Source organism: Erythrolamprus reginae, chromosome 5, assembly GCF_031021105.1.
Source record: "Erythrolamprus reginae isolate rEryReg1 chromosome 5, rEryReg1.hap1, whole genome shotgun sequence".
NCBI lineage: Eukaryota > Metazoa > Chordata > Lepidosauria > Squamata > Dipsadidae > Erythrolamprus > Erythrolamprus reginae.
The window spans coordinates 70,823,473-70,967,651 of record NC_091954.1 but is presented as its reverse complement, the minus strand read 5'-3'; the positions used below and the strand labels follow the sequence as shown (position 1 = coordinate 70,967,651).

At 38.0% G+C, this 144,179-nt stretch overlaps 3 protein-coding genes and 1 non-coding gene across 10 annotated transcripts in view; all 4 read left to right on the top strand.

Annotated features, from left to right (window-relative positions):
* ATG16L1 (autophagy related 16 like 1) overlaps window positions 1-27,673 on the top strand; it is a 29,551-nt gene extending 1,878 nt beyond the window's left edge. For 2 of the 4 annotated variants that reach the window (XM_070753033.1, XM_070753032.1), the window contains exons 2-19: window positions 631-855; window positions 2,307-2,400; window positions 4,833-4,938; window positions 5,880-5,953; window positions 6,044-6,295; window positions 7,648-7,713; window positions 8,161-8,247; window positions 9,546-9,602; window positions 10,533-10,635; window positions 13,238-13,343; window positions 13,866-13,936; window positions 17,380-17,451; window positions 20,255-20,375; window positions 23,490-23,595; window positions 24,771-24,920; window positions 25,195-25,242; window positions 25,664-25,765; window positions 26,296-27,673. In XM_070753033.1, coding sequence (XP_070609134.1) covers window positions 741-855; window positions 2,307-2,400; window positions 4,833-4,938; window positions 5,880-5,953; window positions 6,044-6,295; window positions 7,648-7,713; window positions 8,161-8,247; window positions 9,546-9,602; window positions 10,533-10,635; window positions 13,238-13,343; window positions 13,866-13,936; window positions 17,380-17,451; window positions 20,255-20,375; window positions 23,490-23,595; window positions 24,771-24,920; window positions 25,195-25,242; window positions 25,664-25,765; window positions 26,296-26,389 — 1,824 coding nt within the window. In that variant the 5' untranslated portion in view covers window positions 631-740 and the 3' untranslated portion in view covers window positions 26,390-27,673. The remainder of the gene's footprint in view (window positions 1-630; window positions 856-2,306; window positions 2,401-4,832; window positions 4,939-5,879; window positions 5,954-6,043; window positions 6,296-7,647; window positions 7,714-8,160; window positions 8,248-9,545; window positions 9,603-10,532; window positions 10,636-13,237; window positions 13,344-13,865; window positions 13,937-17,379; window positions 17,452-20,254; window positions 20,376-23,489; window positions 23,596-24,770; window positions 24,921-25,194; window positions 25,243-25,663; window positions 25,766-26,295) is intronic. The other 2 variants (XM_070753035.1, XM_070753034.1) reach the window with 1 other exon arrangement.
* On the top strand, window positions 16,799-17,066 carry LOC139168656 (small Cajal body-specific RNA 6). Its single transcript, XR_011559327.1, has one exon. It is a non-coding gene; the product is annotated as a small Cajal body-specific RNA 6 (non-coding RNA).
* A 6,485-nt stretch (window positions 27,674-34,158) lies between the features above and the next one.
* On the top strand, window positions 34,159-59,745 carry SAG (S-antigen visual arrestin). Its single transcript, XM_070753031.1, has 14 exons — window positions 34,159-34,351; window positions 39,675-39,735; window positions 39,814-39,858; window positions 43,010-43,203; window positions 45,397-45,456; window positions 46,667-46,734; window positions 48,533-48,668; window positions 48,820-48,904; window positions 49,832-49,904; window positions 51,647-51,784; window positions 53,033-53,110; window positions 55,080-55,144; window positions 57,751-57,760; window positions 59,188-59,745. The coding sequence occupies exons 1-14, from the start codon at window positions 34,241-34,243 to the stop codon at window positions 59,285-59,287; spliced, it is 1,224 nt and encodes a 407-aa protein (XP_070609132.1). The 5' UTR covers window positions 34,159-34,240; the 3' UTR covers window positions 59,288-59,745.
* Window positions 59,746-62,502: 2,757 nt separating this feature from the next.
* Window positions 62,503-142,334, top strand: DGKD (diacylglycerol kinase delta). 4 transcript variants are annotated; one of them, XM_070753036.1, is made up of 30 exons: window positions 62,503-62,799; window positions 81,425-81,535; window positions 84,083-84,163; window positions 110,316-110,420; window positions 110,659-110,791; window positions 111,201-111,307; window positions 112,342-112,467; window positions 113,808-113,910; window positions 114,515-114,677; window positions 115,371-115,479; window positions 117,033-117,172; window positions 117,442-117,526; window positions 118,143-118,237; window positions 118,326-118,425; window positions 118,528-118,801; window positions 120,350-120,511; window positions 122,104-122,232; window positions 122,837-122,933; window positions 124,413-124,523; window positions 124,670-124,766; window positions 126,226-126,333; window positions 126,726-126,839; window positions 128,137-128,271; window positions 129,577-129,728; window positions 129,835-129,946; window positions 130,040-130,132; window positions 134,203-134,322; window positions 135,135-135,249; window positions 137,407-137,537; window positions 138,773-142,334. In XM_070753036.1, the coding sequence occupies exons 1-30, from the start codon at window positions 62,617-62,619 to the stop codon at window positions 138,860-138,862; spliced, it is 3,681 nt and encodes a 1,226-aa protein (XP_070609137.1). In that variant the 5' UTR covers window positions 62,503-62,616; the 3' UTR covers window positions 138,863-142,334. The 4 variants fall into 4 exon arrangements, with proteins under 4 accessions (XP_070609137.1, XP_070609139.1, XP_070609138.1 ...); XM_070753037.1 differs by having other exon boundaries at window positions 62,600-62,799; window positions 118,149-118,237; XM_070753039.1 differs by lacking the exon at window positions 62,503-62,799 and adding an exon at window positions 77,081-77,174.
* The last annotated feature ends 1,845 nt before the right edge of the window (window positions 142,335-144,179 follow it).

The following is a 144,179-nucleotide window of genomic DNA, read 5'->3' as shown; positions in this document are numbered from 1 at the left end:
GCCTCCAGAGAGCTTCGGGGGGGGGGCGGGGAAAGCTGTTTACGCCCTCCCCAGGCATTGAATTATGGGTGTGGGCACTCGCACATGTGTGATAGTACGTGCACATGTTCTTTTGGCACCTGAGGGAAAAAAAGGTTCACCATCACTGCCCTATAGCATCTCAGACAAATGGCAGTTCAATCTCCCCTTCAAAGTCCCAAATGTTAGAGGGCTCACAACCTCTGCAGGAAACTTTTGCTCCACTCTTTGACTGCTGTCACGGTCAGAAAGTTCCTCCTTATTTCCAGGCTGAATCTCCTCGGTCAGCTTCCATCTGTTGTCTGGCCTTCTGGTGCCTTGGAAAACAGTGTGACACCACCACCACCCTTTCTCTGTGGCAGCCTCTCAAGTTTTGGAAGACTGCTATCATGTCTCCCCTGGTCCTTCTCTTCGCTAGACTAGTCATTCCCAGTTCTTGCAATCTTTCTTTCTATGTTTTAGTTTCCAGTCCCCTTATCATCCTGGTTGCTCTCTTCTGCACTTTCTCTAGAGTTTCAATGTCTTTTTTATAGATGTGACCCTTTCCTCTTGCTTTCCCAACCCTAGTCGGACTGCCTCCAACTGCCTTGTTATCGTTATCATATTCTTTAGAATCCTGGATCCAGCTCTCCTACACCCACTCTATATCGTAAGGGAAGCCCCAGCCAAATGACTTAAGTTTTTTGGGGCAGGGTATAAAACGTCCCCGAATCTCCGGCAACATGTCTGTTGGGCTTAAGTCGTCGAGCTTCCCTGCCTGGAAGCGGCATATCCTGGAGGAACTGAAGCGTCGAGACCGATTACAAAGGCAAGCCTTTGAAGAGATCATCTTGCAATGTAAGAGCTTTCGGAAGAATCAGCTGAAAATGTACTTTTATACTGCTTTTTACTTTTGTTGTGATTGTAATTTATATTTTTATATTGTTTTATTATTGTTAGCCACCCAGAGTCCATTTGGAATTTGAAACTATTACTAATAAATAAATAAATCTCCACTTAATTTAACTAGCAGACCAGGATTGCCAGTGAATTCAATTATAAATATTATGATTGCTCAACTAGAAAAAGGGTTTGTTTGTTTGCTGTTGTAGTTTAAATTAGTTGGGTTGATGAGTTTTGGGGGCCATTTCAGTAAACTTCAGTAATTTCAGGAAACTTAACAGAATTTCCCAATTGTTTTATAGTGCAACTGAATTGAATACAATTTTTGTTCAATAGATTCCAGAAAATAAATCTCAAAGAGAAAAGCAGGGATGATATGTTGTATGAAAAAAGGAGTGTGTTACTAATTTTGTCTTCATCTATAACTTCTATAACATAAATTTATAAACACATTATTATTTCTAAGACCATATTCACATTAGGTTAACATTTATTCACTGGTTTGTGATTCTCTGCAGATAGTCATTTGGGTTTCTTTGTGGCACTTTTATGTTAATTGACACCCAGACAATTGATGAATTCAGTTAATTCTGGATTAATGTATTATATAAACAAAGTTTTAGAATGTATTTACTCCAATGAGGCAAAATGCTATTTGCATATTATATTTGATGTCTGTGTGTGTGTGTGTGTGTGTGTATTTGTGTTTGAACCAAGAGTTTGGAAAGGGTTTCAGAAATGGGTTGTCATTGCCTCATTCCAAGGACTCAGAGTTACTTGGCTGACTTCATGGTAAAACACAACTAGAACTCTTGGTCTCCTGGAGTCTAACCTGGGTGCTTTAAGCACTACACCAAACTGGCCTGTTTTTTGTGGAGTTGGGTTTGTAATAAAATATAGATTCCCAACCCTAAACTTTAAATACTTCTTGTTTACATTCTACTTAGGGACAAGGAACCTTTTCACTGATTCAGTAGCATAAGGAGAATTACATGATTGCTTGAGATATTTGTTCACAGGCCAGTACCCATTTGGTGAAAGAGACGTTTTGCAATCTGGAATAATCTTTTGTGATTACAACAGAGAAACCCCTTCCAGATTCTGTTGTTCAAAGTACCAGGTTATAAAGTTGAGCAATGTCTTATTAAATGACTCATTCATTTACATAAACCTAGTTGTTCAGGTCAGAATTCGTCATCCTATTGTGTACTGTGAGAGAATGTCTTCTTGGTTAGGCATATTTTCACTGCAATACAATAGCATGTCTGAAATAGGTATAATTTCTCTGTAAATGTTTACATCCAAAGAGTATAATGGCATAGAAAACATATTAATTAACTGCATAACTAATAATGTTATTTTCCCATTTTTAAAAATTAAATATTTTAAATATCTTGGACTGTTAGATAACAAGCTCTTGGAGAGGTCAGATTTCCATTCAGTGCTGGCTGACAAGCTACAAGTGGAAAAGTATGATTTGCCAAGCCGGCATGAGATCAGGTACTTGTTGAATCAATTCTAGTAAGAGTTGTTGTGGCTTCTTTAAAATCAACGGGGCATTTTGCTCTCCTGTGAAAGATTCATTACATTTTTTTTTTACTATTAATTGGTACTGCAAAACTTTTGTGTTTGGTGCTGTGCATGCTGTACATGTTTTATTATGTTAATGTACCATATTTTTTGGACTATAAGATGCTCCAAGATTTTGAAGAGGTAAACAAGAAAAAAAAAAGATTTTGCCGTCCCCAGCGCATAGGAGTACTCTGCAGGCCTCCCAAACCTTCTGCATGTCCTATTTTTTTCCTGCAAAACCGGGATGCGCAGAGGGTTTGGGAGGCCTGCAGAGTTGTTCCTGGGGGCTGGGGAGGGCATAAACATCTCGGGTAGGAGTTTGGGAGGTGAAAAATGGGCCCGTTTTTTGCCTCCCAAATCCCCCACCTGTCACGTTTTTGGCCTCCCAAACCCTCTGTGCTCTGTTTTTGTGAAAAACGGGCCTGTTTTAGGTGAAAATGGGACATGCGGGGCAGGATTTTGGGCAGCCAAAAATGGCTGCATTTGATGTATAAGATGCACCATCATTTCTACTTTCTTTGTGGAGAGGAATGTGTTTTATACTCCGAAAAGTACAGTAATCTTAATTTTATAACATATGTACTATTTATATAAGTAATCCTCAACTGCAACCATTCAATTTGTGACTATTTGAAATTACAACGGCACTGAAATAAATTAATAATCATCAGTGTTCAAATTGCCACAGTATTCCCCATGATCAAGCAATCAGAATTCTGGTTCTTGGCAACCAGTATGTATTTACGCTCATTGCAGCATCCTGATGTCATGTGGTTGTCATTTGCAACCTTCCTGGCAGGCTTCCAGCAAGCAAAGCCAATGGGGGAAGCTGGATTCACTTAATGACCACACAATACACTTAATAAGTACAGTGACTCACTTAACAGTTGCCTCCCTTAACAGTGGAAATTCTGGTCCCAGTTGTGATCATAGAGAAAGAACTGCTTAGTAATAAGTTATGCAACTGATGCAGATTACATCAAATTGTGTAATGTCATGTGAATATATAGATTCATTCAAAGTACAGTATTATATTATTAAAATGTTCATAGTATACTGAATGATTTCATACACGAGGATCGCCCAGGAAGTAATGCACCACATTTTTTTTTCTTTAACAATTATTTATTGAACACAATGAAACTTATATCCAAGAAAGAATGATGTTTCTTTTACACTGCCTATTTTCCCCCGTAATCTCCGTCCCATTCTATGGCTTTCCTCCAGCGAGATACAAGGGCATGTATGCCCTATCAGTACCGCTCCTTGTTCTGATCTCGAAGCCATTTTTGCACTGTAATGGCCTCACCCTCTGTGCCCAGCAACTAACTGTACTTCTGTCAAATGCAGAATCTCCATAAACTATACACAAACGTTTGTGAATATGTATTCCCAACAGTTGTTTTCTCCGCAGTGAGAAATTCAATGACAACACGCTGCTTGCAACATACATCACTTACAGATGCCATTTCAAAACACTGCTGCAGCTACGCTGTCTGAAGAAACCCAAAATTTACAGATGCACTCCTGACAATTCAAATAATGTATATCTAAAGTTTCACATTCGTACCATTACTGTAGGTTGAGGGGGAAAATGTGGTGCATTACTTTCTGGGCAACCCTCGTATTTTGGGGACATTTGGAATGATAGATAAGCCCTCCTCTCACCAGACATCCAAATGGCCCTTAAATGGAAACTTCATTCTTTTAAATATAGATCAGTAACATATTGTATCAAGATGACTGGGAATTGCTTATTGTAATCTCAATGAAATGTCAGTGGAAAATCAATACTACATATGGAGATACGTTTTTTTAACGTTATATTTACGTTTATATTACGTTGTAAATATAGCGTCCCTACTTCGTGGATTTTCATTTATCGCAGGTGGTCCTGGAACATAACACCTACAATAAATGAGGGATCACTGTATTAGTTCTTGTTCAGTATATAAACTTGCTCAATTATCATTCTGCTACTGTTCAAAGTTACACTGGCAATTAACAGATGGTACTTATAACCTGTCCTGAGAATTCCAGCCATTGCAGTATCCCTGTTGTCATGTCCCTGTTGAGTGCAATTTCCAGTATTTGCTGCTGGCTTTCCACAAGTAAAGTCAATGGAAAAGCCAGCACTAAGTCAAAAGTCACTGTCCTGAGAGGTCTGCGTATAATAACAGCAACAAGGACTTCAGAATTGCTTGGCTAATTCTTTGTTCATGGCTTCACACTTTATAATCTGAAAACTTAGTGATGGAAATTCTGGTCCCAATTGCCATTTTAACTTATGTATAGGTTGAATGTGTGTATGATTAAATAAATTTGTTTAAACTTACCTACTGTTTGTTTGGAAAATTCAGCCCAGGAAATGATGGTACAAGAAATGATGCTCACCTTCAAGAAGTAGCTCAATTAAGGATTAAACATCAAGAGGAATTGACAGAGCTGCACAAGAAACGGGGCGAGGTTAGGAAAAAAATGTACTTACTTGCAGCAGTACAATGTACACTGTTATGTATTTTTGTCTATCCCATAAGTTTCAGAACAATAAAAATATATGTCTAAATAACTTTAGAGTAAGTCAATCTTTCAGTTTTTCTGTTGCATTCATTGGAGTAAAAAATCAATACTTATTATTGTAGAAAGTGCAGCATATATTCCAGATACTTTGCTTTTGTGATGCCTTTCTTCACCTGTCACTAGAAACCTGGAAGATGATTTATGATGCTTATTTCTTTTAAGATTCTGTGTTTGGAAATTTAGAAAGGTACAATTTATGATACCTTTCAGCTACAATATGATTTTCTTTTCATCGTTGTACATATTGCTTAAGTTTGTTCCATATGGGTTTATGAATCTGCCAAATGAATACAGAAAATTTTGCTTTTGATTGACAGACAAAATATACATTCTTAATATTTAAGTGCATGTACTAAAAGAGACACAAAAAACATTGTCTATACAGTATTCATGATGGCGAACCTGTGCCAGGTGTGCCACAGGTGACATGCAGAGCTATATCTGAGGGCATGCAAGGTGTTCTTCCATGTCAGCTTCAGTGCCCGCTGGCCAGCTGATTTTGGTCCTTCTGGAGGTGGGGGGGAAAGGCAGTTTTTCACTCTCCGCAGGCTTCAGAAAAACCTCCTAAAGCCTAGGAAAGGTGGAAAATGGCACAATGGCCCTACTGGAAGTCCAAAGGCTCCAGTAAGGTCTGCACTCATGCGCGGGGTGGGTGGGTTGAATTATGGGTGTGGGCATGTGCACGCATGCCCTTCTGGCACACGAGCAAAGAGGTTCGCTATCACTGGTCTATATTAAAAATTGTGGTTCTTCGTTAACATAGTTAATATTGTTAATTATTATTAATATTAATTGGCATTAACATTAACTTTATCATTTTTTGGTAGTTGGCTCAATCTGTGATTGACCTAAACAATCAAATACAACAGAAGGACAAAGAAATACAAACAAATAATATCAAGTGAGTACAATCCATTTATTATCAGTAGAACTTTATCTTGGTCCTAGCTAGCTTCATTTTTTTTCATTATATTAATTGCTTCCATTGAAGAATTGCAGAATATTTACAAAAGATATCTGAACTGGAGACTGAGTGCCATGATTTGTGCAGCAAGCTTCAAGATCTCGAACAAGCTAATCAGACTCTTAAGGATGAATATGATGCTCTCCAAATCACTTTTACTGCTCTTGAAGAAAAATTAAGAAAAACCACTGAAGATAACCAAGAACTGGTAACCCGTTGGATGGCAGAAAAGGCTCAAGAAGCTAATCGCCTGAATGCAGAAAATGAGAAAGATTTAAGGTATGATAGTATTTTCCATTAAGTGTGTGAATTCAAACTAAATCTTCACAGGTGGCAGATGGAGCCATACCTAAAGGCACACGCGGCATTGCCATAGGTCAGGATAGGCAAAGTTGGCTCTTCTATGACATGTGGACTTCAACACCCAGAATTTCTGAGCTAGGATAATTGGCTCAGGGATTCTGGAAATTGAAGTCCCCAAGTCATAGAAAAGTCAACATTGCCTACCCCTGCCCTATGTCAACTCCCCAGGCTTTGGGAAAGCCTCCAGAGCGAACTTCCGGTAGGCCCGTTGGACCTGTTTTTCGCCATCCACAGGCTCCCGAGTCTTTCCTGAAGCTTGGGGAAGGAGAAAAACAGCCCAATGGGCCTACTGGAAGTCTAGAGGCTTCAGTGAGACCTGCACGTGGGGGAGCAGCGTGCAGAGGTTGAGGTTGTGTGTGCAAGCACGGGGGAGGGCATAGCATTATAGGTGTGGGCACACGTGCAGCGCTATCACGCACGCACATGCCCTTTTGACATCCGAGGAAAAAAAGGTTTGCCAACATTGCTATAGAAGTTTCTTTAAGTTGAGCTCAAGTCCTAGTGACTCATCCGTACAATATAAAAAGGATTTAATGTTGTCTTTCTGGGAATGTTTTTACATTTCCTAGTCTGATTTGATATTTTTTGATAATTTATCTGGTTATTAATCAGACTTTGACTTGGCTTGGATTTTGAGCTAAACCAACTTCTGAGGTCTAGTCTTTAAATCCTTATGTTTGTAAAATTTTGATGTGAGGTTTAGACTTGCTTTCACTATAAACATAACACTATAAGCATTAGCTCATAATACTCAGATTATGCCCATTCAAATAGCCTCAATTTTGCTGGTGTTTTTTTTTCTCCCCATAATGTGGAGTGGCTATTATATCTAAACCAGTAGACTTAATCTAGAATTAACATCAGTTTCTGTGATGGAAATAACATCTAATAATTCACAATATGGAGTCAGCTCTTAACGGTATGCACTGACTAGAGCTATTTTATTTTAGAAATCAAGTACCCTGTAAGAATTACAGAATGACTTCAAGGCATCTTAAAACAGCCTAGTTAAGATAAACATTTCGTTTTCACTTGAGCCTAGAGACATGAGGACCGGCATATTCTGATGAGTTTTACATTTTACTAGTGTCAAGATATAAATACATTTTTGAGGCAACAAGTCTATTTACTGGGATTTCTATCCCAGGGAGCTTAAGGCAATAATTTCTCCCAATTATCAATTCCTTAATGTTTTGAATACAGCTGTTCAAATGAATATTGATAAATATTACACAGTTGACATGTATTTCCTAATATTTTTCTGTTAGGAGGAGGCAAGCCCGGCTTCAGAAAGAACTAGCAGAAGCTGCTAAAGAACCACTGCCAATTGAACAGTAAGCATCCATCAGTCTAATTACTTCCTAATGACAACATTATTTCAATTTCCAGGCTGAAAATATAAAAATGAGTTATCCAAGCTGGGCAATAGGATTGATGAGAAGACTAATCTGGAATAAATATGTTCTCTTTAGCTTTCTAATTATTGAATTTGTATTTTACACTGTTTTTCTGTTGCTGTTGTGAGCCGCCCCGAGTCTGCGGAGAGGGGCGGCATACAAATTTATAAATAAATAAATCCAAGCCTTCCTCCTTGAAATCTGTTACTTCTTATCTAATGCCAATGTAATGCGCATGATTAGTATAGGATTGAGCAATACTCAACATGTGATCCTGATTCTTCGCACCTGACCCCAACTTAATTTCTTGAATATATTATTATTGATATTACAAGAGGGAAAATAATATGATTAGAAATTCTAAAAGGATCTGTCTTTCTTCAGGGACGATGATATTGAAGTCCTTGCTGATGAAACCTCCGATCCAGCTGAGGAGACATCTCCAGTTCGTGCTGTCACACGGACATCAAGGTAATATGTGAGCAGACTTGTTTGAAAATATACTTTTGAAAGAGTTTATGAAATATTTTCATGTCAGACAAAATCCACAGCTATTCCTGATTTGCATCGGGAAATTCATTTTGAGAAGAAAATATATTGAGAAAAATTATTATTTCCTGGACCAGATGAATTATAAATTAACTGATAATAGATGCCAGTATGAAATAATTTATCAGCTATATGCCCTATTGTAATAAAATCAGAATTGCACAGCTGATGTTTTTTTGCTCCCATTTATTTTTAATGGGATACAAACGAGAAAGTTAACTAATGAATTATGCCCAGAGAAAACGCTCTGGAGATATCTATTTTTCCATATCGTTAGCTAGAAATGTTTCCGAATTGTAGGATTCACAAATAATTATAGGGAAGGAGTCTCTTTTTCCATGTACATCTATTTTTTACCATAGCAGTGTTTATTCCTGACATTGGAAAGAGCAGTGTAACTAAAGCTTTTGTGACCTTGAATTTAAACATGCTTTATCAGTTAGCAAATGGCCTCTTACAGCAGGGCTGTCAAACTCCCAGCCCGTGAACCAGATACATCACATGCTGGCCTCCGCTCACAACTGATTTAGTGAAGGGGGGTAAAGTCCCGATAGGTCACCTGATGCCACAAGTTTGACACCCGTGTCTTACAGCTTTCGAGAGTTGTGTTTGTAACAATGTTCTCAGTTTCTTTATGGCAGACCCATGTGATGGTAATAGTAAAGAGAGACTCAAATCCTCTCTTTGTAAATATTAACAAGATCAAAATTATAAAGTTTGCAAATGCTAGTTAATGCTGCAGACTTTATAAAACATTGCCCATATGTTGGTGACAGCTGCCAATAATATGTTTTTTCACAAATTTCTTTTCAACTACATTATAATTGAGTCTGCAAATAAAACATGCAGAATTTAAAATCTTTCCATTAAACTGGCTTAAAAGCAAAAACATTTACACTTCCTGTTAAAGGCTATTATAGGCCAACCATCACATTAGTCATGAGAGTGCTTTGGAACATGTTCTGCTTTCATATAAGTATGCCTTTAACTTTATTCTCAAAATCCCAGTGGATTATATCTTTTGGGGAGTCTTTTTCTTCCTGCTCACATAACAGCAGTGTTCAGTTCATAAACTGTTTATGCAAGCTTTTGACTTAGAACCAAGTGTTGTGCTGTCCTGTGACCATTTGCTTTCCTTGCTGAATGTGGGGCTTCAAGATTGAGAGTTATGGGCTTGTCTGTTCTGATTTCCTTGAAAACTGTCCTCCCCTTCTCTTTAGTAAGCGACTCTCCCAGCCCACTGGAGGCCTTCTGGATTCTATCACTAATATCTTTGGGTAGGTTGGTATGCATTTATGTTTTCATTACGTATTAGTTCAATATACAGCAGCACTTCAGTGATACTAGGTATTCAAACAATTTTTCTTATGTCAAGCCTTCTTCTAGCTCCTATCTCTCCTTTTCTTTTGTGTTCAACTCCTTACTTCTGCTGTGTGCTGACCTCTGATCTTTCCCTCCAGTCTGTCTGAGTCTCCCCTTTTGGGACATCACTCTTCTGATACTGCCAGGTGAAAATTTGCTTGAAATTATTCACGCTTAATTTAGCATGTGATGAGGGTTGCTGAATAATTGTCTCGTGTTGTTTTTGTTTCTTTAAAAAGACATTCCAGTTAAATAATACATAGATATATCATGGATGCATGAGGGGTAACTACTTAGGAAAGAAATGCTGGACATAATCTACATGAGTGCTGTGTCCAGTCATTTTAATTATTTTTTGTATGTATGTTAAGTGGAAGCTCTCTGTTGATAATAAAATATGAGTTTTAAATTAAACATTAATAATAGATTATGTACCTTAGCAACTAAATAACTAGTTTAGGAAAAAGGACTTAACAATAGTTATTCAACAAATAAATAAGTATTGGTGTACTTCAACTCAAAACAATTTTAAATTGGGATTCAGTGCAACAGTTGTAATGGTGATAACTTTCCCCCCACTCTGTCATAAGGAGTTTTTATACAATTGTTTTGGGTTCATGTGAGAAACTAGATGCAAAGGCTATAGAGGAGTCTCCCTAATATGCACAACCATCTTTGGGTATTGATTCCCTGCTTTTGTTGAATACTTGAATTTGTTTTAAGACTCCTTGCCTTTCCTTCCATTTTTACCCCTTGTGTAGTTGAGGTCATCCCCCTGCCTATAGTCTGGAGACATAGCTAATTTTCCTTATATACTTATTTGCATATCAATGTAACTTTCGCAGGAGGCGTTCTTTATCCTCATGTCCTCTCCCTCAAGATAATACTGATGTGCATCCTACTGCAAGTAGAGAGGTCAGACTGCCCAACACAGCAGTGTGTGTCTTTGTAAGTATGTGTTGGATTCACTATCTTAAAAAATTAATACATTTTGCCTGAGTACTTTTGCCTTTTGCCTTTGGGTGATACTTTGCAGTGTAAACGTGTAAAGTGCTTCAGGTTTTATTTCATGTTCAGTCAATTGTTTCTTTGTTTTCCTGATGAGATGCTGTATGTTCCTTACATGGCTAGCCAAAGGGGCTTTTGTGACTTCGGAAAGAATTGTAGTGTGGCTTTTGCAACAAGAAATGGGGTCTTTTAAACCAGCCAAAACTTGAGAAATGCTAATAAGTACCGAGGTCAATGATGATGAGAGTATGATCTGAATGCACTATTGAAATTGCACATCCATAACTTCCAGAGCTCCCAGCAGTTTTCTTTTCTCCCATCCATGCTCCAGAAATGCTGGCAGATGTTACAAAGCTGCTGACATTATGTGGGTATCGTCAGTTCACGTTGCTTGCAGTCGAAAGCACTTAGAGTTGACTCTCTCCCAACAAAACCAGTCAAGGAGCTGACAGTTCTGGAATGTGTTCTAACGTGCATGATCTTTAGTTTTCAAGCTGAGACCTCTTTATTTCCTGAAAATATTTTTTCCTGACTCAGCATCACTTTTCTACTTTTAACTTCTGTAGTAGTAATTTTTTTAAAATTAAATGCATCACATATATGATATATACTTAAGAACGCCTCTACTTACGAACTTTTCTAGATAAGAACTGAGTGTCCAAGATTTTTTTGCCTCTTCTCAAGAACCATTTTCCACTTACAAACCTGAGCCTCTAAAACTGTAACTGGAAAAAGCAGGGAGTCGCCTCCTTGGGGCCTCTCTAGGAATCTCCTGGGAGGAAACAGGGCTGGAAAAGGCGGGGAGAAGCCTCTGTGGGGCCTCTCTAGGAATCTCCTGGGAGGAAACAGGGCTGGAAAAGGCGGAGAGAAGCCTCTGTGGGGCCTCCCTAGGAATCCCCTGGGAGGAAACAGGGCCTTCAGCCTCCCTGTGGCTTCCCCAATCACACGCATTATTTGTTTTTACATTGATTCCTATGGGAAAAATCACTTCTTCTTACAAACTTTTCTACTTAGGAACCTGGTCACGAAACGAATTAAATTCATAAGTAGAGGTACCACTGTACTAAACATAATCTAGGAAAAATACATACAGACATGCAGACACAATACAAATTTAGCAGTTGCTTTACTTTATAAAGGGATTGCCGTGGCTCAGCCCCTAAAGAGGTTGAGCTTGTCAGCTGGAAAGCTGACAGCCTGGGTTCAAGACCCGAGCGCTGTACGACGGGGTGAGCTCCCGTTAGTTCTCCAGCTCTGACCCACCTAGCAGTTTGAATGCATTCAAATATAAGTAGGTAAATAGGTATCACTTTGTTGGGAAGTAACAGCGTTACGTGCACCTCTGTGGATAATCATGATGACCATGGAAAAGTCTTTGAACAATGCTGGTTCCCTTGGCTAAGAAACTGAGATGAACATTGTCCCAGAGAGCCAGACTTGCCTGGACAGGGGGAAACTTTACCTTTTAATCTTATAAATGCAAAATTAGCTCAGTTTTTCTTTTTCATTCTGATAGTAAAACAGTAAACCTGACTATCTTATATAATATCCCATTCTTTTCTTGACTGTAGTTTTCAACATGTAGTTTTTATCATTTCATCAGTATTTTACTGAATGCAGCATTTTAGGAGGTAAATGCCAAAAATCAGTCCCTAAACCAGTGATGGCGAATCTATGGCATGGGTACCACAGGTGGCATGCGGAGCCATATCTGCTGGCACGTGAGCTCAACTCCAGCTCACATATGCACACAGAACAGCTGGTTTTCGGCTCGTACAGAGGCTCTGAGAGGCCATTTTTTGCTTCCGGAGGGCCTCTAGGGGGATTGGGAAGGGTGTTTTTGCCCTCTTCAGGCTCCAGGTAAGCCTCTGGAGCCTGGGGAGAGTGAAAAACGGGCCTAATGGACCCACCAGAAGTTGGGAAATGAATTGTTTCTGGCCTCCAGACGGTCTCGGTGGGGGGGGGGGGCAGGGGAGGCAATTTTCACTCTAACCAGGCATTGAATTATGGGTGTGGGCACTTGCACGGGTGTGATAGTGTGTGTGCATGCACTTTCGGCACCCAAGGGGAAAAAGGTTCACCATCACTGCCCTAGACCTTTATTCTGGTTTTTTTTTTACATGTATTTAGGGTTTTTTTCTTTCTTTCATTCAATCATGTCCAATCTCCATGGACAGAACCTTGAAGTCTTCTTGATAACCTTTTTTGAAGTAGTTAGCCATTGCTTCCTGCCTGCAGCTAAGAGAAAGTGACTGGCCCCAAGTCACCCAGCTGGTTTCATACCCAAAGCAGGATCCTGGTTTCATACCCAAAGCAGTGTCCTGGTTTCTAATCTGATGTCTTAACCAAACTGAGTCTCATAAAGTTTCTTATAGATAGCTTTGAACAGGAGATGCATACTGAAGAACCCAAGAGTTGATAGACTTTTTTGTTGTTACTTTCTTAGAACCTTGTTCAGTTCTTTTATGTATCCTGTAGAGGCTGACAAATCTGGGTCCTGAAATCATCAGTAATTGTTGTCTATTGTTTTTCTTCTTCTTAGGATGCACATGATGGGGAGGTTAACGCCGTCCAATTCAGCCCTGGTTCTCATTTATTAGCAACAGGAGGCTTGGACCGAAGGGTCAAAATTTGGGAAGTTTTTGGTGGTAAGTTCAAAAAATATAGATAAAAGAGACAAAATATTTTAATTTGTGGAGACATGCTTTTTTTGCTTTAGAGGTTGATTCCATAGTTGCTATCTTTAAAAGGTAGCTACAATTCTTAACTAAAAAATTAATATAGGCATCACGAAATAAATTTCTTAATGTTTTTCCAGACAATAGGAGAGGATATATAGGTCTAGTGATGCAACACAATCTTGATTTGATAATCCCTACCATTTTCATTAGAATAATATAGCAAAATACTTAGCTTTGGGAAAGGGAATTTTCTGTGCCCAAATTCTGAAGAGTATAATTATAAGATGGAGTAGTCAAAACTGAGTATTATGGCTCACCTTAGATATAAATCAGCTTTATGAATCTAGAAATATAAATGACATATCACTAATTCTAAATGATTAGCTATGTGAGTTATACTTTTGAGACACGTTTCTTAGCTAGATTGAATGAAACTGATGGCATTGGTACTTTTTCTTGCCTCCTAAATTCTTTTCTTTTGTGTTACAGATAAGTGTGAATTTAAAGCCTCCCTATCTGGCAGTAATGCAGGGATTACTAGTGTAGAGTTTGATAATGCTGTAAGTATGGATATATTTCTTTTTTGCAAATATGTTCTGCCCTACTTCACTAGCCGATCACTTATGGCATTTTCAGAGAAACAGTAAATATAAAAATAAATAATGGAATAGGATGGAATTGCTGCACAATGCAGTTTGTTTGGTATCAGTATATATTGTCTTTTCTGGAAATACTGTAAGTGATGCGCTAGACATTGATACCTTAAAACACTAACAATCAACTTTCTAAAATACCCACAGTCATAAAATATTCTCTTGATTTTAATCCAAAGCAATGAATTGCAAAATATGAATAATTTATATTTAAAAAGCTACCGTGTTTCCCCGATAGTAAGACAGTGTCTTACTTTCTTTTTACCCCCAAAAGCCCCACTAGGTCTTACTTTCGGGGTATGTCTTACATCCCCCCCCCCCCCCCGCCGTTTCCTGCCTCCACTCACCAAATTGACAGGGTGAAGTCGGGAAGACCCAGGGAAGGTTTCTTCGGCCGGCCAGCAGCTGATCTGCTCGGCAGCGCAGCAGCAGCCCTGGCGGCGGTTCCCTCCGCTTTGACGGCGCTGGTCCGCTCGCTCGTCCCCGCAACCGACCCGCTTCCCCGACACGCGTCTGGAGGGGAGGAGCCGCTCTGCGCAGTTGGGCAGCCCTGCCTGCCGGAAAGGAGGCGGGCGAAGGAGGGCGCAGCTCCGCCCGCCCGCTCGGCTCGCTTCTACAACTTCGGACCAGCGCCGTCCTTCGCCTCGCATTTCCGGGTTGGCGAGCCTGGATTGTTTTTCCTGCGAGCGCTGGTCCCCGCTAAGCCTTCTGCGCCTGACTCGGCGAGGCGAGAGGGAAGAAGGAGAAGCGCAAGTGGATGCGGAGCGCCTGGGAGGCGAAGGACGGCACTGGTCCGAAGTTGTAGAAGCAAGCCGAGCGGGCGGGCGGAGCTGCGCCCTCCTTCGCCCGCCTCCTTTCCGGCAGGCAGGGCTGCCCAACTGCGCAGAGCGGCTCCTCCCCTCCAGACGCGTGTCGGGGAAACGGGTCAGTTGCGGGGACGAGCGAGCGGACCAGCGCCGTCGGGGTATGGCTTATATTAGCCGACCCCCCTGAAACCCCCCATATGTCTTACAATCGGGGGGTCTTACTATCGGGGAAACACGGTATAATATTTCTCTAATTCTATCCAATCCTCAAATTCCAAAGTCAAGTTGACCCCCCCCCCCTTGTCTTATAGGAAATCTTATAGTGTCCAAGTCAAAAGAAATTTCATCAGATTATTGTCTCTAAGCCAAGCAGTTAATTTCACTATCTTCAACTGGCTCCATCCCTTTCACAGTTTAGATTAGTGGTTAAGGCACCAGACTAGAAAGCAGAGAGCATGAATTCCAATCCCTCCTTAGCCATGAAAGTCAGCTGCCTGGACCAGTCACACCTTGTCAATCCAACTTAACCTCACAGGGTGGTTATTATAGGGAAAATAGGAAGAGGAATGTTGTTGATACATTTGTCACCTTGAGTTATTTGTAAAAAATAATAAAATGAGATACAAATAAATAAATAAAATTCTTCCATTGTGGGCATATTTTCTTCTTTCCATTTTGGACAGAGAGCAACCTTGCTATTGATGTCATATATAAAAATAAATCCCATGTCCTCCCCCCATGCACCTGATTATCTGCCCTCCCTAAAAGAAAAGGGTTTTAATTTTATGTCTGATTTCAAAATTTTACAAACCTATAGTTCAGAAAATATGTCCATCCTCTTTCTTGAATAATATCAATGTACATTAAAAGTGTGATCATCTGGAAAATTAAACAATTACTCAGAAGTGATATAAAATTACAGTGGTACCTCAAGATACGAACCCCTTGTCTTACGAACAACTCATGATACGAACCCAGGGTTCAGAAAAATTTTGCCTCTTCTTACGAACTTTTTTCGAGTTACGAACCGGCGTTCGGAGACTGCTGGGAAGCCGCGCGGCTGTTTTAAAAGGTAACAGCCGGGCGGCGGGGCTTCCCAGAAGCCTCCCGAACGCCGGTTCATAACTCGAACAAAGTTCGTAAGAAGAGGCAAAATTTTGCTGAACCCTGGGTTCGGTTCGGGAGGTTGCTGGGAAGCCCCCCAGGCCGGCTGCGACCTTTTAAAACACCCGCGCCGCTTCGCAGCTGTCTCCTGAAGCCGAACGCTAAAGCCGAACCTCCGCGTTCGGCTTCGGGAGGCAGCTGCGAAGCGGCGCGGGTGTTTTAAAAGGTCGCAGCCGGCCTGGGGGGCTTGCCAGCACCCCCCCTAACCTGGGTTTGGGGTTCGGGGGGGTGCTGGGAAGCCCCCCAGGCCGGCTGCGACCTTTTAAAAGAGCCGCGCCGCTTCCCAGCTGTCTCCTGAAGCCGAACGCGGAAGTTCGGCTTTGCCGTTCGGCTTCAGGAGACAGATGGGAAGCGGCGCAGCTCTTTTAAAAGGTCGCAGCCGGCCTGGGGGGCTTCCCAGCACCCCCCCGAACTCCGAACCCGGGTTCGGGGGGGTGCTGGGAAGCCCCCCAGGCCGGCTGTCACCTTTTAAAACAGCCGTGCGGCTTCCCAGCAGTCACCGAAAGCCCCTTTTTTGCGGGGGGTTTTTTTGGTTGCACGGATTAATTGACTTTACATTGTTTCCTATGGGAAACAATGTTTCGTCTTACGAACCTTTCGTCTTACGAACCTCCTTCTTGCACCAATTAAGTTCGTATCATGAGGTATTACTGTATTATCTTTTTAGTAACACTATTTTATTCTGTTTCCCCTTTTTTGCAAGTACTTGCAAAAGTTAGGCCTGTTGCCTGTAAAAATAAGTGGTATTTGCATATAACTGAAGTCTGTACTACTTCTACAAGAGAGACTGTTTTGCTGAGGTCAGTGATGAATAGTAAAAGGTCTGATTTGCCCAGATTATTGCTTCCCATACTATCTAACTTCCAGCAGTTACTCTTCCATCAAGCTAAAGAAATGCTATGTGTGGAAGAATATTTGCTGATACATTGTGATATATTCAGCTTGTGTCCTTGTAGAGTATTGAGGAAACACCGCTGAAATTGTTATCCAACATAAAACAATAAAGGAGTTTTAAGTATTGGAGGCAATTAGTTGGGTATATGATATCAGCTTTTTAAACTGAGACCACTTAATGAAGCAAAACATCTCTAGCAACAGAAAGAAGAATTAGGAATGGGAGAAAGAATGGAGGATGAGGCAAAAAAAATGGGAAGATAATGGAGGGGGGAAATTGAATCAGGATGGCCAACAGGAGAAGAATATGTAATGGTAATGAAGCTTTAAAAACTTGTAAATAAACACCAAATAAAAGTGATAAGATTAGGCAGTGGCCTACATTGAGATGAGATAGATCATACAATAATGTGAAACAAAATTGTTTAAAATTGCAGATTGTAAAAATGGTTATCATAGAAAATATTTTAAAAATCATTTCCATAGGGTTCCTACTTATTAGCGTCTTCAAATGACTATGCCAGTAGGATCTGGACAATGGATGATCATCGGTTACGGGTGAGTATTTCTTCGAAGACATGACACATGTGCCTAATTCTGACAAGGTTTATATTTATAAAAAGATGTTAGAAATTGGGTATGATAGTGAATTTTAACACTCAATATACTATAATTTGAGTAATCCTTTAATCACCTTGTACTTATTTTTATTTATTGTATTTTTGGAGTATAAGACGCACTCTTTACCCCCTTAAAAGGGGGGTGTAAATGTTGGTGCATTTTAGACACAGAATACAACCATTTTTGGGGCTCCCAAAGCCCTACCCTACATCCCATTTTTGCAAAAATAAAATGGGGTGAATAGAGGGTCTGGGAAGCCTGCAGAAAGCTCCTGGGGACCAGGGAAAGGTAAAAATGCCCCCATTTTTGTGAAAAAAAATGGCAAAAACCAGCCCATTTTTTGCAAAAATTGGGCATTTTTGCCAGCACCCAGGAGCCCTCTGCAGTTTCCCAGACCCTTTACCAACCCCATTTTTGCAACAAAAAAAAATGGGTGAAAGACGGCTCATTTTTTTGCAAAAACCAAGGTGGTTTTGTCTTATAATTACCCCATCTAGGATGACTGGAGGAGGAATTCTGGGAGTTGAAATCCATTAGTCTTAAAGCTGTCAAATATGAAGACCTCTGAGTTAGGGGTGCAAGGGTCTTCAAACTTGGCAAGTTAAGACTTATGGACTTCAACTCACATTCCTGAGTTAGCCTGAGTGCAAGAGAAATTCTAGGTGTTGAAGTCCACAAAGCTGTCAAATTTGAAGTTTGTAAAAAGTGTACCTGGTTGTAAAAAATATTCTTCTAACCTGGTATTTTAATAAATAATATATTACAACATTTGGTTCAGAATACTTTTTTCTTTATTTTCCTCCTCTAAAATCTAGTTGCGTCTTATACTCCAAAAAGTCCTGTATATGGCTTGTTTGATATTTCCAACACAAAGTGATTTGAACATACTACTGTATTTGGAAACAGATATTGTATTTTTTTTTACAAAAAATACAGTTCTTAAAGAATTATATCGTTTGACAAATCTGCATATATTTCAATAGTAACTAAACCCTACAAAAATGGATAGTACCACCACTAGGTTGCCAAACTTTTGAAACTGGTTTGGTAAACAAAAGTATATTCCGTATTCATTATTTTCTTTTTCTAACCCATTCCTTTTTTTAAAACCATAGCTCAGAAGGTAGGAGCATGTTTTATATGCAGACAGCTTTAGCTTCAGTCCCTGAGAATCCTGCATTTAAAAATTAGCAAGCTGCTAGAACTGCTCTGCCATAGATTATGAACTGTTACTAGATTTGCTAATGATCTTCTGTATATTGCACTTTTAAAAATAATAATACAGGTAGTCTTCGACTTACAACCGTAATAGAACCTGCCCCTTTCAGTCACGAGCCATGATAGTAATGAAGAAAAACATGGATATGATCACCTCACTTAATGACTCCAATCTTTGCTCTGCCTCTGATCTAGTGCAGGCCCAGGCCTACACTGCAGCAACACCCCCAGCTCCCCAAGACTCCCAGGGACTCCCATATCCCATGCTCCACTTCCTACCCCTTGATTCCTGCAGGCCTTGGACCTTCTTTCCTGCCTCACTGGGTCCGCACTGGCCTTGGGCCAGTTTTCCCACCCCATTTTTCCCATGCCCTTCACTTTTTTGAAAGATCTCCTTGAGCAAGCAGCCTCTCCACCATACAGCCTTCCTATACAGTGGAGACCACGTGGAGTCATCCTAGAAGCGGATGCCATGTTGGGGGTGGGAAGAACTCCAAAAATGGCATCCTGAGATTGCAGGGACTCAGTGGGGTGTTGGGAGACTGCTGCAACATCTCTGTGATTGATCTAAAGACAGTTGGATTGTCAAAATACCCAAAATTTTGTTCATGTGATGGGAGGGGGGGTGTATGGGTTGTAACTTTAGGCAGAGATTATACATTCCTTTGTTCATTTTAATTTTGAACGGGCACTAAATAAACACTTGTAAGTCAAGGTACTACCTGTATTAAATTATAGGAACTTGGAAGGTACTTTTAAAATTGTAGCATTTCACTGAGGCCAAATAATGGTTTTCTGAAGATGGTCAACCAAATATTCCTAGGAAAACAAATGGAAACGGGATATAACAGTGAGCCATATCTTGTTGCAAAATGCCAGCATAGACAACTGTAGGTTTTATTTAACCAACCATACGTGTGCTCCATTGTTAAATATAACACTAATGAAACAAAAAATACAGGCAATTTCGACTTATTTGAGTTCAAAATTTATATTGCTAAGTGAGAAATTTCTTAAGTGAGTTTTGCCCCATTTTATTACCTTTCTTGCCACAGTTGTTAAGTGAATCACTGCAGTTGTTAAATTAGTGATATAGTTATCCCTGAATCCAGCTTCCCCCTCTGATTTAGCTTGTCAGTCCACAAAAGGTGATCACATGACCCAAGTCACCTTCATAAATAGGAATTGGTTGCCAAGCATCTGAATTTTATGCTTCATGTAACCATGGAGATGCTGCAACGGTCATAAGTGTGAAAAACAGTCACTTTTTTCAGTGCTGTTGTGCCTTTCAGCGATCACTAAACAAACTGTTATTAAGTCAAGGACTACCTGTGGTGTATACAACCATTTGGAGATCTATTTAATATACCAGAATCACACTTGTATATAAAGGCTGTTTCTTAATTCTCAGTGTAGAATGAAGGCTGGGTAATTCTTTGAAATTCTATTTCTGTTAAACTATTGAATGGTGAGACCAAGTGTTATAAAAATGTGTTTTCTTACATAATGTCAATTTCTCTAGCACACGCTCACGGGGCATAGTGGAAAGGTTTTATCAGCCAAATTCCTTCTGGACAAAGCTCGCATTGTATCTGGGAGTCATGACAGAACACTCAAGCTATGGGACCTGCGCAGCAAAGTCTGTAAGGAAGCCGTTTCACAGTTTCCCACATGCATCAAAGGGACAAGAAGAACACTCATTGACTGATTACCTCTCAAAGCATTCAAAATTGCTGTTCTATTAATCTTCTGATATGTATATGGATTCAAAGCTGGCTTCTTCCCTTGGGGTAGGACACTGAAAATGAGGAATGTTACTAAAGACTCATTCCATTAATCAGTGGAACTAAACATTTTACTGTTGCCCCAAGTGTCATCTTGGTAGTCACCACTGACTGATGTTTTTTTTAAAAAAAAAATTGATTTTCTAATAGGTTTTGATTTCTAAATTTTCTTGACTTTGAAGCCATATCAGTCATTGGAGAAAAATGGCTAATCTGCTACTATAAAAAGACACAACCAGATACCAGCATTTAAAAAATCTTTTATTGTTTGATTACCAATATTCCTCTTACCCAGAGTAATTGGTAATAAGTTTCTTTTTTTAGTATTTATATGATGCTATTAAAATAGATCAGGTGATAATTTCATCTTCTTGCACATAGCATAGATTCTCTATGCCATTATAGATCTTGGCTAACTTTGCTGTTACAGAAATTGGCATTCTCCCATTTGGCTAGAGGTTTTCCTCCTGATAATGCAGATAGATAGAATTGGTAGCTGCCATCTAGCTCAGCTTATTTCTATTTTTTCATTCTAGTAATATAACATTGATCCAAATGCTATAGAAGCATAAAGTGTGCAGGTGTGTTTGTTTGTGTATGTGCACAAATTTTACTGTGATCCACAGTTCAATATTCAGTGTTTTCACCACCAAAAAAGTATGCTGGTTTAAGAAAAATATACCTGCTATTGGGCTGAGATTGACTTCTGACTTTTGAAATAGGTGTTCCTACCAAAGATTTATAATAAACAATACTGCTGTCAGCAAAGATTAATCTTATATAACATACTGCAAGAGCTGCTAAACCTTTAAGCAGTTGAAGTGGCTCATTCATTGATGCTTTAAAAAAAAAGATTTTGTGACTTCAAGTTTTGTAGAAGTTTCTAAATTGTATTTATAATAGTGTTCATACATTTAATGATTTGATATAGTGGCACCGCAAAAGATTGGTAAGAGTTAGTGGTGTTGAGCCCTTTTTTCCTTTTGCACATATAAGATATTCTAGCTAGCTGTTGCAAATTGTGTATACCTTGCAAGATTTGTATTGCAAATTCTTCCAAGTTCATGGAAGAAACAGCTTAGCAAACTTTGTGGATTGCTTCATTATAAATCATTCTGAGCTTTTATCCACATGTATAATTATAATAATTAAAATAAAGAGTACAACAGGTAGAGATATTTTTAGCAAAGGGACATTTATCTGGGTTATTTATAAAGTAAATCATCAGACCATCCCAGATATTATGGGCTAGGGATGCGTGTTACTTAAAAGTATCCCTAGCAGTGGACCAATTGTCTGAAGTTGTGTTACCAAGCTATCTCTAGATGTGATTGTATACTTCCATAAGAAAAATATAAATGTATGGTAAACCCCCTCCAGGGGTTTTAAATCTTAGCCTAGACCAAAAGATCCAGGGAGGTGGCTGATGGAGTAGAGCAGGGGAATTTTGGGAGTTGAAGCCCACCCATCTTAAAATGGTCCAGGTTGAAGAAAAACACTGGAATAGAGAACAGCCCACCTCGTCCTTCTCCCTCTCCATCCTGCTTAGTTTTGTTTTAATTAAATTTTTAAATTGAAAATATTATTTTAATTTATTGTGTATTTTAGTCAATGTCTGTAAGCTGCCCAAAGTTGCCTTTGATGGGTGGCATTTAAGTTTGATAAAAAAGCAAACAGATGCAGCTTCCATGTAGTTTAAGAGGTCCATCTACTACTATTTCTTGACAATCTGGAAGGACATAGATGAAGGACTTTTTAACTTTTAAACCTTATATAAAATTGAAATTGTAAACATTTATTTAATAAAATAGTCATTCTCTTTCAGCTCAATATACTTCACAGGTTGGTTTTTGGGGGGAAATAGGAGAAGAAAAGGGTATTAGATATGTTAGTTGCCGGAAGCTACTTTAAAAATAATAAAAGTGGGGTGGTGGAGGAAATCTTTTAAAGTGTTGCTCTGAATTGCAGCCATTTTTTCTAAACACAGAGAATCTGTTAGCTACCAGCTAGTCACTGCCATCAGGTATAAAAGAAAAAATATGTTCTTATTTATTAATCTAATTTATATAGCTGCTCGTCTTATCAGAAGTGATTCTGGGCACAACAGATAAAACAAAAGATAGAAGAATAGCAAATACAAATATGAAAATCATAGTTAATTAGTAAATAGAAGCATAAGTGAAGGAAGCATACAAAATGACCCCCTGAACAGTGGAGCTATCTAAACAAGTCTTCAGTTCCATGGCAGCCTCAGGCCTGGTCAAATGATCTTAAAGGTCTTTCAGAATATCAGAAGGGATAGACCAATCTAATATGTTGCCATTCATTCTTATAAAAGGAGGAAATTGCTCTATGTCTATCCTCTCTTTTCCCCCCCCCCCCCCTTGTATTTCAGCAAATTGATGGGGATGAATATTGTACTTAGCTAGCTAAAGTAAGTTCATATTCCTAGATTTTTGAGCTCTTTCAAGGTAATAATCTTGAAAGATAAAAATCTAATAGGGTAGTTTTTGATCTATAAATTTGAGAAATACCTTTCAAAATTCCCTTCTAAATATAGACAGAGGAATTTTATGGATGGTTTCTCTGAATTTCTGTAATCAAAGAAGCAATTCTGCACTAATATCTTAATATAATTTGTTTTTCTAAGGATTTGAAATTGACTATAAACATAGAAAGCCAAGGAATCTTGTATCCCTGGAAGTATGATAATACAGTGAAAGCATCTTCTCCATCCCTTGTCTAACTCAAAACTACAGAAGTGTACTCCCCCATGAGAATTTCTCAAGAATTTTGTTCGGATTGCAATATGTTCAAAACAAGTTCTCTGCCATAAAATTCAATGACATATAGTAAGGGGGGGATATACAGTAATATCTCATGCGCTAATGCTAGTTTAATATTTTTAGGAGGCTTTTGTAGAAGAAAGATTGTGGATTCAATTACATGATTAATAACTTCATCTTTTTAAAGGTATAAAAACGGTTTTTGCTGGATCCAGCTGCAATGATCTGGTCTGTACAGAACAATGTGTAATGAGTGGACACTTTGATAAGAAAATCCGTTTTTGGGATATTAGGTGAGTGAAACTTCCTTTTGAAATAGGGAAAGACCATTTTGATGTCACAATGATTCCAGTAAGATCAGAAACAGGTTTAGATTCAGAACCTTTTGACTGCAACAGATTTTACATGTTTCAAATGAAGAGCTGGGGTGGCGCAGCAGGTAGAGTGCTGTACTGCTGGCCACTGAAGCTGACTAGATTTGTAGGTCAGCAGTTCAAATCTCAACACCGGCTCAAGGTTGACTCAGCTTTCCATCCTTCCGAGGTGGGTAAAATGAGGACCCAAATTGTGGGGGCAATAGCCTAGCTCTGTTAAGAAGTGCTATTGCTAACATGTAAGGTGCCCTGAGTCTAAGGAGAAGGGCGGCATAAAAATCGAATGAATGAATGAATGAATGAATGAATGAATGAATGAATGAATGAATGTGATTGTCTTGTAATGTGAACTCATACACTTTGAAAAGCATGTATTAATCAGACATAAGGAGAGATACATAAAGGAGACTTAAAGCCACACTATTAGACTTCTGATTTACCCAGATCAGAGAATTAGTCAGAAAAATGGCCCTGCTTCCAAACCTAGGAAATCCCAATAGTGCAGCAGATTTAATGACTTAACACCTTCACATTCATCTTTTAGGAAGCTAAGTACTCTGGTGAAGAATGTAATGCAATTTGGGCCAGTGGGGGAAAATACTTTATTTCAGTGACTGTCACAATAATGCTAGTGTTCTAGACAGAGGTGGACTGCTAAGGTAGAACGGTGACGTGTGCTTGCCCCTGTAGCTCTGAGTGCTAGCGGAGACCAGCGCAATTATGCTACTGCACCTGTGCAGGTTGCAAAATCGCATGCAGAGACCCAGGTGCGCCCATGTTTCTGTATGATTTTTTGCTTCTGCGCATGCGTTGGATTCCACTAGAACTCAGAGCTACGGGGATGAGCACACATCACCAGTCCACCTTAGCAGCCGCCTCTGGTTCTAGAGTTTAAATTTACCTATTGCTGTTTAAATAGGCTAGATTTAAACACTTTTTATTCTAAGCTGCAAAGCAGTACATCACATAAGCACATAAATTATGTTATTGATTACATCTTTTATCCACTGCAACATTTTTAATGAAGCTTCTTGTACACCACCAAGCTAAGTACCATTAAGGAAATGTTAACTTGTGCTACATTTTGTTTTTAGAAGTGAAAGTGTAGTACGGGAAGTGGAATTGCTGGGAAGGATTACAGCTCTAGATCTCAACCCTGAGAGAACAGAGCTGCTTACATGTTCTCGTGATGATCTGTTGAAAATTATTGACCTCAGAAATAATACTGTCAAACATACATTTAGGTGAGTATGGTTCTGCAAGTGAGTTGTATATTTCTTATCTTTGTCAAAAGCCAGGAATTCAGAGCTTTTGACATTTAATGGTAATAAGCAGCCTGCTCTTGAAAAGTATCTTTGTTGACAGTCTATGATATTCTAATGTAGATGTTTGTGCTTAATAAAAGAAAGAAAAAGACCTGATTGGTTTGATTATTTACTTTTTAGGTTTGTGTGGCTAAGCTGTCTATTTGTAGTTGCTTATAAAATTTAACATTTTGTGGTGGGTTTTTTCTTCCAGTGCTCCAGGATTTAAATGTGGGTCTGATTGGACTAGAGTTGTATTCAGGTAAGAAGCTGAACTACCAAAACTTGGGTTGGGTGTGATATTTCTTCTGGCTTTTTATTATTTGTAAATAGTATATAGAGGTACTTGCTTAGCACATTAGATTAGATAATTAGATGAAGTTATTCTGTATTGGTACAAAACTTCAAGAACAGAACTACATTCTGTTCCCACTGATTAGAAAAAAAGAAAATTCAGAACATCTAATTAGTTGTAGTGATTGTAGGTGCTCATTTCACACTTATTTTTAATGTTTTAGGTAGGAGGGAAACTCATTTAGTGTCACCTTTGCAGTTAAATATATTCATTCCATTTGGTTAAAAGTCTGTTCTAGACTTTTGGGAGATGTCCATCAACTAATGACACATTGTACTGCAAAGACAATGACACGTTTTTTCTCTTTTCCAAATATGTGATTTTTCAGCCCTGATGGAAATTATGTTGCAGCTGGCTCAGCAGATGGGTCACTTTATATATGGAGTGTGCTCACTGGAAAAGTGGAAAGAACACTTTCCAAGCATCACAGGTGAGTCAAGATAATGCTGTTAAAATCTAAACCTTCTACATTTTGGAGGGGAAACTAGTCTACAAGGCAGCCTTCCTGAAGCTGTTGCTCCCTACATGTACTGGAGTCTTCAGAGAGGGGCGGCATACAAATCTAATATATTATTATTATTATTATTATTGTTGTTGTTGTTGTTGTTGTTATTTATTACTCCTACACTGCAAGGCTAATGTGAAGTGCTCAGAACATTACTGGAAAACATAAAACAATCAATTTCATATGCTGTTGTGCACATTCAACTTTGTACAGAACAAAGTATTCAATGAGAATATTTCACTTATTCAGATCTAGGATGTGTTATTTGAGTGTTCCTTTATTTTTTTGAGCAGTATGTTTGCAAAACCTCTTTGAGCCAAATGTTTCTCATTCTAGTTAGTGAATGGCAATAAATCTTCAAAAATAACTGTAGAGACTGAGTAACATTTCCTGCTCAATTCAATTTTTTGCCTTTTGGAGATCTGATAACATTGATGTCATCTTTTTGGTTTCAGCAATCCCATCAATGCTGTGGCATGGTCACCATCTGGAGCCCATGTGGTCACTGTGGACAAAGGAAACAAGGCGGTGCTGTGGTCTGAATTTTGACCTAAAAGTGCAAAACACTAGCTTGCCAAAAAAAAAAAAAAATGCATGGGAAGGCAAAGTGTCTGTCTGTCTAGAGAGGAGAGAAGTCCCATATCTGGCTCTCACCCAAGTTTATTTGCCGAGTGCATAAGCTTGCCTTTAGCAAAGAATTATTGATGCATCCCATCAGGAAGTGGATCCTGATTACAGTATGTTGCTGCTATCTAACTTTCATAAAGGTTTGGGTGTGGAAGCGGTCATTTTTAAAATGCACCATCTGCACGCTGAAAAGTTTATTATACCAGATAGCAGCACTCCTGGGAAAAAAATATTCTATGGCATTTCACCGTTGGGTGCTGTAGCAAAACTTCCTGTATGTCCTGACTTTATGCATGTATTCCTACATGTGTCGTATCTTCTCTGAGCTAGCTAAGAGAGGAGGTGAAGGATCCTAAGACACAGAACGGTGGGATCCAAAGTGTAATCTCATTTGAGCAAGCCATGAATTTGGCAGTTGCATCTGTGGGACTTCTAGTACTTAGCAAATCACAGCTTCTTGTACCAGCTTGATTTGTGGCAGGCAGAGTTGTCTGAAGTTGTATCCTCCAAAGTTTATCCAGGCAGCAGTGATACAGAAGCATTTTAATTTGTGCGTTTTGGCTTTTAATTGTGGGGATACAACAAGAGGTTCTGCTGTATTGAGGAATGTATGATAGCACGACCTGAGCACAAAAAACCAAATCCAGAGCAACTTCTGCTATCTTGCAGTTTTATATCGAGGGCAAAGGACATGAAAGGAAATAAAGATCTGAAACTGAATGTCCTGGGGTTGCTGGCAAATCTGTATCATTTGCCTCTGACTTAAATGTGCAATATTCTTTCTGTGTTGGAGCGCTCTCTCTCTCTCTCTCTTTCTCCCTGCCATGGAGGAGGCTTGGAGAGTGGGGGGGTCTGTATCCTTCGGTGGTTAAATGCACAATATGGTTTGAGGAGAATTTGTGGCATTGAAGATTCATCAGCCAAACACTTTTCCACATTCAGTGGGCTGTGATACAAGCCACCAGCATTAAATTGCCTTTTAATTTGCACTTTAATTTTTCTTCCTTCCACAACTTATTTTGTATTGCTTGTATTGGAGGGCAAGTGAGCAGGATTCTTTTGGGTCTGGGGTTCTCATTAGATCCCTTCCCTTTGACAACTTATACAGAGGAAAATGGAAAGTACCTGGGACAAACTTTATTTATTGTATTAATCTGTCCACTAGTACTTGACTGATTATAAATAAACCAATATCCTGCTTCTAAATCTGTATTGCCTTTTCTCTGTTTTTTAATCTGCTTTGGATACAGTCATAGGAATGGAAAGCAGTTTGAAAAGAATACTGAAGGCTCTATATAAAGTTTCATCTGTAAATATACACTGCTCAAAAAAATAAAAGGAACACTTAAACAACACAATATAACTCCAAATAAATCAAACGTCTGTGACAATCAAATTGTCCACTTATGAAGCAACACTGATAGGCAATCAATTTTACATGCTGTTGTGCACATTCAACTTTGTACAGAACAAAGTATTCAATGAGAATTTTTCATTTATTCAGATCTAGGATGTGTTATTTGAGTGTTCCTTTATTTTTTTGAGCAGTATATTTGCAAAACCTACAATGAGATGCTGGGGCAGAAGGAATAATGCACCTACTGTTTCACACACAAAAAAAGCACAGTAGAGAGAATCAGAAACAGTTGTGCAAATGGACTGCCAACATTGTAATATAAATCAGTGGTATGATTCCCTGATCAGGAATATATGCAGTTCTGGTTGCCACAACTTCAAAAAGGACCTAATGGAGTTAGAAGTTGTTCAGAGTAGGATAGCCAAGATGATCACAAAATTCAAACTGCTTCCCTATAAAGTTTGGGGGTGTTTTAGTCTAGAAAATAGACAAAGGAGAGGGGATATGATTGAGGTATACAAAACTCTATATTCCATGCAGACAGGGTAGTACTGCAACTTGACCCTACGTGTTTGCCCAAGGTTAATTCCCATTTCCCCAGGCCACAGGAAATCATATTGCCGGACTTCTATCAGAAACCCAGACATGATCTACAAAGGAAGAGGCACACCTTGGATGTCAGGGGCATTTCGTATTTACATAAAAAGAACAGCTCCTCTAAGAAAAACGGAGTCATTGTTTGCATCATTCTAACCGTCTTAGCTAGGTAGAAAGGTTACTGTAACAACAGTGGGACAGTGGAATCGAACATGCATTGCCAAGGCATACAAAATACAGGCTCTGCCAGCGCCCAGACAAGTGACTGCACACACTACTAGAAGTGCGGTCACAACAGCTGCCTGGGTGACACAGGTCTCTATAGAGGAAGAATGCAGGGAAGCAACTTGGTCTTCACCATCCCCATTCATCACACATTATAAGCTGGACGCATTCGCCTTGGCTGTGGTGGCATTCGGCAGAAGGGTTCTCTGATATTGACAAATTTGAATGGGTCCAAAGACGGGCTACAAGAATGGTGGAAGGTCTTAAGCATAAAACGTATCAGGAAAGACTTAATGAACTCAATCTTTATAGTCTGGAGGACAGAAGGAAAAGGGGGGACATGATTGAAACATTTAAATATGTTAAAGGGTTAAATAAGGTCCAGGAGGGAAGTGTTTTTAATAGGAAAGTGAACACAAGAACAAGGGGACACAATCTGAAGTTAGTTGGGGGAAAGATCAAAAGCAACATGAGAAAATATTATTTTACTGGAAGAGTAGTAGATCCTTGGAACAAGCTTCCAGCAGACGTGGTAGATAAATCCACAGTAACTGAATTTAAACATTCCTGGGATAAACATATATCCATCCTAAGATAAAATACAGAAAATAGTATAAGGGCAGACTAGATGGACCATGAGGTCTTTTTCTGCCGTCAGACTTCTATGTTTCTGCAGAAAGTACACATAGACAGGAGGACTTGGGACCAGACCATGGCCCACTCTTAGGACATGCTGGCTTTGGTATGTCCCACACTTTGGATTCTCAAGAAAGAGAAAGAGCGTTGTCTTACCTGATATACTTCTCAATGTACTGCTGGAGAATACAATCCCACCCTGATGACCACCTAGTCCAGAATTCAAGTGTGGACAGCTAAGTCAGATAAAGGTGAAATCATCTGCTACATCTTCAATCAAACTGGGAAGTAACCAGTAGAGGCGTGGCAGAAAGCTCAACTGTTTCAGTCTACAAAGGAAGAAGGCGGAGAAATACCCACACTTTGGATTCTCCGGCAGTACATTGAGAAGAAGCATATCAGGTAAGACCAACACACTTTCTCATGACATTTTCAGAAGATCCAGAGGCTGTGCAAGAGCACACCCCCACCCATTCTCACAGTTTCTGCAGCCTCAAAAATCACTCAAGAAAAGAACATGCTTTCTAAAATAGTTGCTGGGTTTCTAAAATAGTTGATGAATGTTGGTGTGTCATCTAAAACATCGTGGTATATCACCTTTAAAATCTTTAATACCTTTAATGTCTTCTCTGGTAACCTTGTAAACTAGGGCATACAAAACTTTTGCCAGACCAATTCTTGATTACAACTCATCTGCCTGGAATCTGCATTTTGTATTGTACATTAATACAATTGAGTGGATTCAGAGGTATTTCATGAGAACAGCACTCCTCTGCTCACAATAGAATACCTTACGCCACCAGGCTTGAAATTTTGGACTTGGACAATGTGGAACTGCACCACATTACGGTCTGAGCTAAGCTAGTACCCAAATTGTCTTCTGCAACGGCCTACCTATCAATTACTATTTTCCCCGCCCTCTGGAATCAGCTCCCCCTAGAAATTTGCACTGCTCCCAACCTCCTCGCCTTCCGTAAAAGTTTAAAGATCTATCTGTGCCGGGGCCATTAGACGCTAGGCCTCTGGCCAACGAGTGTAGTATGTCTTGCTGGGTGAATGGGAATGAATGATTTAAAATATTATTAGAGTTTTTAAAGTTTTTTAGCTATATTAATTGGATTTTTTAGATATGTATATTGTTTATTGTTTCAATATGTTGTGAGCCTTCCCGAGTCCTCGGAGAGGGGTGGCATACAAATCCAATGAATGAATGAATGAATGAATGAATGAATGAATGAATGAATGAATGAATGAATGAATGGGCAAACAATAGATGTAAACTCAAAGTAAACCGTTCCAAATTTGATTGCAGAAAATACAACTTCAGCAACAGTGGTCATCGCCTTGAATGCTGTGCCCAACTCCGTTGTTACATTCTCTAACCCCCATTCCCAGCTTCAACTTTAAACTGTCTACTGTGGACCTCACCCCATTAATAAGAGATCCATAAAGGGGGTGTACATAAGCGCACCAGCGTGCCTACCGTCCCTGTCCTAATGTCCTCATTTATTTGTACTCATTCCTTGTTCATGTCCATGTTTATACTTATACCTGTTACCTAATACATGATCGACAAACTAAATAAAATAAAATCTGCATCAAATTCACCATCACTGCTCTGAACCATAGTTTAGTCATAAGAACTGCAGCATTTTCAATTCTCTACAAAAAGAAATTATGTCGAATCTCTTCCTATACAAGGTAACTGATACGATTTTAGTACTAATCAACATTTGCATGTGTTTGAAATAGCTTAATGCCCCGTATACAAAAATGTTTTCACATGTCCTGGCAAAGGTATCTTCTGACACTTCAAGGACATATGCTCATGACCGATTCTAATGCTGAATCAGTGGGAGGAAGGCTTATCCAAGATTATGCTTAGTTTCTACAGAGGAAAAGATATAAGTGGTACCTCTACTTAAGAACTTAATTCATTACATGACCAGGTTCTTAAGTAGAAAGGTTTGTAAGTAGAAGCAATTTTTCCCATAGGAATCAATGAAAAAGCAAATAATGCATGCAAATCCATTAGGAAAGAAATAAAAACTTGGAGGTGGCGAGGAGGAGCATGTGCCTCCCATACACCCGGCACGAGGCTGCCTCCCATACACTGCGCCAGAGAGAGAAACTCAGGCGGGCGAGGGGGGAACCTCCTGCTCCTTTGATTGAAAGGCGGCTGCTGCTGCTATCTGCTTCCTCTTCCTTCCCATGCTGAAGGGCTCCCCTCTCCTCTTGCTCGCTTTGTAGCCAGCGCCTTTCCTTTGCTGTGGTGACTCCTCAGTTTGGCTGAAGCCAAGTTGATCTGGCCAGGGTGAAGTGCCCCCTTTTGCCTTTCCACGCCCAGACGCACCGGGTGTATGGGAGGCAGCATGAGTGAAGTGGTTTATTCCCTCTCCAAACACCCAGAGAAAGGAAAATACTCCGTTCACTCTGGGCTGCCCAGAGCGAAGGAAGCATTTCTTTTCTCTGGGCACTGGAAGAGGTTTATTCCCTCTCCAAGCGCCCAAAGAAAGGAAAATGCTTCATTTGCTCTGGACTCCCAAAGCCTCCTTAAGCGCTATCAAAAGGCAGTCCAGAAAAGCCCGAGATGGCTGGGATTAAAGTGGGAATGGCAGGAAACTAGTCGGGCCTTCGTTCCGCTCTCAAATTTCCTGGGAAATTTTTCCGGGCTTGGATACTTAAATAGAAAATGGTTCTTAAGAAGAGCCAAAAAAATCTTGAAACCCAGTTCTTATCTAGAAAAGTTCTTAAGTAGAGGCGTTCTTAGGTAGAAGTACCACTGTACCTACCTATTGTGACAGATGATGGTGTAAGTGTGGATGTTTAGTAACTGGATGTTTAAAATCCCAATTCTTAGAAAAATGGAATTTTTCAACGAGAGAAGTGGTTCCTATCGATGATACATACAGAAGTATGAAGAATGTGCACAAAAATATATATTGTATTGTACAAGCATAATAAACAATGCTTTACTATGATTAATCTCAGCCCTAATAAGAACATGAGGAAGAGATTTAAAATAAAGCTGCTTTAAATAACCTCATTAAATCTTCTGGTGTCGTCTTTGTGCTTTATGAAATTAGAAATGTTGACACTGAGGAATTTAGGATCCATAGATAATACTTAACACAAGCTGATAATCCACATAAAATATTCTGGCCTTGGGCTCAATGATGGAAATTTGGTTCCACCTAAGCACCAAATCTGATTTTCAGAGCGCCTACAAATTGTCAGCCTGGGTTCTAACAGAGGTAACACTTCGTCTGCAGCAAACTTTTTTCCCCCCTGCCTGGGTCTTGTAAAATTTGTTGCTTTGGATAGATTTTTTTTATTTTAAAGCTCCTGAAACTTTCTGTTCCCTGGAATTGCTGAGGCATTTGGAACATTTACAGGTAAATTTCTTTTTTTCTTCTTGCATATTTGGCCACTTAAAGACTGCAGTGCTAGGCACCCTATGTATCAGTATGACCTGTTGAATGAAGTTATACATAATTCCTAAGAGAATGTGCATATACTGTAGTTACTCTATACCAGCGATGGCAAACCTATGGCACGGGTGGCACGCAGAGCTATATCTGCTGGTACATGAGGATAATTCCTGAGAGGATGTGCATATACTGTAGTTACTCTATACTAGCTCAGCTCTAACGTGCATGTGTGTGCCAGCCAGCTGATTTTTGGCTTGCACAGAGGCTCTGGGAGGGCATTTTTTTGCTTCCAGAGAGCCTCCAGAAGGATGGGGGGGCATTTATTAGATTTGTATGCCGCCCTGAGTCTGCGGAGAGGGGCAGCATACAAATCTAATAAATAATAATAATAATAATTTTTACCCTCCCCCAGCTCCAGGGAAGCCTTTGGAGCTTGGGGATGGCAAAAAACGAGACTACTGGGCCCACCAGAGATTGGGGAAACAGGCTGTTTCCAGCCTACAGAGGGCCTCCAGGGAGCAGGGGAAGCTGTTTTCGCTCTCCCCAAGCATTGAATTATAGATATGGGCATTAGTGCATACGTGATAGCGCGCCTACACACTCTTTCGGCACCTGAGGAAAAAAAGATTTGCCATCACTGCTCTATACCTTTCTTGTTCCTGATTTATCCATTGTATCAATCCTACTGCTAAGCATATAGTATGGAACATATTTCAGAATTTCACAATAATTTTTGTCATTTATTCAACAATATTGCTTCCACCTTGGGAAAATGAGAGCTAACATGTCACTGTTATTGCACAAAGTGTTTTGAAAATGCACTGATGGTTCATCCTTGATTTGCATTCTCAAAACTAAGGTGAACAGCTGGAATCCATTTTTATTGACATAACAATGAACTGAATTATAGTCATTGAAAAAGAAAGAATATTAATAATTGGAAAATATTTTTGTTAATAGCTTCCATAGGAAAAAGGTGAGATAAATTGTTGCTTAAAACATCTAAATTCTTGAAACTAAAACAGTAAAGTATGACGGTATGTTGTTATTTTATCCATAGTAATTGGTTATTATTGACAGATAATGTGATGAAAATTGTTGCTTTGTTTTGTATATCTCATATAAAACTTTTTGTAAAGTCAGGCAAATCAGAAATATAGGATACTACACAACTACCTAGTCTACAGTAAATCCCTAAATACATAATTTAAATAATTACAATTTGGTTAGAAGCAAAGTAATTTAGAACTGCAAATATTTATATTGTCTCATGCAGGATTGAGTTCAATGTGACTGCATCTGAATTAATTGGAAGCTGACGGAGGTCAAGACCTTTAGAGGGCTAATCCAATGGGCAACTTCCTAATTTTGGGATTAATATGTTATTGTATGATGCTTCAGAAAATATCATTTAAAAATGTTTACATTCAAATCCATTGTTTTTACAGTTTGACTATTCATTCTCTGGTGCTGGTCTAAAATTCTTTCGACGTAGGACCATCCTCACCAGATAATATAAGTCAAAAGATGAGCTGCCCCGATGCTCCAAGGCATCACTCAATCTCTGACATCTCTGTGAATTATGTCAGAACCACTAAAAGACATGTTATCTACAGGAAGATATCACATGACAAAGCTGTAAGTATTTGGCATTAAACTACTATATACTACTTGTAAGAATGTAAGACTGAATCCAGATAGAGGTTTGATATATACCGTATTTTTCGGAGTATAAGATGCACCTTTTCCCTCCCTAAAAGAGCCTGAAAATTTGGGTGTGTTTATAGTCCAAATGTATTATTATTATTATTATTATTATTATTATTATTATTATTATTATTATTATTATTATTTATTCGATTTGTATGCCGCCCCTCTCCGAAGACTCGGGGCGGCTCACAACATGTAACAACAAATCATAAATAATCCAACAGTTTTTAAAATGTTTAAAGATTTAAAAGACCCAATATACTAACAGACATACACACACGCATACCATATATAAATTAAACATGCCCAGGGGGAGATGTTTCAATTCCCCCATGCCTGACGACAAAGGTGGGTTTTAAGGAGTTTACGGAAGGCAGGAAGAGTAGGGGCAATCCTAATCTCCGGGGGGAGTTGGTTCCATAGGGCCGGTGCCGCCACAGAGAAGGCTCTTCCCCTGGGGCCCGCCAACCGACATTGTTTAGTTGACGGGACCCGGAGAAGGCCCACTCTGTGGGACCTAATCGGTCGCTGGGATTCGTGTGGCAGTAGGCGGTCTCGGAGATATTCTGGTCCAGTGCCATGAAGGGCTTTAAAGGTCATAACCAACACTTTGAATTGTGACCGGAAATTGATCGGCAGCCAATGCAGACTGCGGAGTGATGGAGAAACATGGGCATACCTAGGTAAGCCCATGACTGCTCTCGCAGCTGCATTCTGCACGATCTGAAGTTTCCGAACACTTTTCAAAGGTAGCCCCATGTAGAGAGCATTACAGTAGTCGAACCTCGAGGTGATGAGAGCATGAGTGACTGTGAGCAGTGAGTCCCGGTCCAGATAGGGCCGCAACTGGTGCACCAGGCGAACCTGGGCAAACGCCCCCCTCGCCACAGCTGAGAGATGTTTTTCTAATGTGAGCTGTTGATCGAGGAGGACGCCCAAGTTGCGGACCCTCTCTGAGGGGGTCAATAATTCCCCCCCCAGGGTAATGGACGGACAGATGGAATTGTCCTTGGGAGGCAAAACCCACAGCCACTCCGTCTTATCCGGGTTGAGCTTGAGTCTGTTGACACCCATCCAGGCCCCAACAGCCTCCAGGCACCGGCACATCACTTCCGCCGCTTCGTTGACTGGGCATGGGGTGGAGATGTAGAGCTGGGTATCATCCGCATATTGATGATACCTCACCCCATGTCCTTGGATGATCTCGCCCAGCGGTTTCATGTAGATGTTGAATAGCAGGGGGGAGAGGACCGACCCCTGAGGCACCCCACAAGGGAGAAACCTAGGAGTCGACCTCTGGCCCCCCACTAACACCGACTGCGACCGGCCAGAGAGGTAGGAGGAGAACCACTGAAGCACAGTGCCTCCCACCCCCAACCCCTCCAACCGGTGCAGAAGGATACCATGGTCGATGGTATCGAAAGCCGCTGAGAGGTCAAGGAGCACCAGGACAGAGGATAAACCCCTGTCCCGGGCCCGCCAGAGATCATCCATCAACGCGACCAAAGCGGTTTCCGTGCTGTAACCGGGCCTGAAACCCGACTGCCGGGGACCTAGATAATCGGCTTCTTCCAAGGACCGCTGGAGCTGGAGCGCCACCACCTTCTCGACAACCTTCCCCATAAAGGGAAGGTTGGAGACTGGACGATAGTTGTTAAGCACAGCTGGGTCCAGGGAGGGCTTCTTGAGGAGGGGGCGCACGAGCGCTTCTTTATAGAGAGATGGAAAAACTCCCCTCCCCAAGGAGGCGTTGGTAATCACCTGGGCCCAGCTCCGTGTCACCTCCCTGCTGGCCGAAACCAACCAGGAGGGACACGGATCCAGTAAACAGGTGGCGGAACTCACAGCTCCAATGGCCTTGTCCACTTCATCAGGTGTCACCAGATCAAACTCTTCCCAGACAGGTGGACAAGTACGTGCCCCAGTCACCTCGACTGACTCATTGTCAGTCGACTCTGTTATACAATTGGAGTCGAGATCGGCCCGGATCCGAGCGACTTTATCAGCGAAAAACGTGTTAAAATCCTCGGCACTACTCTGTAAGGGCTCCCCAACTCCCCCCTGGTTGAGAAGGGAGCGGGTCACCCTAAACAGAGCGGCCGGGCGGGATTCCGCTGATGCAATCAAGGCGGCATGGTACGCGCATCTTGCCGCCTTGTAGCTTTTCTTGAAGGCTTCCCCCCCCCAACCTTAACTAGGTGCTAATGATCTTCCCGGCTTCCTATTCCCCCTAAAGAAGGGTTTTTTTCCCCCAGCCCTAAGTCTTTGCAGGCTTGTTTTCATTCCTACTCCCTCTGAAAAAGGCTTTTTCAGCCCTAATGCAGTGCTAACGGTCTTCCTGGCTTGTAACATTTCTTTTTATTCCTACTCCCCCCCCCCCCCAAGCAGTTTTTCTTGCCCTAAGTCTTTGCAGTCTTGTTTACATTCCTACTCCTCTGAAAAAGGATTTTTCAGCCCTAACCATGTGCTGAAGCTGAACAGACTAGGGATGCTAGCCAGATGAATACCTGGTAGGTAGATTTTCCCCCCTATTTTCCTCTGCCAAAAGTAAGGTGTGTCTTATTTATTTATTCAATTTTATTCAATTTTTATGCCGCCCTTCTCCTTAGACTCAGGGGGGCTTACAACATGTTAGCAATAGCACTTTTTAACAGAGCCAGCATATTTCCCCCACAATCCGGGTCCTCATTTTACCCACTTCGGAAGGATGGAAGGCTGATATATATACTCCAGGGCGTCTTATACTCTGAAAAATACGGTACTTGTCTCTTTAGAGATCAAGCTTATAGTGATACTAATGGTGCACTGTATAATGTATTGCATTATTAAGTTGCTCAAGGCAGTTTAAGACCAAACCAGCTTTTTAAAAAGACTATCCAGACTGAGATTGTTTGACAACATCATGTAAAGGATTCAGTATGCACTGCAGCTGCTATGTCCCCCCACTAAATCATTTCCCTGCAGTATTCTCCCAACTATGTTCATTTCCCTTACCTCCTATTTTTCCTGGCATTTTAAAAAAATAACTCCTGTACCTCAAGTGACTGAAGAAAAAAAATGGAATGATGTACCATGAATTAATTTTTTAAAAATCAAACAAAAATAAGGAAATCAGAGAAAGAAAAGTGTTAATTAAAAAACCACTTTGTGCTAAGATTTACACAGGGAATAGTCTGCATGTTAAAGACAGCCAGCACTTTAACCACCACACCATTAATCTAGCATTACAACTTTCTTGAAGAAATATTTTCAAAAAGAGAGGAAAAAACAGTCCTTCCTTTGCAAAATAACCAGTGAATGTATTCAATCAGATAATGAAATAAAATGTAGCAGCCAAAACTTACAGGACCACATGAAATCTATAACTGAGAATAATATACATTGGTTGCCGATCAATTTCCGGGCACAATTCAAAGTGTTGGTTATGACCTATAAAGCCCTTCATGGCATCGGACCAGAATACCTCCGGGACCGCCTTCTGCCGCACGAATCCCAGCGATCGGTTAGGTCCCACAGAGTTGGCCTTCTCCGGGTCCTGTCGACTAAACAATGTCGTTTATCGGGACCCAGGAGAAGAGCCTTCTCTGTGGCGGCCCCGACCCTTTGGAACCAGCTCCTCCCGGAGATTAGAACTGCCCCCACCCTCCTTGCCTTTCGTAAAGTTCTTAAGACCCATCTCTGCCGTCAGGCATGGGGGAATTGACACATTTTTCCGGGGCCTATACAGTTTACACATGGAATGTTTGTGTGTGTGTTTGCTTTTAATAATGGGGTTTTTAGTGTTTTTTAAATTATTAGATTTGTTTTTTACATTGTTATTGTTATTGTTGTGAGCCGCCCCAAGTCTACGGAGAGGGGCGGCATACAAATTTAATAAATAAATAAATAAATAAATAAATAAATAAATAAATAAATAAATAAATAAATAAATAAATAAATAAATAAATAAATAAATAAAATATTTTACAGTACTGTCTATCAACTTCAGAACTGTATGAATTGTGTAGACTTGAACTCTCAGAATCGTCCACTGCCCCCAGCCAGCCTGGGGAAATTGTGAAAGTTGAAAGCCACACATCTTAAAATTGCTGAAGCTAAGAAAAACTGTCATTTAAATGACAGTAGCAAGTAGAATACTGGCTGGGAAATTCCGAGAATTAAAATGTACACATTTTAAAAGTGTAAAGTTTGAAAACACTGAGTAGACGTAGAAGGGAGCTATTTTCATAACAATTTGAGTCACTTAAAGCTTGTCAGTAAGAATGCAGGCATAGGCCATTATCCTCATCTCAATTTTGTCCAAAAAAGAGAAATACTGTATTAAACTTTTCAATATGTTGTAGTTCCAATGACTCTCAACAGCAATTCTGAAATGTATTGATACATTAGTATAATAAATTTATTAATTTTATTTATTTATTTATTCATTTGTCCAATACACAAATACATAGGAAGAAAAATAGACATGTAGTAATATATATAAGGGTAAAGTGAACTTAGAGGAGAGGATATATGAAAGAAAGAAAATATATATGATAAGTGAGAAAAAGGAAAGACAATTGGACAGGGGACGAAAGGTACACCAGTGCACTTATGTACGCCCCTTACTGGCCTCTTAGGAACCTGGAGAGGTCAATCGTGGAGAGTCTAAGGGAGAAATGTTGACACAATTGAGTCCGGCAATGAGTTCCATGCTTCGATAACTCGATTGTTGAAATCATATTTTTTACAGATTAAATATACATTTAATCTCCCGTGTAACTTGTAGAAAGTAGAAAGCAAAATGTGTTCCAGTCAATCTACTCAACTTGCCAAATGCATAATAATCAAAATCTATTGTGCACTCTTTCTCTTTGAGAGGAAAATACTTCTGATGTAAAAGTAAAACAAATTATTTAAGAAATACAACCCTTCTGAGCTAGCAAGCTCAACTCTGAAGATGTTTTTATGAATAGTTGCTTTAAATGTAAGCGCTCCTTCCCTTCTAGTTTCACATCTGGGTAATAAATTTTTTATTGCATTTCAACTTGCAATTTATTAGGAGGTCTTTTTCAACTGTTTAAGTTACTGTTTTGCTTTACATGATTAGTCATACAGAATTTGTAGAGGAAAGTGCCACTATAAATATATCAAATAAAGAAAGATATCTAAACTGCCCTTTTTACTTTTACTTTTATACCAAAAGCAGTGGCATAGCATCCTTAAACTGGTTTTTTGAACTGCAGTTTTGTTCAATCATTCCATCCTTCAGGTTACAATCTACTTAGGAAAGCGAGATTTCATTGATCACGTGGATGCCGTGGAATCTGTGGGTGAGTTCAAGTTGCAAGTTTCTACTTTGATCTTTTTAGTAACTTGAGTGGTTCATTATTATCTCTTCTTCATTATAGATGGTGTTGTATTGGTGGATCCTGATATTGTGAAGGAGAAAAAAGGTCAGAACACCTAGTTGTTTCTTAAACAGAGTATTATTAATATGATTTAAAATTAGAATGATTCCATATCGGTGTCAATTGACTTTGTCAGCGAAAGCTGATGAAGTATTTCTGAAGGTGCTTAAGAACATTGCTGTGGAAAAGAAATCTATAATCATTCCAACCTCAAATGTTATTTTAATAAATAATTCTTTAGACAGTAATTAGTTAAGCTTTCCTTTGTGCCAAACACCACACAGTCACTACTTAGCAGTAAAGAGTTAGAATATTGCTTCTAAACTGTTTGTTGTCATCTAATGGCCATCTGGAATTTACCTTTAAATATATATATATATATATATATATATATATATATATATATATATATATATATATTGTTTTCGTAAATTTTCACGGGTATATGTATGTAGATTGTTCTGAGTTCGGGTTTTGCCCTGTGTAATGTTTTGCATGTCTATGCGACGTTTCGGTGAAATCACATTCACCATCTTCAGGCTGGAGTTCCAATCTTTGTGTTGTTGTAAATGGAATATTAGCAACTGTCAGTTGCTAATATTCCATTTACAACAACACAAAGATTGGAACTCCAGCCTGAAGATGGTGAATGTGATTTCACCGAAACGTCGCATAGACATGCAAAACATTACACAGGGCAAAACCCGAACTCAGAACAATCTACGTATATATATTTGTTTTCGTAAATTTTCACGGGTATATGTATGTAGATTGTTCTGAGTTCAGGTTTTGCCCTGTGTAAATGCAAAATATTACACAGGGCAAAACCCGAACTCAGAACAATATATGTATATATATATGTTAAATGTTTTTAGCTGGAATTTTAAAATTAAGGGAGACTAGGATGGTCCCATTTCGGCCTTGTTCTGGCCTCATCAGCTAGCCACACCCTTTCCTTTACTGGGATTCGATCTGGTGAACTCTGCCTTGTAAAGCAGAGAACTAGCAGTTAGAGCTATCAGATCAGAACCCTTCCAGCTCTGTACCAGGGAGGGGATATATGTCTTTTTTGTGTCGGATCACCCTGGTATATTTTAAGGAACGTCACAGCTCCTTTTTTGCCTCTAGGCCCATATATAATTTTTATTGAATTTTTAAAGTTTTACAAAAAACAAAACAAGGGCATAAAACATAAAAGTGTACCATCACCAAACAAAGTAAAAATTCCCTTCACCAGGGAAGATTAAATTTTTCCCTTCATTTGCTTCGTCTCTGGGTTACATTGTTCATTCATTATAAAGTGATTGAATTTTATTTTGTACATTTGCATCGCTTACCCATATTGTTAATATATAATTTTTAACCTTCTCCCACTGCCTCATTGTTGCTGCTAATTTCTCTTCATTATAATTATGTAATCTGATTTCCATAATTTCATAGTGAATGTGGTCCACCATGTACCTGCACCAATTTTTTATCGTCCATTTATTATCGTCTTTCCACCCAAGCACTATGGTTGCCTGGGCGCTTTCTATCGCTGCAGTTTTAATTTCTTCATATCCTTTTACCTCACTATTTTTTATCAATAATGCTGCTTCCTTGGTTATTTTCCAATTATCATTCGTAATTTTATTCAGTTCCATTTGAATTTGCTTCCAAAATGCCATCTGGAATTTACCCACAGTTCTGGGAGCCTTATATTACTGATAATGATAATAGGACTGCCAGTTATCCATTCTGTTCCAACATTGTGGTTTGTAATATCTATTGTCAGCATTATCAGTGGACCAGCCAAGTGTGGATGATTCAGCAAATTTTTATTCATTTATCATGATTTAACTTTATATATATATATATATATATATATATATATATATATATATATATATATATATATAATATATATATATATATATATAATATATATATAAAGGTTAGTATTTAATGAAGTTACTTAAATGACAATAGTGATAGATGCTAGATAGATAGAGCCTAATACTGTCACTCACTATCACACTGAGGTAGATGGCCTACAACTCACTCCATCTGAAGCTTCCAACTAGTTTTCACAGTGGACATACTCATATACAATTACAGTATGTTGTTTTCTTGTTGATAAGGCCCATTGGTCAACTCATCCTTTCTTTGACACAGAATAGCAGTTACCCTGCTATGGTTTTAAACAAAGGTCTTTCAAAGCTCCCCTGAAGATATTATCTGGCAAAGTACCGTATATGCTTTATCAGCTGCGAATTACAAATTATAATTGGCATTTAGAGAGAACAGTTCTGAGGCGAGTCGCAAACTGATTGATCGTTTCCCCCTCTGCTTGTGATATCCGGGAGAATTGATGGCGAAAAACTCTAGCTGGCTTCGTAGGCTTGAAGTGAGCGGCTAGCTTGGATGAGAGAGTGTCCCAGGAAACTGAGTTTGCCGGTTCAGGGTCAGTGAGGGTTTCTGCCAGCTCAAAAATCTGTGTGCCACAGTAATTGAGGAAAAGGGCATGCATGCGGCCGCTGTCGGTGTCTTTCATGCTGGCCGCTTCCAAAACTATTTCAAACTTCGTCATGTAGGCTGTCCAGGTCATTCTTTCTGGGTCAAAGAATTCAGGTGGCTGGACTACCGATGGAGTAGCCATGATAGCACACGGAGGATCGGTTTCCTCGTCGCCAATGTAATAACTCTCAAAGCCAGGTTGAATCAAGCAAGGTTTATTTCGCTAACAGGACAAGGAAGTCAATTCAGTCAAGAAGCAATGGAGTATTGAGAGCTCTATACAATGACAGTTCTCCTATTTATACAATCTAGCCCAGCAACAGGGCAGTTTTACAAAGATACATTTTAATCACCAAAAGAAGGCAACCAATCAACATGCAATAAACAAATTTGAACTTTTGACTTTTACCCTGTCTAAGTAGGTCACCCAGGCAAATATCTAACAATATCCTTTGCCTTGTTCGCACCCTGCACTTTTGCTTAAGAAAAAGTAATCAGTAACTACAGCCAGAAAATGCAACTGGCTTTTTCTCATCTGCTTTTGCAGATATGGGCAAACACAGTCTAGCTTTTGTTGCTGACGGGTCTTAGCTTGAAAATGGTTACTTTAAACTAATGAGTAAGAGACTTTTCTACGCAACTAATGATGTTTATGATTTTAACTTTTGGTATCCATAACATTTTCATATGCTTTTCCTAGTATTTGTGACCCTCACATGTGCCTTTCGATATGGGCAAGAAGACATTGATATTATAGGCCTGACTTTTAGAAAGGATCTGTACTTTCACAGAATACAGATTTATCCATCACTGGACAAACCAGGACCACTCACTGGTTTGCAGGAAAGCCTGATAAATAAACTGGGGAAATATGCATACCCCTTTGTGTTAACTGTGAGTATTCTGAATCATTATTCCCTTTGGTTCAATTCCCAATTTGCAATTATGATATGGATGCTTTTTTGTGTATATGCAACCAAGGTTCACAGATATCTAGTCATCCCTAATTCAAAACATGTACAGTAATACCTCATCTTACAAACTTAATTGGTTCCAGGACGAGGTTCGTAAGGTGAAAAGTTCGTAAGATGAAACAATGTTTCCCATAGGAATCAATGGAAAAGCCAATAATGTGTGCAAGCCGATTAGGAAAATCCAAAACATTAAGGCTTAAAAAAAAAAAGCTGCCGGCAGACGAAGCTGAGGCGAACGGAGTGGGGGGAGGGAAACCCATGGAGATCCAGAGGGGAGAATGGGGCAGGACAGGGTGGGGAAAAACGGGAGGAACCCATGGAGATCCAGAGGGGAGAATGGGGCAGGACAGGGTGGGGAAAAACGGGAGGAACCCATGGAGATCCAGAGGGGAGAATGGGGCAGGACAGGGTGGGGAAAAACGGGAGGAACCCATGGAGATCCAGAGGGGAGAATGGTGCAAGACAGGGTGGGGAAAAACGGGAGGAACCCATGGAGATCCAGAGGGGAGAATGGGGCAGGACAGGGTGGGGAAAAACGGGAGGAACCCATGGAGATCCAGAGGGGAGAATGGGGCAGGACAGGGTGGGGAAAAACGGGAGGAACCCATGGAGATCCAGAGGGGAGAATGGGGCAGGACAGGGTGGGGAAAAACGGGAGGAACCCATGGAGATCCAGAGGGGAGAATGGGGCAGGACAGGGTGGGGAAAAACGGGAGGAACCCATGGAGATCCAGAGGAGAGAATGGTGCAAGACAGGGTGGGGAAAAACGGGAGGAACCCATGGAGATCCAGAGGGGAGAATGGGGCAGGACAGGGTGGGGAAAAACGGGGGAAACCCATGGAGATCCAGAGGGGAGAATGGGGCAGGACAGGGTGGGGAAAAACGGAAGGAACCCATGGAGATCCAGAGGGGAGAATGGGGCAGGACAGGGTGGGGAAAAATGGGAGGAACCCATGGAGATCCAGAGGGGAGAATGGTGCAAGACAGGGTGGGAAAAAACGGGAGGAACTCAAGTCTGGAGGTGGGGCATCCCAGCGGCCGGCGGCAGGTTCGTAAGGTGAAAAAAGTTCGTAAGAAGAGGCAAAAAAATTCCAAACCCTCGGTTCGTATCTTGAAAAGTTCGTATGATGAGAGGTTCGTATCATGAGGAACCACTGTAATTTCCTCCCAGAGCAGCCTTCCCTGACCTGCTACCTTCCAAATGAGTTGAGCTATTATTCCTATTTTATTCCAGAAAATATTGAGGACATTTATTTATTTATTTATTTTATTAGATTTGTATGCCGACCCTCTCCGTAGACTCGGGGCGGTTCACAACATACAATAGAACAATTCACAACAAATCTAATAAATTTAAAAACATTTTAAAAACCCATTATTAAACCAGACATACACACAGACATACCATACATAAATTGTATAGGCCCGGGGGAGGGGAGGGGAATGTCTCAATTCCCCCATGCCTGACGGCAGAGGTGAGTTTTAAGGAGTTTATCGAAGGCCAGGAGGGTGGGGGCAGTTCTAATCTCTGGGGGGGTAGCTGGTTCCAGAGAGTCGGGCCGCCACAGAGAAGGCTCTTCCCCTGGCCCCCGCCAACCGACATTGTTTAGTCGACGGGACCCGGAGAAGGCCAACTCCATTATATGTCTAATAATACTGAGCTCTTGCAAATAAAAGTATAATTTTATATTTTGATTGTATACCACTCATGATCTCTCTGTGACTGAGATGAATAGTTTCCAAATTTGATAGATAAGGAAATATTTAAGAATAACTCTTGAGTTTAAGAACATCTAGGTTTTTAAATAGTATTTCAAAAAACAGAACATTGAAGTTGTTTCTTGATTTATAGTGTCACCTACCCACTTTGCCCACTCAAGCAAAGTAAAACTTGTTTCATTAGTGTTTTACCACCACAGAGATGGCTGGCTGATGATAAATGACTCTAGCAAATCAATAGCAAAAATTACATGGGGCATTTTTGGAAATTTGTATGAAAGGGGGAGGAATTATCCTCTTGCTGCTGTTGCTATATCTTTGCTAGTACTGCTATGGAAAGAAAGACGTTGCAATCAAAATGCTTTATGTGCATTATTTTTTGTTCCTTTACAGTTTCCAGATTATCTGCCTTGCTCAGTGTGTCTGCAGCCAGCTCCCCATGAAGTTGAAAAGGTGACAGTTGAGAGCATGCACTGCAATGTTTTGTATTAAGAAATAAACTAAGTAATCTGTGGTCATATAGAATAAAATACAAGAACAAGAAGTTGCTTTTATTTTTATTTTTTTATTTTTATTTTTTTATTTTTAAATAAAGTTTATTAATTAACAAAGGGTAAATGGGGAAAAGGAAGGAGGGATACATAAATTTAAAAAGGGATAAGGGTATTTCTTACATGGTATTGTATTTTGACGTCTTTATCTTACATTGTAACAAAAATTCAATGTTCACATTTATATCTTATTACTATCAATACTTCATTTTTCTTACTTATCTTATTATTTAAAAGGTAGTAATAACTAGTGGTAAGGATAGCAAGAGACATATTTATAGAAAGGTAGTTAGGAAAATAGATTTACAATTGTATAAAGTATTTGTAAAATAATAAGGGAGAAAGGAAGAATCTGCCTAAGTAGCAGACGTTATCAGGAGATACGACATGGTGTAATAGTATGTTAATGGGTGTAACAGTAATATATCAGTAATGAGAATAAAAAAGGAAAAAGAAAAGGAAATATATTTATATAAATATTGGAAAGGAGGAAAGGTGTAACTCGGTTAGTTATAGAATAAGGTAAGGTAAGTAATTAGATTATAATGTTATCGTGTGAACGGTTGTTTAATTGAGTTTAAAAAACAAGTAAAAAGATTAATGTTGTCGGAATCAGGTTTTAATCAAATTTTGTTTTCTATTTATTTATTTATTTATTTATTTAAAGTGTTGGTATTGAAATTATTTTATTAATTAATGGTAGTTGAGTTCGAAACGTTGCGAGATAAGATTTTTAAATGCACAACTCTTACTGCTGCTATTCAAAGGAAATTGCATTCGTTTCATCTTTTCATCCTTAACGGGTTTTTGATATTCAAAGCTTCAGTTAGTTCCAGAAGGAGCTTGGGGAGATACCTGAATCCCTTGTCCACAATCCCCCTAATAGTTGCCTGGAATAGGGCAGTACCTGGGGCCCTGGATGGGATTGCACCCATGCGACCTCTCCATGGCAGTCAATCCAGGAAAGCTCCCTGGTTTTCCGAGGAGCTCCAGTCCAGATTTGAACTAATAAAGTGACCCATAAAACCCAGCACTGTAGTCTGTGTGCTTACTTCTTATCCACCACAAGAATGTATTGTTTCAACTGTTTGTCTCCCCATTCTTTTGCATAGTGCTGCGGAGTGGATTTTGAGGTCAAAGCTTTTTCTACAGACAATCCAGAAGAAAGGATTCTCAAGAGGTAATATCTTGTTTATTTGAAAAAGAATTGACAAAAACTGGAAAGCTGAGAAACATAGAAAAGATAGGTCTTATTTTATATTTATTTATTTTGTCCAATACACAAAGAAGGTTTAGTGGGTATATATCTATATACACATAGTAAAATACATGATGAAGGTTATAGAGGAGATACTCATAGTAAAATATATCTAAGAAATAATAGAAAAGAAGATATAGTAATAGAACATATCATTGAAAGAATAGAAGAAGAGATATAGGAACAGAAGAAAGGTATTGGAGGTATAGGAGAGCAATAGGACAGGGGACGGAAGGCACTCTAGTGCACTTGTACTCGCCCCTTACTGACCTCTTAGGAATCTGGATAGGTCAACCATAGATAATCTAAGGGTAAAATGTTGGGGGTTTGGGGATGACACTACGGAGTCCGGTAATCAGTTCCACGCTTTGACAACTCAGTTACTGAAGTCATATTTTTTACAGTCAAGTTTGGAGCGGTTAATATTAAGTTTAAATCTGTTGTGTGCTCTTGTGTTGTTGTGGTTGAAGATGAAGTAGTCGTCGACAGGCAAGACGTTGCGGCATATGATCTTGTGGGCAATACTTAGATCTTGTTTAAGGTGTCTTAGTTCTAAACTTTCTAGGCCCAGGATTGAAAGTCTAGTCTTGTAAGGTATTCTATTTCGAATGGAGGAGTGAAGGGCTCTTCTGGTGAAGTATCTTTGGACATTTTCAAGGGTGTTAATGTCTAAGATGCGATATGGGTTCCAAACAGATGAGCTGTATTCAAGGATGGGTCTGGCAAAAGTTTTGTAAGCTCTCGCAAGTAGTGTGAGATTGCCAGAGCAGAAGCTACGTAGGATTAGGTTTACAACTCTTGCAACCTTCTTGGCTATGTTGTTGCAGTGGGCTTTGGCACTTAAATCTTTTGTTATTAGTATACCGAGGTCTTTAACCGAGTGGGGATTATCTGTGATAATTTGATTATTCAGTTTGTATTTGGAGTTCAGATTCTTCTTCCCAATGTGTAGGACAGAGCATTTGCTAGTTGAGATTTGGAGTTGCCATGTGTTAGACCACAGCGTCAAGGTCTTTTTTGGGTCAACTATCAGAATGAGGAGATGGAGATTAAAAAAAAGAAAAGAAACATCATTTGTAAAAAGGAAACATGCTGGATAAAATGCCTTGTTCTATCCCCCTTATTATTTTCCGCTTTTCTATACATTTTCCATCTCAACTTCTTTACTGTATGTGAGATACAGCCTTGAAAATGTAGGAGCAAAAAGGAAGTCAATATGTCCCCTTTCCTGCTGAACAGAAATATTAGCAATGTTGCTGTTACCTCACACATAACTCAGAGGGTGTTGCCTCCTATAATTGTGGATCCTACAACAATAACCGCTGTCAATCAGTGCTGCTATCCAGATACTGTTTTTTTCATCTTTATGGATTTTGTGGCTTCCATAATCACTAATAATAGAGTTTAATAACTTATGTTTTTGATCTCAAGGTTACCTCAGCCTCCCATCCTTCTGACGGTGGTAAAATGGGGACCCAATATGCTGACTCTGTAAACCGCTTAGAGAGGGATGTAAAGCACTTTGAAGTGGCATGTGTCTAAGTCAGTGTTTCTCAACCTGGGCCATTTGAAGATGTGTGGACTTCAATTCCCAGAATTCCCCAGCCAGCGTTGCTGGCTGGGGAATTCTGGGAGTTGAAGTCCACACATCTTCAAACGGCCCAGGTTGATCTACACTGGTCTAAGTGTTATTGCTATTAAACCCAATTTCTACCTTTAGACATTCTGTACGCCTGCTTATACGCAAAGTCCAATATGCTCCCGAAGTAGCAGGACCTCAGCCTCATGCAGAGACCACATGGCAGTTTTTCCTGTCCAAGAAGCCATTGCACTTGAAGGCTTGCCTTAGTAAAGAGGTGAGATGGTTTTTGATAAATTAGTAAATTCAAGAGATTTAGAGAAGACATAATCATTCTGTTTCTGTCTGACTATGTGGTACTTCACAAAACTAGACGTAAAAAAATACTGTGCAATGAACCTTTTGCTAAACTAATCAAATTCTTCCAGGTGTTTTATCATGGTGAACCAATCCCTGTTACAGTGTCAGTGATGAATAATACAGAAAAAACAGTTAAGAAGATCACTGTGTCAGGTATAATACTCATTTTGACAAACAAGATTTGTTTTTCCCCCTAATCTGTTAGATAGCGATTCCAATTCTGTCCTCACCTTTATTATTGTCTTAATAAAGCACCATGATTGAGTTATAATAATATGTTATCCATATAAATAGTTTATGTAATGCAGTGTTTCCCAGCCTTGGCAACTTGACGATATTTGGACTTCAACTCCCAGAATTCCCCAGCCAGCAAATGCTGGCTGGGGAATTCTGGGAGTTGAAGTCCAGATATCTTCAAGTTGCCAAGGTTGGGAAACACTGCTGTAATGGGTGGAAAACAGGAGGCAGAGTTGCAAGTCTGAAGCAGAAATGTAATTTGAGAAAGTACAGTATCTCAGACTTGACCTTCCTTCATTCTCTTGTGGATAAAGGGAGGGAGGGACGAGATGCATTCAAACTTGCAAAATTATTGTATTATAAAAGTATTCACATTTATAACTTTGGTTTCCTAGTCTGGTCTACTTGACAGAGTTTAATTTATAAGAATTGCTATATACGGTATATATTGCATTTTAAAAGATTTTTAAAATTCTTTGAGTTGAGCTCAACTCAATTACTAAATACAGTACTCTACTTATCATGTAGACTTAATAATATGAAAGTAGTTTGTCTCTGCCTTCATCCTAATGAGGATACCCTGGGATTTCCTGGTGATTTCCTCCCCCTTTTTTCTTAAGATCAGCCAGTATCCTATAAATACTAGATGTAATGCCCATTCTGCAAAGCAAAATGTTTATCATTCTGCAAGAAAGGCATGTTTGAACCACACAAAAAAAGCAACAGCTGCATAATATTCTTGATCTTGAATAATTATTAAGAAATGCTGAAAAATATCCTAGATCTCATTCTTCTTTCTGTTATTTGATTAATTGATAATTTGGTATTTCATTCCTTCTTCAGTGGAACAAGTTGCCAATGTGATATTATACTCCAGTGACTTCTATACCAAAACAGTGGCTCTTGAAGAGTCGGAGTAAGTGCTATGTGCTTTAGGCTCCTTTGCATTGTTGTTATTATTGTTTTCCTTTGCACTCTGTTAACTCTTTGACACTGCAACATAGATATATAAAAATTTTATATTAACTGGGTTCACATACCCAGGGCTAACAAGACTGGGCTGGGCTGTAAATCCCCAGATGACCATGAATGGTAATAATAATAATAATTATTATTTATTAGATTTGTATGCCACCCCTCTCTGAAGACTCGGGGCGGCTCACAACAACAATAATAACAGTGTTACAATGTAAACAAATCTAATATTTAAAAAAACATCTAAAAAACCCCTCATTTAAAAACCATGCAACACACACATACCATACATAAAATTATAAAAGCCTGGCGGAGATGTCTCAATTCCCCCATGCCTGGCGATACAGGTGAGTCTTAAGTAATTTGCGAAAGACAAGGAGGGTGGGGGCAGTTCTAATCTCTGGGGGGAGTTGATTCCAGAGGGCCGGGGCCGCCACAGAGAAGGCTCTTCCCCTGGGGCCCACCAAATGACATTGTTTAGTCAACGGGACCTGGAGAAGGCCAACTCTGTGGGACCTTATCGGCCGCTGGGATTCGTGCGGCAGAGGACGGTTCCGGAGGTAGCAAAAAGATACAGAAAGCTCTGGTTTTTTGCTGCCATTTCATGGTTATCTAAATTTTTGCAGCTCATATATCAGTGATGGCAAACCTGTGGCACAGGTGCCACAGGTGGCATGCAGAGCCATATCTGTTGGCACATGAGCTGTTGCTCAGCTCCAACATGCATGTGTGTGCCAGCCAACTGATTTTTGGCTCACACAGAGGCTCTGGGAGAGCGTTGATGGCTTCCAGAGAGCCTCTGGGGGGAATGGGGGAGGACATTTTACCCTCCCCCAGCTCCAGGGAACCCTTTGGAGCCTGGGGGGGGCAAAACATGAACCTATTGGGCCCACCAAAAGTTGGGAAACAAGCCCTTTCTGGCCTCCAGAGGGCCTCCAGGGGGCGGGGGGACGCTGTTTTCACCCTCCCCAGGCATTGAATTATGGGTGTAGTACTCACGCATGATGTGATAACATGCATGCAAGCTCTTTTGGCACCCGAGGAAAACAAGGTTCACCATCACTGCCATATATGATAGCTCTATCTGTATTGTCTCTTCATTCATTCATTTCATTTTATTGGATTTGTATGCCGCCCCTCTCCGTAGACTCGGGGTGGCTCACAACAGTGGTAAAAACAACATGTGACAATCCAATACTAAAGTAGCTAAAAACCCTTATTTTAAAAACAATCATACATACAAACGTACCATACATAAATTGTAGAAGCCTAGGGGGAAAGAATATCTTAATTCTCCCATGCCTGACGACAGAGGTGGGTTTTAACCTGTGGTTTGTTTTAACCAGTACACCAAATAAGCTGAAATGCACCGATTCATTCATTCATACATACATAATGCTAAGATACATTAGGTACAAAACATTGCTGAATTCATTTATTATGCCAAGCCAGAGAAGAACGAACTACATTTTAGTGAACTATAGTTTAGTGTAGTATAATATAGTTTATGTATGAATACAGTATTGTATGGTTTCTTGGTTGGGATCTACTAAGATTTTGTTTTTTCAGAATTAAAAGATCTGCTTTGTCCTCAGTAGTTTGAGTTTGTCTGACTTGGCGAAGTTTAACTGAGAAAGGATGACCAAAATGAATGAATATAAAATTGCATTATTTCTTCTCCAGGGAAAAGGTCCAACCAAACAGCAAGCTTACAAAGGTAATGACTGTTCTTCCTTTGTTGGCGAACAATCGAGTGAAGAAAGGTATAGCACTAGATGGGAAACTAAAGGATGAAGACACTAACCTCGCTTCTACTACTATGTAAGTCCAAAATGGAACACTAACTGGAACTGAAGAAAAAGTATAGAGAAACATTTGTTTCCTTTTCTATTCAGCTTCTTTCCCTTTCCCCCCTTATTGTAGGTGTCATATACACTGCTCAAAAAAATAAAGGGAGCGCTTAAACAACACAATATAACTCCAAGTAAATCAAACTTCTGTGAAATCAAACTATCCACTTAGGAAGCAACAAAGCAACACCAACACTCCATAGTCTGCATTGGTTGCCGATCAGTTTCCGGTCACAATTCAAAGTGTTGGTCATCACCTATAAAGCCCTTCATGGCACCAGACCAGGGTATCTACGAGACCGCCTTCTGCCGCATGAATCCCAGCGACCGGTTAGGTCCCACAGAGTGGGCCTTCTCCGGGTCCCGTCAATAAAACAATGTCGTTTGGCGCGGCCCAGGGGAAAAGCCTTCTCTGTGGCGGCCCCGGCCCTCTGGAACCAACTCCCCCCGGAGATTAGAATTGCCCCCACCCTCCTTGCCTTTCGTAAGCTCCTTAAAACCCACCTCTGCCGTCAGGCATGGGGGAACTGAGATATTCTTTCCCCCTAGGCCCTTATAATTTATGCATGGTATGTTTGTTTGTAGGGATGTTTGGTTTTACAATAAGGGTTTTTTAGTTGTTTTAGTATTGGATTTATATGATGTGTTTTTATTACTGTTGTTAGCCGCCCCGAGTCTACGGAGAGGGGCAGCATACAAATCCAATAAATAAATAAATAAAAAATAATGATTGATCATCCATTTCACATGCTGTTGTGCACATTCAACTTTGTACAGAACAAAGTATTCCATGAGAATATTTCATTCATTCAGATCTAGGAGGCGTTATTTGAGTGTTCCCTTTATTTTTTTTGAGCAGTATATTTTAGGAATTTACCTGTCAGAATTTTCTGCTAACATATACAATGTGATGTGAGGAGTTTTATACACATAAGGGTCAAGTAAATAAATAATTTTTATTTCAAACAAATCCAAAAGCAGCACAGTAGTGAATGCTGCATTAAGTAGTAAATGCAACTGTAAGTGTGTCTAATATACTTAAGTGAACTAAGCTTGGCATCTTTTCAGAATAAGTTCCTAAAAATGTAGAAATATTAATATGCAATATGAGAACATGTTATAATAATCGAGACAGCTATACTAAGGAACTACATTATTTTTTAGAAAATGTGCAATGAAGCAGTATTTTATTTTGTTTGTTTTTTTTAAATCCCAACAGTATAAAAAATGGAATAGACCGGGCAGTTCTAGGGATCCTGGTTGCTTACAAAATCAAAGTGAAGCTTACTGTTTCAGGGTAAGCAGCACCAAATTTGGTATGCTATAATCACAAGCGTTTTTGATGTTATTGCCTTTTACGAAATAAAGATAAATTGCATGAGGAATTTTAAACAGCCTTTTCAAATTCAATAAATTAGTAGTTCCTCGGTAATTGTCATTAATTGGTTCCAGGATGTGCAACAAGTTCTAAAAATAACAAGTACCAAACAAACCAGGTGCTTTGTTTCAGCCGAGAAAGACTTCATGTCTATCTCTTTTCATGTGGCAGTGACCTTCCCAGCATGGCCAACCTCCTGTCCATTCTCTGCGGCTTTTTCCCTTTTCCTATCATAACATGTCAAGTATCAAACAATCAAGTACCAGAAGAACATTTTCACATCAAAATGTGTCAAATACTAGATTTGATGTGTTTTGACGCAGTCGAGTACCAAAGAACGACTGTGTAAAATGTCACTGGTTGCTATAAATTTGTCCGGATATTATTATTTAAAGCAATATGAGAAGCCAGATCAAATAGCTTTAGTATACTTGCATGATCATTTATTAGAAAGAGGTAGTATGAAAATCTGCAGTCTCGTAGGATGGTCCACAGGTGTGTTTGAATTGTGATTTTGGGTATTTCAAACACGGTGGCCAATACATGGTATAATGGATCAGGTACTAAAGAAAAACTAAAGAGACACAGAATCATTAGCAGTTAGCCTCTAGATCAATGTTTCCCAACCTTGGCCACTTGAAGATATCTGGACTTCAGCTCCCAGAATTTCCCAACCAGCATTCGCTGGCTGGAGAATTCTGGGAGTTGAAGTCCAAATATCTTCAAGTGGCCACGGTTGGAAAACACTGCTCTAGATGATTGGGGTCATTCAGTATTTCTTTATAGCCTACTGATAAAAATGATATTGTGGTGATCAAATGGAAAATGTACTTCGTATGTATCTTGCATTGTAAAACAGAGGATAGAATATGCGTCTAAATATAATGAAGAACACCGGAATTGTGGAAATGTTGGATTGTTCCAAAAAACAATTCACTATTTGGGGTTGCATATACAGCTTTTAATAAGACTGACCAGTTTAGGAATATATACTGATAGACAATGTGAGGCTCTGAATTGAACTGTGGAATTCTTGGTGCTTTCTGAACTTAAGAACATGTGCTATGGAATATTGTCAGTTTCATTGTACACTCAACGTTGTTTATATTTTAGCCTGCTGGGAGATTTCACTTCCAGGTAAATCTTTGAGATTTTTTCTTTGTAAACATTCTTCTCTCCTGCAACTTCCATTTCAATTTTCAGACTTTTGGGGAAATAAAACTTCTGCTCAGTGGTTAAATCTACTAACCTTCCTGGTTTGGAAGTGTGTATGCGCACCACCATCACACACGCTTTTTCACTCTCTGCACATTATTATTTATTATTTATTAGATTTGTATGCCGCCCCTCTCCGTAGTTTTCCTGACACGTGATCATATTTAGCCTATAATTCTCCACAACTCTGATTTTAGTATTGGATTTTTGTACAGTATTTGGAATTCCACATTAGGATATTTAAATACTGATATTAGCATATTAGGATATTTAAAAACAATCCATTCATTTATAATGTTTATTGGTCACACACATGGAGTTTTTTACATAACAATTTCCATGTTTTTGCATTTTTCAGATTCAGGGTTTCATCTGTGATTTAAAAATCTAAAAAAATAGATCCAAAAGGGGCCTATTCCACATATTCTAGGCTACAATTATACTGTAAGAACTCTACCTTAAAATCTTAGGCAACTATGTGTAAAAATATACGTATGCTTACTTATTTAACTTCTGGTTACTTCCAATCTACAATACTGTAATCTACTTTACATTTCCAAATACTGGTGAAAAATTAGGAGAATATATTTAGGAATGGTGTCTAACAAATATTCAGACTTTGCTTTGAAACAGTGGAATCCTGAATCACCTCTCTTTTTTTCTGTTTCCAAAGTGATGTGAGCATGGAGTTGCCCTTCCGTCTGATGCATCCCAGGCAAAACGAAACCAATACAGCAGGTCGGTAGCATGTTCTTATTTTATTTTCCCTCTTGTTGTGGGGGATACTTTGATGATATGATAGTATTCTTGTTTTGTCTAAATGTAGAAGATTTCCCCTTTGACAAGAGAAAAAAATTATTTTGCATTCTGTATATTTATCCTTCCAGTGTTTTCTGGAGCCTGTGTAATTTGATGAAGAATACGGGTATATTCATGATATATATGCCATCACTTCACCCACTCCCTAAATATAGGATTACTCATGCACCTTCTCTAACTATGGTGCTGGTGAAATTAAACTTTCATTGTATATGGATCTTTCCCATAATTAATAATAATATTAATAATATTAATTATGGAAGATGGTTATGATAATGATGATAACAACACCTGTGATTCAATAGCCATCTGCAGAGCAGGTATATTTCATAGCTATAAAAATATAATGAAATATTTAAATATAAAAACCATTTTATATCACATATTCAGAAATGGCCTGTCCCTAAGGGAGATGGGCAGTTTAGAAATAAGAAATATAGATTATTTATTTATTCATTCATTCATTCATTCATTCATTCATTTATTTATTATTTAGATTTGTATGCCGCCCCTTTCCGAAGACTCTCCGAAGATAAATTAATAAAACATACTTTCTGTAATATAGCCTTATTGAATTCAGTATGATTTCTTTTTTAATTCCTAGAGAGCAAGCTTAGCTGTTAGGATTGTCAATTGTGTAAAGTTTAGTGAACACATGTAGTCTTGCTCATTTTTATATAATACTGCAGTGAATGTGTCTCATACGTTTAGAGGCCCGTCTGCATTTGCTAATGTGAAATTATGAACCATCATCATGACCATGATCATCATATATTATAAACAGATGATGATGATGATGATGATGATGATGATGATGATGGTGATAATAATAATAATAATAATAATAATAATAATTCTTATACCAGAATCATTGCTGCTATTATTATTATTATTATTATTATTATTATTATTATTATTATGTCAATACAACACAGCAAACAAAATCACTATGCTGGATTTTGTATTTCATCACCAGTCGGGCACTTCCCAAGCACCTAGGATTGCATGATGTAGCGGCGAATTACTGGGATCAGCAAACATAATTCGCCACTACATCACGCAGTCTTAGGTGCTTGGGAAGCGCCCGACTGGTGAGGAAATACGAAATCCAGCATAGTGATCTCGTTCGCTGTGTTGTATTGACATAATAATAATAATAATAATAATAATAATAATAATAATAATAATAGCAACGATTCTGGTATAAGCCAGTGAAAGTGGTCCCAGTGGTCCTTGGCATGCTGGGCGCAGTGCCAAAGGATCTCAGTGGACATTTGAAAACCATCAGAATTGACAAAATCTCCATCTGTCAATTGCAAAAGGCCACTTTACTAGGATTGGCACACATAATTTGCCACTACATTACACAGTTCTAGGTGCTTGGGAAGTGCCCGACTGATGATGAAATATGAAATCCAGCATAGTGATTTCGTTTGCTGTGTTGTATTGATGATGATGATGATGATGATGATGATGATGATAATAATAATAATAATAATAATAATAATAATAATAATAATAGCAGCTCCTGGTTCAGACAGGTTCTTAGCATGTGCGCAAACCAGTATCATTGTATATTGTTTTATTATTGCTGTTAACCGCCCCAAGTCTTCGGAGAGGGGCGGCATACAAATCCAATAAATAAATGAATGAATGAATGAATGAATGAATGAATGAATGAATGAATAAATAAATAAATAAATAAATAAATAATTCAGAACCCACTACTGGAAGGGTTGATTATTTTACTGTGATTGGTGACAATGTGTTAGTTTAAGCTTTGAGGCTTGAAGGCAGGAAGATAAACAATGGAAAATCTTACATACTGTGTGTTTACTTAATGTATGTTATACCGTTATTAAAGCTATAGAAGTTAAAAATAACCTTATTATAAAGTTAACTGGCTGCAATTTTTTTTTTTTAAGCAAACTTCCCCTTTCACAGATCTTCCACAGCAATTACTAAAAAGCAAACACTATTTGCATTTTCAACCACACTTGTTTTATTAAGACATCTCTAACTTAAGCCAAAGGGTGGCAGCAAGGGCCTGGTGTTTTTAGACTCCTTAATTGCCCCATTTCCAAAGCAGAAACATTTTGACTGTTACAAAATGTCAGTTTCTGGATGTTTTAAAGACAATTTACTGAGTCAAACATACACAAATGGGTGCACTATGCTTTTTACTTCCTGCCTACGTTTATCTAGCAGTTGATTGACTCCTGTTGTGGTCAGCCTGTTTAAATGAACAGTGGTAACTAACCAAAAAGAATTCCACCTTCCAGTAATGTTGACTTTTGGCTGTTACTGTGAGACTATCCTGGTAATATATCAGTCACATAATAGGAAATTGCCAGGTGTCTCTGGGACTCAGAATAAATTGCTAGTGCCTGTCTTTTGTTGTATTGTAACATTCTTCTCACTCACCCCGGCACTTGGATTCTTTACTTTTCTGTTCTTAACTTCAGATATTTGTGAAAGCATGTTTAGTTAAGACTCTCTTTCTCTTTTTTTTAATGTGATCACAGAAAAGGAAAGGTAAGGATTATTTCATTAGTTTTTTCTTCCTATTCTGCTCGTAAGTATTCACATGGAGTTGGGAATGAAGCTGATAAGATTGATTCTGTGTCCTGCAGGGCAAAACTTTCTGAATTATCTGTGATGAAGAAGAGTGGGAACTTATTTTTTTCAGATTCAAATTTAACAGTGAAATTTCTCTGAGTTTAGTGGAACTTCCCAAATAATGTAACATAATATGTCATAACATAAATGTTGGCCTTCAATTAGCAAAGACAATAGGGAAAGCCAGCTGATTCACTTAACAATAGTGGTGGTTTGCTTAACACAATGTTTTTAAAAAGTCATAAATTAAGTGGATCACTTAACAAATTTGCTTATCAATATAAATTCTAGTTCCAATTGGGGCCATAAATTGAGGGAAATCTATAGGTTTATTGCTTCATTGAATAGGATGTAAAATATGTATACTCAACAGTTCTCAAATGCCCCTCACAATATTATATGCAAAAAAATGAAGATAGAACTTGATAATCATTGCCAATCTTAGGGTAAATTTATTATGTATCTACCTAAGTCTGTTAATAGACACAAGATTTTGGTCTTTCTGGGCATCCATGTCAGTCCAAGCATAACCAGAATCAACTGTGGCTATTGAGTGTTGGATAGAAGATCACAAAGAATGGATTAAGCCTCAATCAAACCAAGTCTCTTATTGGGACAATGCATCAAAGGGTCTCTCTATGTGGGATCCACAATCAGAGAAACTGAGTATTTATTTTTATACCTTTCAACTCTGGATTAATGAAATGACAGATTTGACCTGTTGCAGATTGCTCTCCAACATCAATATCAATAGCTCACTCTGGATACTTTCAGATGACCAGCCTTTTAGTAATGCAAAAGTGATGCCCCAGAAAAAGTATAGTTTACACAGCTTTCCTTATTAGTGAAGGATCCCAGAGCACTTCTGGGATAAGAATCTTTATAGCTAATCACCCTGGTCCAAATATTATCACATAAAATCTGGAAGCCAAACTGCAGGAAACCTTTTCTTCCTTCCTTCCTTCCTTCCTTCCTTCCTTCCTTCCTTCCTTCCTTCCTTCCTTCCTTCCTTCCTTCCTTTCTTTCTTTCTTTCCCTGTTAGAGAGAAAGTTACAGAACTTCTTCTCTGTCCATTCTTCAACTGGGGTGATCTCTTAGTTGCCCAATCTTCTGGCTCCTTTCTCTTCTGTTCTCTATGCTGCTAGTTTGATTCATCACAGCTTTTTGAACAGTTGGGAAATAGAAACTGCTAGTGGTATGCACATGCCCACAATGATGCAACCTATTCCCCACTTCCTGGAATAGACAAATTATACATTTAAACATGGTGAAAGAAAAGAGGGAGTTTCGTAATATCAATTATTAGGAAAGTGTAATACTCAGAGTCCTTGTCTTTTTATTAGTGGCCAAGATGACCTGGTGTTTGAGGAGTTTGCTCGGCAGCAGCTGAAAGATGAAGCTTCTGTAGAAGACAGCAAAATGGAGCATCCAAATACTGAATGAAAGAGGGAGAAGGGATGAAGTTAGCAGGGGCGATAACTTTTGTATTTGCTAAGAAACAGGATAGTTAAATTGAATTAATGTGTGGTTATTGTCTTTTTACTTAAGCTTCTTGCCTCACTACAAATGTAGAACTACAGACTGGTTATTTAGCAGTTGAACCCATTCAATTAAGAAGACCCTGCCACTGTCAAACTGTTCTTACTAGTTTTCTAATGTTCACTTTGAAAAGGGCAATGATTTTCTCCTCTCAATCATTCTTTTTTCTCAAGGTAAAATGATATCCAGCTTCTCAAATTTCTGTTCATAGGTTCTAATTTCTAGTTATCTAATCATCTTTGCTGCTCTTCTCTGAGTATGCTCCAGTATCTCTGAACACGACATTATAACTGATGTGGGTCTGAAAAAGCCTAATAAAGTGGTACAATTAATTGTCTTGATTTTCAAGTTATATTTTTGTAGCTCAGCCATTAATTGTATTTGCTTTATTGCAATAAAATTACATATGTTGGATTATATACAGTTAGCAATCTACTATCATCTTTACAAGTACCATTACCAATTAAGATATCTCCCTGCCTATATATTCCAATTATTAAATAATGTATCCATAAACAAATGAGATGAAATTAATTAAACAAGATTTGTTCTTACACATTTTTCCTAATTTATTTATTTATTTATTTAGTTTATTTATTAGATTTGTATGCCGTCCCTCTCCTTAGACTCGGGGCGTCTAACAACAATAATAAAACAGCGTATGATAAATCTAATATTTAAAATAACTAAAAAACCCTTATTAAAACCAAGCATACACACAAACATACCATGCATAAATTGTATAGGCCTAGGGGGAAAGGAGTATCTCAGTTCCCCCATGCCTGATGACAGAGGTGGGTTTTAAGGAGCTTATGAAAGGCGAGGAGGGTGGGGGCAATTCTGATCTCTGGGGGGAGCTGGTTCCAGAGGGTCGGGGCTGCCATAGAGAAGGCTCTTCCCCTGGGTCCCGCCAAACGACATTGTTTAGTCGATGGGACCTGGAGAAGGCCAACTCTGTGGGACCTGACTGGTCGCTGGGATTCGTGCGGCAGAAGGTAGTCCCAGAGGTAGGCATCCACTTAAATTTTAAGATTTGCTTTATGACCTGCTCTAAAATCTTCCCACATATTGTTGACAAACTGCTTGGTTTGCAGTTTGGTGGTTTTTCCCGTTTGAATGGAGAATCAACATTTGCACATATTCAGCTACCTGGCACTTCACCATTTCCCCAGAATTTGTAAAATTTGTAAAAAAATAATGCATAAGAGTTTCTCACACCATTTAATTCTCCCATCATCTTTAAAAGCAGTTTATTGAATACTGAAGATAAAATGAAAGCATTACATTTAGCTGCAGTAGGGAAAGTAGATCCCTCGGGGCTTCCCCCCGAGCCCCCCAGGCCGGCTGCCATGTTTTAAAACACGCGCGCCGCTTCGCAGCTGTCTCTGAACGCTAACTTCCGCGTTCGGCGGCAGCGGGTTTTTTTGTTGTTGCACGGATTAATTGACTTTACATTGTTTCCTATGGGAAACAACGTTTCGTCATACGAACGTTCCGACTTACGAGCCTCCTTCCGGAACCAATTAGTCTCGTAAGTCGGGGTTCTACTGTATATCATTACTGCTTCTCAAACTGTACTTCCAATAGTTCTCCAGCAATACCATCTACTGGTAATCATCTGAAAAGCCCTTCATGGCATAAACCAGTTTAGCTGTGGAACCATCTATCTCTAACTGTTTCTGCCCATACCAATGGACCAAACAGAGTAGGCATCCTTCAGGTCCTCTCTATGAGGCACTGTCATCTAGTGGGACTTAATATATACTCAGGACACTCTGTCATGGGGCTTGGCTGGCATTCTGTAAGGGCTTAAAGACCCACAAAATTTGGGCTAAAATGTTGGATGACCCTACATAATAATGTTTGCATTTGTTTGAATGTTTGATTCTTTGACTCACACCTCACACCTCGAAACCATAGTAATATATTGGTTGCTGTTATCTTATCTGTGTTGCTGCTAGTGCATTTGTTGTTGGCTACAGAGTCACATAAGAAATGTGTGCTTTTAAAATAATAAATAAAGCTGATGAAAGAGTAAGTTCTGAGTAGTTTGCATGCTTTTGAATTTAAGGGTCAACATTGACTTGAAACTCACCTCAAAAGTTACCTCCTAAAAGCATGGACATAAGCATTGATAGATGGCATATATATGCCCCATTGGAAATTGTTCTGAGTGTCAGTTCTTTCCCAATACAAAGCTAAATCTGGACGTTTGTGATTCCATAATACTGGAGAGACAACTCAGTGGATTTACTCCTAGTTAAGCAGTAGTACAGTATATTAGAAACCATGATAGAACCCAACTATAATAGAATTAAAGAAAGGTGGGGAGGCGCCCTGAATGAATCCACTTCAGAAGGGCAGCAACAGGCAAGCAACCTGATGTATACTTGCTATCAGTGTTTTTATTTATTTATTTATTTATAAAAATTCATTCATTCATACGTCAAGTAGGTATTGGTAGTATACAAAAATAACACTATTTATACACATGATATTGGTATTAATGAGAGAAATTTAAGACTTATGCACTCCCCTTAGTGACTTCTTAGGAATCGGGTGAGGCCAACAGTGGGTAAAGTGGGTAAAGTTTTGGGGATTTGGCGATGAAACAACAGAGTCCGGTAGTGAGTTCCATGCATCTTGGTTGCTGAAGTCATATTTTCTAGTCGAGTTTGGAGTGGTTTACTTTGAGGTTGTATCTGTTGTGTGCTCGTGTATTGCTGCGGTTGAAGCTGAAGTGGTCGTTGACAGGAAGGACATTGTACCAGATGATTTTATGGGCTCTGCTTAAGTCGTGTTTAAGGCGACGAAGCTCCAAGCTTTCTAAGCCTAGGATTTCAAGTCTGCTTGCGTACATTGTGATAATCTGTATTCATTTCAGGTTACCGAGGTGGAGAATGATTCAGAGAAATAAACACTGAGTTGAAGGTGTATAGGTTAATTACTCTGCCTCACTCGGCGCCTAAGGGCTTCAGTCACCGAACTGAAAATCCCGTCCGTTAATTCACGTGCCAAAGGGAAATCTCGAGCTCCCCCACGCTTGAGCGGGCGGCCGCTTCGGGCCCAAATGAGACGCAGGCCCGTCAGAGGGCAGGCGCGGCCACGGGCCCGCCCACGAGCCTGCCGGCATCTCTTCCCCGGCTGCTGCTGAGCCCACGCAGGGCCGGTGCTTGCAGGGCGCCGCTTGAGGCGCTAGGGGGTGGTGCCCGCCCCGCTCTTCACCGTGCAGCATGGCGGCAGCTGCAGCGGCGGCGGTGGCGACGGCGGGCGCCTCGCAGCCCCAGGCCGGGTCCACCGCCGCTGCCCCTACGGCGGCGGCGGAAGAGTCGTCGGACAGCGAGCCGGAGCAAGAATCCGGCTCGCCACAGAAGCTCATCCGCAAGGTCTCCACCTCGGGCCAGATCCGCCAGAAGGTGAGGGCGACGAGGGTCGGGCCTTGAGGGGAGCGAGGGTTGCCTCTCCCCCCCCCCCCTTCAGTCCCGAGGCTTCCCATCCTCCATTTCAGCCCCCAAACGGCCGTTTCCAAGCGGAAGGCGCGCGGGGCCTGCAACCTCCCCGCTCGGTTCCTCTCTTCCAGCCCCAACCGTAAACCGAGCCGGTGTGCAAAGGAAAGACCTCCTTCGGCGCCCTTCCCGTCCTCCCCTTCCCCACCAGTCCCAGGACCCCGGAGGGGTGAGAGCCTGCGGGCTCCTTTCCTTCGTGGGAGGGAGCCTCGTCCTTCCCAGCCTCATCCTTTCTCCCCCGGTTCTCCCTAACGGATCCCAGCCCGGCCACAGGGTCACGCAGGTAGAGAAGGAGCCCAGGTGAGCCAAGTGAAGGTGACAAGCGGTAAGGTTGCGCCTTCGGCTAAGCTAGCAAGAGGGATGCGCTCGCTTCTTGGTCTGGACTTGCTTCAAGAGCTGGGGGTTCCTCGCTGCATCGGGCACAAAAGGCGAAAGAGGAGCCTTCTCTCGGTCTCTGGCCATTCTCTTGGGAGGAGACAGGGATGGAAAAAGAAGTGAGAGAGGAAGGAATGAGAGAAAAAGGGAGGAAGAGGGAGAAATGAGAAACAAATGAGAGAGAAAAGCGGGAGAGACAGAAGAGGTACCCACAAATGAGAACAGTGATAGAAATTTCAGGAGGGATGATTGATTATTAAATATGGATTGACTATGGAATATTGGTAAAAGATATATTTAGGTGTTGTTTAATATTAGGATGTATTCGTAAAATTGGATTAGAATTTTAGAACTATAGAATTACATAGGTAAAATTAATGGAAGATACATATGGTAAACAAGGGGTTTATGATATGTACTGTATGATTTTATGAGTTTGCATTATGAATTTAAAATATACTTGGAAATGTAGAAGATTGATGAAAGTTAATAATAGTAAATGCTAAGTGCCTGGAAATTAATTGAGCTTGGAAATATTGAATGAAATTATAGAAAAGTATAGTTTATGGAAATATATTAATTGATGCATTATTTTTCTATTGGTATTTTACTTTTTCATAGGGTGTTTTTTATAGTCCGGCCCTCCAACAGTCTGAGGGACAGTGAACTGGCCCCCTGTGTAAAAAGTTTGGGGACCCCTGCTCTTGGGGTTTCTTGGGAATGTCGGACTCGAGAGTGGCTCAAGAAGGCCCCGTCTCCGCCGGGCAGGGTTTAATCCTACTCACTTCGAACTCATTTGGTGGGTTTTGGCTTAGCAAAAGACAAATCTAGCCATTTGTGGTTTGTGAGCCATTGTTTTTGGAGCACAGGAGGACTTGTGTGGGTTTCCGTGGCTTGTTAAAGCACTTAATTTAAAACTGACATATTTCTAGGTTGAGACCAACCTATTCTCAAGATTCTGCCATGGGAAACTAGGTTTTGGTATAAAGAACCCTCCCTTTATTTTTCCTGTGTGCAAACTGTCCCTTTAGGCAGCGTAGCGATGGGGTGAATTCGGTGGCAACAGCAGTTACTCTCAGAGGGAGGACAGCTAAGCAGAGGTTACTACCAATTTTTCCTCTGGGTGATGTGATTTAACAGATTAACAGAGTGGGAAGGGACCTTGCAGGTCATCTAGTCCAGTGTTTCCCAACCTTGGCAATTTGAAAATATTTGGAGTTCAACTCCCAGAATTCCCCAGCCAGCAAATGCTAGTCCATCCCCCTGCCCAAGCAGGAGACCCTACATCTGCCTTTATCTAGGATCAAATTCACAACCTGCTGATTGTGAGGCAAGAACTCCGCACTCTCATTTTGTGCATAAGCATTCTTATCAGTTTAATAAGGATAAATTAAACTCTGTTCTGTAGGCTAACTTATCATTACCGGCTGGATTCTCTATATCTGGTTGCTTATTCAGTGAAATCTTTTTCAGAGAGTCTGTCTAAAATATTATATTGAACAGTCAGCTAGGTACAGCCTGGCCAGTAAGTTCAGCTGAGCCATCACAACCCCCCCCCCCCCCAATCAATTCTTCAAATGGATGGATGGATGGATGGATGGATGGATGGATGGATGGATGGATGGATAGATAGATAGATAGATAGATAGATAGATAGATAGATAGATAGATAGATAGATAGATAGATAGATTCTTCTGAATCATTCATATATAGGGACTGATCTTTTCACCTGGAAAGTTGGCAGTCTGGGTTGAATACCGGAGACTGCACAATGGGGTTAGCTTCTGTTACTTGCCCCAGCTCCTGCCCACCTAGCAATTCGAAAGCATGAAATGTAAGTAGAGAAGTAGGTACCATTTCAGGGCCTCTGGCACGCTGGCTCCTTCAGCTAAGAAATGGAGATGGGCACTGTGTCCTGGAGTTGGACGCAGCTGGACAGAGAAAGCCTTTATCTTCCTCTTACATGGGAGTGCTGACTAGGATAAAATAATTTCTTTTTACTCCCTGTCCAGGTTGTATCAAATAGTAGCCTCTGGTTTTTTCCAACGAAAAAAGAGAGTGAACTCAATCACTGACGTTTCCGTTGTTTTAAGAGTTGAGACACTTACCGGTATATGCAGTCTCTGTCATTGGGAGGCAATGGTATATTTAGTTCTAGCATGCAAGTGTCCTGAAGATTCTACCTAGGAACACTAGTGATTGTCACTTCTCAATGGCCAACTTGTTAGAGGTAAAAACTGAGTAACTGCCTGACATAATTGAGTTTATTAGTCATAGATAATATTCATACTGTTCACAAATGTACACTGTATAACTGTTCTGGTTCAGACTGTCCAGAGTTTAGAAACTAGTATCACACAATCTTCCGCCAGCATTTTTATAGCACAACTGTAAAAAGGTAAGCTTCTTAGAAAGTGGGAGGAGTGTTATATTTTCTGGTTTGAATCAGTACTTGAAGTTCTTATTAGTATGAATAAAACTATAACTGTTTTGGCAAAAGGTCCATGATTACGGTATCTTAAATGGCAAAGATAAATTTAGCTGCCTTCCCCTACTAGGGGGAATTACAGCAATTATTTTCTGATTTCACACCAGAATTATATCTGGGTGCTTAAACCCAATCTGTAACAAGTGGCACGTGTGGATAAGTCCTTTGGGGTAGGAATAAGTCATACGATAATGCAAAAGAAATTAAAATTGAATAATTACATTATTCAAATCATCTGGCTTTCAAGACATTAATGAATGGCAAGTCCTAGAAGATCCAGTCAGTCTAGCCAGGGTTAAGAATATTGGAGCTATAATTAAACATTATTAGAAGAGACAGAGCTTGCAGACAAGTTGTCCTTCATACAGAAGCTTCAGTTTCCAAAGAAGACACTGTCTTTGGAGTGTTGCTGCTAGAGGCAATTGGACACACAAATTTTTGAAGGCCTTTATTTCTTAGCAAGTAGCCCAAGCAGCTCAGTTAAGTCTGCTTCCTAAACTCCAACAGTGGTTTCAAAGATACATTTCCAGGTCTTGCCTTGTAGGCACAACCTGTCTACCTGTTTTGTCTAGCCTACCAGGTTCTTTTCACCAGAATAGATCCTCTGCTGTTTTCATGGATCCAGGCTGAGGGAAGACTGCCGAGACGCTGCCCTGAGTCTGTTCCTCTGAGTTCTATTTTTCCCCCTTCAGTTGAGAAAGGGACTCCTTTGCTTTTTTCAGGTATTTCTGAATATTTTTTTCCTGGTCATTGTTTCAATCTGCAACACAAACAATCAGGGAGGCTGCACAGATTGAATGCAGGAACAATGTAGTCCTTGTATGGTGTGAAATAAATTGAATGTACACTTGTTTCCAATAAAACAATTAACCCAAGTATACATGGTATAAACTTTAGATGAGGACTGAGAAGGGTTATTCCAGGCTTTTCAATTTCCATATAAATAAAATAGAGAAAACCAGCAGCTATAAAAACTTTTATTTCAGATGAGAGTATGTGACAAATGAAACAGGCTTATATTTCACACAAGAAAAAATATTTATTTGTAATGCAATAGTCAAACCTATAGTAAACACTAGGTGACTTGATTAATTTGTCTGGTACATAATTCATAAAAAGTATAAAACATAAGAGATATGGTAGAAGCTTCACAAAACATTCCAAGCCCTTATAATATTGGTATGTAGTTTTCCTTTTCATTTGAGTGCCAATTTAGAGTTTCTGGCAGTGCATTGTACATTATATCAAATCTTTCCTAATTGCTTGTTTCATGCACATTTTGTGCATGTGCATTAGTTATGTTTTTTAAAAATAATTACCATGTTCTCAGTTAGATTAAACTGAACCACAAATATTTAAAATTTTCCTCATTATTTTGATACCAGTGTTTAAACAATGCATTTAAACCATGATAAAGCAATTCCTTTACAATTATGAAAAAAGATTATATAAGTCTGATGAGTGCAATTTTAGGATGCAAGCATTATTGTGGGAGAATCACTGGGCTAAGTGGAATAGGTTTTAATTTTAACATTCATTAATTCCACATTTTTGAGAGAGTTCAAATAAGGCAGAAACCAACTATGAATCACTTACTATGTTTTGCATCATTTCCTAAGTCAATATAGCTGTAACAGAACTCAAACACTTTGCTTTTGGTATGTGAATATAAACATTTTAAGTACAGGGAGTATAAACAGAAATTATGTATAGCCATTAAGCTTCCATTGCTTTAATCTGCCTGAAAATCTTTAGCTAAACTAAGTATCATTCTCAAGGCAACTCAAGATTTCAGAACTATCAATCAAAATGCTCTGTGACTTTTAATCCAATCCTTATTGCTCCTGCTTTCCTTGCATTCATCCAATGAAAAGTGAAAGAGGTAGCATGATAAGAGCCGGGGTGGCACAGTGGTTAGAGTAGAGCACTGCAGGCTACTTCAGCTAACTGCTAGATGTAGTTCAGACGTTCAGATCTCACGACCGGCTGGTTCAAGGTTGACTCAGCCTTCCCATCCTTCCGAGGTCCGTATAATGAGGACCCAGATTTATTCGGGGAAATATGCTGATTCTGTAAACCGCTTAGAGAGGGCTGTAAAAGCACTATGAAGTGGTACATAAGTCTATATGCTATTGCTATGATTGGAACATATAATAATAATAATAATAATAATAATAATAATAATAATAATAATAATAAAAAATATAATAATAAATATAATAATAATAAATATAATAATAATAATAATAATAATAATAATAATAATAATAATAATTAGATTTGTATGCCGCCCCTCTCAGCAGTTGTATGCCCCCCCCTCAGCAGTGTAAATCCTTTGAAAAGGTGCTTCAGAATACACAATATACACCAAGCATACAAAAAAATGACTGTTTTTTCTAGACTCACATGATTGTCTGGTAGCTGTTCCTAGTTGTTTCTGCATGCATGTGAGACACAGCCATTTTCCTTACTATCTGCTGTGATGCATCTCTTTTGAAGGGTTTGCAGAAAATGTGCATATTATATGACTCAGCATAATAGTGATGGGGCTTTATTTGTAACAACAAAATTTCTAATACTGTTAAAACATTGCTTCTTATTTAAATAGAATAAAGCAAACATTTAAATAGCATTAGTCCCTTTTTACCGGTACATAATTAACAGTTTTTGCATAATGTCTGTGGAAGATTACAGGTATTGCCTAAAATAAAAAAAATAATTATTGGCAAAACATTCATTTTTATCACAGAGATACTCCTGAACAGTGACAATTGAGTTTTTAGTAAATTTTCACAAGTATGTATTTGTAGATTAAATTGCTTGTTTATGGTGTAGAAATGGGAATTACATGCATGGAAATGAATTGCATTTTTAAATATGTATACAAGAACTAAAATATCGCTCTGAATGAATTGATATGAGCTTAAATTTTTATGGGTAGGTACAAACCTAGACATCCATAGTTAGTGATAGTTGCATATTAGTGGTAATAGTGATAATTATAATCCTTCCAAGGTGGGTAAAATTAGTACCCAGATTGTGGAGGCAATATGCTGGCTCTGTTAGAAAGTGCTATTGCTAACATGTTGTAAGCTGCCCTGAGTCTAAGGAGAAGGGTGGCATAAAAAAGATGGAATGAATAAATGAATAAATAAATGAAAAAAGCTAGACTTTCTCAAGGAATGCAGTCCAGGACAAAAACAATCCATTAAGCAATATGAATGGATGAGTAGGAGTGGATGCAAGCATATAAAATACACGTAATGACCTGGCCATTTGAAGACCTAAGAATGAATAAGAATTATTACAAGTATTTACTTAGAAAAAGGTATTGATTATTTGATGTATATGGTGTGAACATAAAACTATTTGTACATACAACTGCAAAGAAACATGTTTAAGGTGTGATTGCTTTGATTTATTTATGATGAAAGACTGAATGAGTGAAGGTTACAAGAGTAATGAACGGTTATGAGTGTAACAACAATCATTTTTTATAAGTGTCAATATAAGATTTGTGAGCAAAATGGACATGGAAAAACGAAAATAAGTGAAAATAATTATATGAATAAAAGTACAGTGCAGTGACTGCAGGAAGAGAAAGTAAAAAGAATTGCTAGGAACAGAGTAAAAGTTTTGTTACAAAGTAATGTTTATTGTATTTTTTTATTTACAGAGGAAGTATATGATTAAGTGAATTGTCTTGAATTATGGTATATTTTGATGAATATATAAAAGATGATGGCTGAGTGCACTAAGAGTGGCATATGATTGAAGTAAAGCATACAGTATTTCAGAATAAATAAATTAGAAAATGGTTTGACTTTAAGATGAGGATACGCAATGTATCCTTGATAGTTTAATGTATAGTAATTTGTATTTTAATTTATAAGTAATAAATAATGCAGTGTGTTGATTCAAGAGATGAACTTACATATACAGTATTTTGTATATAGATTACATGGTTATAGGATGAGAGAAACATAATTATATAAGGCAACAGGGAGTGTAGCTCTAACAATTAGTTGATCTTAGACCTAGGATATTGTTTGCAAGCTAATAATTGCAAGTAATACATAAATAGCAAAAAATAGAATAAATAGATAAATTTTGTGTACTTCATTTTTAGTTTTGCTTCATTTTCTTACCTCATGTTTTCTCTCTTAACCCTGCTGTTCTGTTTAAGAAAAGTAACAAATCTTCTGTTCCCGGGTCACCCTGACCCGGACCGAAAACTCTTCATTTGCAGTGCTTATGTTTGGTCTTTTTGAAAGCTTTTTTCACTTGGAAAGTAGTCTGAACATTTCTGCACACAATGATATGAAAATTGAAATGAAAAAAGTAAATCTTATTGGTTTATTTTGCGGATATAATGCACGCCCCCCCCATTTTTGTGAAATTTTTTTCAATTTATGGATAGTTTTGCTTGCAAAATGCATTCTATTTTACTAAAGTTGGTATGGGATTGGTAGCTTGAACATTTCTGAACATAATGATATGAAAATTGAACTTGAAAAATTGATGCATATTGGTTTATTTTGTTGATGAAATGCATGCCCCCCCGTTTTTTTTAAATAGTCTTCACTTTATGGATAGTTTTGCTAGCAAAATACATTCTATTTTACTAAAGTTTGTGTGGGATTGGTAGCTTGAACATTTCTGAACATAATGATATGAAAATTGAACTGGAAAAATTGATGCATATTGGTTTATTTTGCACATAAATGTATGCCTCCCCCCGTGTTCAATTATTTCAATTTATATAAAAATTATGCTGTTAATTTCAAACTTACATACTTTTTTTTAGTAAAATGGATTTGTTTCATAAAATTAGTCCTCTGGCTACAATGTGGTTGATTTTCAAAAGGATATTCCAAATATTTCTAGACAAATATGTATAAACAGTGACAATAATGGCACATAGCAAGGCCGGGGGTGGGGGGTGGCCTTTTTGTGGCAAAAATAAACCAATAAGAACCATTTTTTTCAGTTCATTTATATTTTTCTTATATTCAGAAATGTTCAATTTAGTATATCAAACCTTTTGGGGGGAAATTCCTTAGGGATTTGTAGCCTTAAAAAAATAGAAATTGACACGAAATTAAAAAAGGATGGGGGGGGAGGGGCTTTTTGATCAAAATAAAAATATAAGTCTCAATTTTTCCAGTTCAATTTTCATATCATTATGTTCATAAATGTTCAAACTAGTTTTCCAGTTGAAAAAGTTTTCAAAAAGATCAAATTCAAGTACCTAAAAAAATTATTTTTGGTCCGGTCATATACGAACAGAAACAGACTCGAAGTTATGATTTTTTTTTGCCCAGAAAACAATTAGCCACCACCCCAAAAATATTTTTTGATGATCAGCATTGTTAAATTGAGTAAATGAATGCCTAAGATTTTAAAGAATATTTCGGATTTGGAGGATAAAAAAATAAAAAGTGAAAATGGTTGCAAGCAGCCGAGGGGGGGGGAGGCCTTATTTCTGATATTAAAAAACCAATAAGAATCATTTTTTTCAGTTCCTTTATATTTTTCTTATATTCAGAAATGTTCAAGCTACCAATCCCACACCAACTTTAGTAAAATAGAATGCATTTTGCAAGCAAAACTATCCATAAATTGAAAAAAAAATCACAAAAACGGGGGGGCGTGCATTATATCCGCAAAATAAACCAATAAGATTTACTTTTTTCATTTCAATTTTCATATCATTGTGTGCAGAAATGTTCAGACTACTTTCCAAGTGAAAAAAGTTTTCAAATTGACCAAACATAAGCACTTCAAATGAAGAGTTTTCGGTCCGGGTCGTATGTGACCCGAACAGAAGATTTGTAACTTTTTTTGCCCAGCAAAAACTAAGCCCCCCACCCCCCAAAAAAAATTCTCATAGAGAGAACCCCTGAAGTGATGGATAGTCATGAAATTTCAAGTTTCAGATATGCAGGGAAAATTTTTTACAGGGACTCAAACTTGGCTTCGGGTCACATACGACCCGAACAGAACAGCAATTAAAAGGGAATAATGTAATGGATACATGTATACTTTGAGTTACTAATAGCTATGTGAGTCCACCAGCCCAACTTCCCAATTCATTTAAAAATGAAGAATTCCTCTTAAATGCTGTAATAATGTGATGCATCTCTAAACTGTGTAGACTGGTGCTTTCTATTATGTAAAAATAAAATGACTACAAATAATGTCTGATTAAGCATTAGGCATTAGGAAAAGAGCAAAATAACAAAAGCAGAGTAACAATGTTTTAAGGATTTCCCATTTCCCAGTTGACCAGTTAAAGTAAGGCCATTCCAGAGAAAATGAAATTAGTAGAAGCAGCTATGCAGTTAAGCATTTTTAGTTATGCAATCTGTATTCTGTTACATATTTAGGTTAGGGTTAAGATTTGATATTTGATACTAGCAAGATTTTTTAAGAATATTTTTGAAAACATATATGTAATGTGTGTTCATTAATCAAAAAGAGCCAGCTGTTTAAGATACAGGAAGATTCATTAGGTTCTCTAGAATAGAGATTTTAAAAATACAACTCTCCAGGTCATTTTTTGTAGATTGCAGTAATACTTATTTAGCAGTAGCACTGAAAAAATAATAAATAGAAGTGTATTTGTACTAATCTATATACAGAAGATGTTTTCAAGAAAATCTGAGGGGAGAGGGAGGGTTTTTTAGGTGATCAGGACAGGTGAATAGGTGAAGCTTCTAGAGGAGGAATTTCCCTGCTTGAACATAGATAACTGGCATTCTGGTTTTTTGTTTGTTTGAGGAAACTACTGCCTGCTGGTTAGCTGCTTATTAAAAAGTACCTTTCCTACATGCCATAAGAGAGGAAAAGAAATAAGGTCATGTAAAGCCACAAAGGATGCAACAACCACCAGCTTTGAGTTGGCTGCGCTGCAACCCCCTCTTCAACCCTTCACCTTCTCCTTGAAGAACATTAGCTGGGAAGAGTAATAAAGTGTGCTGCTTTGGTTTCCCCTTTATACACTTCATATTGATATTTCAGGAGAACTGGGTGACCTTGTGAAAATTATCCCTTTTCTGCAAAATAAAAAAAAAGTGAACACAGGAAGAAAATGGGGTGAGCAAGTATTGGAAGTCCTGTCTTGGTAAATGGGATTTTGGTGTAATTTTATAATGGGTGGGTTGGGGGGAGGGATTGTTTTTGCAGATATGCAGGTTTTGCAGATATGCAGGTTGTTTTTACAAGTTGAGAACTGGAAAGTCTTTTGGGGGCTATCTGTGGACTTAAGAAGCAAAAGGCTAGATTTGCAACAGCCTTTACTGGGAATATGTGTAAAAAGTGTAAAGATGAGGTGTGGGAGAGAAATCTTGTAGTTATTCCACTTTTGCTTCTGATAACAAAAGGCTTGGAGGTTTAACAGACACAATGAGGTGGGGATTTGAAATAAATAATATCTTTTTTGGAAATTGAATCTTCCTTTTGAAATTGAGTCAGCAACAGATAGCTTATGGCTATTTAATGGTGCTGAATTGTTACATCCAACATCACTCACCCTTGCTAGTCTCAATGAGAGTTGCTAGTCAGCAACATCTGTAATGTTTACAAATTATAGAATGAAATGTGAGCATAAAAAAATATGTATTCTACCATTAGATGAAAAGGCTTCAGTATTGCAGACCTCAGGTTAATGCGGTAGTTTTTATGGGGCTGTTGTGATTTGACTTTGAGACATTTCTTTAGATCAATGAGAAATATTCCGTTTTCCAATAAACCATGAGTATAGGATTTGTTTTCCTAATCCAATTTCCTCCCAGTCACTGTAGGATTGTTCTTCTAATTCTTCTGAATGGTTATAAGCTTTGGAGAGTTTTATGGTATTATAGTAAGTGTTAGTTCTGTAGCCAAGAATTTGGTCTCTTGAATTTATCAGCGAGTTAGATCTTAAGTATTCATTGCAATAAATCTCATGTGCTAAGACAGTGTTTTCCTTGTATCTCATATATTGGCAAGAAAACTCTAAACTTCTTAAAGTCTGAAATGTGTTCAAGTCTTAAACTTTTCTATTTCATGTCTGCTTCTTATTCACATTCACAAAGCAAATATTCTGCTCCTGGGTATTTATCAGAGTGCACTGAGAAGTATAACTGGTTGTCTTAAAAAATGGAAAATCTGAAGTACTGTATGGTACAGTGGGATTTTTATGTGTGAGACAGGCAATGTCATTATAACACATAATGCTCTGGTTCCCAACATGGGGCCCATGCCCCACAGGGGCAATTTGATTTTTAATGGGGGCAATTGGAGCCTTGTTTAAACCAAGTTGCTATTGTTTCTATACTTTCTTCTCTTTTGTTTGCATTGTCCTGCTCTCTTAAAGAAATTATCTGGGTACAGTATTTAAAGCTCATATCAAGATGAAGTGAGATGGTGCAGATAAAACAAAGAGAAAAGTGCCAACTCCCAATTTTTAAAATAGTGTCATTGCCTTTTGCCTTGTCTTCACTGTATTGTTAATTTTCCAAACAATCCCAACCATCTTTCTCTCCACCCCGACCGCATTTTTAAACATATTCTTAAAACAGATGATGTGAGATCTTTAAAATCAACAAGTTGGAAATTGAAGTAGTTTAGGCTTCCTCTGCCTGTGTAGAGTTCACTTTTTGAATAGTAAGAATATTAAGAATTATATGTCATGGAGGGGAGGCATCAGGATCTCAGAGGGTGGGTGGGGCATGGCCCAAAAAAAAGGTTAGGAACCACTGAAATAATGCCATATTACATTTTTAAGGAAGCACAATTGGCTTGAGTCATAGAATAAGACAAAGGGTTTTGTGGGAGGGGAGTTGTTCCATGAATTAAAACAAAGTTATAGCAGGTACTATAACAGCAAGTTATATCTTGTCAGCCTACCCAAGTCCTCGGAGAGGGGTGGCATATAAATCCAATTAGATGGATGGATGGATGGACGGACAGACAGACAGATCTTAAAAAGGGATTTTATAAGCACAATATTTATTATACATGTTTCTCAGTCAGAGCTTCTGTTCTTCCCCAAATGCTTTGATTATTTTGCATATTACTTTGGTGCTTTTTATTTATTGTCCCATCTCTAGTATCTAGGTCAGCTTTATTTTCTTAACAATCCTGGGCAGGGACCTTTTATAGACCACCTATTGGAGAGTCAAACTACAGTGAATTCTGGAATATTTTCCATGTAGGTCATATGTTGTATCACTGAATATTAGTTATAACTAGATTGAAATAAAATATGTTACTAGATTGAATTCTGTTTTGTTTAGAAAAGAAAATCTTATTGACCACATGAAAGCAAATAAAAGATAAATTATCTTGTGGGATTTTAACCATGATAAGCATTATAAACTACTGATCGTATAGGGCAGAGGTGGGTTGTTTTTCCAATTTAGCCTAAATAAAGTCTTAATAATTTTGAGTAGTACTTTACAATCTATTATTTTGCAGTTTTACTTTTGTGTTACTTTTCGTCATTGGTGCAGAAATAAATTTATTACAAACTCGGTTCTCTTTATTTAATTTCTCTGCTATATTTCAAGCAGCACAATATTGCAGCAGAATAAGGTGGACATTAATAGGAATGTAGAATATATCAAGAATGTAAAAAAATAGTAGATTCCTAGCTGAAAATAGAAATTAAGGTATTACTGTAAGGAATTTAGGCAGTTTTTATTGTTGAATTGATGTATTTGAGCTTTTGTGCAGGGTTGCCAAAATGACATAGACAGCCATATCTTTGTTCCAAATTTTTTCAGATTGTTCTATTTCTTCCCATTCATACTTTGCAGAAAGTTTGAATTAACTTTCCAACATCAGTGAGTAAAATATTCACAATTGCTTTATGACTTTTTTGTTTTGTTTTTACCTGCTTAGCATTCAGATTTCTAAATTCATTGGGTGACTTTATGCTCATCTATGTGAAGAAGTAGCTTTTGCTCTATAGTAATAGAAGATGTTACTGGGGTATTTATATTGTATCCATTATTGAAAACAGATAAAATTTTGAAAGAAAAAACTTGCAACTGCGGAAGAGATATTTTAATGATGCATATATTCAGGAAACAAGAACAATTTCTTTTCTTGAACTCTTTTTCAAAAGGGTTATTTTTCACTTTGCTCAGAAGGCATTAAAAAAAAATACATTTTTTCCAAAATGATTTTTTTTCTTCTTTATTAGAAGTCATTGCAGGAGTATCATTTGATGAAATTATATTAATTTATTATCCATCGGTTACATTATGTGTATATATTGCTTAATACATTGTTTTATGTCTCATTAATGTTATTTGCTGAACCAGGCAAATCACTATTACTTGAATCTAATCACAAATACTTGAATCTATATCATGGCTACATTGTAAATATAAATTTGTTTTCTACTAGAGCAGATCAATTAACTAGGGCAGCTTTTTTTAAAATAAACATTATTTCCTTCCTTTTCATCTGAAAAGGAAAATATTATTACTCGGGATGTCTAGACGTAGACCTTCACTTAACTACAATAATTAATACAATGCACTTAGTTGTAAAACAGGAAAGAAGACACAGCATGTTTTTTAACGATTACTTATTCTTATTCATTCTTTGGGAACCAAGTAGCATTACTGAAATGCAAATTCTTGATAATGATTTTTATTGGTGTTTGCATTGGCTACCAACATTGACCAAGATAATTAAAATGCATTCTTATGACTTGCTGATAACTACTGAGAGCGTGTAGAAATTCTTATAATAGTGCTTGCTCATTTTTGAGTGAGGAAGCAGAATAATAGGTTTCTCCTCTTTAGCCATTGACTGTGGATAACTGCCCACATGTGATACCTAAAAATATGCTGTGAACGTGGAGGCCTGTGTCTTTTAAAGATTGTTTAGGGAGATGAAAACTGCTATTTTGCTTTCACCTCAACTCTTGGGGGCTCAAAAAGCATTCCCTAGAATTGAAAGGACCAAAAACGGCTAACTGGGAAATGAACAAACTACAGAAAAGGAGCAATGTATAAAAAAAGAAAAATGCTATAAAGTCATTTTGATCTTATCTCCAGCCTTTTCCGCCCAAACCCACCAAAGTCTTTTCTAAGCTGCCTGACTATAAATAGAACAGCAGCTCTCTTGCAGAAATGGGCAGCTGTAAACTACAAGCTCTTTTTTTTTTCCTCCCCCAGCAGCATCTGTGTTTGAAAGAGGCAGCCTAATCACAGTGACATCATTTTTGCTAGTTTTTCGTATCTAAGTCATGCACCTATGGAGGTCCTGTAAATATTCTAATACTGGAAAAATCCCCTGGTTTTTTTTTTAATTAAGAGGAAGTGCATGCTGCTTTCCACAATTTTGGGGAGATAGTGGTGATTTTTTTTTTTTAAAGAAAAATATTGAAAAGAGATGGAAGAGTACTCAACATTTGCACAGGTGAGTTTGTTCTGTATATGTGAATAAACACTGGCTGGCTGGGAAACATGGGTGGACATAACTTTAAACAGAATGAAGTAATAGTAGGATACAAAATATTAACGTTAGCAAATTTCAGGCTAATAAAATGTAAAATCAAATTAGAAACAAAATTAGTTGTGTGATCATTTATAATAGCTAAATAATTCACCTTGTACTTTCGGTTCTTCCTGTCAATCTTTATAAGCATTCAAGCATTGATTATGTTTCAACTGTTTTAAATACTTGTAATAATACATGTTTTTCTATTGTTTTCATCCAAAATATAGCTTGTTCTTGCTTTATTTGGGGAGCAATTATTAAAATTTGTCTGGAAAATACTGGTATCTTACTATAAGGCAAATTTTGTTTAGGAAAATATAATTTGTTAATTACAATTTCATCTAATGGCTCATTTATGCATTTTGCTATTTGAAATTGTACAGAATTCCTATTGCTGATTTATGGCAAATTATAGTATGAACTGCATATATAATTTAACCTAAGAGATGACTTCATTATGATGTGCGGCTCCTTATAGTAGTCAGAGTATCTGCCCTTTTTGTCTGTTTTAGGTGTAGAGTAGGAAGAATACATATGGCTCTCTTTCATAATTTTTAGAAAACAGGCTGATTTTTGAAAATACTATATACATGTTATGAAGAGTTGAAGACTATTTCTTAAGACATTTTTGTATGTCAGTTCTGTAGTGCCTTGCTTTAGTAGACCCAAGCTAGGGGGCAGCATCTAACTGAGCATAGCTAATCTTCATAAACTAAACAGATTTGGACCTTATTTATTACAATGCATCCAATTAAAAAGGTGCTTCAGAATTAGAATAAAGTACCTGTATGCAATTCTTTAAAGCAACAGTGTCTTTTTCTGACATCCTCTAGTAATACGTTTCTAAGATCTTCTTTCAAATCTAATCAAAACTCTTGCATTGCCCTGTTCGTTGATAGATAGTGAGAGGTTGCCAGGAGATATCAAGATTGTAGGCTAAACAGATGTTAGCAAAAATACATATAAAAATGTAAAAGCAAAAAACCTTTGTGCTATTGCCTTGAAAAATTAATGGGTTTGTGGGAAATTAATGGCAATGGAAATTATTTATTTATTTATTATTTATTATTTAGATTTGTATGCCGCCCCTCTCCGCAGATTCGGGGCGGCTCACAACAAAGTGAAAACAATTTACAACAAATCTAAATTACTATTTAAAAATATTTAAAAGACCCCATTTTCTAAACACACACACATACATACATACATACATACATACATACATACATACATACATACCAAATTAATTCAATGACATCCATTTTTAGTGCCTTAATGTACTGTATTATATAATTTTGAGGTGTATAATAATGGATACTGACTTCTGGAAATAAAAAATGGATACTGACTTCTGGAAGTAAAAGGCTGATAAAAATGCAAAGACAAGGAGTACAGGGAGCAAATAAAAGACCTCCCATGTTGGGATTAGTTTTGGGCCAAATCTTACTTGTGAGACAGAAACCAGCTCTCAGCCCCCCTTGTATCTCCTTCAAAAGCACCTCCCCCCCCAATGTTTCAGTGCCTGGAGGGAAGGAAGGGCTGCAGGTGTCCTGGTTTATCCCAAGGAGATCTGGGAATAAATGTGAATTTCCCTGTCCTACAGCCTTCTCCATCCCCTCTTCTGTGACATTGCTTTCCTCCATTTGCTGGTGGTCAGCAAATTCAAAAAACGAGCCAAGGTTAGACAAATGATCAGCGGGCATACAACAGCAAAAGTCACATTAATAAAAAGCATGCCAAACTCAAAGTTTTACATTTCAATAAAAAGTTGGTTGTTTCATTTAAAACACTGTTATTGGGGGGGGGGGGGGGGTTCCAGAGAAAAGACATTAATCACGTATGAGTATTTTTTTTCTAAACTAAAAGCTCTATTCAGATTATTGTATTTCTCAGGGTATAAGATGCACCTTTTCCCTCCCTAAAAAGGGGAATGTGTCTTATATACCAAATGCAGCCATTTTTGGTCTCCTGAAGTCGCGTCCCTGCACCTGTTTTGCAAAAAACAGCCTGTTTGTCACAAAAATTAGGGTGTTTGTACCTTCCTCCAGCCCTTAGAAGCACTCCCCCCCAAATCCTTTGTGTGCCACATTTTTTTGTCAAAATGAGCCTGTTTTTCACCCATTTTTGTGAAAAGGGTTTGAGAGGTCTGCAAAGTACTCCTGGGGAGAGGAAGGGTGGACAAAAACGTTTTCCTTACTTACTTCTTCAGAATCTTGGTGTGTCTTACAGTTTGAAAAACATGGCAAATTGCCCTATTGGCACTCTGAGATAAATGTGTGGGTTTGGGGTTGCGGCTTGGGCAGTCATTCTCAGAAAGGCTCGCCATCACTGTCCTAGAATATAAAAAGGTAGTGTTTCGTGTTGAACTGGTGCTTATGAGTACAGTAACTAAATTGTTTTCTAATTGCCTTTTTCTGAAGTTTTTTTAAACTTTCCAGTCTAATTCAGAGCCATTGTTCTGAATATAACCAGGTTTGAATATGCTTAGATTCTTTGAAGGCAGCTCAGATCAACTAGCAATCCCTACTTGCTAACTTTTTAATATTTTGTCCCTGAAAAGTATGAATGAGTTTTCTCCATTTCATCACTGATAAAGATAGGAAATCCAAGGTTTCTGTCTCATTTAATGCCATTAACAGGAAATTAGTTATGGTAATATTTCACTGTTTCTAGTTTAGATTATCTTGATTAGGAAGGTAAATGTAACTTGCCTGATAGGTTACAGTGGTGATTCTTTTTTGCCCTAAGAGTTCTGATTTGATTTTTAATTTAATAAAATCAGAATGTACCATATATTCTTCTATAAACAAATGAGAAGTGATGATTTTATACTGTTTTTCCCCACATGATTCCAGAGAAAACAGATGGTGAGGGAAACCATGAGATTGTTCAGCAATTAAGAAGAACAGATGCTTTAGATAATTTATCCCTCTATTAAAGGGTACTTTTAAGTGTTGGAGACTTTGATATGTAACAACATATTAAAATAGATGGGTATGTGTAGAATATCTAAAGAAAATAGTTTGAACCTAGTTATTTTTGTAAATTTAATATTGAATTATTTTTAAAGATCTTGGTGATTACATCCATTGTTAAGTATAATGGTGTTAAGCAACAGTGATTTTTAAATCACTGTTTTTAAATTGAATACACTGCTTTCTTTCATACTTCGCTGCATTCTTATTTTCAAATAAAAAACAAACTTACAAAATACGTCATGGAATTCTTTCAACATTTTTTAATTTTTTTGTTTCTGATCTGAACTGCTTGAATTGGTAAGAGAAGAGAGTGCTAAGTGAAGCATGTGAACTTATTGTGCCACTTGCTCTGCATTGGTCAGTTAATGCCAGGCCCATTGTATTTGGTTTGAAAACTTCCATCTGTTTTAAAGATTTACCTATCTTCCATTATTTATTGACTTTCCCCCCACATATCTAATTTTCTTATTTAAATAAAAGTGACTAAATGAATGCAGATAAAAATATCATTATAGTTGGATACGCATATTGTGTGAAAGGGAGTGTAGAGGATGTGTGTGTGAGTGTGGCTAGATGTGGAGGAAGTGGGTGGTGGGGTAAAAGCAAAACTCAGTAAAGACAGGCTTGGCACATCAGCCTGAGAAGTGGCAGCCAGCCAGCCAGCCAGCCAGCCAGCCAGCCAGGGGCCAAGGGCCAAGAATATCTGCCCGGAGGGGAGGGGACAAGGGGGGGAGCTGGATAGATTGCCTCTCTGCTTCTTTATTGTTGTCCTCTTCATTTCTTAAACATGCAGATTGTTTCATGTTTCAGTCAAATGCTGATAGGTTTACATGAGGTATCCCTGCTGTGTGCTAATTTTATTAAAACAAGTCATCAGAACTTAGGCTGGATTGACAGGGCCGGCCTTACCCTGAGCTTTACAGCCTGGTATTATGACTATAAGATTTTTTTTTGCTGAATGAACTGTATTCTCATAGCATGATAGCATCTTCTATACATAGAAGCAATTGTTTCTTATTGCTATGAGTATAGAAAAGATTTGCAGATTAAACATGTGTTAGTTATTTCCAACAGAGGGCAGCCAAATAATATTTTTATCAACCTCAGCAATACTGTTTGTTACGGAACAGGAGCAAATTCTGATAAATGGGCTGTAGCTAAAACATTGTTTGTTTGTTTTTTGGCTTCTAGACTATTATTAAAGAGGGCATATTGATGAAGCAAACCAATTCCTTCCAGCGGTGGAAAAGACGATATTTCAAATTGAGAGGACGAACTTTATACTACGCAAAAACTGCTAAGGTATGTTATTACCCCATTAAGTATAAATACTAAAATAGGATCACACATTTCATGCAATAATATTGCAATGCCCCTAACGTGGTGTGCCTTGGGAGATACCGGTACTGCAAAATCCTGACAACATTAAACTAGAAAAATAGGATATATATGGTATAACATTGTATTTTATTATAAATTCCACCTCTATGCAATAGGGTCTATGCTCTTTCAAGTTTTATTTTATATAACACAGCTGAATCTAATACAGAATTCTTCTCATGCTGGGTTTTGTAAGCACTTGATAATGTATTTACCATAGTCATTAAGAGCACCTGGCTTTCTTTTACAATCTCTTCTTGGCAAAAATTAGTTTTCAAAATGAAAAGGCATCTTAAATTTATCCTGAGTAGTAACTTGAATATTTATCAGATACTTATCACATATCTTCTAGATATGTGGAGATCTCTCCAGTTGAAACAAGTTGCCTGGCTGTGTCAGGACTTCATATAGCAGAAGACTGGTGGAGAATTCCAGTGATCTTCTGTTCAGGTTTTGACCTTGTGTCATATAAAGAATACAACTTTAAGGTTCTTTGTTTTGAAGTATATTTGTATATAAAAATACTTCTAGATATGAAGAGCTTGTATTTTTATCATTGAGGAGATCTGCTAGGAATCAAATCCCTCTGGATACTTGATCATAAGATTTGTTCTAGATTAGTTCCACTAATTTTAATAAACAGATTTCTTGAAAAAGTGGCATCTTTTTACAAGCTTATACAGAAGCCTGGAAAATGTCACATCTTACAATAAAAGTAAGTTGAAGAGGCCTAATATATTTATGAATAACTTTAAAAATAATACAGTCTTAGTGTAAGGAGTCATTTTGTGCACCTCTTTCATTGGAAATCCCACCCTTTCTTGTATGATGATTGGTACAAATTGAGAGACAGATTATAGCTTTTGAGAAGTACTGTATTTGTCAGAGTATAAGACGCACCGGAGTATAAGACACACTTAGATTTTAGAGGTGGAAAACAAGGAGAAAAGTATTTTGAATCAAACGATGCAGTAATATAGTATTTAATAAAACACCAGTGTACCAGAATACATTTTACAAACATGTACAGTGGTACCTCATCATACAAACCCCTCGTCATACGAATTTTTCGAGATATGAACCTGGGGTTCAGAATTTTTTTGCCTCTTTTTATGAACTTTTTTCGCCTTACGAACCTGCCGCCGCTGGGATGCCCCGCCTCTGGACTTCTATCAAGCGAAGCGCCCATTTTTGCACTGGTGGGATTCCCCTGAGGCTCCCCTCCATGGGAAATCCCTCCTCCGGACTTCCGCGTTTTTGCAATGTGGTAGGGGAATCCCAGGATCGCAAAAACGGGCGCTCCGCTGGGCACCGCCGCCCAGCTGTCACCCTTGAAACAGCTGGGCGCTTCTCACCATTCTCCCGAATGCCGAACCCGGAAGTTCGGCAAAAGTTCAGGTTCGGGTTTGGGAAGCCCCTGAGAAGCCTCACTGCCCGGCTGTCACCTTTTGAAACAGCCGGGGGGCTTCTTGGCGTTCGGGAGAATGTTGAACCCGGAAGTTCGGCAAAAGTTCGGGTTTGGCGTTTGGGTTCGGGAGGCCGCCGAGAAGCCCGCCCGCCCAGCTGTCACCTTGCCAGAAGAGCCGTGGAGCTGTCGGCCGGTCGAGAGGCTCAAACGGAGGTGGGGAATCCCAATAGGGAATTCCATGGGCGGAGCTTTGACGTCACGGAGACGTCCTTCCTGGAGTCCATGTTTCGGCCGGCCAGGAAGGACGTCTTCGTGATGTCAAAGCTCCGCCCATGGAATTCCCTATTGGGATTCTCCACCTCCGTTTGAGCCTCCTGACCGTCCGACAGCTCCGCGGCTCTTCTGGCAAGGTGACAGCCAGGCGGCCGGGCTTTTCGGTGGCCTCCCAAACCTGAACGCCGAACCTGAACTTTTGCCGAACTTCTGGGTTCGGCGTTCTCCCGAACACCGAGAAGCCCCCTGGCTGTTTCAAAAGGCGACAGCTGGGCGGCAGGGCTTCTCAGCGGCCTCCCAAACCCGAACCTGAACTTTTACCGAACGTTCATAAGAAGAGACAAAAAATTTTGACAAAAGTTTGTAAGAAGAGACAAACATTTCCCGAACCCAGGGTTCGTATCTCGAAAAGTTCGTATGACGAGGGGTTCGTATCACGAGGTACTACTGTATATCCAGTATAATCCTAGGCATAGGCAGCATTCTGCTTCTCTGATTTTATATGGCATTTTGACTCATAGAATATGTTTGGGGGAAATGGATATAGAGTGTCAATGCCATCATACAGCATAGACCCTAATTGCACCATTTGGATAAATCATGTTGCCATTCATCCAGTCTTCTAAAAGTTTGCCACTTCTAAAAGATTTAGCTATACTTCCAGTTAAATAGGTGAGAGAATCTCCTGTGAAGAAATTCCCCATAATAGTTCTTCTATTTTCCAAATTTTATGTATTAGACTTTCTTTTTCTTCTTGAATTAATTCTTACCTTTTTTAAATTTTCCAGTCAATTATTTTTGATGAGGTCGATCTGACAGATGCCAGTGTGGCAGAATCTAGCACTAAAAATGTCAACAATAGTTTCACGGTAAGATTTCTTGAAATATATATCATGGTTAAGCATATCTTTGTTTTATTAATCTTATTTGGGATAGCATAAAGTGAAAAGCAAAGGAAGGTCAAAGGCAGAAAGTACTGAAATTACTAATGTTTGACTTTGTTGAAGGATTATTTTTGTTGAAGGTATGTTTTTTTCTATGAAATAGTGGTCTGTAATCTGTTGCTTGGATTATAAAACTGAAGTGCATAGCAACTCTAATTGCTTTTAATAATGCAGTTCAAAAACAAGTGAAAGTGGTTAGAATAAGTTCCGGCTGTTAATTCGCGCCTGGATACAATGTTGTTTTAACAACTTTCTCTTTCGCCTTCGTTTAGACTCCGATTCAATTTTCTTGTTTTTTAAACTTCTTGTTTAGCATGGAACATAGAAAAAACTTTTACCTTAATTGTAGCTTCTTTGGCAATATTCCTTTTTCGATTAGGGTTGTTCAGTTTCTCTGCTTTTTACTCTCTTGATGTTTCTTGCTTCCCACTGGTTAGGTGGGATCGCAATGGCCGTGTCCTCTTGGGAGAGGACCGGTGCTCCCTGCACCAGAGCTGCAGGATGAACCCTCTGTCCTGGAGCCTCGGCGATGGCTCCCCGGGCAGAGGGGAATCCCCTTTTCTAGGATCGAGCCATCCGGACTCGATCCGATCGCGCTGGGGCGACCTCTGGGAGGGTTGGAGGGGTCTCGAGGCAGAGCCCTGCCAAGAGACTCCGCTGCGATCCTCAGCAAACAAGGAGATCTAGAAGATTTTAGAATGAGACATTAAAGGATTTATTATTCACAAAATGACATTATTTGGTTGAAAAAAATTTTTTTCCTCTTTTGAAACATTTTTGAAACATTTGGTTACCGAAAGTTGAAAAATGAAGTCCGGGCTGGGATTTTTCTAGCGGAAGGACCAGACTGCTCACTATTTACCTACAAATTCTGAATAAACATTTATAAAGGGAAAAAAAACTCTTTTCCTACATTTGAGAACTTTAAAATTTGGATTATCTAATCGACGTTTTTTTTGGATTATTCTGTTGGACTATTTCCATTGGATTTCGTTTGGATTAATAGCGGTTTGTGGATTAACAGCATTTTCGTTGGATTTACTGCGGAGAGATTTCTTCCTGGGCTGTGAGAGACGGACCGACTTCATTTTAACTTCGTGAGATTAAACTGCATTTGCTTGGAAAAAGTTTTATAAATTTTCTAAAGACTATACCCTTCTTCAAAAAACGGAATACCTTTGCAGTACTCATTAAGGTGTTTCTGACAACAAATTAGATCTTCAATCAATTGTTTTTTTCTTGCATTTTCCCTTTGATAATTTCAATTTTTGAATTTTAATTCTATATTACATTATATTACAATTGGTTCTGTTTATGCATTGCTAAATTTTCTTTTGGTCTTTGGTCCCCTGTTCCTCCTAATTGAATAATAGTCTTTAACTCCGATTGTCCCCTTTCTTCACATGCTTTTACCCTCCTTCTCACTTTGCTGACTTTTCCTCCTTATCTTTGCAGCTGTGCTAAACTAACCTTTTCCCCTTTTCCCCCTCTTCTTCTTCACATCTTCTTGATATAAACTTTGACTAGAGTAATAAGAATAAATAAGTTGAGCATTAATTAGATATATTTTAAATTTTAAGTGTATTTGAAATTTAGCCTTTTATTTGAATTAGAACTTTTATTGCTATTAATTAATTGCTATTGATTTAGTATAACTGTTACTGTGGGTTTGGAATTTATAGAATCTCTTTACATTCTGCTAACATAAAATAACACTAAATTTAAATTTGAAAATGTCAAGTTCTTCCACCCATACTAAAACAATCAAGAAGCAAACAACTGTTATTTCTTCCCCGCAAAGTTCACCACATCCATCTCCCGCACAGCAGACTTTATCTGCAACTATGTTCACCAAGGAGAAGGACAGGGAGAAACAACCATCGCTGGCTTCAATCCAAGAGACATTAACAACATTAAATGACTTTATGCTAAAATCTCAACAAGACGCAACACAACAGAGAGATGAAATTAAAGCAGAGATGGCGGAAATGAAAGTTGACACAGGTGAAATGAAAGACCAGATGAAGGAGATTAAGCAAGCCTTGCAAGATAATGAAGTACGAATGAAGGCAGTGGAAGAAAAGGCGGAAAAGGTGGAGAAAAGAATTGGTCACTTGGAGGACAAAGCTGCTTCACGTTACAGAGGGTATGATGAATCAATTACACATCTGGAAATGCAACGTGCGTCATATGGACTTCGATTTCAAAACGTAATAGAAGAAAAAGATGAAGATTTAAAGGCCATTATGGCTGACATTATTGGGAAAATCCTTCAGATGGACCCAGATGACATAAAAAGAGAAATCGATGAAGTCTTCAGAATTTCTAACAGCTATATTCGCCGTTTTAATCTTCCACGCGAGATTCACATCAAATTTGTAAGAAAAAGCATGAGAGATGATATATTGCATTGGTCAAGAGCGGGACAACTACAACACCAAGGCAAAGAAATAAAAATATTAAAACAAATCCCAAGACGTGTTCGAGAGACTAGAAGAGACTATCATTTCTTGACCAAACTTCTGATCAAAGAAAACATAACTTTTCGCTGGCTTATTCCACAAGGTCTATCATTGACATGGAAATCAACGAGATATAAATTGGAGAATCTAGACCAAGCAAGAGACTTTTATGAAAACAGTGGAATATGCGAAATGGAACAGATAACAAAAGAACTGGAAGCAATGCAGGCCGAAGCCATGGGGGCACTTGCACAAGTGGAGGACCAGGACCATGGGGCCAGAAGAAAGCAACCTCAACGCGAAACCAAGAAATACAACAAATGACTACATTGAGAGATTTAAAAATCTTTTCAGTAAATGTCAATGGACTTAATGAACCAAAAAAAAGAAAACAAATGTTTTCCAAAATTAAGAATCAAAAAGCTCAAATTGTGATACTCCAAGAAGTGCATATAAAAAAAAGTAATCGGAATTTATTGTTAAATAATAAAATTGGAAAGATGTATGCTGCGTTAGCAGACCAAAAGAAAAGAGGAGTGGCAATGTATGTTGAGAGTTCTATAAATTCCAAACAACTATATAGTGATGATGAAGGTAGAATTTTGATTGTCCAGATTGATATTGAACCCAAATCGCTTGCTATTGTTTCTATATATGCCCCAAATGATGACCAAATTGCATTTTATGAAAAATTACATCAAAAAATTTTAGAATTAAATTTGGAAAATATGTTAATTATTGGAGATTTTAATGCCATAACAAATAGACAATTAGACCATTCGGGGGTGAAGAAAAGTTGTAAAAAGAAAAAAAAGAATTTACTGCCCTCAACTTTCCAAAAAATGAAAGCAGAATTGCTATTGAATGATATATGGAGGGAAAGGCATCCTCATAGCAGGCAATATACTTTTTACTCAAACCCCCACAAAATTTGGACTAGAATAGATATGGTGTGGGCTCCCAAAACAACAGCAGAGTACATACAAGACGTAGAAATAGATGTTAATACTTGGGCAGATCATAATCCAGTTATAGTCTATATGAGAAATATTAAAAAACATCGCAATTGGCAAATGAATAGAAATATTTTGAAAGAGAAAGAATATAAAGAATGGATGGAAAAGGAATTAAAAATATTTTTCGAAATTAATAAAAATACAGACACCACCCCTCAGAACTTGTGGGATGCAACCAAAGCATACATAAGAGGATTAACAATATCCTATACTGCAAAATATAATAAAGAAAGAAAAAGAAAATATGAACAATTAATAAATGAATTAAAACAACTAGAGTTTCTATCACAACAAAATGTGAAAAATAAAGATTTGGGGAAAAAAATAAATTTAATTAAACACAAAATTAGATTACAAGAACAAAATCAGCTTTTGGAAAAAATAAAGAAAGCTAAGCAACAATATTTTGAGCATGCCAATAAATCAGGTAGATGGTTAGCATACAAACTGAGAAAGCAGAGACAATCTAAATTAATTAGAAAATTAGAAGATAAAGACGGAATAATAAAATATGACCCAGAGGGAAAAGCAAATATAGTTCAAAACTTTTTTAAAGAATTGTATAAAGATGATAATATTGAAGAAGAAGCCGTATTTAAATACCTAGAGAGTGCAGAGTTACCACAAATAACAGAAGAGCAACAAGAAAAGATGGAGAGTCCAATAACGATGGAAGAACTCCTTATAGTTATTAAAAAGCAAAAAAACAACAAAGCCACGGGACCGGACGCTATCCCGGCAGAGTGGTATAAAATAGAAAATGAAGTATTAAGAAATAATATGCTCCAAATTTTTAATGAATGTAGAGTAGATGGTAAAATTCCTAAATCATGGTCGGAATCTTTGATAACTTTAATTCATAAACCAGATACACCAAAAGAAAAAATTAAAAACTATAGACCAATATCTTTATTGAATGTAGATTATAAAATTTTTATAGCAATATACGCAGATAGATTGAAAAATGTGATAAACAGCAAAATTCACTCAGACCAAAATGGTTTCCTTCCAGGTAGACAAATTAAAAATAATCTTAGAACAATTATTAATGTATTAGAGTATTATGAGCAACATTCAGATAAAACATTATCTTTAATGTTCTTAGACGCGCAAAAAGCTTTTGATAACGTGAATTGGACATTTATAAAGATGCAATTAAATAAAATGAGATTCGGCCCCAAATTTGTTAATTTAATAGACGCTATTTATTCAGAACAAACGACAAAAATTATATTAAACAATGAACAATTAGAAGCGTTTAAAATAAATAAAGGAGTGCGGCAAGGATGTCCCATATCACCTCTTCTTTTCATTATGACTTTAGAAGCACTCTTAATAAAAATAAGATCAGATCCAAAGATAAAAGGTTTAACAGTTAGAAAAGAGATATACAAAGTCCAGGCCTTTGCAGATGATTTGACTTTTATAATGGAAGATCCGTTAGTCACAGCACCAAGATTAATCCAAACAATAGAACAATATGGCAAGGTGGCAGGTTTGAAAATAAATAAAAATAAAACAAAAATTATAACTAAAAACATGAGTAAAATACAAAAAAGCAATCTAGAATGTATTACTGGAATGCAAATAGTTAAAAAAGTAAAATATTTGGGAATATGGCTAACAGCCAAAACAATAACAATAGCACGAATCCCAGCGACCGATTAGGTCCCACAGAGTGGGCCTTCTCCGGGTCCCGTCAACCAAACAATGCCGGTTGGCGGGTCCCAGGGGAAGAGCCTTCTCTGTGGCGGCACCGGCTCTCTGGAACCAGCTCCCCCCAGAGATTAGAACTGCCCCTACTCTTCCTGCCTTCCGAAAACTCCTCAAAACCCACCTTTGTCGTCAGGCATGGGGAAACTAAACATCTCCCCTGGGCACGTCAATTTATGCATGGTATGCTTGTGTGTGTGTCTGTTATCATATGGGGTTTCTTTTCTTAAATCGTTAAATTTTAATTAATTGGATTGTTGTGACTGTTTTACATGTTGTGAGCCGCCCCGAGTCTTCGGAGAGGGGCGGCATACAAGTCCAACAAATAAATAAATAAATAAATAAAAAATGATAATTATATAAAATTAATTAATGAAATTAAAAAGGATCTAGAAATATGGAACAATCTAAAAATATCATTTTTGGGAAGAATTGCTACGATTAAGATGAATATCTTACCTAAGGTATTATTTTTATTTCAAGTGATCCCAATCAATCCAGGGGCTAACTTTTTTAAAAACTTAACAAATGTGGTTAAAAAATTTCTATGGCAAGGGAAAAAGGCAAGAATTAAGATAAATATGTTAGAAGACATAAAAGAGAGGGGGGTTTTTGCGCTCCCAAACTGGAAACTATATTATCAGGCAGCCGCCTTAACATGGATTAAAAACTGGATAACTTTAGAGGACATGAGAACATCAATATTAGAAGGACATGACCTCATGCTTGGTTGGCATGCTTTTGTGTGGTACGATAAAGATAAAAACCATTCTTACTTTAAAAGACACACGCTGAGAAAATATTTATTTGATGTCTGGAAAGACATAAAGAAAAACCACTTTTTAACAATTCCAGATTGGGTTACCCCCTTGGACGCAATAATACATCCAAATTCCATTAATGACTCAAGAAATATAAGATATAAAGACTTGTTAGACAATCAAATGAAATTAAAATCTAGAATTAAACTACAAGATGAAGGGATACAAATTGATTGGTGGCATTACGCACAGATTAGATCCAGATACCAGAAAGATAGTACACTCTATATATTTAACAAAAGTAAAAACCTGTTAAGTGAGGTAATCACTAAAAACCACAACAGAGTAATTGGAAAAATATATAAATATTTGATTACCCACAAGAATATTGAATTAACATTAAAAGATAGTATGATACATTGGTGTAGAAACATAGGTAAAGAAATTGATTTAGATACATGGGAGAAAGTTTGGATGTGCAATTGGAGAATGACTAAATCAGTTTCTTTGAAAGAGAACCAAATTAAAATGTTTTATAGATGGCATCTCCCACCAAGTAGATTAGCAAAAATGTTCCCAAAGACATCACCTTTGTGCTGGAAATGTAAGAAAGAAATAGGATCCTATTATCATCAATGGTGGACATGTAATAAAGCTAAAATGTATTGGAAAATGATAGAAAAAATGACAAAAGAAATTACAAAGCAGAAAATAGATTTCACCCCGGAGTTTTGTTTGCTAGGAATTACTAACCAAAATTATAAAAAAGAAATTTTGTACTTGATTATACATATTTTTACAGCGGCAAGGATTATATACGCGCAAAATTGGAAAGGGGAAGATATCCCCAAAGAAGAGGGAGTTATTGCAAAAATATTAGACTGCGCGGAAATGGACATGATGACAAGACGCTTGAATGAACAGGAAGAAACCAAATTTTACGCAACATGGAACAATGTTTATGAATGGATAGATAAGAATAAAAAAATAAAGAAAGAAGAGTAGTAACAAGTATAGATATTTTAGATGATCTTTTCTTATTAAGATTTATCTTAGATTTAGTTTACATAGATAGAAATAGAAATTTGTTTTTTCTAAAGATTTTTTTGACTTGAAATTAATTAGAAACTTTTATATGACAGTTAATTTTTTTTACCAGATATTTTTTGTATTAGTAGCATTGAATTAGATATTCAATTGTGTATTCCTTTTTCTGTATCTGCAATTATACTTTTGAGAAGAGCAGGGATGATACATCCCTACAATGTATGTTAAATGTTTGTAAGTTTGTTTGTCATTTTAAAGAAAATTAATAAAAAGATTTGAAAAAAAAATAAAATAATGCAGACTTATTGATATCTGGGTATGGCAAAATGTAATAAGCGTAAGTTATTAATTAATTAGGTTCAAATTCCCATTCTGCAAGCTAATAAGATATTACCTTTTCATTCTTGTTAACATGCAGCATGGAAAAAGGGAAATAGAATGGTACATGAGGGCTAATTTGCATACCGGTATATAGTTGGTTTTGGCAGCTGGAAGGGAGAATTCTTTTCATTTGTATGTTGGTTGGTGAATCTGCATCACAGATGGAAGATGTATTATCTTAATGTTAGAGTTCGTGAGGGAATATATATATATATATATATATATATATATATATATATATATATATATGTGTGTCACATTTTTTTTTGCTGAATTTGAAAATTAAGGGAGACTAGGATAGATCTATTTCGGCCTTGTTTTGGCCTCATCAGCTAGCCATACCCAGTGGGACTTGAACCTGCAACCCTTGCTTTGTAAGGCAGAGAATTATCCTCTAGGCTACAGTATCCAATCCCTTCAGCTCTGCACCAGGGAAGGGTTACATATTTTTGTGTCGAATCACCCTGGTGTATTTGAAGGAACATCTCAGCTCCTTATTTGCCTCTCGGCCCAACCCAGGACCATTTCCAAGGCAGTTAATTTTATTGATAGCCGACAATTCTATCCGTATGTGTCAAATGTTTTTTTGCTGAATTTGAAAATTAAGGGAGACTAGGATAGATCTATTTCGGCCTTATTTTGGCCTCATTAGCTAGCCATACCCACTGGGACTTGAACCTGCAACCCTTGCTTTGTAAGGCAGAGAATTATCCTCTAGGCTACAGTATCCAATAACGTTCATATTTAGGATTAGGATAGGATCTAAATGAAGTACAAGAACTGTGTATATATGTTATTACTTGAGAAGAGAAATATAATTCTGCTGTCAAATTGTTATTTGTGAAAATGTGAAACAAGTTCCATTAAGAAGAAGAAATAAGATACATAAGCTTATATTGGAGTCAGTGCATTTATGTGCCCAATATACATTGTGTTGCACAATTCTCCTATGATAATATTCTGCTAAGTGAAGTGAAGGAGATTACTTTAAAAACATAAATTTCATAGAAAGCTAAAAATTCTGTTTCTATATTTATTGGATATTGGATTTTTATTTCTTGGTCTTAAATATGATACTTATGCTGTACCATAGGAATACACACTTTTTAAAGAATATGATTTGAAGAATGGAACTAGTGGTTCACCAGAGCTATAAAGACTTGGCAAAATATGTTGTATGAATGTTTATGGATCCACACTTCAGTTTTGAAATCTGTTTCTATACATTATTACAGTATCATGGTCCTATTTATATAATTATTTTATTTTTAAAATGGAAAGTGACTTTCAAAAATGAATGTTTCTCCTTTATATTAGTATCAATTCCTAAATTCTCCAGCAAGCCGAAGCATTTTACAATATAGGATATTCTTTCAAGTTTCGGGAATAGCGTAACAGTTTTTAGTGTCTGTTTCTATGCAGTACATTTTTAGAAGGACATTGACAAATGGATCATATCCAGAGGAGAACAACTATAATGATAAGTTCCTGGAAGCAAAGATTAGAAGAACAGTTGGAGACAGTAGATATGTTTAGCCTAGAGAAGAGAAGGCCTTGAGGAGATAAGGTGGTCATCTTCGAGTATCTGAAGGGCTTTCATATGTTAAATGGGAAATACCTTGCCAGAGTTATTTCAGAACATAACACAAAAGATGAGAGTTTTAAATTGCAAGCAACAAGCTTTCAGCTGAATATTAAGATGTTATTTCTAACCATAAGAACTGTTTAATAATGAAGCAGATTACAGTACTTCAGAAGCAGTGAATTCTCCTTTGCTTGAGATATTGAAACACAGGCTGTCCAGAATGCTGTAACCGTGTGTTGTTTCACTAGGAAAGGAATATACTAGATAAGTTCCATGGTCACTTACAATAACTGCTTACATAATATATGTTTGTTTGTTTGTTTCTTTATTTATTTATTTATTTAATTTTTATGCCGCCCTTCTCCTTAGACTCAGGGCGGCTTACAACATGTTAGCAATAGCACTTTTTTAACAGAGCTAGGCTATTGCCCCCACAATCCGGGTCCTCATTTTACCCACCTCGGAAGGATGGAAGGCTGAGTCAACCTTGAGCTGGTGATGAGATTTGAACTGCTGACCTTCAGATCTACAAGTCAGCTTCAGTGGCCTGCAGTACAGCACTCTACCTGCTGCGCCACCCCGGCTCATGTTATATAAAAAGAAATAAAATTATAGTTCTCTCTCATGGCGGATATAGCAGCCATGTATGGGTTAATCCTGTCTACTCGGTGATTGAACTGAGCCTGCCAAAGCTTCTTGTGAGGTCATTGTTGTCTCTCCTTCCCCAGTTTCATTCTTCTGTCGCTTCGAGTTGGATGCTAGTGCTATAGCTCTCTCTCGTTACAAACAGGTGGTGTTTTTGAAGACAATTGTGAGTCCATTCCATCTGGACTGATTGGGAGGTCTTGTGCTTGGAATTGGTTTGTTGGGGTGGGGAGCCAGAAGCCTCTGCCTGGTTCCCTACAAGCCTCTTCCTTATTTCTTTTCGCTCGCTCTCTTCCTGAGGGCTTTCAGGCAGCTAGGCAAAGCGTGCAGAGAGATCGCTTTGCAGAGCCTGTATCTCAGCTGCTAAGAGAGCGATCGAAGCGCTGGCATCCACTTTCACTTTGGCTGGGCGAGTGGAGTCACATCTGCCATTTGGAGACAGCTCAGGTCACTTTGAAACAGCAAAGCCAATCCTGAAGTAAGCCCTGTTGCTTTAATCAAACTTAGAATTTCGCTTCCATAGGATAAATGGAGCTCAGCCATCGCTATCCTCCCTCCCTCCTCTGTTCCACGTGCCGGATGGTCGCCACTTTGAATAGCAAGTTAGGCCTCCAACCATCCAAACGGTGTTCCAGGCCCTTTGTAGCCTACAAGTCAACAGCCTGTGGACCCCTAACAAAAATATTCAATAAAAAAGCAAAAACAGATAAAGCAAAATAAAATAACAAATTGATCCAGTGTCACTGACCACCCCAGAGGAATCTCATGTTACCAGATCAGCAGCATGTCACACCCCTTGAGCACAGAACCAACAGCAGGTTGAGCCATGCCCATAGGGTGCGGCACCCACTCTTATACCATGCCAATTGCTGCTAACAGATACTCATCTGCTTGATATTCACCACACATCTAGGGCACGGCCCTCCTTCAATATCAACACCTTGGTGAGAGCAGACCATCTTTTGGGCCTGACAATAATTTGATGGAGTTGACCACTTCCTCTTCCCAAGGCCAGGAATGTCACAAAGCATCTTACGAGTCCTCTGGCGCAGATACAGCAGTGGAGGCTCCCAGGTTGTCCAGAAAATATGCTGCTAAGATCTCCAGTGCCATGAAGGTGGCAGAAAAGAATTGCCATAAGCATTAGACAAATTGTGTAAGAAAACAGAACCCACTCATTCGGTGAGCTCAGAGGCAACATGATTGGACTCTATTGGACTCTATTTTACCTAATTCAGATTGTCAATTGTGGCATCCAAGGGCAGATTTTCTTGCTATGTCAGAAGGAGTCACCACTATGCCTCCTCCAAAACGGGCCCCTCCAGAAGTCACATTTACACTCACGGCAGCTGGACTCCGACCAGAGGCAGAGGCCAAGACCACCTTGCATGATGATTTGAGAGCCTTAATTGCCGAAGCAATCAATAAGGCATTGCAGCAGGCATCCAGAAGGTTCAAAAACAGGACAACTGGCTCCTGGAGGCCCCCTACCGCCAGATGGAGCATCAACTGCTAGATTCGGAAGTGGAGTTCGACTAGGGTGGAGGTCTGACCTTGGGCAATCTAGTGGATGAGAACCAGGAGGAGCGGGAGGTTTCTACCATCACGCTGTCGGAGGACAGCACTACAGGGACTCCCAACCAGAACAATCGCTGTGTGCGGAGCTCTTTCCCATCCATTTGTTCAGGCCATTGCTTTGCGAGGCTCAGATAGTAGCTGGGCTAGTCCCTCTACCTGTGGAACCTAATAAGACTCAGACTCAAGAGAAGACGGATCCCTTATTCCTGGAACAGAAGGAGATTCAAGAGGTCACCCCATTGTCTAAGATGTTTGTGGATCTCATTACCCACTAGTGGTTCCCCACAGGCTCGGGTTCCAACACACCTGTAACTAAGAAACGCCTGTTCAACATAGGTCTGGACCTATCCAAGATCCTACAGATACCGGCAGTGGATGCTCCCATTGTGGCTCTACATGCTTCCTCCAATGTCCCAGGGGATCCAGCGGAGTCTCTTTGCCTGGAGGATCACTGGACAGATCTCTCTTCAGCGAGCCCACCAGTCTGCCACGTGGGTGGTCCGCACCTCAACAACCACTTCCTTTTTTGCCAGATTCTCCTTAATCTGGCTCTAGCAATTGCAGGAGAAGACGGCACTCACTGAGAGTCACGTTTGCAGAGCCATCAACAAGCTGATTGTAGCAGCCTAGATCACAGCAGACATGTCCCTGACGGCAGCTCACTCCACGCCATGATCCTTAGGAACATCAGTGATGGCTCACAGACTCCTCTGGCTCAAAAACTGGCAAGCGGATGCCTGCCATAAATGGAAGCTGGCCACAGCGCAATATGAAAGCGAACACCTGTTTGGCAGTTGTTTAGATCCATTGCTCACTGAAACAAAGGATCACAAGAAGATTCTTCCGACAGTCACCAAATGGGCCAAGCAGTGTCCCACACCTTATCTTAGGTGCCAACCCTATTGAACAGGTGCCTATTTCCAATGTCCTCAAGGTTTTTATGGCCAACGTTATATAGAACTTATCAAGACAGACCAGAGAGGGGGCTGTCCATTTAGATCCTGCCAGCCCTTTCAAAGGGGAGGAGGTCATTCAGCCCGGAGCCCTCAATGAGTGCACACCTGAGCACCCCATCAAGGGCTGGCTGGCCCACTTTGTGGACTGATGGGATGAGTCCACTTCGAACATTTGAATTTGAGACACCATTAGATTTGGTCTCTCTCTCTGTCTAGAGTTCCATTTCCATCCCACCGAGGTTCTTCGTCTGCTGTCCACTTTCCTGAATTCCATCCAGGAGGATCCTCATGGTGAGAGCTATCCAACACTTGCTGGATATCCATGACATAGAGGCCATCCCAGAGGATGGTCTCTTCTCCTAACTATTGAAACCAGTTCTCACGCTTGGCACTGGATCTGTTTGCCTTGAACGGAAGGCAAACAGACTAGAATGGAATAAAAAGATAGTCCTTTAAAACTTGAATTAACTTTATGAATAAGCTTTTTATTAAAGAAACCAATTTCTATAGTTAACATTACCCTTTACCGGTATATCTACTTTGCCTTTAGATAGTTGCATCGGGCCATTCTTCGGCATCCCTGAACTTTGGGGAGAGCGAAAAACAGCTCCAGACTTCAATCAGGCCATGCGCATGCATGGGGGCTGGGAGCACGGGGGTTGTGTGAATGTGCAGGGGGACCAATGTGGTGGATTGTGCACATGCAGGGGAGAAGGCATTGCATTATGGATATGGACACACACGTGCACTTACGCTTTTGGCAACCGAGCCAAAAAAGTTTCGCCATCACTGGTCTATAGTATATAAGCAGGCAGAACCTTCTAGGCCAATGGGCAGAATTTTTCAGTACAATATGTTTTTTTACACTAGGACTGCCCTCTACAACTGAAGTATGTATTGCTGGTAGGGGTGGAGTTAATCTCTGGAAGTCTTCATGCACTCTCTTCTAGGAAGCACCTCTTGACTCTACCACAGACCGGAAACAACATGTTTTCACAGCAGTGTCTGTGTCCTGAATTTTCTACCAGCAGGAGATTTCTGTCCCTGCTTTTCCTTCAGTATACAGCTATTTCGAATCAGAATTCCCAGAATTTCGTTGAGGGAAGAAATATTCCTGTTAGTTATTGTTCCAAAATTTTAATAACTTGCTTTAAAAGAAAGAAGACACAAACTCAGGGACATGGAGTAGAAAAATATTGATGGTGTTACTGTGACCTTTTTTAAGAAAAGAGAAGTGGAACTACTGAGGACCTCATGCTCTTAATTATTAGAATCCACCAGGAAGCAGATATTTTGGAGTAAGTTGATCAGGTTTCTTTTCTGTTACTTTGTAGAGATAACATTTATGGATTTCACCATGTTATTCTATCCTGTATTGCGGCATGAATGAATGCATTTTAGGACTGAAAGTACATGAGAAAGAATATTGCTTTGTCATATTGTCATATTTTCCAGCACAAAAAGAGATGAAGATGATATCTGAAGTTTGCACTCTTATTATGAAGTAATGCCTAATGAGTTAAAATATTTATTTCTCTAGATATCTTTAAAATAGTTTATTATCAATTAGTGGTACCTTGTAATTAGAGTTCTATCTGTAGAACAGTCAGTCTTTTTTTGCGTTTATGCTGTTATTAACTATAACATTTAAAATAAATTATTTCATTCTGCCTTCTTTAATCTACTAAACAATACATCTGGCACATTCTTACATTAGTGGTAGAGAATGGGTATATTACCTTGAGAGTAAAATACCCATTTTGTTGCTTAATATTGAATTTATTCTTTGAAACAAGAAAAAAACACAATATGCTGAAAGTTCTGGAAATGTGAGTCATGTCACATTTTATTTTATTTTATTTTTAATATTTTATGAATAATATAAAGCAGTAAAGTTCAAATTCTCTACATTTAATCCTGTAAATATAAAACAAGAAACCCAGATTCTAGAAAGTCTATAAAAGTGAGCAAGCACAGCCTTATTTTTAATATAGCTTTGTTATTTTATTTATTGATACTTTCTAATAAGAAACTTTTAATTTTATAAACATTATGGTTCCAATGTATATGATATATAGGTTTTAATATATTTATTATGGAGTCCTTGGTGCTGTCCAAGCTTTGTTGGTGTTCAGAGATCACCAAGGAGAGTACAGTTCAGCCCTGAACTATATACATATTGTTTTCTGTTGGTAATATATTTATCAAAGATATTTATTTCTTGACCATCACTAGCTCAATGTAATATAATTAATTTCATTTGTGATGGGGATTACACACATTTATATAAGCATTTTAGGAGTCAACATTACAAATTTTGTGAATCCCTATGTTATATGCTTCCGTGTTCCTCTTCTAGTTACTGAAAATTATCATTGTCATCATTGTTGTTACATTTTTATTCTGCATTTTATGTATATATAACTCAAGACAATGAACTTAATTAATATTTATGCCTCCTATTTTCCTTACACTATATAATATTACAGTAGGACTTATTCCCTGGTACATCCCAGTAAGATTGCTTCTCAATTGAAAAATATTACTAATAGTAAAGTATTCTCAAACCATAGCTTGTACTAAAAAAAACCTTTGAATTTGTGAACCAATTGATTAGATGTTTGTGTTCCAAGACACAATCATATTTTGAAGCACAAAGGTATGAGGACTATTCATATAAGAAAAGACAAATGATCTGTGAATGAGACAAGCTGTTTTATAGATATGATCAGGTCTGCACATCAAGAGAATGAACAATGGCTTTTGTTGTTAAGGACCTAATCCTAATATTCATGGAATTAGGATACTAATATGTAAATATGAGTTAATGGGAGTCAATAAAATACAATACCTGTTCAGTAGTGCTGTCTAAACAGATCTCAGGTATGCCACCTTTGGTTTTCATTAGAAAATAAATATTTTTGTTTTCAACATATATTTAATTTAATTCTTATATGATTTTATTTATTTATTATTTATTTATTATTTATTTATTAGATTTGTATGCCGCCCCTCTCCATAGATTTGGGGCAGCTAACAACAATAATAAGACAATATAAACAAATCTAAAATTTAAGTTTAAGTTAAATTAAAAGACCCTAATTTAAGAAACCAATCATACATACAGACATACCAAGCATAAATTTTATAAGCCTAGGGGGAAGGGAATATCTCAATTCCCCCATGCCTGACGACAGAGGTGAGGTTTAAGGAGCTTACAAAAGGCAAGGAGGGTGGGAGCAACTCTGATCTCTGGGGGGAGTTGGTTCCAGAGGGTTGGGGCCGCCACAGAGAAGGCTCTTCCTCTGGATCCCACCAGACGGCATTGTTTAGTCAACGGGACCCGGAGGAGGCCAACTCTGTGGGACCTAACTGGTCGCTGGGATTCGTGCGGCAGAAGGCGGTCCTGGAGATATTCTGGTCCGATGCCATGAAGGGCTTTATAGGTCATAACCAACACTTTGAATTGTGACCGGAAACCGATCGGCAACCAATGCAGATACTGTTCTGGTTGTATTGTTACTATTTGTTTATTGCATTTAGTATTTAATTTACATTAAAATATGCTTTTAAAAAGTGAATGGAAATCCAGACCCCTTGTTTACGGATTTATTGATAAATACATATTAACCTGTGGCGATTTCAGTTTCTTTGGATGTAATTAATCTTTGGAGCGAGCCTGCTTATTGCACATTTATTTTTAACGATTGAGGGGGTTTTTTTCTAAAGACTTTTATAATCCTGTTTGATTTTAGATGTCTACATTGTTCAATTTTTCTTTTTATTGCAATTTTTTTAAAAATCCTGGAGATACTTCTTTTTAAAGACTGTTACAATCCTTTTTGATTTTGGACTTCTGCATTGTTCAGTTTTGCCTTTTTACTTGTTATCTGTAATGTACTCAGATGAGTAATGATGAGATAGGAAATATATTGTCAGTTAAACCAGAATTTACAGATTAACATACAGATTAACAGATTAACATTCCTTGGGGAGAAGCAGCCTTGTTTCCATATGTTAAACAGGAGCCCTGAACTCTGTTCTGTTCCTTTGTTCTCTGCATATCTTTGTAATTAGTTTGCAAAGCTGCAAATAGAGCAAGAGTCAGTTTTTATATTTATTACATTTCCTATTTGAGTCACTTGGTTTATCTCTCAGTATTCCTTTTATCCTAGAATATACTATACTTCTTTCAAGGATGTCAGGGTGGTATTTTAACATCTATAACCAGTTTGTGCTTTCTAATTTGTAATCTATAATAATAATGCACATATGATCCACAAAGTCTTTATTGCTGTTGACTTTTTTTTAGTTGCAATGATAGAATATATTTAAGTTTTACAAGATTGGTATATTCTTGTCTACCATATTTTTAGTACTGTAAGATGCACTGGTGTATAAAATACACCAATATTTTTAAGAAGTAAGGAGCAACCTGCAGGCCTCCCAAACCCTCTGTGCGCCCCATCTTTTGCAAAAATGGGTCAATTTTTCACACATTTTTGCAACAAACTGGGTATGCAGAGGTTTTAGGAGGCATGTAGAGTGATAGAAACATAGAACATAGAAGATTGCTGGCAGAAAAAATCTCATGGTCCATCTAGTCTGCCCTTATACTATTTCCTGTATTTTATCTTAGGATGGATATATGTTTATCCCAGGCATGTTTAAATTCAGTTACTGTGGATTTACCAACCACGTCTGGTGGAATTTTGTTCCAAGCATCTACTACTCTCAGTAAAATAATATTTTCTCACGTTGCTTCTGATCCTTCTCCCAACTTACCTCAGATTGTGCCCCCTTGTTCTTGTGTTCACTTTCCTATTAAAAACACTTTCCCCCTGAACCTTATTTAACCCTTTAACATATTTAAATGTTTTGATCATGTCCCCCCTTCCCCTTCTGTCCATACTGTACAGATTGAGTGCATTAAGTCTTTCTTGATAAGTTTTTGTAGCCCGTCTTTGGACCCGTTCAATTTGATCAATCTCTTTTGTAGGTGAGGTCTCCAGAACTGAACACAGTATTCCAAATGTGGTCTCACCATTTCTTGCCCCAAATCTCTCTAAAAATCGCTCTCCCAAAAGTTTCATTTCTTGCCCCAAATCTCTCCAAAAATCGCTCTCCCAAAAGCTTCATTTCTTGCCCCAAATCTCTCCAAAAATCATGGTATCACAATCTCCCTCTTCCTGCTTGTTATACCTCTAGCTATGCAACCAAGCATTCTACTTGCTTTCCCTACTGCCTGACCACACTGTTCGACCATTTTGAGACAGTCAGAAATGACTACCCCTAAATCCTTCTCTTCTGAAGTTTTTGCTAACAATACAGTTCAACTGATCCTGGGACCTGGGGAAAGGCAAAAATGCCCCCATTTTTTTTTTTTGCAAAAAATGGGGCATTTTTTACTTTTTCCATCCCCCAAGAGCACTCTGCAGGCCTCCCAAACCATCTGTACAGCCTGTTTAAAAAAAAAAACTGGGAAATTTTTCACAAAAATGGGATGCTGGGACATACCCTGGGAGGCCAAAAATGGCTTTATTCAGTGTATAAGACCCACCAACATTTCCACCCTCTTTTAGTGGGGGGAATGTGCGTCTTATATTCTGAAAAACAAATAAATAAATAAATCTCATGAGAAGTTGTCTGGATAGTCAATCTAATATCTTTCAGTTATTTTACATTGAATCAGCCAGAATGGACAAAGGCAAAAAATTGCTAAAATTGAAATATCTGCTGGGCATGGGACTTCCATTCTGAAGGCTGTGTTAACTTATATAACAAGTGAATTTGGTGTGCATGTGTAATTTTTAGAAATATTATTCTTAACCCAGGGGGTGTCAAACTCAAGGCCTGGAGGCTGGATCTGGCCTCCAGGTGCTTAGGTTTGGCCCATGCGTCCCCCCGAAAACAGTGAAGGATCGGCCCGCAGTGCCTCTGCCAGCAAAAACAGAGCTTGGGAGGGCCTCCTGCAGTCCCCATGAGCTACAGAGGATTGCAAGAGACCGTCGCGGCCAAAAATGGAGCTTCAGAGCCCGTTTTTACTGGCAGAGCTCTCGGGGCACAACAGGTGGCCCAGACATGAGTGATGTCAAGTTGGCCACCCCCACCCTGGCCACCCCTGGCCCCCAAGATCAAACACAACCTTGACGCAACCCTTAATGAAATTAAGTTTGACATATCCTTGTTCTAACCCATTAAGACATAGGAATCCTTAAGGAAGAAGTGCTGGTTACTCATGTAACTAATTTGAAAGGAATATTCCAGTTCTAAATCCATGAGAAAATGAAACTTAATTGGCTGCATTACTGAAATTTATGAAGAATATGCTTAGGGACTTCTAAATCATATTTTAGTTTTCTGAGGTTTGAGTTAGACAGAAACTATTTCTTTTGCACTTTTCCAATTACTGTATGACTGTATGAATCTTTTATTAGATTTGTTACAACTCTGGTTTGTTTAAAATTGTCTTAGAGCAAGAGAAAGGAATTTGACCCTGAACTAGGAGAGGACTCTTTTCCCAGAGAATGCAGTCTCATGTCAGCAACTTTAGTGCAAAATAAGAAAAGATAAGGCAGAGAGAGGAATACGGAATATAGACTTATCTATGGGTGAGGCTGAATGATAAATATTAACAAGGAAGCAATCAGAAAGTTGTTTCACTTGTTACTGCATAGTCTCACATTTTATTTGAACGAGGTGAGGTACAGAGAGGTTTAAAAAGAGCTAAAGGTAATGTTTTAGAACCCTCATTACTTCCTGTTTAAACAGTTCTTTGTCTTGCTTTTTTTTTCCAAGTCAAGCCAGTTTTACAAGTTTACTTATGTTTTAAGTAATCCTGGGGGGTGGGGGATGAAATACTACGTAAAATAAAATCTGCATTAACATTATTGCTTAACATTATTGTAGATATACATACCCGATAGCAGTTGTAACATTATGATGAGCAATGTAAATTAGATCACATTCTTATCCCTGTGGGCAATGAAGGTGTCTTTGCTTATTAAATAATAGCTTAATTCTTTTGTAAGAAAATTAAGGGCAGTCCAGAATCTATTTGCCAATTTGTAAAGTGCCCCCCGCCCCGGAATATTGATTTGCACTGAACTTCAGTTAGGAGGCAAAGCTTTGTTCTGTAGTGGAATTTGACAAACTGATATCCTAAGCTTCACCATAAAAAGCTAGTATGTCTAAGTTCAGATTTCTGGGAAAAGAAGCTGAGGGACGAGGATAAAAAAATAGGTATGTATTTGTGATGGACAGAGGAGATGGTCAAAAAGAGAGAAAAACAGATGGTTTTTAGCTTATATTATCTAATAAATGTTCTTCAGTTGAAGTTCTCAATATAAAGGAAGTCACCAATTCTAACTTTAAAGGAATAGCTACCACTATGAACTATAAATTAAGATGATGAGTTGTGAAATATGTGGAGAGTTTCAAAAGAATCTAGAGAAGAATAATTAAATACAGTACCATAGTAAGTTGATGTTTCTTGCAAAAGATATTAAATGACTGATAAAAGATACAGCTTGTCAAAATATTAAATTCTGCACTTAAGGCTTATTTCATATATAACTCTGAAAGTATCCAGTATTTTGAATGTTTTAATAGCAGTTGTTTTTCATTTTGATGAAGGTGTTGTAGCAAAATGATTTATAATTGCCTATTCACTTTAATATCTGGATTATAGTATTCTATTTATTGCTAATTTTATATAAAATTGTACACATTTGGGAATTACTTTCTTATATTTTAATATCCATGTACAAATATGTAAATAGCTGTTTATTGGCATACAGTAGTTCCTCGCTATACCGCGCTTCACCTACTGCGGCTTCACTTCATCGCGGGTTTCTGAGGAAGCCGATCGGCAGATTTAAACAGCCCGCCGAACTCGATCGGCAGGTTTCCCCCCCCCCAAAAAAATATATATCTAAAATTGTAAATACTGTATTTAAATACTGTATCTAAAATAAATACTGTGTGGGAAGGGTTTATAAACATTTAAAACAATGAAAACTTACCAAACAATTACAATATAAATACTTAAATAAGTACTATCAGTCGATAAATTCCCCATCACGGATTTCACCTATCGCGGCCAGGTCTGGAACGTAACACCAGCGATAGGTGAGGGACTACTGTATTTTAGAAAATTATATCATAGTAAAAATTGATGTGGTTACAAGTCAGCAACTGTTTAGGCTTCTGCAATAAACTAGAGCTGAAATGATGATGATGATGATGATTGTTATTATTATTATTATTATTAATTAGATTTGTATGCCGCCCCTCTCCAGAGACTCGGAGTGGCTCACAACTCAAAACAGTACAAATCCAACGATTAAAACAATTTAAAACCCTTAATATAAAAAGCAATCATACATCTCATATGATGGCGAACCTATGGCATGCATTCCAGAGGTGGCACACAGAGCCCTCCCTGGGCATAAGTGCTGTCGCCAGCTGCTCTTCTGGGTTCCATCATGCATATGCGCATCAGCCAGTTGCTCTATTCTGGAAGGACCAGCTGGCCACTGCTCATGCGCGTAATGGAAACCCAGAACTCTTCCAGGTTCCAGCGCTCCGGCACATTCGTATGCTCCCGTTTCGGCACTCGGTGCTGAAAAGGTTAACCATCACTGTGCTAGAGAATGTATTTGACAATTGTAATAAAAGCATACATTTTACATTATTTAGATACAGTAAGCTTAAGATCATTCATCTGTATCTGTGAATACCACTTTCTTCAATCATCGCTGCACTTACCTGGCGAATCCTGTACTACTATTTAATTTTTTATATGCCCTGAAGCTCAATTGTGATCCTGTGCCTTCGTTTCTTCCATTCTGTAGCATTCCCCTGAGCTTCAAATGAATCAAGCATATTATCTGAAAAAGAAAGGGAGTAGATTGGAAATTCATTTTTTTACATGCCCAGAGAGCCAGCCAGTTCAATTTTTCATTTATAAAAAGAGAAAAGGAAAGGAAAAATAACTGTGTGGGCTTTTACCTGCATATATGAGCAATTGTGGGAAGTTTAGCAGTTTTTAGTTCTGAAATGTTTATTTTGAGACATGTTTTTTTGTGCTTTGGACAAATTCCTCAAAATGTTTTCATTTTTCCATTGGAGGGCAAAATTAGTTTTGCCTCAGTTTATTTGAATAGTTCATGCTTCTTTTGGGATGTATCTTTTGGGATTTTTCTCCAAATCACAGCTTTTACTCTATTAGTTGATTTTAATTCCATTCCTTATGACCTTTTGGACTCAAATCTGTGTTTTATCACTTAGGTTCTTTTCCTTGGTGGTGAGTTTCTTTGATAGTGACACATATTTGAGCCCCAACAGTTGTCATTTTCTATTTCCTTTTGTGAGACGGATATATCTTTAATGCTACTATATATTTAGTAAAATTGTTAGCTTTATGTTAGAGGCGTCCATCTACCCTTTGGTTTCTACTTTGATGTGTTTATCCCATCAAAATGTTTATTTTATAATTGTGCTAGTGAGAGTTTCTTGATTTTCCTTATGTCCTCACTGATTAAAAAAAGTTAAATGAGACCTGTATAGTAATTGAAGAAACTGTAGGTCTAACTTTGACATAAATAACGTGACTGTTAAACCCAAAATTTATTAGTTAATTTTATTTGCAGGATTGCATTTTATTTTACATCCTAATAGTTTGTTGTTTTAAAAGTTCTGAAGTTCTTGGGAACTCCAAACTGACAAATAAGATACAAAGCTGTGTTCAGGCAGGATGTGAGTAAAGAGGAAACAACTATAGTTATCAGTCTCTTTCACACACTAGTATTGGCTGTTTTCAGAAGCTGTCCACACCAGGATACCTATATTTAGCAGATTCATTTTAACTACCTCAAAGTTTGCGCAAGGTATGTTTCTACATATTTTAAGACAACCTAGATATAGCTAGTATATAGCATTAATTTGCTTTTCTGTCTCTTGATCATTGTGTCATTTGTCTCAATAAAGGGACATTTTATTACATGTTTTACCAAAGTCCCTTTTTTTGGGAGGGGGGACATGTTCAGAGCAGTTGACAAATGTTTGGAAAGCTCTACTGACACCGTGGATTAACATTTCTTTTGACAGAATCAAAATGAGACAATCTTAAATTTATTTGGAAATGAATTTTTAAAAAGAGGTTGTTTTAACAATAATAAAAACAAAATGGGGAACAGAGATTTAGCATTGTGAAATAAGGAAAATTATTTTGCATATTCATTTTGCTCTTCCTTTTTCTTCACCTTTTTTCTTTAAAAGCTTTTGTTTATTTTAATGAGATTAGCAATGATATGAAAACATGGATATTCATTATGAATATATTTATTTAGATTGATCTGAGAGAGAATGATAATATACGTAAAAGTTGTGTTAGATGGTAGTGACTTTCAATCTAAAACAGCCTTTATGTTTTGGCGTAATGCATGTTATCTTCAATAAGCTAATTCAGCATAGAAGCAATGTGATAATTGTTGTATGTTTTGTATTCTTGCATTTTATTCTCTGCTTCATACTGGTTTTTCCACATTAGTAAATACGTTGTGTGTATGATAGTGAAAGACAAATAAGACAATGCGTTTGAATCTCATATGTTTTGGTCATGAATCTGATATGTTTTAATCATTGTATATATGTATGGATAGATGACAATTTTTGTGCATTATGAGCACATAAAGGTTGATCTAGTTACTTATTCATATTCAAATCAGATTATTAATAATCATATTTTTAAAAACTTACACAAAATCTGTCAATAGAAAAATTTAAAATAATTGAAGCAATTTCAAATTCATTCAAATTTTAAAAATTAAATGAATGAACCCATATAAACTGTTCAACACAATTGTAAAATAGGTAGTATTTTTTTAATTTTAGGAAAATCTTCCAAATATTTTTTCTTTTTATCATTATAAAATACTTAGAGAAAACATTTAGTCTATATTCCTCTACAGTAATTTAAAAAAAATATTTTCACTTGGTCTGTGTTTTGTAATTTGATGCCACTCAGATGTCTTGGACTAAAATCTTCATCTTTCCTAGCCAACAAAATAGTAGACTCTTATTATAGAACAGATTGGAATTCAGCTGCCTATATATATAGACTGTTTTTTCTATGTATGCATTCTAGTTTTGGAATTGCTTAATTAGATCAACATTTTTGCAGGATATTTTTGTCTGTATGTTTCCTGTATCTGTATGATGTCTGCTGTAAAGGGGGACTATGTGTTTATTTTTATGTGCTGTCATGGATTCACAGATTGCATTTGAGATTAATCTCATCTGTAACATTTCCTGTCTATAAAGTAACTTTCCAGGAAAATGTGTCCTATATCAGGGGTCCCCAACCTTTTGGACTTCAAAGACCATCAAGGTCATAATTTTAAATCCCGCAGACTACCAAATTCATAATTTTAAATCCCCTGGACCCTAATTCATAATTTTAAGTCCCGCACCACTAATATGATTTTTTAAAAAAAAAGCTAAATACATTTTGTAAAATAATGATCAGATAACTTCCATTTTATTAATATGAAATGTACCTATTTAATATAATAAAATTATAAATGATTATTTCATTATAACAAAATCATAAATGATTATTTAATCATAGAATCTTTAAAGGTTGTTTATATTGTGACAAAATTATTAAAGTTAGTGTAATTATTATAAAATAATTGAAGCTTATTTGATGGTGACTTGCTGATATTGTTGGGAAACTCAGTCCTGTATTCCAGAGCTGTAGCTATAGTCCCTCCCCTTGCCTCTCTTCTCCCTTTTCCTCTTCTCTTCTCTCCTTTCCTTTCCATCTTTCCTCTTCTTTCCATTGTATTCCTTCTTTTCTTCTCTTTTCTTTACTCTTCTTTCCTTTAGCCATGAAAAAGGGGTAAAAGGGGCTGATATATATGCAATGGACAGCAAACTGACTACTTTCCAGCAGTGTTCCCTCTAATTTTTTTGGGGGGTGGGCGGAAAAGTATAGTGTCTGAGCGGCAGTCCTTTCGGAACTGGGCGGCACAGAAATAATAAATGAATGAATGAATGAAACAAACAAACAAACAAACAAACAAACAAACAAACAAATAAAAAACTCACCCTGTTTTGCCTCAGAGAATTTCAAAATAAAATACTGTACTGTGTGTCTATAACAGTGAGCTCATAATAGGGCAACTCTATCAATATCAAAATGCCACTTAAATAGTTGAGCTAGTTTCAAACTAGATTTTGATTTTCTTTCTCTCTTCCTTACTCCCATTCTTTTTCTTTTTCTTCCTCTGTTTTTTCTATCTGTTTCTCTCTCTTCCTCTCTCTCTCCTTCCCTCTCACTCTTTCCCTCTCGGCTTCTGGGCAGGTTTGGAAAACTCTGAGTTGATGATGATTTTTAAGTGAGCGATTGCTCACTGCTCAGCTTAGAGGGAACTATGCTTTCCAGACTGGATGCCATTTACTACTCCAAGTCCCAAGCTTCAGGAGACAAAGGCTCCCTTGTGTCACCGGCTGGCACAAATATACCAAGGTGGAATGCTGATGCTGCACTACAGCAGAGAGCAGCAGCCGGAGTTTACTGTCCACTGCAAACGCTAGCTCAGCCCCCTTCAAACGCCAAACCCGAACTTCCGCGTTCGGCGTTCGGAGGTTGCTGGGAAGCTGCGCGGCTGTTTTAAAAGGTGACAGCCGGGCTGGGGGGCTTCCCAACAACCTCCTGAACCCCGAACCCGGAAGTTCGGCAAAAGTTCAGTGTTCGGAGGCTGCTGGGAAGCCCCGCCGCCCGGCTGTCACCTTTTAAAACAGTCTGGGGGCTTCTCGGCAGCCTCCCGAACGCCGAACCCGGAAGTTTGGGTTTGGCGTTCGGTGTTCGGGAGGTCGCTGAGAAGCCCCCAGGCTGTTTTAAAAGGTGACAGCCGGGCGGCAGCGGGTTTTTTGTGGGTTTTTTTTTTTAGTTGCACGGATTAATTGACTTTTACATTGTTTCCTATGGGAAACAATGTTTCGTCTTACGAACCTTTCGTCTTACGAACCTCCCCCTGGAACCAATTAGGTTCGTAAGACGAGGTATGACTGTACTCTGATTATATGTTACACTGAAACATTTACCCAGAAACACTCTGGACAGTTTATCCTAGAGACATGATGGTGAAACTATGACCACAGGTGGCACATGGAGCTTTATCTGGGGGCCTGCGAGGTGTTGCCCTATGTCAGCTCCAGCGCACATGTGCGCACTGGCCAGCTCATTTTTGGCCTTCCGGAGGGTGGGGCTAGGGAGAGAAACGAACTTCTGTTTGGGCTGTTGGATCCATTTTTTCCATCCACAGGCTCCTAAGGCTTCCCTGAAGCCAGGGGAAGGCAAAACCATCTCTACTCCTTCACCCTCTAGAAGGCTGAAAATCAGCTGGAATCCATTTTTCACCATCCACAGGCTCCGGAGACTTCAGTAAGCCCTGTGCACATGCACGGGGTGGGGTTGTGCACATATGTATGGGGGGGGGCATTGTATTATGGATGTGAGCACACATACGCTATCGCATTCAGCCTTCTAGCCTTCCGAGGTGGATAAAATGAGGACCCAGATTGTGGGGGCAATATGCTGACTCTGTTAAAAAGTACTAACACGTTGTAAGCCGCCCTGAGTCTAAAGAGTCTAAGGAGAAGGGTGGCATAAAAATTGAATAAATAAAAAAATACATACATACATACATACATACATACATACATACACACACACACATGCCCCCTTTTGGTACCCAAGCAAAAGGTTCACCATCACTATCCTAGAGTTTCATAGCATATTTTATCTCTCCAGAATCTGATAGTCTGCCGTTTTGAAAATTGAAACTCTAATAAGGTAAGTGTTTGTTGTTTCCCTTGTCTCCTAGTATTTCTGAGATTTGGACTCAATGTTCTTGCCTTACAGGTTATTACCCCATGTCGAAAACTCATTTTATGTGCTGATAACAGAAAAGAAATGGAAGATTGGATTGCTGCACTAAAAATTGTACAGAATCGTGAACATTTTGAGGTAATGTTAGATAAACATATAGATTTCTTTCTCACATTATCCCCACTGCACTGTTCAGTTTATTTATCTTTTTTTCCTTACTTGAATTATGGCATGGGATTCTGACACCTCAGTTTTTCTGTATTTAATAAACTTTGTATTGATACAAAACCTGATTCATAAAACTAAAATGAATATTTTATTTTCAGTTGCATTTATTTTTAAATCATCTCAGGATTTGTTTTAATTTAATTTGCAGTCTACCCAGTACAGTATGGACCATTTTTCAGGAATGCATAACTGGTATGCTTGTTCGCATGCACGTCCAACATACTGCAATGTGTGTCGAGAGGCATTATCTGGGGTTACATCTCATGGACTCTCCTGTGAAGGTAAATATTTCTGTATAATAACTTCATTGGCATATGAATTGATGGGTTTACAATAACTTATAAAAATCTATTATCCATGAATTAGATAATAGTAAAAAAATAATTTTAATAGAATAAAATAAAGTATTTGATTTCATATCCTGATATTTCCAAAGAAGGTAATAAAACTCATAAAAAATTAAATGTACAAATAGTACAGAGTAAAACCTGCTATAATTTGATCTATATGTGCTTCCACTTTATGAATTCTTGATTCTGCCAGCAAGATACTGGTCCAAAACCAAAAATAAATAAACTAAACCAGACACCAAAAAGAAGGAATGTAAAAGATGGGAAATACAATTTCTCACTGCTTAATTCATTATTTGCTTTTCCCAATACACACACACTTTTTTTTTGTTGCTATTAGTGTGCAAATTTAAGGCTCATAAGAGATGTGCTGTCCGGGCAACTAACAACTGCAAATGGACAACGCTGGCATCCATTGGGAAGGATATCATTGAAGAGGAAGATGGGGTATGTAAAATAAAAAAAATTGAAGGGTGGTTTTTACCAAGGATATTGAAAGCACACTGAATAGGGATCTTCCCTGCTAAGACAGTCTAAAGGTTTCACTGAGGAATATTTTTAACTTTCTGGAGCGCAGGAGTATTTATTTTTTTCTAACATTTCCATGATGCCCCTACTTCAGATTAGTTCAGAAACTATTGTATACTGCTTTAAAAATGACAACTACTCTTTAAATTAGAAATTTTGGTAATCTTAAAATGATGGAAATATATCAATCCAATAATCAAAGTAATGCCAAATAGACATTTGAAGAATATCTTCCCTGGCTCTTTCCAAGTCTTTTGGAATTCAATAAGCCTTGAAGAAGAAGTGATATCGTTTTTCATTAATCTGTAGCTAAATAATAAATCCTAGATAATCTGAGCAGTAGTGAGACTGAAAAAAGATATTTTATGTTCTTTGAGCCCCGTGGTAGATGTATAAGATGTGGTATAGAAGTGCTTCTCTATCTGATCTGCTGTAAAAAAAAAAAGAGCTTCAAGTAAAATCTCCTCCTACTTCCTACCTTCTTTAAATCCTTGCAGAAAATACAACTTGCCTTATTTGTTTAATCTGATTTAAAGAGTTTGAGAAAGAGAGAAAGAGAGATACTTCTGTACGTTTTACTAATATTTGAATATGTTAAGAAGCAAGGGAAGAATTTCTCATTTTGTCTAAATAGCAGCATAAGAGAAATTTCAGAAAAATAAGTATAGTTTACTATCTAGTTTTCATGGGAACCCACAAGATGAACTGGTAAGCAGATTTGTAAAAATCTGCCCGGATATACGCACTCTATCCTACAATCTTGATATAATCCACCAGAGCTATTTTAGGCATTTAAGAAGGCAGATCTGTATTCCAAATTACATGAATATATTCTATTATTGAAAGTGTTATACAATAAGGGATTTGTGTTTTCAGCATATGAAGAAATATCTGTTTATATTGAAATGGCTCTTAAACCTGTCTTGTTAAAAAAATAAATTCTGGTTGAATAGATTTCAATGCCACATCAGTGGCTGGAAGGAAACCTACCTGTGAGTGCCAAATGTACAGTGTGTGATAAAACATGTGGCAGTGTCCTACGCTTGCAAGACTGGCGTTGTCTTTGGTGCAAAGCCATGGTAAGTAATTATGGTGCATTGTTAAGCAATTCAGCTCTCCTTTGATATAGGTTGCAGGTGTATTTTCATAAATTGAGGAAGTATTTCAGTATTTTTCTTTTTTGCCAAATACCATTCTTCTAAGTACAGTGGTACCTCGAGATACGAGTTTAATTCGTTCCGGACCTGGGCTCTTAAGTCGAGCAGCTCTTATCTCGAACGACTTTTCCCCATAGGAATTAATGTAAATAATTTTAATTGGTTCCAGCCCTCAAAAAACTCACAAAGTTAGTCTAAATTATGCAGAAAGACATGTTTTTAATGAAGAAATGTACATGTACATATAAATGAATAATGAAGTTTCTTTCACTTAACTTGTAAACTTTCTTAAACTTTTAAATTTACATATGTTCAACTTCTCTGCCACCCAATCCTGTAGGACAGAGGTCCCCAACCCTTTTTGCACCAGGGACCGGCTTTAAGCGATCAAGAGAGGAATGGGTGAATGAATGGATGGAGGGTGGGAAGGAAGGAAGGAAAGAGGGAAGGGACAGGAACAGAGGAAGGAAGCAAGGAAACTTATGAAAGGGGAGAGTAAGAGAGGAATGAGTGAAGGGAGGGAGGGAGGGAAGAAGGTGGGAAGGAGAAAGAAAAGAAGAAATAGAGGAAGGGAAGGTAAAAGAGAGAAAGAAAAAGAGCAAGAAAGAAAGCTGCAAGCACCCCCCCCGAGCCCCCCAGGCCGGCTGCAACCTTTTAAAACACGCGCGCCGCTTCGCAGCTGTCTCCTGAAGCCGAACGCGGAAGTTAGCGTTTGGCTTCAGGAGACAGCTCCTTGGCGCTTGTATCTCGAATTTGGGCTTGTAAGTAGAACAAAAATATCTCTCCCCTCCCAGCTCTTATCTCGAGTTGCTCTTAAGTAGAGCAGCTCTTATGTCGGGGTTCCACTGTAGTTATGAGAAAATATCATTCATAATAAAATGTGGAACAATTATGACCAGGACTGTCAAGCTACAATTAGCACCAATTTTTTTCTTAGGTTGAATAAAGTAAATGGTTGGCTTATTGAAAAAATCCCATTTGAAAAAGTTATAAATATTCTTGAATCCTTTCAAATTTGGAATTTGAAACTTAACTATGGCCTTGTCTTAATAGGCTGTTTGTGTTTTGACAAAGCATGCCTCAATCATGAAGTACACTAATACAGGTCAATATATCACTATATCTTTAATGCAAATCTTAAGCATAATAAATTTCTGGATATTTTATGTTTGTATTATTGTGTGGGGAAAATATTAGAAAAGCAAATGAAAAGTCAGAACTAGGCATTACAAAATTTAGTGTGTATGATTATATTGCTACAGGTACATACCTCATGCAGAGACCTATTACCAACAAAATGTCCCCTTGGCCTTTGTAAAGTTTCTGTCATCCCTCCCACAGCTCTCAACAGCATTGATTCTGATGGTAAGTTGCTACTACTTGTCAGTATTGTTACAGGAGAAGTACAAAAGCAGGAATTTAGAAGTATTCTCTGATGATTGAACATATTTATTGCTTATGGTATACTGAGCTAACTTTAGGTGAAAGAACTGGAATACCTGATGATGGGAAGGAAGAAATAGAAAATTCTGTCTATATGGACCCTTAAAACAGATTTGCACTGTAACATTTTATTGCAAATCTGAAATGCATTTTATATATGTCTCTTTCAAATTAATTACTTGAAATTATATAATTGCAATACTCGCACTGTCCACTGTTGACCTCACCCTATTCCTAAGAGGTCAGTAAGGGGGCATGCAGAAACACACCAGCGTGCCTACCATCCCTGTCCAATTGTTCCTTCTTATCAGTACCTATCTTATGTATATAAACAATGTTATATCTATATATGTTACAAATACGTACTTCACAAAATAAATAAATAGATAAATAAAATAAAAATAATTTTTAAAAGTCAGTCTGTTTTATCTTTTAGGTGAGGCCATAATGGTAAAACAAGAGTTATAATAAAACTTCTGTAAATGTTCAATGATTATCCTTCCTCAATCATTGTTTTTTCTTCCAGGTTTTTGGAAAGCCACTTGCCCCCCTTCTTGTACAAGCCCTTTGTTGGTCTTTGTCAACTCAAAAAGTGGAGACAACCAGGGTGTAAAGTTCCTACGAAGATTCAAACAGCTGTTAAATCCTGCGCAAGTCTTTGATCTTATGAATGGAGGACCTCATCTTGGGTAGGCAAATTGCATTCTGTTTTTGAAAATTAATCATTTTTGATCTGGAGATGTGTTACAGACCAAAGTTTTTCAGCAGTGAAGGAGCAGAAAAAATATTAGGACTATTGAGTAACGGCACATAGTTCAGAAGAGATAGGAAAAAGCGATTGCTGGGAAATTGAACCAATTGAATTGGTAGGTGAGAACAGAGAATAAATGGGTACTGGCTAAGAGTGTATATTGAGGATTGGGAAGAGACAGTGAAAGAGAAGAGAGGGTATGTGCAACAGCATTGCTCTATTCTATTAAAGCAACCTTCCAGGTTTTTTATTGGCTAAAACCTGGTACTTCTGCCAAATCCCAATCTTTCTAAAATGGTTTGACTGAACTTCTGGAATGCAATGTGTGTGTTTGACTCAAAACAAAACTTTTTGTTTTGCTCACATTTATATTGAACTTACTTTTATATATCAAAATTTGTTCGTAGTGAAATATTGCTTTCCCATTATTATGTAGGTTATTTTGGTGAGTATATTTTATCAATAGACATGGACAATATTAAACATAAATATAGTCTTCTCAGAACTATTGTCATTTCCTTATATTTAATTGTTTTAATTGATATTTAATTGTTTTTTTGAATAAGAATTATTTTATATTTATGAAGATATTTTAGATAATTTCAAATTATTTCCCCCCCCCCCTGTTCAGTTTACGTTTATTTCAGAAATTCGACACTTTCCGAATTCTGGTGTGTGGTGGGGATGGAAGCGTTGGATGGGTTCTCTCTGAAATTGATAGCCTCAGTCTCCATAAACAGGTGCCTTTCTAATCCCAGACTGTTTATCCCTATGGAAAACGAATAAATCCCCCTAGAGGAAAAACATTTATGCCAAAATGTTATGAAAAATAAAAATGAAGTGTTGAAAGTTTATATGGAAAATATGGGGGGTTTTCATTTTAATGTGAATTGCGGGAATTTGTTCATTAATTTATGTGGGATATGATAAAATCATAAACCTTTGAAAATCCAAAGGTACTCTCCTGTATAACTAGCAATTTATACAGAGTTGTTCACCATAAGAAACCTTTTAGATCATTGCAATTCCCAACCCTTAACGCTTAAACACTTTCATGATAAAATTGGTAAGCCCCATGTTGTTAATTAAATGTGCTTAAACAATCTGGCAAATGGAGTTCTGTCCTGACATATTTGAAAAGATTCCTGGACTGCTATTTCATTTGCTTTAAAATGGCTATTTTCTTTGAATATACTGCTAATTAAGCACAAATATTTATTGTGTCAAAATAGCAGCAGCATCACAGCAGTAAAACGGACATGTTAAATTTTGTCCAGAGATTAAACACACTGTTAATAATATATTTAATTAAAATTACTTAACCATCCACCCCTACAGTATTAAGAAATGGCAACCTTGTTTTTGTTGTTGCCAGGCCTGTCAAAAAAGGAAAACAAAAAGTTTAGATACTTAGAAAAGTTTTAAAATAAAAGGAGAACTTTTAAAATGACTTTTAAAATAAAAGTTAACATATTTTTCGGAGTATGAGACACACATTTTCCCCTTCCTAAAAGAGAGTGGAAATGTTGGTGTGTCTTACACACCGAATACACACCATTTTTTGGTCTCCCAAACCACATCCCCATGCAAAAATGGATGTGCAGAGGGTTTGGGAGGTCTGTAAAAGGACTGGGGGGAGGCAAAAACTTCCCCCATTTTGCAAAAAATGGCACAGGGTTTGGGAGGTCTGCAGTGTGCTCCTGAGGGTGGGGGGAAGTGTCCCTATTCTTTAAAAAAACATTCAAAAAACGGTCTGTTTTTTACAAAACTGATGTGTGCAGAGGGCTTTGGAGGTCTCCAGAGGACTCGGAGGGGCTGGAGAAGGGCCAATTTTTTTTTTCTTAGTTACCTCTTTGAAATCTTAGTGCGTCTTGAACACCGGTAGGACTTATAGTTTGAAAAATATGGTATATAATCATTCATGCAATCCCAAAATTAAGGTGAGGATTGAAGAGATGATGAAAAATAAGCCCTTTTGAACAAATCTGTTAAAAGAATGATGCAGGAAAAAATAGTTCAATAAATACTGTATCTGTAAAGAGAGTGCATAAATTAGATATTCACTGAGGAAACTCCAGTTGGCAAAGAATAAAAGGGAGAACATTTAAAATGTGGATCTAGTATGAATGGCACATTAACCTTTTTATCAAATACTGTAGATCATTTTATTTCATGCATTTTTATGCATTAGTGAAATTAGAAAGAATTTCTTCAGTTTGCTTCTCTTTGTGATTGTTTTCAATGAAAATCTTTTGGTTATGCTATGTTTTTCTTTTTCCTTTCCTATATGTAGTGTCAGTTGGGTGTCTTGCCTTTAGGTACCGGCAATGACCTTGCACGTGTGCTAGGCTGGGGATCTGCTTGTGATGATGATACTCAACTTCCTCAAATATTGGAAAAGCTGGAAAGGGCCAGTACCAAAATGCTTGATAGGTAAAGAACATTGTATATTGCCATTCACTATCTGAACTTAACACCAAAAAAGATCAGCCATTTTTGAAGACTTAAGTAAGAGCATCATTTTACATAAGGCCTATAATGCATGTATATTTATGTATGTTATCTATATGTAGGTAAACATATATACGTACTGATCCTGAATTCACACATTTTTGATCAAAATCAGCTATATTTGCTACTCAATTTTAATAGTAAACAGAATCTGATTTGTGGTAATTTGGTTAATAAATCTTTTTTACTAGATGGAGCATTATGGTTTATGAAACAAAACTCCCTCGTCAAACATCGGCTACTACAGTTCTTGAAGATTTCAGTGAAAGTTCTGAGGTAGGTAATTATTAAACAGGAGAAAGTGTAAAGGAAGAAAACTGAGGTAATAAAATAAAGCCAAAATTCATATGAGCTTTAAAATACAAAATCTTTAGACCATTAAAGAGGGATATGGTGCTTTATGTAGATGAAAAGTATTCACAGAGGTTCAAACAAAAACCACTGAACAGAGATTTGAAGTTTAAAATAGGAAAAGGTAAAGTTAGGTAAAGGTAAAGTTAGATATAAAACAGGGGTGCCTGCAGGCCAGATGTGTCACATACTGACCATCCCAGCCCCATTTTAGCAAAGGGGGGGTCGTGATATGTCACGTGACGACAGTGTGACGTTGTGAATTTGACACCCCTAATCTAAAGGTTCGCATGTTCCCCATTCTTGTTTTACTGCAGTCATTTCCCTTGTCTGAATATGCTGTCGCTTTTATTTTATCTGTAACCTGCCCCCAAAAGAAAAGATGCTTTTCTATCACATTATGTTATCTTGTATAATGTTCTCCATAGAATAAATTGAAATCATGACTCCATGTTTATTGAGCATGTACAAATTAGTTCTAATTTTTGTGATTTGCATTATTGGCCGAAATAATTCAGTTTTCTCTGTCTATTTTCATAAGGTACAGCAGATACTTTTCTATGAAGACTCTGTGGCTGCTCATTTATCCAAAATTTTGACATCTGACCAACACTCAGTAGTCATCTCATCAGCCAAGTAAGTACTAAGAAGAATCTTATCTAATAGAAACTAGATGTTGTGAATGAGAACTGATTATTACTGTATATTTTTCTGCCTTCTTTAGGGTGCTCTGCGAGACTGTGAAAGATTTTGTAGCTCGAGTAGGGAAAGCATATGAAAGAGCACCAGAAAGTTCGGAAGAGTCAGATGTGATGGCTAGAAAGGTATTTGGGGAAAAAATAAGTTTCTTTCTCTCATACACACACAGACCCATGCTATACAATCATTGTACACTGTACTGTACACCTTTTTCTTTGTACTTGTAGTGCTCTGTTTTGAAAGAGAAACTGGACTTACTTTTGAAGACGCTGAATGAAGAATCTCAAGCTTCATCATCTTTGCCAAACCCACCTCCCACCATTGCAGAAGAAACAGAAGATGGTGATGGATCTGGCATTGTTTGTGATACTTCTACTGAACTTTCAACAGGGTCATCCTGTATTGCTCGTACTCAAATATTTAGGCCACGTGAACAGCTAATGTTGAGAGCCAACAGTCTAAAAAAAGCCATTCGTCAAATTATTGAGCATGCAGAAAAAGGTAATTCAGCCACTGCCTGAAAGAACTATCTCTATTATCTTTCTATAGACTTGAAATTTAAGGGCTGTATTCTTAAAATAGAAGTGCTGTGTTTTTAAAATTATTTTATACTAAAGCAACTTATTAACTATAAATCTAATGCCATATTGTCCAAAGTAGACCAAAGCTTCATACTGTTATATTCATATATACCAATTTTTGAAGACTTCCTACATGTACTATGCATGTACTCAAGCCCATTTCCAATGTTCATTTTTAATCACTTTCCTTCCTCCATTCTATTAGGTATGCCAGAGGTTTCCTTCATTTGTTTGCATTTTCAAAATGATTTTGAAAACTGCTCTTAAGTGACCTCTTGTGGCTGGATGTTCTATCACATGATTGTTTAAAACAACTTTCAACAATGGGGCCTCATACATTCTATGTACAGTACAGGAAATTATACAGTGGTACCTCATCTTACGAACGCCTCTTCTAACGAACTTTTCAAGATACGAACCCGGTGTTTAAGATTTTTTTGCCTCTTCTTCCGAACTATTTTCACCTTACGAACCCAAGCAGCTGCTGCTGGGATGAAGGGGTTTCTTTTTCCCCCTTTTTTGAAGAAAGAAAAGGGAGGGGCGGCTTGGAGGAGGAAAGATTTTGCAGAGAACAACGTGCTTGCAAAGGCACTGAAATGGTGTCTTTTGAAGAAAGAAAAGGGAGGGGCGGCTTGGAGGAGGAAAGATTTTGCAGAGAACAACATGCTTGCAAAGGCACTGAAATGGTGTCTTTTGAAGAAAGAAAAGGGAGGGGAGCCCCCCTTGCCTTTCTTCCTTCCCACTCACCCTTTAGCCTAGCCTTGCTTCTTCCAACCGCCCCCTTTAGCTGCTCCTCCCTGCCCTCTGTTCGCCTCCCTTCTAAAGTTTGGGATTTTCCTGAAGGATTTGCATGCATTATTTGCTTTTACATTGATTCCTATGGGAAACATTGTTTCACCTTACGAACTTTTCACCTTACGAACCTCCTCCTGGAACCAATTAAGTTCGTATGATAAGGTACCACTGTATTCCAGATTGAAATAATATCTTTAATCTCTGCTATACTGAAAGCAAACACCCCTCTACATATTTATAAAATATAAAATATTATATTTTCCCCTTCCATCACTAAAAGGCTACTTCTAGTGCCACTGCTATGTCCTATTATCTCCTCTCTTTCTTGAGGGAACTACCTTCCCAACTGATGTAGATATTTTGTATAGAATAGGGTTGAAATATTTCAGCCTTACTTATAGTTGTTGCTGCTGGTAATATGTCCAAATCCACCATACTATAACTTTCACAAAAAGATTACACTGCATTGCATATTTACAAAAAAATAATAACCTGATCTTCTTTTTAGGGAATATTGTTAAAAGCAAGTGATAAAAGCAAGTTAATTAAATTTGAGCATTCTTCCATCCAATAAAGCTAACTTGAATTACTATCTTGATAAAAATTTCGCTTGGCTAGTTCCATCAGTACATCATGAGCAAAGAAACCTGACTGTTTCTGTTTTACTTTGCAGCTGTTGATGAACAGAATGCTCAAACCCAAGAGCAGACGAGCTTTCTTCTGGGCTTTTCCACCCCTGAAGAAGGAAAGGATCTAAGGAATGAGAACAAAATCAATTTACAGTCTTTACACATTAGCAACTATGGATTCCCAAAAGGGAGAAGCCATCGGAAAGGTAAACCTCTTCTGTAGACTAGGTTATGTATCTCCAGTTTCTTTACAGGTAACTTTCCAGAACCTACTTGGCATTTTTCAAAAGTTTTTCCCCCAAGTGCTCTATGATCTCTGTTGGATAGTCAACTAAATGATTATATAAGTTTAACTCTTAACAGTTTTTTTTTTGTTTTAATAGAACAAAAAAGCTACAGAAAAGGGAACTCTTCTAAAGGAATGGAGATTAGATCTTCAGGATCTGAGCTCTGTTTCTGCAGACTGCCAGAGGAGTTCTCCTTCCCTCAGATAGTCACTCTTGAAGGGTTTCCTGGAGCTGGAGATGTGATTTCAGCTCCATACATAGCTAAAATTCCCTACCAGGAAGGACTCACAATTCTACAGTAGGCAGCAGCAGCTTGCAAGCTTCCCTGTTGACTTCCTAATTAATTATGTGGGGAAGCTAGCAGAGAATATTGCAAATGGCAATCACATGATCACAGGTCACTTGGAAACATAAGCATAAACAGATTACCAATCTGTCAGAACGCAAAAGTGACTGCTGGGATGTAGTGCTGCAACATTTTTCAATGGCCAAGGATACTTTACAGGGCATGAAAGCCAGTGGTGAGTTTCAGTTTTTGGGGGGAGGGCTGCTGGTTCTGTGGGCGTGGTTTGCTTGGTGGGCATGGCTTAGTGGTGGTGCTTGGATGTCACGTGACTGAGAGGAGACCAGCCAGTCCCTCCTGTTTTCCTCAGAGGCGTGGTGTCTGCCTCCAAGTCCCAACTACTTTTGCTCTCGGCTTCTCGGTGCTTTTAAAGTCAATCTCGAAGAGCTGAAAGACGTTTTCTTGGATATTGCCAACCTCTTTGTTAGGAGAAGTGTAGGCTAGCCTCTGAATATACGAGAAGTCTTGGGCAAAGCTCTTCCAAAGTTCATCCAAGTGTGGCCCTCATAATTTCACGTGTTGTTAAACAAATGGTTTTAAATCAAGAGGTACCCAATGTTAAAGCATTTTGTTCTGTTCTACTTAAGTCAAATTTAAGTATACTTCTCCTTCAGTTGCAATATTTAATTCTTTCTGGTTAGCTCTAGTGTTCAACCTTCACATTACCATCTTAAGAGCCCTTGTGGTGCAGTAGTTACAATGCAGTATTGCAGGCTAATTCTGCTGACTGCCAACTGCTTGAGTTCAGCAGTTTGATTCTCACCAGGTCAAAGTTGACTCAGTCTTCTATCCTTCCAAGGTCGTAAAGTGTGGACCCAGATAGTTGGGGGCAATATGCTGACTCTAAACTGCTTAGAGATTACTATAAAGCACTTTGAAGTGGTATATAAATCTAAGTGTTATTACTATTGCAGGTCTTTTTAAAGAATTTAAAATGATAGCATAGGAAGGATTATTATCATTGATTTCAAAATCTTATTTCAAACCCTTTTGGATTTTTTGGAACTCTCCAAAATCAAAGTTCTAATTATCTTTTTGCTGTTTACTTAAAAAGAAAAAAATATCTGGTGAGGATTCATAGTGAACTAGTCTCTCAAGGAGCAGGGACAGCACTGCAGCAGAGATTGATAGTATGCTGTAGTTTCTAAAGTTTTTTTCTGTTTTTCAGTAATCAAGTCTCCTTGTGAAAGACTGATAAATAAAGGAAGTATATCGGTAGGAAGCTCTGCCTCTCTTCCTCCACAAGCAGGAAACCGGGACAGCTTGCCAATGTTGAATGCAAAGATCATCTACCCCCGTAAGTTCAATAGCACTCTTTCCATCTAATCAAAATAGGATTGCATGATTATATGAATGAATATTTTTCCACTGTATTTCACATTGTTTCAGACAATCAGTGGTGATCACATAAATCAAATAACCTTAATCACCTTAGTTCCAGAAAATGAATCAGCCATTATAGTTGTTTTGCATGTTAAAAAATCATCCTTGTTAAATACAGGTACAATTAATACCATATTGTGCTATATTTTAAATTAGGACAGTTTTCAAATGGTGAAACAAACTTTGCTTTCAAATATATATGGAAATCATTCACAGCTTTCCATTGGATGATACAGGGAAAATACAGGAAAAAGTGTTGTAATCTCTTTATATGTATTGAAAATGTGATTGAATCTCTTTCTGTGTAGGACTAGTACTAAACTTACTTTTTAAAAAAATTAAAAAATCAAGTTCTGTTTCTTACCTTTCAAGAATAGTAGAAGCGTGAGATGATGTTTCATACTTAGAAGTAATAGCTTGTTGATTTTGCAGCTAAACATAATTTGTAAATCTGCTTTGTTCTGTTACACTTTTTAACTTGTATAGTGTTTCCTGTAACTTCTGCATTCTATTGGCAGATATCCGTGCTGGGACATCTGGCTCTCTACCAGGAGGTTCTGTCATCAGCCGGTTGTTGATCAACGCTGATCCATTTAACCCTGAGCCAGAAAATCTGTGAGTGTTATGTAGGAATAAAGAAAATAGATATTCTTTTTACTCTCTATATAAGTTAAAATAAGACTGTTATATATTTAATATTTGTTACTAGCTGGAGTGCTGACGACTGAAAATATCTTTAAATTATGTGCATAGATAGATACATAGCCATTACAACATTTAGGTTGAGCACACTGAGTTCAGAAAAAGAATAGGAAAGGGTAAGCAAAAGAAATTAGGAGCCGGAGTTAAGCTAGAGGATGTAGTCTATTCTACATTGTTCACTATATTTCTTTTTATCGTTTAATTCTTGGCCAAACATGTTTGATATCTCCAAGAACAAATTCATATATTGTTGATCATTCAGCTACTACTTAGTTTTTGGTTCTGTTGCTTCTTTATTCAATGGAAGTCATATTCGTGTGTGTGTGTTTGTGTGTGTGTGTGTGTGTGTGTGTGTGTGTGTGTAGGATGCCACCTAGAGTTACTGTAACAATGAATTTGGTAGAATGTAAGTATGTAAGTATTGTACCGTATTTTTTGGATTATAAGACGCACCAGAGTATAAGACACACCTTAGTTTTGGAGGAGGAAAACAAAGAAAAAACAATCTGCCTCTGCCTCCCAGTAATTTGCTTCGAAGCAACCAGCATTATTTGCTGTGTATTTCTGCATGTCTGCCTGACCCATAGAAATAGCAAGGAATTGGAGAAATGTACATTATGGCAGTATATTAATGCCAGCAAGTTTTCTTAAATGTAGTCACACTAACTCCTTCCAATTATTTAAATAGATGTACTCCAAACATGACTAAGTCAGAGTTTAACTCAGCTGCCTTATCTTAATATTAAACAGGACACTGTTATATTTCAGATTATAATTGTACAGATCCTGTTAAAATTGATGTGGTTTTCTGGAAGTATAGTTATTCTTCGCTATTTAAAAGAAGATACAATAGCACTGGGGCTCTTCAGATCAAGCATTTTTTTAAAAAAGCTTTTTCATTTTGTTAAATTGTCTAGAATAATAATAATAATAAAGTCTTTTAAAAATAAGTCTAATAATTTGCACTTTCTATACGCATTTATAGTTATTGACTCACCCCCTTGCAGCAAACAATAAACAGCCAGTTGCAGCATAGTCTGATTAGCACAAGAAAATAGAATTCTGCCTTGCCTCTCCCTCCCAGCAATTTGCTTCCTTGCAGCTTTCGTTTCACTTTCATTTTAGTATTTGGCCAGCCTGCCTACAGCTTCAATCAATCAGCTGAGAGTCAGGATGCAGATAATTAGTGGCTTGTACTAATCAGGCTCTGTGCTGTTTGCTGCAAGGAGGTAAATTTCTGGGAGGCAGAGACCAAAGGGTGGGGGTGGCTGGGTGGGGCTGCATTCCGTGTATAAGAAATAAATAAATACAGTGCTGCAAATGGATAGAAAATAGAGAGGATGCTACACTATTCCATCACATGAAAACAATTTGTTTATGATATAATTGCAGTGATTGCTACATAGAGAAATGTGTCATGAATAATTACTTTGGAATTGGCTTGGATGCAAAAATTTCTTTGGATTTTAACAACAAGCGTGATGAACATCCGGAGAAATGCAGGTACTGCAATCTATTTTAGATTGTTTTAAACTTGTTCTCTATTAATTGCAAATATAAATCTATACTTCCTTTAACACTTATTGTTGTATAAGTATTGGTGACATTTTTAGTGATAATTTTGATAATTTTAATTTTACTTTTATCAGAAGTCGTACAAAAAATATGATGTGGTATGGAGTTCTTGGGACAAAGGAGCTGCTACACAGAACTTACAAAAACTTAGAGCAGAAAGTTTTGTTGGAGGTAATGCATTTAAAATAGTCCTAGGCTTTTGAACAATTATTTGAAGTAAACAGATGAACGTTTTGATTGTGTGCTATGGTTTGTGATTTCCTTGTTATAAAATATCTTTTAAACATGCTTGAGTGCCTAAAAATTACAAATAGTTTTCTGTTAACTATTAAGATTTTGCAAAACATGTCTGTGTGAATGGAGTACCTTTCTTGAAACAGCCATATTCTTTACAAAGCTCAACATAGCTGTTTTAGAGGACTTCCCAGGCTGCATGGACAACACTTCCACTGAGACTGCTGGTTAAACAGAATAACTGTACTATTATTATTATTATTATTATTATTATTATTATTATTATTATTATTATTATTATTATTTATTGGATTTGTATGCCGCCCCTCTCCGCAGACTCGGGGCGGCTAACAACAGTAATAAAACAGCATATAATAATAATCCAATACTAAAAACAGTTAAAAACCCATTATTATAAAAACCAAACATACATACAGATATACCATGCATAAAATTGTAAAGGCCTAGGGGCAAAGAGTATCTCAATTCCCCCATGCCTGGCGGCAGAGGTGGGTTTTAAGCAGCTTACGAAAGGCAAGGAGGGTGGGGGCAATTCTAATCTCTGGGGGGGAGTTGGTTTCAGAGGGCCGGGGCTGCCACAGAGAAGGCTCTTCCACTGGGTCCTGCCAAGCAACATTGTTTAGTTGACAGGACCCGGAGAAGGCCCACTCTGTGGGACCTAACTGGTCGCTGGGAGTACATGAACAGATAAATTGAAACAATCTGAGAAAGATCCCAAAACCACCAGCCTAAAACTACTGGAGGGCTCAGCTGCCTCAGCACTCTGAGAAAATGCCTTTGGACAATATGTGAAGTGCTCTTTGAATATTCTGCACCATCTAACTTTTTGCTCTATTTCACTGATGCTTATTGATACAAATACCGAATTGCTGAATTTGCTGAGCAATACAAATCATTTATATATTTTAATGCAAAATTATGTTAATGAAATCATCCTGTTAAAATTGATGGACCCATTCACCGTTATTAAAAATGTACTAGATCTTTAATTCATTTTCATGTATCCATAATTGAAGTTATTTAGAAATGACTTTAGAATTTTTAAGGAAGATTGCAATGAATTTCCCGTCATTATTTTATTTTGAAAGAAAGTTGAGGAAAGAGGTAAATTTCAGGTTCTTGTTTAAGCAAATGCTAATATATACATAGGGACCAGCTCATTGGCAAGAAATACTAAGATATTTCTTTAAAAATTCTAATTCTAATTTTCCTTTCATCAGCAATGATGGCATGTGGAATGTGTAGAAATGAGAAAATTGCTTTCCCAAATTAATTCTGAGCAGTTGCCTACATTTTCTAGCATTTTAAAGGTGGTTAATCAAGTCTATGGAACTGTGGTTAAAACTTTACATAAAATTGGCTTTATATCGTATAGTGTGATGGGCGTCCAATCCCTTTGCCCAGCCTTCAAGGAATTGCTGTCCTCAACATCCCCAGCTATGCAGGAGGCACAAACTTCTGGGGAGGAACTAAAGAAGATGATGTAAGTATTTCTCACCTTTTCATCTTTTTTGACATTTTTTGGAAAACAAATGCTGAAACAAAGCACTTTTTCATTCAATTCCATCTTTTCATAATTTTTTGAACTCATAAGAATAATCTTTTTTCTATGGTTTAATAATTTTTTTGACTAGCAGTAAGATGCAGTCACCAGTGGTGATATGAAAAATAAAATCTGTTTCTTTTGCATTTGCCATTTTTTATTTTACTTTAAGAATGAAGAATATATTATTTCCTTCCATTTTCTGTAGAATTACAATACACGTATGCTTTCTAAAGTACAACTTTGCTTCATTGTTTGCCATGTTTGGGAGCAAAAGGAATCCATTATAGTTGAAGCAATTCTAATTTGTTTAATTCTCTTTGTTACTGTAGACATTTACAGCTCCTTCTTTTGATGATAAGATCTTAGAAGTGGTTGCAGTATTTGGGAGTATGCAGATGGCTGTTTCTCGTGTAATTAATCTTCAGCATCATCGGATAGCCCAGGTGTTTACTAGGCTTATTTTTATCCATAAAATTATTTCATTTTAGAGAACGATAGAAAATTGAGTAGTGCAGTATATAAAAGTTATACCTGACAGTTCTATATTAAAGATTCAGGGATTAGTAAAGATAGTAATCAACCAATTTCAATGTAGGTTGGTTTCTAAATACAGTGGTACCTCGGTTCTCGAACGCCTTGGTTTTCGTACATTACAGATACCGAACAAAATTTTCGGCAAAAATTTGCTTTGGTATCCGAACAAAAATTTGGAAACCGAACAGCCACAGAAAATTTTGTTTATTATCCGAAATGGCCGATGTCTATGCCTCCTGCATGTTACACCCCCTCTCTGCAACATGGGGTGGGGACTGAGTCCAATGAGTCCCAGGGCAACTTGGCAAAGCAGCTGCCACAAGATCTGAATGGACGGGGTGAGACAGAATGGGAGTCGGAATCGGACACGCCCATTCTGGCCACCCGTTTAACAGCCTCCCAGTCTCTTTAGTCTAACCGTTCCAAGCTGCAGGAAGGGTGGGGGCGGCTGCAATACCAACAGCTTCGGGGGGTTCCTTTCCTCAGTGCTTCGTCTTGTTACCTGCAGGCAGCTGCACCAATTTTCTCCTTCCCAGTGGCGGCGGCGGCTTCCCTTCGAGGAGCAGCAGTGCCGGGAACGTCACGTGATGAAGCGAAGCCACCAGAGCTATCTCAGCAGTTGCCGCCGTTCCAGAGGGTTCCCTTCATTATGTGACGTTCCCGGCGCTGCTGCTCCTCGAAGGGAAGCCGCCGTCGCTGCCGCCGGGAAGGAGAAAGTTGGTGCAGCTGCCTACAGATAACAAGACGAAGCACTGAGGAAAGGAACCCCCCGAACCTGCCGGTATTGCAGCCACCCCCCACCCTTCCTACAGCTTGGAGCGGTAGAGCTCCTCAGATTTTTATCCCATAGGAAATAAAGAAAATAGATTAATTGGTTCCCAGCGAGTCAACAGGGGCTGGGAACCAATTAAATACATTTCCATTATTTCCTATGGGATAAATTAATTCGGTACTCGACGAAATCGGTTCTTGACCACACTTCTGGAACGAATTGTGGTCGAAAACAGAGGTACCACTGTAATGCTTTATTTTAGTTATATCCTAGAAATTCCTACAGTTACTATGAGCAGTAATAACATTTTGGGGAAAATATTTTATTTATATTGGACATACAAAATATATTTGGGGTAGCATAAAGTAGATATTGTTTTATAAGTTGCTTTTACAATTTTAGAATGTAATTAACAGTAGATTTTGTTTTTTTAGTGCCGAACTGTGAAGATTGCAATCCTGGGAGACGAGGGAGTCCCTGTGCAAGTTGATGGAGAGGCTTGGATTCAGCCCCCAGGATATATTTGGATTGTTCATAAAAATAGGGCACAAACGTTAACCAGAGACAGAGTAAGAGAACCCACCTAACAAGAAAACATATTAGATATTCCATTTCACGTAGTGAATTTCCTTATCCAGTGCCAAGAAATTTATACCATCAATAGTAGCGGTTTTCTAAATAACCACTGTTAAGGCGATTGCCACCAATTCTGAGCTACATCTTACTTCACTGTTTGCATTTTCTAAAACACATATACAGTGATCCCTCGATTTTCGCGGGTTCAAACTTCGCGAAACGGCTATACCACGGTTTTTCAAAAAATATTAATTAAAAAATACTCTGCGGTTTTTTTTCTATACCACGGTTTTTCCCACCCGATGATGTCATACGTCATCACCAAGAGTCACTTCTCTCTCTCTTTCTCTCTCTTTCTTGTCATTCTCTGCTTCAATCATTTTCTCATTTCTCTTTTTTTCTCCCCTTTTTTCTATCATTTCTCTCTCTCTCTCTACCTTCCACTCTCCCCCCTCTTGCTCTCTCTCTCTCTCCCTCTCCTTTCTATCTCGCTCTGTCTGTTGCTCTCTCTCTGTGAGAACACCTGCCCCGCCTCTCCTGCAGCCCCCTCGCTGACAGCTGGGACGAAAGCGCTCTCAGCTAAGGGACTGCGAGAGGGGAGGGGCAGGCATTCTCAAAGCGCTCAGAGCGGCTAGCGGCCGAATGAGAAGCCGTAGCCACCAGCGCTGCTGCAGGAGGACCCATGCCCCAAGAAAGCCGGTGAGAGGGACGGATCGGGCGGGCGGGGGCGGCCAACATTCAAAACAATCTTTGCCGCACTGTCGTTGCTCCCCACCCCCAACTTCAAGGCCCGCTCCTTGCGTGGCCTTGGAAAAGGGTGCGCGGGGGTAGTTTTTGGCTGTCCATAGCAAAAAATTGTGTTTTTACTTCCGCATCTCTACTTCGTGGAAATTTGACTTTCGCGGGCAGTCTGGGAACGCATCCCCTGCGAAAATCGAGGGATCACTGTATTCTGTAATTTAGGGACTATAATTCATGCATTTGATGAAGTGGGATTTCCCCTACACACACACACACACACACACACACACACAAGCTCATTAAGTAATAATTGGTTGCTCATTCAGATGTCCTATCATTCTCTTATTTTTTCAGCAAAATAAAACTAACTCCATCTTAATCTCCAAACATACCCAAAGATTTGGATGTAATTTTTATTATATAAATTTTATAAGGAAAAAACTCTCTCTGTGTGTGTGTGTGTGTCTCTTTGTCTCTCTCTCTGTACACATACACGTACACAAATATATTTTCTTCTAAGAATCAAATGGCCTCTTGTCCTTTTCCTCTCCCCCTAGGCTTTTGAGAATACCCTAAAGTCTTGGGAAGACAAACAAAAGTGTGAGCTGCCCAGACCTCCCTCTTTCACGCTGCATCCTGAGATTATATCTGAGGAAGAATCAACTCTCATTAATCAGTTTTGCAGAGCAGCTGGAACTCTGATTCACAGGTGAGGGCCTTTCCTGTCACCAGTAGAGAAGATAGTACCAGAATTAGACATCTTAGAAAGGGTGGGTTTTTTGGCATTTCATCTATTCTCTTGCTATTTCCTACAGCATTCGAGAAATAGCCCAGGCATTCCAGGATATGGAACAAGAACTTGCTCATGCTGTCAATGCTAGCTCCAAATCTATGGACAGAGTGTATGCAAAATCCAAGACTACAGAGGTATTACTTTGTAATTTCCAATGCATTTGGACTGTCTTATATGGCCTGTTGTGTTTGTAGCATCAAGTTCTTATACATACAATCTTTCAACAGGGCTTGAATTGCAACCTTGTAGTAGAAATGGTAAATAATGTGAAAGCCTTGCACAACGAAACAGAACTACTTCTGGCTGGAAAAATGGCCCTGGTAAGAAATAAATAGCATGAAATATTTATGTTTGATTGTGTTATTTATCTCACTAAGAATAATGTGCTTCATTATTGAACTACACGACTGGCCTTTAACACTGGACACTTATCACGCTCCTCTCTATAAATACTAGGTTCATTATTCTGACATCGGCTGTTCATTCTTCATAAAGTTAATGGTTAAAAGGTGTGTGAATGAGTACCTGTCTGATCTGTCCTTTATCCGCTCCCTTGCTCTTCTTCTCGTTTCCGTTTATAAATTCTGTATTCCACAAAAAATCACTTTTAGGTAACTTTTGGCCTCTTTCATTGAAATGTTTGCACTTGCCACATAATTCCAGGAATTGTTCACAATTGAAAATCAAGCACAAACCCTGCCAACAGACTGGAAGGAAACAATGGGACAGGAACTACAGACAGTATTTCTAGCATAAGATCACGTACCACTTGTAAACATAGGATTTGTTTATAATTGGGCAGAGGCTTTAAAAAAGGTGATTGAGCTGTTCTTTATACTACACTTCTTTAGCTTTTAGATTTTTTTAAATTTCTAAACAAAATGTTACTAATTTTTTTCTCAGAATACATATTCAAACCTGTTAAGTGAATTCAGAAAAGGGAACTCAGCTGAAGAGAAGGATCATTTAATATTAATTTTCATAGATTCATTATAAATTCTGCATTAGTGGAGTCCTCTTCTAAAATCAAAGTTAAATAATATAAGGTCTAACTTATTACAAAGCTCATAATGCTGGCCTTTTGAATTTAATGAAATTAGTTGCCATATTTTTCAGAGTATAAGACACACTGGAGTATAAGATGCGCCTTAGTTTTGGGGGAGGAAAACAAGGAAAAAACAAGTCTGCCTCTATTTCCCAGGAATTTGCCTCCAAGCAAACAGCACAGATGATATACACTGTTTGTTGTGTATCCCTGTGCATGTGTAACTGATCCGTAAAAATAGCAAAGAATGGGAGAAATGTACATTATGGTATATTAATGCCAGCAAGTTTTCTTAAATGTAGTCACACTAACGTCTCCAATAAGATATAGATATAGATAAAGAAATTGATCTACTCCAAACATGACTAAGTCAGGGTTTAACTCAGTTGCCTTATCTTAATAATAAACAGGACCACTGCTACATTTCAGATTGTATTTTTACAGATCCTGTTAAAATTGATGTGGCTTTCTAGAAGTATAGTTATTCTCTACTATTTAAAATAATATACAATAGCACTGGGCCTCTCCAGACCAAGCATTTTGTTAAGTTGTCTAGAACAGCGTTTCCCAACCGGTGTGCTGCGGCACACTAGTGTGCCGCGAGACACGTCCAGGTGTGCCGCGAAGCTCCTAGGGAAGCTCCAGCGGGGTGGTGCCGGTGCCGACCTGGAGCTCCCGCTCGCAGCTGTCCCCCGGCTCCTGCTCGATGCCGCGGTTTTCGGCGCTCTCCTGCTGGGCCCCAAAGAAGGAAGGCAGGAAGAAGGAGAGCTTCATTCTTCGCGCCTTTTTCCGCCTTCCTTCTTTGGGGCCCAGCAGGAGAGCGCCAGAAACCGCGGCATCAGGCAGTAGCCGGGGGGGCAGCTGCGAGTGGGAGTCCCAGGTCGGAGGCACCGGCAGCGCCCCGCCCAGCTGGAGCTTCCCTGGTGTCGGCGGCAAGTGTCCTTTGGGGCCCGGCGAGGGGGGGGGGTGGCTGCAGCGGCCGCAGGCAGTCACGGGGAGATGGCGCGGCGAGAGGGAGCTCCAGGCGGCGGCGAGAGGGAGCTCTCTCTCTCTCAGCTGACTGCAAGCGGGAGCCCTGACAGTGGCGGTTGGACGTGCTGCTGAACACCGTACATGCTGGCGCTGCGGGCCTGGCATACACGGCGTCCAGCAGCACATCCAGCTGCCGCCGTCAGGGCTCCCGCTTGCAGTCAGCTGAGAGAGAGAGAGAGAAAGAAAGAAAGAGAGACATATAAGAGAGGCAGAGAGTGAGAAAGAGAGACAGCAAGAGAGGCAGAGAAAGAGAGATAGAGAAAGAGAGAGAGAAAGAGACATAGCAAGAGAGGCAGAGAGAGAGAAAAAGAAAGAGAGACATAGCAAGAGAGAAAGAGAGACTTAGCAAGAGAGGCAGAGAGGGAGAGAGAAAGAGAAAGAAAGAGAGACATAGCAAGAGAGACAGAGAGAGAGAAAGAGAGAGAAAGAAAGAGATAGCAAGAGAGGCAAAGAGAAAGAAAGAGACATATAGCAAGAGAGACAGAGAGAAAGAAAGAGATAGCAAGAGAGGCAAAGAGAAAGAAAGAGACATATAGCAAGAGACAGTGAAAGAGAGAGAGAGAGAGCAAGAAAGAGAGAAAAAAGCAAGAAAGATAGCAAGAGAGAGAAAGAGAGCAAGGGAGAGAAAGAGAGCAAGGGAGAGAGAAAGACATAGAGGAAGGGAAGGAGGGAGAGAGAAAGAGAGCAAAAAAGAGAGGAAGAAAGAAAGAGGGATGGAGAGAGAGAAAGAAGGGAAGGAAGGAAAAGAGAGAAAGAGGGAGAAATAGAGCAAAAGGGAGGAAGAGAGAGGGTTTTTTTGTCCAAACTTTTCTTTAGCCCGCGCCCCCCCCCCCCCCCCGTTTCAATGTTCCCCAGGATTTTGAAAATATGAATAATGTACCGCGGCTCAAAAAAGGTTGGGAAACACTGGTCTAGAACAATAATGAAATAGTCTTTAAAAAATATGTCTAATAATGTGAACATTCTATAGGTATTTATAGTTATCGACTTACCTTCTTGCAGCAAACCACAAACAGCCAGTTTCAGAACAGTCTGATTAGCACAGGAAAATAAAATTCTGCGCCTTGCCTCTCCTTGCCAGCAATTTGCCTCCATGCAACCTTAGTTTCACTTTCATTTTAGCACATGGGCTTGCCTGCAGCTTCAATCAATCAGCTGAGGGTTAGGAGGCAGTGGCTTTTGCTAATCAGGCTTTGTGCTGTTTGTTGCAAGGAGGTAGAAGGGTGAGGGTGGCTGAGTGGTGCTGTATGCAGTGTATAAGAAACACCCATGTTTTTACCCTCTTTGGAGGGGCTAAAAAAGCAAGTCTTATATTCCAAAAAAATATGGTAATTAGTAGATGCAAAATAGATGCAAAGCAAAGAGCAAAGGGATTTCTGTATTCTTGGACAATAATTATTAAGATTTGTTTAATGGCAAGGTACCATTGTCTGAAGTAGGATGTGTGCAGAACATTGTTATTTGTCCATATTAAAATTTTAAAGAGCAAAAGGTAATGTATAGAGCATAGTATTGCTGTGGAGAAAGCAATGATGATTTATAAGGGTAGGAAGATATGAAGCATTGTATTGAATGGTTGGGGTAAGCCGGATTTGGTATACAATGGTACCTCTACTTACAAACTTAATTCTTTCCGTGACCAGGTTCTTAAGTAGAAAAGTTTGTAAGAAGAAGTAATTTTTCCCATAGGAATTAATGTAAAAGCAAATAATGTGTGCAATTGGGGAAACCACAGGGAGGGTGGAGGCCTTGTTTCTTCCCAGGAGATTCCTAGAGAGGCCCCATGGAGGCTTCTCCTCGCCTTTTCTGATCCTGTTTCCTCCCAGGAGATTGCTAGAGAGGCCCCACAGAGGCTTCTCCCCAACCTTTTCCGGCCCTGCTTCCTCCTAGGTGATTCCTAGAGAGGCCCCATGGAGGCTTCTCCCTGCCTTTTCCTGTTACAGTTTCGGAGGCTCAGGTTTGTAAGTAGAAAATGGTTCTTGAGAAGAGGCAAAAAAAATCTTGAACACCCGGTTCTTATCTAGGAAAGTTTGTAAGTAGAGGGGTTCTTAGGTAGAGGTATCACTGTATTTTTCTTTTGTCACCCCCCATTTATTATGGACAAAGACCAGCTTTTCTTTTCTTATGACTTGGGGGTGGGTGGGTTTGCCATGTTGTTTCTATGCCATATTGTCTGAACATTGGAGAATAATATTTAAGCAATAAAACAGAAAAAAACATGGCATTAATGTACTTTGTGGTAGTTCATTACAGGTTAGACAAGTTCAGATTATAGCTCTTAACTATATCTTCACATTTTCATTTCTGATATAGCAGTTGGATCCTCCCCAGAAAGAACAGCTCCAAGCTGCATTGACAGATATGGACTTTCACATAAGGAAACTAGCAGATATTCCATGGCTGTGGCAGCTCATGGAGCCCAGTGATGAAGAGGTAACTTGTTAGAGGGAGTATCTAGGGTTGAAACCTGTTGAAAAATGGTGTTCTTGGAGTGTTTTAGGGCCCCAATGGGGGAACAGAACAATGGAAGTAGTTGATTGAGTAACAACAGATTATACATCCCCTCATTCCACCCCCACCCTAACCATGTTTTTTTAATAAGGGTTTTTAGTTGTTTTAGTATTGGATTGTTACATGCTGTTTTTAGCATTGTTGTTAGCTGCCCTGAGTCTACAGAGAGGGGTGGCATACAAATCCAATAAAAATAATAATAATAATAATAATAATAATAATAATAATAATAATAATAATAATAATAATGTGTCCTTAATCTGCAGTTTACATTTATTTATGTTTTCATGTAGATATATTTTATGACTGCAATCTGCCCAGAGTTATTTTGTGGTAAGATGGGCAGCCAATAAATTTTATGAATGAATGAATGAATGAGAAAAAGAAAGGTAGATAGAAAAGTAGGCTTACTTTCCTAGGCCAAACATCCCATCATTGTAATAGAAACATTAATTAAATAATTATAGTGTTGCATTTTATCAGAAGAGTCTGATAAAATGAATGAACATTGGGGTGGGAGATGTCCAGGGGTGGGCTGCTACCTGGACGGGGTGGAACATAGTGGGACTTCCACCCCAGAACACCCAATTTGCACTGAAAGATGAAAGAAAACGTAGCGCATCCTACTTAAGCGATGCCACAGTGTGGTAGTAAAAAATTTGGTAGCCCTTCACTGGACATGCCCTATATAAATTGAAAGTCTACAAAAATATTGTGGTTTCTCTTTTCTATAGAACCAAATGCTGGATTATTCTAAACGCAGCCGAAGTGGCAAATTTCGTCTGGTGAAATTTAAAAAGGATAAAAACAACAAGAATAAGGAGACAAGCAGTAGCTTGGGATTGCCGGGTACCATCTGCTTTTGCATTTCCTCTTTGCCTTTCTTCACATCCCTAGATCGCCAAATGTGTCCATGCATTTATGTGTCATTTCCCCAAGAAACAATGTCTCTCTTCTGATTCGCTAAATATTTCTGTTATAGGTCTTCTTTTCCTTTATATAAAACACACATTTTGTTTTCCTGGAGCAGAGTACTGTATTTGTAGTTTTATCATACTACTAGACTGAATAAAGTACAGGAACTAAGAATACACTGCAAATAGAACTTAGGACTTTGAAATACTGGACATTTTTAGGCGGTCAGAGAAGTTTATGGGAAGTTTTGAAATTTTAAAAACTGAAGTGATTGTTGAACCCAAGCCTGCATAACTCCAAATCTCCCCTGCTAATGTTTCCAGATTTAGTTATTGATTTTCTCTAATTGATTCTCTACCAAGCTTTAATCAAGTCTTATATCTTATTGTCCCGGGATTCTGCATCTTCATTGATGCATCCCGAGCTTTAATTTTCATTGTTAGTATGACATTAAAATAAAACCTTTTCAAATCAAAGTCAAAATGTAATCAATGTAATATTTCCCCAAATTGTATTAGTTGATTTGTTGCCTTATATCTCTCAGCATTCTATGGAGCTAATGATATTCTTTACTTTGCCACTGGTTTTCTGACATTTCAGTGTTCTCTCTTTTCCCTTTAGCTTTTTAGATTCGCTTATCCTCTCTCTTATTTAGAGGCTAGTAGAAAGGCTGGATAGCTAGCTGTTTTTGTCCTGACATTTTTTTCTCCCTAAACCACAAAAATATTGTCCATATAGATATGTTGATTTTCTTGACAGATGCAAGGGATTTCTTGGTTACAAATGCATGCAATAAGACTTTGTTCACAATACAGTGGTACCTCTACTTACGAACTTAATTCGTTCCATGACCGGGTTCTTAAGTAGAAAAGTAAGAAGAAGCCATTTTTCCCATAGGAATCAATGTAAAAGCAAATAATGCATACAATTGGGGAAACCACAGGGAGGGCATGGAGGCCCTGTTTCCTCCCAGAAGATTCCTAGAGAGGCCCCATGGAGGCTTCTCCCCGCCTTTTCCGGTTACAGTTTCGGAGATTCAGGTTTGTAAGTTGAAAATGGTTAATGAGAAGAGGCAAAAAAATCTTGAACACGTGGTTCTTATTTAGAAAAGTTCATAGCTGGAGGCGTTCTTAGGTAGAGGTACCACTGTATCTGTTTCCTTGATATAAGGAACCAGAAAGACTATTAATTCTTAAGTTTCCTCTATTCATGAGCCATTACTGTATATTAAAGAAAGTTTACTGATTTAAACCTTTATTAAACTGATTTAAGGGTCTAAATCCAAGATGTGTTATAACTAAGCCTTTTACCAAGATTTTACAGGCTTTTATTTCTTGGTTAATAAAAAAATCTAAATGAAATTTAGGAATCTGATAAATTTATTCTTTAATCCAGTTTCAGACATGAGGTTATTATAACCCATCTATTTGAACAATAGTTTTCTCTGTCAGGGGCTATCTAAGGATGAGTCTCAGAGATTAAACTCTTTAAGAACTGATTACAGAAATGTATTATATGGAGAAAGTCATCTTCAGACAGTATGTGGATAACAAGATCTGGAACATAGGCTTGTAGAATTTTCATACAGTAAAGGAAGTTCATTATGTCAGGATTAACTAAATATGCTTGAGCTAAAATTTAGGACACACATTTTAAAAGGTGGAATTTTAAATTGTGTCAATGTCAGTCTGTTTTGATTACAAAAATAAACTTAGATAAACCCTTCATTTTGCATCAATTTTTTCCTGAATAAATGTTGTTGATATAAGTAGACACTTGTTAACATTGTAAACATCCAAATCTCTTAGTATTTGCTTTAGAGTAAAAGCTTGTGTCCCTGATTTGGAAGTGCAAGCTATTGATAACTTACTTCCTTGATCTCAGAAAGTATCTAGCCTCCATTTAAGACAGTGTCTCTAGCTATTTAGCTTTTCCTTATTTTGGAATCAGTGAACTATTTTCCTAATATATATTAGTACTGTTTTGCTTTTCACTTTGTTGCTCCTTTGTCTTTGCCGCTGATCATCTTTTTCACTACCTTTCCTCTGGGCTTTGGGGTACTCAACGTCCCTGCTTTTCCATCTCTGACAGTTCATCTCTGGGGAACAGAGGAGGTTGCAGCCTGGCTTGAACATCTCAGTCTTTGTGAATATAAAGATATATTCATCCGGCATGACGTCCGGGGCTCTGAGCTCCTGCATCTGGAACGGAGGGATCTCAAGGTACTTTGATAAAGAATCTCATCAAAATAGCCATTGTCATTTGCATGGCAGCCACTGCTGACTGTGCTTGGAGCTGGTCTGCATAGGTGGCTTTAGACAGAGTAATTTATTTGTTTTTAGATTAGAAAAAAAGAGGTTCTTGGTAAAATTCCCACACCAAACCTTAGGGAATAGAGTAAACCTGAAATTCAGCATTACTGCATCTCCTAGAATCAACTGCCGTTGCCTGAGATATATTATTCCTGTATAATTCCTTGATAAAGTATATATTGTTATTAAATAGTAGCCATTTTTAAATTATTGCTATGAGGAAATGCATGCTATTCTAGCTAGAATATAGTTTTAGGCTAGTGCAAGACAAATTAATTTTGTTTCTATGCAGAATTCAACCCCACTAATAGGATTCAGGCAAGTACAACTGTCAGTATGACTGTCACATCAGTTCTGGATGAATTCATTTGTGGACAATGAATACCATCATAAAATTATCTTGTAGATTTATGCTTCTTATTACCGTCAAGCTGTGGCAGTAAAGCTACAAATCTAGCAGGAAATCAAAACTAGATCCAAATAAGAGAACGGTTGGGAGAAAGACAGATTAGTTTAGGAATAGCAATTCAACTCAGGAGGCAAGAAATCTAGGAAGAAGCCGTTCAAATCATTCAAAGAAATACTGCATTAATAAACTCATTATAAATTGAAATTTATTTTGCAATTTATGAGGTTATCTATCGCTGGATTAGCATTAAAATACTTCGTTGAGTCCGTGTAGTTCTACTTTGACTTTAACTATCTGGGTAAGGTTTGACACTAAGTAAGCATGATATGCTAAGATTTATTTAGCATTGGGAAGATATGATACCTATGAACATCGAAGTATCGGGGGGGGGGGATATGGGTAATTATAAAAAAGTATAGCTTTCATTTGCATTGAAATTACATGTTTTCTTGACTCATTTTATGAAATATTTTGTGTGTCTGTGGCTTGATTGCTATTGCTATTTCAATTAAGTTTTTTGCATTCCTAGTTTTGTTCCTGTGCAGTTTACCTGGTTGATAAATTTTGCCTTTGAATAATGTCTACTTATATTCTGTAATATATCTTGTTTCCTCAAGCACTGGTTTCTGAAATGCTTTTGCTTTTTTCTCATTTTTGGGAAGATTCAACTAATATGTATTCTACAGGTAACTAGTTTTTCATGACCTAAGCTTATCCTTGTCATCCCTCCCCCCAGGATCTAGGGGTGACCAAAGTGGGTCACATGAAGAGAATATTACATGGGATCAAGGAACTGAGCAAGAATATTCCTGTCACCGAAGCTTAAACGCTGTTTTTGGAGCCTGCTTCTACCATTCCTCCTGATCTCTGCACAATTGAAAGCTGAGGGGGCACATACGCTCGGGAGATTGTCCCTGTGGAACAGCCAAATAGTATCAGTGTTCAGAGCTCACATCCAGCTTTTTATGGTGCTACTGTTCTGATATGGCATAGAGTGCAATCTACTCTACAAGTCACACTTTGCTAGACTAGGTGTTACTTGGCTTCCTCGTTGATTCCTGTCAGTAAAGATTGGTAAACAGCCTATGTATCCACAACTTTTAAGGGACAGTTAAGTTACCAAAGTCAATGCTAAGTTACAGTTAAGTTACCAAAGTCAATGCTAAAGACTTTATGATTTAAGAATTGTGACAGGCATTAAGAGTATGAAAGCATCTGTTTTTCAAGCATGCACAATTATAAAATTAGATGTTGAGAGTGAAAAAAGGGCATTTGTAAATCTATTTAGGAAACTTTTACAAATTAATTCACCAACTATGCAGTTAATGCATAGCCTTTGTAATAACTGCCATAGGACTTAAATTCAGAAGCGACTCTTTTATCATGCATTTTCCTGAGAGTCTTTTTGGTGCAAGCAATGCATATAACTACTTGTCTAAATCTGTCTTGTTCTTTTCTAGTTCTGCTATCTAATATTCATGGATGCTAACATTATTGTTTAAAACATCAGTTCCTGGAGAAACATGGGAATGACCCAGAAATGCTCCAAGATAGCAGAATGTGCTGATCCATAACAGTACTGTTGTTCAGCGCATATACATCAGAAATTAATTAATCATTAATTCTCCTGGTATTTTTCTTTTCAATTCTTTTGATTCTAATGAAAACATGTCACAGTCAAGGTAGAAAACAGCACTTTATTGTTGACGATAAACATATGGCAATTTCTTCCATTTCCCATTGAACAGCTCAGGGAGTAAAATCAATATAATTTTAGGGAAAAAATGCAGTAAAAAGGCATGAATATCTAAACTTTAACCATAGCAGAATTATAGTGCTTGCTATGTGTTTCTTTTTAAAATCATGTAAAATCAGGAATTTTTGACTAAATTGTTCTTATCCTGAACAGCTTACCTTTGTCTTTTGATATAAACTGGCTTTCTCCCCCTTTTTAATCTGCTGAAGTTGGAGAGTCATCACTCTTTCAGTATCTACATTTGCAGGGTTCTGTCATAATTTGAGTTCAAAATAATAAATTAGCTTTTAAACTTATATTAACACTATAGTATCCCAAGATATTAATAAGTAAGGATAATTTTCTATCTTGGCCTCTTTTTGGTTGACCCACATAGTTAAATTCCTTTCTACATAATGGAAGTCCTGAATCCCAAACTTCATGAACTGTATAGCTGCATCAGACCGACACTATGTGTTATTTATCTGCCTTACATAGTATTTGGAGTACCTAGTATTGTTTATTTGAAGCTGTTTTTTTTCCTAAGGAAGGAAAGAAGTATTAAAAAGTGTCATGATACACCAGAGCTTTCAATTTGGCAATTTAAAGTTTCTATTTTATTGTTTTGTATTTTGCTCAAGGTAATATTTCTTGGCACTTCATTAAAACGTGAGTCATAACATTTGAATTGGTCCATTAAATTTCAGAGAACTTGGTGGAATATAAGAAAAAGTATTTACCCTACAATGTGCCAATCTCGGAAGTAACAGATTGTATTTTAATAACATACTGTGAAATTTGAAAAAAAAAACATTAACATTTCAGTTGTAAATAAAATCTGCTGGACTAACCCCAATCAACACATTTTATTGATTAGTCATCTAGCCGTATCAAAAAATTATAAAACAGGTACAGGAAAAAGAGTAGGAGAGGTACAACATATCTCTGCAACACCCAATCTGTTCTATATAGTCTGTTCTCTTTGAAATGGCTTTTGATATAAAAATTGCAGACTTGATAATGATACGCAGGTTTCTCCTCTGCAAGAATAATACCATTTTTTTCTGGGTGACCCAGATTTTTTTTTTTAGTTTTAAAGTAAAGATCTAAATAAATGGCCCTTTCTGCAGAATATAGTTTGCAAACAAACTCCTATACTCATCAAAAGTTATTCCAGGAAACCATATTGTTTTAACAGTGAGGTTTTAAGGACCTAACACAGACTGCAGATGAAATAATTGTCCCTATCCCTATTTATACTTATCAAAGGGATTCCATTGGCAGGGACAATTAACTGGATAAAATCTATTTGTGTTTGCTTTAATCTGGTTATATTTTTTGCTCCTGAAAGACTCCTTTCAATTGATTAGTAGTTATTTGTCAACTACATGGAAGTGGAGTACACTTCCATGCTTGGTTATTTAAGAAATAAATTCTCGGTATATGCATAGGATATCTGCCAAATTATTTATCATGTTTAAATTGAGAAATCATTCACATTTTTGGCAATGGTTTCTTCACGAAGTAAATCCCCATTGATTTTACTTCTCCAATAGGAACTAAAAAGGCACACATTGCTGGTTGTCCCATGAAAACCTCTAACACCTGTATTATTTTGAAATTATTTGAGTATTATTTAAAAGTGACTATAGTATGAATGGTAAATTAAAGACTGTTTACACGAAACTTGTATCTTAACAGATATTTGTGATGTAAAAAAAAGAAAGTTGTTTTTATAAGTCATTTGATGTGTGTATTGTTAACCGTGATAACTGTTCTACAGGGGAAATATAGCTATTGCAGTGATCAGACAAAAGCATAGGGAAACATTTAAGTCCTGTACAGTCTGGGAAGAAGGTATTGTGCCTTAAGAATATAACATGCTATTTATTATTTAATTTATACTGTCATTATCATGAAAGCATCTCTTGTTTGTACATATTTTGCAATTGATTGTTGTAAATATAATGTTCTTGTATATAAAGACAATCTCTTTCTGATCTTGCTGTAAATAATTGATTTGTTGCTATAGTAATTAGAGAAACATTATTTAATATTCCTTGTCAGTAGTAAGAGAAATGCAAATGTATTAAGTAAAACTGACCTTAAAATTATAGAAGAATCTTGGTAGTATAACTATACTGAATGGCATCTACAATGCCCACCAATTTATGGGCAGAGGTGGAACTGGGAGAGAGGACCAGTGGGGAGGGGGGCACAGGGGGAGGAGAGCGGAGAGAGAAACTGCCTGAAACCATAGTTGTAGTCCTTAATACTTTGTACTTTATGATATGCATTATGATTCTCTGTAAGCAAATAACTTGGAAGCATTTCATTAGATGTGTATCAATTTTTCATCTAAGAGGTTCAAGGAATACTTATCCTTAAAATACCACACAAAGTAGATTATCTTAAAGTTGGTAAATGTAATTTTATAATTTGCTTTATTATCGAGATGAAGAACACAAGGTATTTGAAAAATATAACAACAAATAAAGTAAAACAGAAAAAGTGTAAGCTTGTTTTTAAGAAGAACAATAAAGATCCATAACTCTAACCACAATCAACGGGTGGTTTATTAGGAGAAAAAAAATTGTATAGCCAATCTTCTTGCTCATGGTTGTTCACAGTCAGATTGTGGTGAATATCACTGTTAAAATGGGGATTTTAATTCATGATTTTCTACGTCTGACAATTGCAGTTGCAGCTTTTCATATATTTTACCGGACAATTCTCAATACTTTTTTTCCCCATCAGAAAGAAGGAAAAAATATCTCAAAATATCCTGAACTGGGCATTTTAATATCACATTTTAGATTACAGCCTCCAGCCAGCCTGGCAACCATAATTTGTTAAGTGACACAAAGGTGCCTTACTGAATGGTCTTCACTCTAAAACTTGAAGGGGAGGGGGGAGCTGGAATTGCATTTCTAACTTTAATCCTTTTAATACAGCATATGAGAATATCACAGGTTATTTTTCTACGTCTCAAACTCCAAGTGTCTGATAAATAAAATATGTTTTTCTCTTCTCTTGTGCTTAAAAACAAATAAGATACATTGTTGATAACATCAAGACTTGTGTGGTGTACTTCCACAAATACTTAACTGCATGGGGATTCACATTCACCTACTCAGGATTTTTTATAATTATTGTTTTACTTCTGTTATGTACTGAATCATACATAATGCAATTTAATCATTTTGGTAGTATGGTATAAAATCTAAAAACAATGCAAATTTTATGGGTGCTATTAGCATGCTAAGGCATAACATAACAAAACGATGTTGGATTTATGCAATTTCAATCAAAACCAAGCCATATGGTCTATCAAATATGTTAATAAGAAAGTTCCATTCTTGCAAACAATGATGTCATTTCCTCATGATGAGAAAGTAGTACAGTGGTACCTCGAGATACGAGTTTAATTCATTCCGGACCTGGGCTCTTAAGTCGAGCAGCTCTTATCTCGAACGACTTTTCCCCATAGGAATTAATGTAAATAATTTTAATTGGTTCCAGCCCTCAAAAAACTCACAAAGTTAGTCTAAATTATGCAGAAAGACATGTTTTTAATGAAGAAATGTACATGTACATATAAATGAATAATGAAGTTTCTTTCACTTAACTTGTAAACTTTCTTAAACTTTTAAATTTACATATGTTCAACTTCTCTGCCACCCAATCCTGTAGGACAGAGGTCCCCAACCCTTTTTGCACCAGGGACCGGCTTTAAGCGATCAAGAGAGGAATGGGTGAATGAATGGACGGAGGGTGGGAAGGAAGGAAGGAAAGAGGGAAGGGACAGGAACAGAGGAAGGAAGCAAGGAAACTTATGAAAGGGGAGAGTAAGAGAGGAATGAGTGAAGGGAGGGAGGGAGGGAAGAAGGTGGGAAGGAGAAAGAAAAGAAGAAATAGAGGAAGGGAAGGTAAAAGAGAGAAAGAAAAAGAGCAAGAAAGAAAGAAAGGGGGAAGGGACAGGAACAGAGGAAGGAAGCAAGGAAACTTATGAAAGGGGAGAGTAAGAGGAATGAGTGAAGGGAGGGAGGGAGGGAAGAAGGTGGGAAGGAGAAAGAAAAGAAGAAATAGAGGAAGGGAAGGTAAAAGAGAGAAAGAAAAAGAGCAAGAAAGAAAGCTGCAAGCACCCCCTCGAGCCCCCCAGGCCGGCTGCAACCTTTTAAAACATGCGCGCCGCTTCGCAGCTGTCTCCTGAAGCCGAACGCGGAAGTTAGCGTTTGGCTTCAGGAGACAGCTCCTTGGCACTTGTATCTCGAATTTGGGCTTGTAAGTAGAACAAAAATATCTCTCCCCTCCCAGCTCTTATCTCGAGTTGCTCTTAAGTAGAGCAGCTCTTATGTCGGGGTTCCACTGTAGTAGTAATAATAATAATAATAATAATAATAATAAT

Coding starts and splice junctions, on each gene's coding strand:
- DGKD (XM_070753036.1), top strand. CDS start 62,617: ATGGCGGCAGCTGCAGCGGCGGCGGTGGCGACGGCGGGCGCCTCGCAG. Junction 114,678..115,370: donor AATGGAGGACCTCATCTTGG/GTAGGCAAATTG, acceptor CCCCCTGTTCAG/TTTACGTTTATTTCAGAAAT. Junction 129,729..129,834: donor GCTGGAACTCTGATTCACAG/GTGAGGGCCTTT, acceptor TATTTCCTACAG/CATTCGAGAAATAGCCCAGG.
- SAG (XM_070753031.1), top strand. CDS start 34,241: ATGAGCTGCCCCGATGCTCCAAGGCATCACTCAATCTCTGACATCTCT. Junction 39,736..39,813: donor GGATGCCGTGGAATCTGTGG/GTGAGTTCAAGT, acceptor TCTTCATTATAG/ATGGTGTTGTATTGGTGGAT. Junction 53,111..55,079: donor GTGAAGCTTACTGTTTCAGG/GTAAGCAGCACC, acceptor CTGTTTCCAAAG/TGATGTGAGCATGGAGTTGC.